The sequence below is a fragment of the Labeo rohita genome, chromosome 15 (genome assembly GCF_022985175.1).
Source record: "Labeo rohita strain BAU-BD-2019 chromosome 15, IGBB_LRoh.1.0, whole genome shotgun sequence".
Lineage (NCBI taxonomy): Eukaryota > Metazoa > Chordata > Actinopteri > Cypriniformes > Cyprinidae > Labeo > Labeo rohita.
Window position 1 is genome coordinate 10,377,766 of NC_066883.1, and position 135,287 is coordinate 10,513,052.

The following is a 135,287-nucleotide window of genomic DNA, read 5'->3' on the forward strand; positions in this document are numbered from 1 at the left end:
ATTTTTCAGTTCATCTGAATGGATGCACAGCGTACCTGTATTTGACAAACCATAAACTCTAGTGTGAAGGCACACAACTAGCCGTCGCTTTGTCTTACACACACACAAAGAAATATACAGAGAGAGAGTCTTATATACTATGCAGAATTGACACGCTACATGTAAACAATATTTTTGCTGTATTTCCCTGTCAAAATAACGGAGTTCCTTTGGAAATATTCAGCTTTTAAGAAGTGCCGGTTCTTCTGGTAGTAGGCAGAACTAATGCACATACGGCAATCTCATTGGCTGGTGCTTGCCTATATATCGCCCCATTTTGATTTCAGCAAATCAGTTTGAGCAAAGGCAGACATCGTGATTAATATTCATGAACCCGACAGCTCAATAATTCTTAGTGCATTTTATATTGTTATTAGTAGTAGAATTCGTAGTAGTTTTGTTATCTTTTCAGTATTATTTTTTCCCCCATTTTATTATAGAAACACTAAATTACAAACAATATCTTAAACACCACCATCAGTCCGAAAATTCAGCCAATAACACAAATATGTATTCATACATGGTTATTCTAAAGTTTAAAGTTTAAAAAAAAAAAAAAAACCTTTGTACAAAAGGTCAGATGCTCTTTGGAACATTCTCAAATCATTCTGGGATAACATCAGGTTTAGCACAAATTTGTGAAGTCCATGCCAGCTTGAGTGCTGTTGTTATAAAAGCACAAGGAGTACAAAGTACAGTATCTCACGAAAGTGAGAACACCCCTCACATTTCAGCAATCATTTTAGTATATTTTCTCAAAGGACAATACTATAGAAATGAAACTTGGATATATCTTAGAGTAGTCAATATGCAGCTTGTATAGGAGTGTATATTTACTGTCTCCTAAAAATAACTCAACATACAGCCATTATTGTCAAAACAGCTGGCAACAAAAGTGAGTACACCCTTAGTGAACTTGTCAAAACTGTGTCCAAAGTGTCAATATTTTGTGTTAGCACCATTGTTATCTATCACTGCCTTGATCATTCTACGCATGGAATTCACCAGAGCTGCACAGGTTGTTGCTGGAATCCTCTTCAAATCCTCTATAATGACATCATGAAGCTGCTGAATGTTAGACACATGGTGCTTCTCCACCTTCTGCTTGAGGATGCCCCATAGGTGCTCAGTAGGGTTCAGGTCAGATCACCTTCACCTGCACCTTCCTTAGCAAGGCAATTGTCATCTTGGTGGTGTGTTTGGGGTCATTATCATCTTGGAAAATGCACATATTTTGACAATAATGGCTGTATGATGATAAATATACACTGCTATTCAAGCTGCACATTGACAACTCTAAAATATATCTATGCTTCATTTCTATAGTATTGTTCCTTAAGAAGATATACTAAAAATGTTGCGGAAATGTGAGGGGTGTACTCACTTTTGTGAGACACTGTAAATACTAACACATTCTCAAATTCATGTTCATTTGATTACAAGACATGTAAAAAAAATGCAAAATATAATAAATATCCCTAGACTTTACAATTCAGCTGTATGTTGTTTCCAAGTAATCAGCCGTGTGTTAAACTACATAGTAACCTAATCACATATTAGTAATTATAACTACTATAATAGCTCAGAAAGCTGTCATTTTCAATGGTTTAATGACTGCATTAATGAGTTCATGCAGTTCCTACAGTAGATCAACAGAACAGCACAATGGCTTCTTAATAGCATGTGGTCATAACAGGAATGGTAATTATAACAGAAAGGCTAATGAACTCTCATGAATTAAAGATTAAAACTGATAGGCATCTCTATTAGTTGAATCAGCTTTACTGCAGGAACATTTTCTTCCAAATTAAGCTTTGTTCTTTATTTGAAGCATCATGCATCATATGTGAGTCATTGCACATATGTGACATTAGATAGTCAGTGTCTGTTTTATTTTATTGTACATATCTATCTGTGTGTGTGTCATGTCAACCCCCTTCCACTGCCCACAAGTCACGTGGTTGGGAGTTGGGATTGAGGGCCTGTTGCCACGGCGATAAGCCAGGCAGTAATATCACTAAGCGCTACAGGGATTATTGTGCGGACAGATGGGTGAGAGAGAGCGTCACTTCCTAAAAAACGAGCAGAGATCACGGCAGACTCCGCCGACACACGCCGTCATAATCATTAGCATCACCACCTGCAGCTGCATACATCATCTGATTTCCCACAGTGAAAGTAAATGTCACTGTAATCACCTTTGATTAGTATAGTATAGTATTAATATAGTTATTAATGACCATAATTATATATTTGAAACTCTGAGAAACCACTTGGAAATTCAGATTATAATTTCAAAAGCCAACATGAGGACTGATGTGCTATTTAAAAGATACGTTAAAGGTGCTTTGAAACTCAGCGTTATTCTATGTGTTGACGTAATTTCAACTGAAACAGGAAGACAGGGCGGGACATATCCAGCAGTCCTGCCCCCTTTTTAAAATAGCCAGTAGCATTTCATTTATATCACAGCTTGGTTCAAAGCCGTTGTTGAGCTCAGTAAAGCTGTCCAAATCGTTCCCTATATCCACTATATAGTGCACTACGTGCCATTCACTGTACAGAAAATGCTAATTCTGTGAACAAGTGACCGTTTCAGCCAGGGGCATTTCTAGGATTTGAAAACATCCGGGGCTAATGCCAAAACATCAGGGGCTAGTGGTGGTGGATGGGAGCTCACATCATCCTTACCTAAAATTTTGCTAGACACAGGTGGGTGAACCTGGATGCTTTGTTTTTGGACTCCTTTTTAATGGTTAAATGTAATTTTATTAATAAAAAAAAAAAAAAAAAAAAAACATGTCTAATTCATTTAAACAATGAAATTTAGCATCAGTTTATCAAAAGTTAAGTTATGTTTAGGGCCTTATGAAATGTTTTTCTCACCTTATGTTTTATTGTTACCAAATTTGTTTTAGCATGTCTGCTTATTTGAATGCATAAAACAACTTTTACTTATTTCTACAACAATTCTGTGTTGTGTATTTAAATTTTTCTGGTTATCAAATAAAAGCATAAAATATAAATTTTTTCTTTTAATTAATGCATTTTTTATTTTTTTATTTTTGGCAAAAAAAGGATGTACTATTAAAATTTAAAAGATGTAAGAAATATTGTTTAACAAATTTTTATTACTTTTTCAACAGTAGTAGTAGTACTGTAGGTACGTACATTCTTTCCGTATATTTTAACTTTTATTTTGATAGGTTGCCGTGAAAACCTTTAAAGGGGTCATCGGATGCCCATTTTCCACAAGTTGATATGATTCTTTAGGGTCTTAATGAAAAGTCTCTAATATACTTTGATAAAAAATTCTCAATGGTTTTGTAAAACAACACCCTTTTTACCTTGCCAAAATCAGCTCTGCAAAAATCATCTCATTCTAAGGGGTTGTTCCTTTAAATGCAAATTAGCTTTGCTCGCCCCGCCCCTCTCTTCTCTCTGTGGAAAGATGGTCTTGTTTACATTAGCCGCATTTAGCCACGCTTAGCCGCTAAACTTCCTAAATACCACGTTATAAGGAAAGGCGATTGCAAAGATTCATAAAAAAACGCTCACTTCTGCTCTAAGTGAAGCTGGATCATGAATGATTCACGCAAACATAGATGGATATATGTTGATCAGGAGGCACATTTCATTCACAAACAAACGTTATCTACTGCATCTTCAGCGGCTCAGATGTCGGGAGTAAATGACGACCACTATGTTCATTATTACATCCAGCAACACCTCAATCGCTCAATCGGAGATATTCTTGTCTAACTTACATCCCTGCTCTGGCATCAAAACATGGAAAGTTACTGGACTGTTACAGCTGGTCTAAGGTCATGTCAATCAACTATTGTGGGAGCAGACTCTGTCGGTGTGACGGGACACCGACAGGCATCTGAGAACGGCTCGATTTGAAAAAGGGGATATTATTTTTACAGATTAATTAAAAACCACTGCATGGATTTTTATCATTATAGGGTAGATTTGTACATACACTGCCAACGCACATTCATGTTCAAACAACATGAAAAAGTGAACTTAGCATCCGATGACCCCTTTAAATTCGGTGAGTATATCACCTTGGTGATACAAAAACATTCGGGGCTAGAGAAAAATCTTTCGGGACTCGAGCCCCGAATAATAAGCCCTAGCGACGCCCCTGGAACAGCTTCAGCATCTATTTATAACGTAGGGGGTGGGACACTTCAGATTTTAGAGAGCATTTCATTGTACAGAAATTTTGATGAGAAGCTGAAGTGCAGGGTGATGTCATCAAAATCGTTGATCTATATTGGCGGAAGTTAAAAATTTTAAGTTTTGAATTCTAATCTTCTAAATGCGAATTTTGTAATTGTTTTGGAGCACACTAGCTTACAAATAACATTAAGGCTAACATATTCATACTTAAAGGTGCAATAGGAGACCTTGGAAAATGCTAACTTTAGCCTGATAGCACTGAAAGCGAACGTCCCACCCTCCCAGCAAATTACCATCCAAAGCCACGCCTCCTGAATGCATGAACGCACACAGATTAGACGACCAGAGACAGCATTACTACAATACATTGTAACACTGAGTTGAAATGTTCAACAGCTCAAACAGGAAAACTGTGTGGTCCTAATAAAGCACGGGAGACTAGAAGATGGTTTAATAAAACGCCTCACGCGTCACTCCTCCACATACATGGGGATCGCGCAAGGAAAAATGTACACAAGCGTGGGTCATCTTATTGGGTTGTTTTTAATATTTTTACCCAGGTGCTGGGTTATTTTTTAAACCCAAATGCTGGGTTTAACTTGTTGGGGCATTTTATTGGGTTATTTTTAATATTTTTTACCCAGGTTCTGGGTAGTTTTTCTGTAACTAAGTTGCTGGGTCATTTTTAACAGTGGGTTATTTCTTTCTACCCAACCGTTGGGTTAAGCCTGTTAAGCATTGTGGCTTGAGGGATGTAACGTCTCCGTTCCCTCCTTCAGGGAATGAGGGTTACATACGTTACCGAGATGTTCTCAGCACCGCCGATTTGGTGCACTTCTTCAGCAAAACAAAGGTTTTATTTCATTTCTCAAGTCTTTACTGAGCTGTAAATTATATTATTTTATGCAACGTAACATAAGGACGAGATGTCAGTCAGCTGCATCAGCTGATGGAAATGCCTTTTGCCTTGCATAAAATAAATTGATTTTATTATAGTTATAGTTATAGTATTGAGTTTAATTTAATTTGATGTTAAAATATGTTCTCTAATGTCAATACTGTTTGTTTATGGGCAGGTTTTGGAGTCAGTCATGGCATCTTTCAGCTATGAGTAAAACATGAGGTCATTGTCTGAAGTTTGCAGTTACACCAGTGAACAGCAGCCCCTTACTGCCTCAGATTTCGGGGGACACACCAGCGAGAATTAGCGCTATTTTGGTAAAAAGTGATTACAGAGAACGGTTCAATACACTTAAATTAAAATGCTTCTTTTAAATGTTACATTAACATAAAGTTTAAATGTATGTAATATTGTAAACTATGCTATATTCAACCAAATTAATTAAATTTGTCTTGTAAGTTATTTTGTTCCTGTGTTCTTGATCAATAATAAATATTCATCTTTTGATTATTGCTGTTGCCTCTAGTAAATCTGTGTGTGTGTTTTTATAATTTCCATTTTAAGCCAGCAATATAATAATTTTAAAACAATAGTTTATTTACCCAGCATAAAATAACCCATCTTGTTTGGTAAAAACATTTAACCCAACCAGCTGGGTCATAATATCCCAGCATGTGTTCTGTCCAATATTTACCCAGAGCTGGGTTGCCAAATAACCCAAGTTGGGTTGTTTTTAACCCAGCATTTTTTAGAGTGTAATGACCTCTCTTTGACAAACCCGTGAGCAAGAGAAATCACTACAGTCAGCAGAACAGCTCACATGCTTGGGTCGAGGTGGCAGAGTCTGCCTGACTGCTCATATTTTCAGGACTAATAGATGAATAGATAATAGATGAAGAGGAAAGAGGCACTCTACTGAAACTGAAAGGAGAGACTAAAAAAGAAGTGTGTAAAAAATGTGTGTGTCAAATATGATACACTAGGCTTTACAGGATTACATTTGGGGTGGGATTCTGTTTGTTTTGCCAATGGAAGACAAAAGGAGTGTTCTGGAAACCAGTTTGAAAACAGTAATTATTATGGGCTCTAGCAGCAGAATATATAGTGTTCAGTAAGGTTTTTGGACAGGTCTTGGGATAAGAGAACATTGATATTAGTGGAGTGGTTGCATAGATGCTGGTATGAGCTTCTTGACCTCTTATATAATGTCCTATATTGTCCTATATCTTATTCATAATTATCTATTGATTCCTAGCTGAAACTGTGCTGTCCATATTTCACACGACTGGCTATTTGCTGTAGACATCACACTTTTATGAGCACATTTCAGGGTTAATCATAAACTCAGAATCAAGTTCAGAGAAGCTGACAGAAAAGGTTTATATTATGTTTGTTATATGTACCTTTTCTGTTAACTTTTAAGTTTATGATTGTGATTGGGTTCTATATGATTTTCATAAGTACTATATCATTTTCAGCATCATTTTGTTGTGCATGTTAGCTTCTGGAAAACAATGAAATGATCTCTTTGTGGATAACTTTAGCACAGTGATGGTGTGAGACAACAAAGGGAGTGAAAAACAAATATGCACAGGATAAGGATCAACAAAGGGACCAGGCTTCATGAAGACAAACTTAAAAATAGGTGGCAGCCATAAATAATACAGAGAGGGAACAATAAGAAGCTGAGAGATTTAGAAAGACAGATGCTGAGAGAGAAGTGGATTTAGACAGAAAGAGCTGCAGTTTGAAAGAGATTGAAACAACACAGCTGCAGCTGCAAAATGGATTTTATTGGCTCTGTTCCAAAACCAGTGAGCCGCCTCACTGCCTACTGCCATAGACAGCTGTCTATCATACCTAAAATGGAACCTCATAAGTGACCGATCTGGAATAATTTGCAGGCACCAACTGTATGTCATACAAATGGAGTTTACTTTTTTATGTGCATTTCTTCTGCTTTTGGATTTTGCAATACATGCCAATATTTCTTTCTCTACGAAAGACACATTTGATGCTGCCTTAAAATTTAGCAAAACAATGTTTCTTTTACCCCTTTCAAAATTTTGTGTTGGGAGTGAGCCTGTGATGTCTTTAAATGCTGCAAAAGTGTGATTAGTAGTAATAGCTTTAGTAAACTGGTACCGCACATGCCAATCAAAGGCAGAGTAGTATGCCACTCGTGCCTCACACACATACACATATACGCACACATGCACTTCCCCCACTCTGGCAGCTTGGCAGCAACACTATCACACGACACTGTGCTGTGGCCATGTTTGGCCTGCAACCCTGCCCACACATGCGGAGCGGAACCACAGTGTGCAGTGGGCACGCCAAGACCCGGGTCACTCCACGTCACCATCTCCAAAGCCCTGAGCCCTCAATATAGTCACAGTGACAGCCGTAGCAGAGAGGACACACAGGCTCCCCTGACAAGACTATCCCTCCCAGTCTAACACACACACACATACACGGTTATGTAATACTGCCACATGCAGTCTGCACTTTTTAAGCCGGTCTTGACTCCTGGCTTGGTTCAGTATTCTGTGTTCTTCTGACAGTATTTACTTACATTGTCTAAAAACGACTAGTTTATCCCACATAGACTATAAATTTTGTGAACGATAGAACAATATGTTACATAAAACAATATGCTATAATATGCTACGTAAACTGTTAATACAAACATATGATAAGAATGTGGTATGATTAAAAACCCTATGATATGCAAAGCAAATCCTTCAAGACCTTCATTGTTTTGATGCCAGAGCAGGGATGTAAGTTAGACAAGAATATCTCCGATTCAGCGATTGAGGTGTTGTGTTGCTGGATGTTATAATGAACATAGTGGTCGTCATTTACTCCCGACATCTGAGCCGTGAATGGAACACGCCTCCCGATCTACATAAATGCGTCTATGTTCACGCAAATCATTCTTGATCCAGCTTCACCTACAGCAGAAGTGAGTATGAGGGTATTTTTTATGAATCTCTGCAATTGCCTTTCCTAATAACGTGGTAGTTAGCAAGATTAGCGGCTAAACGCACTAAATGCGGCTAAAGTAAACAATCTCTCAGAGCAGCCTGTCACTCCACAGAGAGTGAAGAATCGTATCAACTTGCGGAAAATGGGCATCCGATGACCCCTTTAAGCTTGATTGTACTGTGCTCAATGCATAACACTTTCAGAACATAGCTAATTTTTCAAATGATAAAATACTTTAGTTTGATGAAATATGACCCTGTTGATTGTGGCTACCCCTCGAAAGGAGGACTCCCTCATCATTAAAGGTATTAAGCCCTTAGACATTGAGATTTTAATTTCTAACTTATAGACGTTTTTCCTGAACGCGGAAGTCACGTCTGACTTTTAACTTGAAGAATGCTTTGCATTTCCGGTCCCCAGTGTTTCTAGTCAAATTAGCATATATTCCGATCTGATAATCTAATGTTAAACCTAGTAAAATGTTTTTAAAAATCACATGGCTACATAGCGCCATCAATTTGCAATGTCGCAATGACCGTCATTTGTCAGTGCCTCACTCCTCAAAGTTTAATGAGTGTGTAAATGACACAGAGGTGCCAACGTTAGAAACAGTGGGACGCTATTTGAATGGGTTCCTAAGGAAACCAGAACAGAAGAGCATCCAATCGGAAGTAAGAATTCATAATGGCAGCGCTCAACGTTTACTCAGGGAAAAGTTCTATAAGGTTGATCATGAAATGTAAACAAATAGGATCGTAACAGTATTTGTATTATTGTTACTGTCGTTAACATGGATTAAGTGGATTAGGGGCAAAATGTAGCAGCTGAGCATAACATTTTAAAACATGGTCATAAATAAAGTTCATTTAAAGCATTTAGAGAAAACAGACAGACTTCTTATTTTTTTTCTTTATATATCTTGTTCTCAAAATTGTACCACTGCTTAATGTTTGAAGTTATATCATATATGTATTTAAGTTATATATATATATATATATATATATATATATATATATATATATATATATATATATATATTATGGGGATTATAAAATTACATAAAACGAAAGAACTTTTGTATGTGAAAAGATTAAGTAATTGCATTTACCAAATTTAAACTGTCATACCTTTTCATTTAATTACATTCAGTTTGCAGTTGGGAATGGGAGTGTAATTGGGAGTGCTTTCAATGTAGTATTCATTATTTAAGCTGGCTGGTTGATTTTAGCAGGTCACCCAGCCTGGTTTTAGCTGGTCATAGCTGGTCAGCAGGGGTTTTGGCCACATCCTTAGCTGGTGTGACGAGGATTACCGGGCTCATCAGCGTCGCCCTGGCTACAAACCAGCTGCACCTGCCCGTCCTCATCACCGGCGATCGGCCACCGCTGCTGGCTCATTACCAGCTCGGCTTTATAAGCCGCACGCTCGCTACAAACAGGCAGTCTGATGACTCGAGCTGAAGTGACGGTTCTTCTTCCCATTAGAAAGCAGCGAGTGACCGATCGCCCCACTGGAGCACCACGGGACACCCACTTTCACGTTCACGAAGAGGACACCGAGCACCAGCCGCACAGCTTCCCCACGCACCTTTAATACATAAGTATTGTTAATAAAATCCACCCTCCGGGGACTGTTCACCCAAGCTACCTTGTCGAGTGATTCTTCTCCCGTGACACTGGTCAGCCTGGGAGACCAGCTCAAACCAGTTTAGACCAGCAGGCTGGTTTTAACTGTCAAGGTAAAGCTGTAAAGTGTAATACTACTACTAAAGCAACTAACTTAAAAAAAAAATAAGCATAAATAATTTTAATAATAATTAATTTTTTGGTTAAGCAAATAAATGTCTCATTTACTCAGACCATATTTTAAAGGGGTGCTATTATGCTTTTTCACTTTTTTTTTTTTTTTTTTTTTTTTTTTTTTTTAATTTTAGTCAGTGTGTAGTGTATGGGCATAAAAAAGATCTACAAAGTTACAAATCTCAAAGGGAGATATTTTGTTTTTATAAAAATCTTTTTTTCAAGAACTAAAACAAACGGCTCCTTTGGACTACAACGTTCGTTTTCCGCATGCAATGATGTCCCAACGTGGGCCATTAGAATATCATTAAATTAGTGCAGAACATGGGAGTCGAAACACATGCCGAAGCCACGATCTACTCCGGTTGCCGCGTCGGAGCCGTAACGCGCCGCAGACATGTGCAGTGTGTGGTAAGAGATGTATTCATCATACACTGTAGATTACTTCACTTATAACGCAAGTGTTTTTTAAAATGCATAAACTTGCACTAGAATAGGCTAGGCTAATCAGTGGTGATGTTTTTTGATAATGTTAGGATGCTTTTAGCCTTATGCTGGAGCTGGTTTTGGGCAATGAAGTATGTAAAATAATTAAATAAATTAGCACGATAATATCATGTATCGGTGATCTCGCAGGCTGATGATAGGACTTAACATTACTGTAGCGTATTATTTATTCACCCTCCGTGCATCCTAGGTGTATATGACTAGCTTCTTTCAGACGAATGCAATCGGAGTCAAATAAAGTCTAATAAAGTGCATCCATCCATAATAAAAAATGGGGGTCTCCTGTAGCGAATGGATGCGTTTTTGTAAGAAAAATATTTAAAATGTAAGATTCACTATTAATCTAGCTTTAATGTAAATTATGTGAAAATAATGCATTTTTCGAACCACCAAGCATGAGAGCATGTTCTAGTACACCCCCAAAACAAAATCAAGACTTTGAAAAAGAGCATAATATGACCCCTTTGAAGCACCAACTTTTCCAGTAGATTCTCACTGCAGAACACAAGATCCAATGGGGGTGAGGTTGTATACACATTTATAGGGTGGAGATGAGATCCAACCTCGCCCTCTGGATCTTGTGTTCTGCAGTGAGAACCTTTTCAACTTTTCAGTGTGCAATAACCAGATTTCGTCATAAAAAATATTTAGCAGTTTTAGTGTATTTTTTATTTAGCAATTTCCTGAAATTAGCCTAATGTAATTCTGAACATTGTGCAATAATCTACATTAAAGTATGTTGACTATAATGCAGTGCTGCTAGATCTAACTTAAATGGCACAAAATATACATAACCAGACCAGTAAACCACAATTCCCCCTAATGTTCAATAAGCTTTTAATGAAGCATTTCAATGTTCATATGTTATTAGTTCTAAAGTGACGTTTTGGAATTAGTAACGGAGGCTTTGGCTCAGCTGTTAAACTGTCAAATTTAGATTTTAATCTGTGGCAGAAAGAAGTAGTTCTGCACAAAAGAGGGTTTTTAAAGACACCCCGTTGTTGTTTTAATGTATTTACACACTTGTGCCATCAAACTGTTGTATAAATGCAATATCACACTCGTAGTTGTGACATATGGTAAGTGAACAGCATTTTTCAAAAGTTTCACTACATCAAAAGATTTTGACCACCTATAAAAGAAGTCTTTATGTAAGAGAATATGTGTGACCTTGACTGTATTTAACTCAGACAGTCATGACCATATGTTGACCGTCAACTGTAATCCTTCCCATTGAACTCATTCTCTCAGGAGGACCAACAACAGTTGAGGCAAGGACAACATGTTCTGTGTGAACATAGCCTAGGAGCTTTTCTGTTCACCTGTCACATCATTCATATATACCTAAAAATCTAACCAATGAACACTGACACCAATAGGAGCTAAAGTGAACATGACTTTCTGCATTATCAAATGCAGAAAAAACCTCATAGACTCATAGACCTCTGACAGAGCCAGATCAACACCTAGAAACTACCTAGCAACCACCCTAGAAACCAATGGAACACCATTTGCACAGAAAAGAGCTGGGTCAATATCACTGTAGGGTGCCTTTCGGTGTCCTGTACATAAGTAACTCAATGCCATGATAACGGAACATAAAAATTACTATGAAAGGGTGTGTTTTATTAGGCTAAATTTTTATATTCATAACAAAAGCATTGCTTGGCTCTTTAGATACATTTTCGAGATTTTTTAAAGTTTTGTATAGGAGGATGCATGTTATTTTGCTATGTCCCATGCACTGCTCATTAAAGTTGAACGAGAGTAGAATATAGTCAAATCATAAAATTTTAAATTTCGTTCTCCTATTAATATTTTGTTAAATAAGAGATTACTCTATTTGAGTGTATTGACCATTTGGCAGTAAAAACAATATTTTTATTTAATAAAAAAAGAAGAGTTTGGCCATGTCCCTTGAATGGTTGTCCACCCTGTGGTATTGGGGAATCTGACCCTTGAAAAAAAGGCCATCCCCTTTAGTGACATCAGGACAACAGATTTTTTGTCTCTTCAGTGGCGGGAATTTCAACGGCTGAGGTGAGTAAGCTGGTGACTTTTAAATTGACAAATTTTCTTAGTATGAGTTTGCTTACTTGCTTTGCCAAAGCTTAACATGTCGGCATAAAATATGGCGGAAGTGATTAGAATACAGTATTTTCGAAATATGTACATTTAAATATACTAAATTCTCTTCAACAACCCAGACTATAACTATTTAACTAGTCACATTTTGTTGTAAGCTAATATGCTAATTGAAGCTCAAAATGTCCACAATGTCATACATATGACAGGGTGGACATAGCATTCATTTGTAGTTAATTGTCGCTAATTGTCGGAGATTTTAACATTAACGTTGATAATACAAATGATGCATTAGGACTTGCGTTTACTGACCTAATAAACTCTTTTGGAGTCAAGCATATGTCACCGGGCACACTCATCGTTTTAATCATACGCTAGATTTAATTATATCGCATGGAATTGATCTTACTGATATAGATATCGTACCTCAAAGCGATGATGTTTCTGACCATTTCCTTGTATCGTGCATGCTGCATATTAATGATATTAACTATATGGCTCCACGTCATCGTCTTACCAGAACTATTGTTCCAGCCACCAAAGATAGATTTACAAATAACCTGCCTGATTTATCTCAACTGCTCTGTGTACCCATTAATACACAGGATCTAGACAAAATGACTGGCAACATGGGCACCATCTTCTCCAATACTTTAGAAGCTGTTGCCCCCATCAAATTGAAAAAAGTTAGAGAAAAACATACTGCGCCATGGTACAATAGTAATACCCATTCTCTCAAGAAAGAAACTCGTAATCTTGAGCGCAAATGGAGAAAAACTAACTTGGAAGTTTTTAGAATTGCATGGAAAAACAGTATGTCCAGATATAGACAGGCTTTAAAAGCTGCTAGGGCTGAGCATATCTGCAAACTCATAGAAAATAACCAAAACAATCCAAAGTTTTTATTTTAGATTTACAAATAACCAGACGCCACCTGATCTAAATATTCCTTTACAGTTTAATAGTAATGACTTTATGAATTTCTTCACTGATAAAATAGATAACATCAGAAATACAATAACCAATGTAGATTCTACTGCGTCTAGTATGTCAACTTCTTTCGCCACACCCAAAGAAAAACTACAGTGCTTTACTGCTATAGGACAGGAAGCGCTAAATAAACTCATCACAGTGTCTAAACCAACAACATGCCTATTAGATCCCGTACCCACTAAATTACTGAAAGAATTGTTACCTGTGGCAGAAGAACCGCTTCACAATATTATTAACTCATCGTTACCTTTAGGCCATGTCCCAAAACCATTCAAACTGGCGGTTATTAAGCCTCTTATTAAGAAACCACAACTAGACCCTAGTGAACTGGCAAATTATAGACCCATTTCTAATCTTCCATTTATGTCTAAAATTTTAGAGAAAGTTGTATCTGCTCAACTGTGCTCATTCTTGCAAAAAAATTATATCTATGAAGAATTTCAGTCAGGTTTCAGGCCCCACCATAGCACAGAAACCGCACTTGTTAAAATCACTAATGACTTGCTTCTTGCGTCAGACTAAGGCTGCATCTCATTGCTAGTTTTACTTGATCTTAGTATCCAAGCACAGGCTTTAAGATGGTTTAGATCCTACCTGTCCGATCGCTACCACTTTGTTTATTTAAATGGGGAGTCATCTCAGTTATCACCAGTAAAGTATGGAGTGCCACAAGGATCTGTCTTAGGTCTTCTACTATTTCCAATATACATGCTGCCCCTTGGTAATATTATTAGAAAACATTGGATTAGTTTCCATTGTTATGCTGATGATACTCAACTATATATCTCAACAAGACCAGATGAAACTTCTAAATTATCGAAGTTAACAGAGTGTGTTAAAAATATAATAGATTGGATGACCAATAATTTACCTAGGATAGCAAAGTCCACTAAAAGAGAGCTTTTTCGCATTTGGCTCCCAAACTCTGGAATAGCCTTCTGGATAACGTTCGGGGTTCAGACACACTCTCTCTGTTTAAATCTAGATTAAAGACACACCTTTTTAGCCAAGCATTCAAATAATGCATCTCATAAACTTTTCCTGCAGTTATATCTGATCAAATGCTCATTATTAATCTTTTAGCTCTGGTTGAACAAATCTTTCTTTGCTTGCTTTGAACAGCAGCTATGCTAGTTATGTTCCTATTTGTTCTCTGTTTCTGCCATGGGACTGACATCCCATGGTAACTAGGAACTCACAAGCTCCAGTCTGGATCCAGAACACTTAAGAAGAGATGATGAGGACTTCAGATGATGCCAACCCTGAAACAACATACAGCACTACTGAATTTTACTACTAATTTATGGTGTTTTTTTGTCTGTTTGATTACGTCATTAATTGATCTTTACCATACGTCTCTGCCATATGTACATCTACTTGACATAGTCACCACTAGTAAGTGGTGTACTAAATATAGTATACTAAATATATTGTAAAAACTTTAATTTGGTGTAAACTTGCTTTGCAACGATATGTATCGTGAAAAGTGCTATACAAATAAATTTGAATTGAACTGAATAGATAATATTGATAAAAACTAAAATGAATGGGGGTGGGGGATATCAATGTGATTGATAATGTAATTATATTATTTATTATTATTATGTTTAAGTTGAATAAATGTTTCATTGTCATATTTTATCATGCTTTGAGTGTTCTGCTTTATGTGTCCACCCCGTCATGTGCTGGTCCACCCTGTAATCCTGATATTTTAAAATAATATTTTGAATAATAATTAAATCATATCTACATAATCCAGTGTGTTCAATGGCTAGGTGTGGGGGCAATAACATGCGAACAAAAAACTGCATCCAAATATCACAGTTGTATATACAATGTGCAAATTGTAAACGTTTCTTAAAAAACACATGGTTTACATAAAATCTTTCATGTATTTATAATTTGAAAGCAAACAAATAACCCTGTTTAGGAAAGGGGCATTTTACCTTTCAGAAAATATAATTTGCATCTTAACATTGCAATGAAAACATATTTAATATATATGTCCATGACAGCATGGACATATCTTATGGTTTATGCTTCAAATAATGGCCCATAATTATCTAAAAAAAATGTGTGGGAGCTCAGCTTATATGTTTCTATAGTACTTGAGTGTCTACTATTTATGACATGACATAAAGCGAACGGGAAATTTAGACCAACATTTTGAGTATTGTGAGAGTTGAAGGGCACTCTATGGTGATATTGACCAAAATCGAGTTTTACCGTAACCAATATGTGCTCTTCATACTGTATTCAAAAGGAAAATCTTTAAAATTTCAAGCTTGACAGTTGCTTAGATTTCACTACTCAACACAGAAATAATAGGACAAAAAACATGTAATTTAACATTACCTATATTGGACAGAAAGAGTAATTGCATAGTTAAATAAACATGACTTTGTGTGGACACACAACAAAGCTAAACTTATAATCACAGATGGTTTCAACTTCAACTCTTGTTATGATTATCATCTTATTGCACCGCTGAAAAATTCCAGAGTTATCTATGTACAGATTTATTGTTGAACTAATGTAGTGACAAGCTCAACATTTGCCATTAGAGAAAGTGCACGAAAACTTTCCATGACGACAGACATCAGACTCTGACATTTATTGCTGTTCATTTAAAGTTTGCAGCAATGTATCCTGACTGCCCTCATAATCAGGCCACAAGAGAGACCTTTTTCATTCACAGTGTTTACAGTAGACTCGTCATATGGACACGCGGAAGGTAAGGAGTGCATTTTTTTTTTTTTTTTAAGAATATTTCTCCTATCAAGTAAACTATTTATAGGTTGACCTCCTGAAGAGCATAAACAGAGTGGCCTTCTGGTTCTTTCCAAACATTGCTCTGTTTGTTTGAGCAGTCTGACATGTCAACTTCTGGCACGTTGAAACGTTATTAACTTGACTATGTTGTTCAGTGGTGTGACATTAGTTCAGTTTTTGTTATAATAGCACGGCATTTCTAACATTATACTTTTTTTCAGCAGTTACACTACATCAAAAGATTTTGATGAAAAAATGCATTCACCAGTACACATTGTGTGGTTATTTGAATATTTGGATAAGGATATTTGTACTAACGGAAAAGAGATAAATTTAGCAAATGGAGATTTACAAATGTAACAAAGTAATCAGAATATTTCAAAGTAGGTACTGAAGGTACTGAATTGTATTGTATTGAAATACGAAGCATGTGCGCATATTTATTTATTGCATATTTAGTGCAAATAATATTTGGATAATCCTGGGCTGGAAATAGTTTGGTACAAACATCTGCAGTTCTAGTGTACAAAGAAGAAAAAACCCTGTAAACTAGAATAAATCACTGGCACATCACACAGCGATCTAAAAGTCTGCATGCATATTCAAATGTGTGTGTAAATTAATAAAGACCCTAAATAATCATATGTAGATTTTAGATAAATAGTGCATTGTTGGGTGGATTTCAAGCCAAAAGCATTTATTGAAAATAAGCCATTATGCATACATGCACTGCATGCAAAAGAAATTGTTTGGTCTCTGATAGCACTATTAAAAAAATACTATTACATATGATAAATAAATAAACTACACTATTACTATATGTCTTGTTTTTTTTTTTTTATATTTAGTCTGCATGTACAGTTGCTTATTACTGGCTTGTTAGTCTTGCATGTCTTACATGTTTATCAAAGTCTGTTTTGAGAAAGTTTCATAATGTTAATTTATCTATCTAGAAATCAATTTAGTGAGCTCAGGAAGTGGAAGATTAATTAAAACCTGAATGATTTGTAGCAGTTTTCTTACTTGTCCCTTTATGTGAGTTCTAAGGTGGCACAGAACTGAACATATGGGGTAACAAGTGTACTGTTTTTCATCTGTCATGTAACTTTCTGTTCAGCTGTCATAATAACACAGTCTCTCTGTCGTTCCAGCAGAAATAACCACAGTCCACGGGTACAGTTTATATTTTAAATATAACACGTATAACAGAGCATCATATCATATTTGACCACTGACAGGTGAAGCAAAAAACACTGATTATATTGTTAAAATGGCAACTGTCAAGGGGCAAGTGAACACTCAGTTCTTGAGTTTCATGTGCTGGAACAGGAAAAATGGGAAAGCAAAAAGATCTCAGTGATTTTGACAAGAACCAAATTCTGATAACTAGACGACTGAGTCTGAGTATTTCCAAAACGGTAAGTCTTGTGGGGTGTTCCTGGTATGCAGTGCTTAGTACCTACCAAAAGTGATGCAAGGAAAGACAACCAGTGAACTGGCATCAGGGTCATGAATGCCCAAGGCTCACTGATGCACGTGGAGAGCAAAGGCTTGCCCGTCTGGTGCTCTATGGGAAGAAAGAAGGCAGACAGAGGCAGCATTATGCTCTGGGCAGTGTTCTGCTGGGAAACCTTGGGTCCTGGCATTCATATGGACGTTACTTTGACACATACCACCTACCAAATAATTGTTGTAGACGACGTATACCACTTCATGTCAGTGGTGTTCTCTGATGGCAGTGGCCTCTTTCAGCAGGATTAAGGGCTCTGCCACACTGCAAAAATTGTTCAGGAATGTTTTGAGGAATATGACAGGGAGTCCAAGGTGTTGCCTTGACCTCCAAATTTCCCAGATGTCAATGTATCTGTAGGATATACTGAACAAACAAATCTAATCTCTCTGCCTCAGAAGTCCAAAATCATGCCTAAGCTTTCAGATGCAGCCACTCAGTTCAGTTCATGGGGTTCTCATTTAACAAGCTGATTATCTGAATCAGGTGTGTTAGATAAGAGAGACATACAAAATATGCAGAGCAGTGGGGTGCCAGGAGCAGAACTGAGAACCACTGATATAGGGCAAGTTACCACAATATAAACTCATTGCTCATCTTCCACAAAATGTCAAAAAAAAAATCAACCCACTAAAACCTAAATGTTTATTTAAAATCAAAATGTTGCCACAGTTACCACCTGCACTTTATATTTTTGACAACTTTAAAATGAATTACTGATTCAAGTTTTCAACACAATTTAAGCAATTCTAAACTAAAAATATGTAACAAACTGGACAAATTAAGAGGTAATATATATTTGTAACTTATAATTTTAAGGACCAGTTCGCACTATTAAATAGTATGCATATCACTAGCATATTGGCTGTTTATAAGTACTTCCTAAGCACATATTAATGCATTATTCTGCATAGCCTTATTAAATCCCTGACAAATGTAGCACAATAAATCAAGGAAGCACAATATGGGGGTAACCACAAGGGCCAGGTAAAAGGATAGGGCTAAATCACCATGCAGGGAAATATCAGGAAAGGGCAGAGGACTAAAGGTAACAGAACAAAACACAACTAGACAAGACAGGGCAAGGAGCAAGAACGAGAACCAATGCAACTGGCTGATGCGCAGAACATTTTGGAATATGACAAGGCAACAAAATGACAGAAAAAAATCTGGCAAGAACAGAGGAAAGAGAGTACAATAAATAAATGAGGAAAGTACACAAAGAACAGGTGGGAACAATCAAGGACTAGACAAGAAGCATTTCTCAATACCAAATACACCTAGTGCAGACACTGGGGTTCATAAGGGTCACCGGGAGATGCTGGGGCTGGTGAGGGTTATTGGATGACGCCGAGGCTGGTGTGTCATCAAAGAACACTGGAGCTGATGAGGTTCACTGGAAAACACTGGGGCTGCTGAGTGTCCTGCCTTCTCTCATGATTAAATGTATAAATCTATGAATTTATAAAAGAATTTATAAAATTACATTTATTTACAAAAATGTCAAATTGACAAAATACAAAAATTCTGCACTCACCACTTAAGCTGTTTTGTTCATGATCTAATCTTCTGTAACAAACTGCTTAGGTAACACCACAATTTCTGCAGTTTAAATTAATTTAGACCGGTGTTACCAACACAAATAATAACCTCTAAAGTAGTAGCCTAATAGAGAAGGTCTGCATGCAAACAGATTGTCACTTGATTACGTTTGACCATGACATGAAAAGTGAAATAAGCGATGCCGACTAAATCTATAAAAAACTGTGGAAACTTCTCCAGGTATTGGTGAGAGACACAGCTTGTCGATTCTGAGTCAGTTCAAACAATTGCTTCCCAAAATGAAAGCGCTCTAAACACCACGCGTTGGCGACATCTGCTGGTCAAAATAATGTAAATGCAAAGAGAGCTTGACGGGGCCTTAAAAGGTCAACAACCAGCAGCAGGACCAGTGCTCCTTGAGAAACAGAAGGAGCATTGCCAAAACCTTCCAAAATGCCCTTCACTAGGCTCCTGGTGTGCATGTACTTGTACACCTTTTACAAAACAATTACAATTTATTTATTTATTTATTTTGAAAGTGTGATCTATTAAAAATTATCAAATGCTATTAAGTGTCTGTATAATATGTATTCTTTGTTTACTTAACTGTAGAGCTTGTTTTGTTAGTTCTATGTAATAGTTTGGGCTTAGCTAAACAGGCCAATAATATACAGTTAACTACTATTCTTCCCTTTCATTACAAATAACTTGTCAACATGTGATCCGACATCACTAGCAGACACCGGTTAATGGATTCGCTAAGATCGCCCCCTAATGGCGAATCATTAAAAAAAAATCAAATATAACGTAACGTTGGTTACTGAAGTTAAATAAACGCTTCGAACACGGTCACAGTATATATATTAGCATATGATAACAAACTATTCATTCACAAAATATTTCGAAGCGTCAGTGTTTTGAAAACGCCCATTACAGGCTGTGTCCAAAATCGCCCCTTCTGCGCTTATATTGAACACTATTTGAGAGGACAGCCATTTGTAGTAAACCATAGTTTTATCGAGTGCCATAGCGCGTTCCAAAAAACGAGTGTACAGCCGATGTTTGATGATAGCTTTTAGAGCTCCTTGGTTTGTCCCTTCACAGCCCCCATAGAAGAAAAACAAATATGGCAGCCTCCTTGTTGGTGAGTTCAACTACCTGCTTATATAAATATAACTTATTGATGAAATTGCAGTTCTCTCTTTTTCCTGCACTATGAGCGCAAGTGTTTTACATCACAATTGGTATTTGTGTATAGTTCTTCACTAGCAAAAAAGTAGCAACATGCACCATGTCATTACCATGTTTTTAGATATGGATCAGGGTAGGTTAATGTCATGGGTTTTTGGACCTAGTACAATGGTATTCTGAAGTATCTTACAATATCATGAAAATACGCCGGTGTTGCGCAATTAATTGAATTCATAATGCTAACTGAACTGATATAGAAAATAGGATACATATACACTACCAGTCAAAATATTTTAAACAGTAAGATTTTAATGTTTTTTTAAAGAAGTCTCTTATGCTCACCAAGCTTGCATTTATTTAATCCAAAGTACAGCAAAAACTGTTAAGTTTTGAAATATTTGTACTTTTTAAAACAACTGTTTTCTATTTGAATATAATTTTAAATATAATTTATTCCTGTGATTTCAAAGCTGAATTTTTAGCGTCATTACTCCAGTCACATGATCTTTCAGAAATCATTTTAATATTCTGACTTGCTGCTCAAAAAAATAACATTTATTATTATTATTATTGTTATTATGTTGAAAACAGCTGAGTAGAATTTTTTTCAGGTTTATTTGATAAATAGAAAGTTCAGAAGAACAACATTTATCTGAAATAGAAATCTTTTGTAACATTATAAATGTCTTGATTAGTTTTAAGTGTAAAGCATCCTTGCTAAATAAAAGTATTAATTTCTAATTCTAAAATTATACTGACTCCAAGTCTATACTGGTAGTGTATAGAAAATTAAATTTTCATACAGGCTTTAATACAGGCTTCTTAGAATAGTTTCATACAACTTTTGAATAGTCTCCAGTTGAATGTCATCTATCGTGTTTTGGCTTTTTTGGAAGTCTGACAAGTCACCTATTTTGCACAGCCTGTACTGTATTTTATTGTGTGTCCTGAAGTAGCATCATCTTTTTCAACTTTATATTTTCTCTTTCAAAAGTCTCAAGCCATTAAAAGATGTTCAGCACACACCTGTGCTGCTGCTGCTGTCAGGAGGGCTTTGAGTTCAAGTGCTGCCACTCCATCTGTCTTCACCAGGTTCTTATTAAAACTCAGTCAATACTTCTATGATGTGGAGAACGTTTTGAATTGGAACGACTGGTTGAGGTCTCAATCCGTCATACGCAAAAATAGGTAAGTGTCAGTGCATGTGTTCTCAGATGTGTTGATTTGTTTTGTTATATTGCTGTATAGAGTATTGCACTGTATTGACTGTAAGGGGCTCTGCTAATTAATATATTGAGATTGCCTGTGACAAGAAATGTCTGGATGTTGTGGTGTCCTGTGTTCTGTATAGTCTCTATAGTGTCTATAAACAAATTAATGTCATTTTTTTTAATTTATTTATTTTTACTGAAATGTTGATCTTGAGGTCTTTTTTCTTTTATATAGGTTATTTGGTTATGCACAGAAGAATTTTGGGAATAATGTAGCAGCAGCTTATTATATTCTGACTCTCAGAGGGAGCTTCAGGTAAGGGTCAATGATGTAATATGATTTTTAATATCCTATTCATTTATTTATGTTTGTTGATTTATTTAAAAAAATCTAAATTAAAATCATACATTAATTAAGTAATAATAAAATACAACTTTTTATGCTGAGCCTGTTTTTAAATTCTGTGAATTGAGGTCAGAAATGCCAGTGATACATACTGTTCTGATGTCATGAAGAAAAAAAGATAGAACTAAAGAAAACCTAAAGTAGTTTGGCTTAATGTTTTAATATTATTTCTTAGGGGAAAAAACACTACTTAATTTAATTTTAATATTTGATAAATGTTTGTGCCAAATCATCTGGTGCAACCAACATTCTTTAAAACCAATCAAAGAGGAACAAGAAAAACAAAAAAAAACAAAAAAGGAAATAATATAGAGAGGACCCTTGCAGCCCCTATAATAGTAATGGTATTAAAATTGATGGTATCATTTTTTTTTTCAAAACTGTATTTAACCAACATGAATATATTTCCAAAAGGGTGTAAGCAGACATTGTTAAATTGTCTCCAATGCTTTTGTCTCTATAGATTTGCTGGTCAGTCTGAATGGTTTCGTACAGACTCTAGAGGAAAATTCAGCTATGACTTCATGAGCACACCTGACACACAAATTGTGGAAGTGGATCTGAGTGGTACCCTTATAAACCATAATGGACTTGAAAACCTTGGTAATCACCCGTAGTTTTATCTAAATATACACTTGTTGCATCTACTATCATGCTTCTCCAGATGTCTGAGCCTTTGACCGATCAAGTCTTTATTTGTATTTGCCGCCAAGACAAATTAAGTTCTCGTCCCTATCTCGTAACTTGTATGGGTTTGTGAGTTGCAAACCCATACAAAATTATTTTCTGTGCCCATTTTTTGGATTTCGTGCTATCCTTGGCCTCTCATGGCTTATTGCTTATAGGAGCACAAGGTGACAGTGGCCAATTCTGGTACATTTTGACTTCATTTTTCTTCAGTGGAAGGAAATAAAGACATATTGTCCTTTTTTTTTTTTTTTAGTCTATATGTAGACCAAAAAGGGCACTCCCTGATTCTAACAGGAAACAAAACATATGATTAATAAGTGATCTCATGTCGCTGAGGTGCCATTTGTTCCCTGGCTCACATGAAAAAACTCTCTTCTCAGTGAAACAGACTAAACTTCAGAGTCTCTCTCTGCGAGGATGTCCTGAAGTAGATGACTGGTTCCTTGCATGTCTTCATGTCTTTGGAGAAAGTCTGGTGGAGTTAGACCTGTCCCACTGCTCTCGTATCACTGTGGGAGGCCTCGCTGCATTACAGAACCTCAGGTAAGTGTAAACAGTCTACACTTGCTGACAGTGGAGTTTCAGTATTATCGTTCATTACCATGCCCAAACATGTTATTTTAATAAAGTGCTGTACACATGTATAGTCTATGTTTCTGTTTTCACAGTGTAAAAAATGTATTTGAGCATTGTTTTCAGACACAATAAATATGCACATGTGCATTATCTGGGCCAGATTTTTTTTTCTTAGGGCAACAAATGACCAAATTATTATTATTATTATTATTATTATTATTTATTTATTTATTTTTTTTTTTATTTATTTATTTTTTTTTTTTGATAAACTCAAATACTGTGTTATTTTTTTCCCTCTATCAGAAAGCTACAGCGGCTGGACGTTTCCGGGCTTCCACGGCTGCAGAATCCCGGTCTGGTACGGATTCTATTGGAGGAAATGCTGCCGCACTGCCAGGTTACTGGAGCTGAATACGAGCAGGGCCTGATCCAGCCAGACAGCCAAGAGCAAACAGAAAACCATCATGAAGCTTCCACACACACTGGACTTAGACATCTATAAACTATGGGGCTGCTGACAGTGGAGTTTCAGTATTATCGTTCATTACCATGCCCAAACATGTTATTTTAATAAAGTGCTGTACACATGTATAGTCTATGTTTCTGTTTTCACAGTGTAAAAAATGTATTTGAGCATTGTTTTCAGACACAATAAATATGCACATTTAATATTTAAGTTGTACTTAAATATGGTTTATTAAATATAACCTAAACTATTCTACAATTAAAAAAAAGAAAAAAAAAAAAGTGTGACAGGTGTCAAATCTGATTAGTCAGATTAAATCCTGTAATCCTTTTATGGAGGTGTGAGGATATTGGATCTAGGTGTTAGAAAGACTGAGGGACATGCACAGAAAAGGTGGATGAAGAAATCAGATTTACGGTAATGTTTTTTTCTTTTATGTAAGTATGTGAACAATGTGATTTCATTCAGAAAATGATAAATTGTAAGTCTTAAAAACTGACGTTACAGTTTCTGACACTGTTGTATTAACATTGGCTTGAAATACATGTTTTGTCCAAATAAAACAGTGTTTCCACCCGGAAGATTTGATATACAAAGTGCAGAGAAATATTGCGTAGAAATAAAATGGAATTGTGTCTAATGGCAATTTTCAGGAAAATCCAAAATGGGTGGCCATTAGAGGCCCGGAAGATGTTTCTTATTGGTCTGGTACAATAAATAATCTTCGTGTTTTTATTTATTTATTTATTTATTTATTTATTTATTTATTTTAGGTATAGTTCAATTCCTATCAAATAGCAGTGTTAACAGTAAAAGTGTTGAACTGTATCATTCAGGTGTAAATTATATAAGACTGACCATTATACGGCATTATCATGCCATACTTGTTACTTTTCTCATCGCTATCACGAAGGACCAATCACTGTTTGTAATTGCTGGAAACATGTTTTTTCAGAACAATTTTATAAACACTGCAATGGTGGATTTTTATTTGTATGTCAGGTGTCGGTCCTTTACATAAATACATTTAAATGAAGTTTATGAAGAAATTAAGTTTCTCCTGTAAAATAAAAATCGTCCTAAGATTTGAATGCGACTCAACGGAGTATTCGGCTCTCTGAGCCTATGTTGCGCCCCCTTGAGGAACACACTGTATGTCCAATATGAAAGAGTTTACCCCATATCAACTTTAGCCACCCAATGAAATACTAGCGACGCGCACAAGCAATTGTCCCTTTAATAAAAAAACAGTTCTGTCATCTCTGAACTTTATGTGTTTTGGAGTTTTTAGTACTGTTTTAAAGCGGATAGATGTCTGAAGGTAATATTATGATTTTGCCTTTGCTTATATGGGTGTTATCAGACACAGTTAGCCTTTAGCAAAAGAGAAAGCTAATTGTGTATTGGAAGTTTCTCCACTGTTTATGTGACTGATATTAGCACACAGCAGTGTGATATGTGTTATTGTGTTCTGTAGAGGTTTCTAAAAGGGCAGAAGAGGAGGCTGACACACCAGATCTCGAGGTAAATAAAAATACAATTGTGAGTTCATTTTATAATAGAGATGCACACACGTATAGGTGCAAATATTATACTTAAGATATGTGCTTAACATCAGACACACATGACACGTCAAACAACACGTTCATTAGACTTATTGACATGTACCACAATAATACCATGTATTTTGGGGCTTGTACAAAGCTAATAGCATGTTGCTGTTTTGGGACTTGGACTTTGAACTATGGAATTGACATGGTATTCTGTTTTTATCAAAATTCCATGTCATTACCATTTAACTTTACAGTATTATTATAATTGTAACTATGTATCCATTTTATAGTATATTTAATGATATAAAATATTTTATAATATAAATAATTTTAAAATATATGTAAAAAAAATGGTGGAAAAAATACAATAAAAAAATGCATATTAATACAATTATTTAATAAAGGTGCTTTAACCTTTTAAAAGTGCAAATTATCTTAAAAAGGCCAAATTTCAGCCGATATATTAGCTTGTTCTAGTGTTTTTATTTATTTTAGCATTTTTATTTTATTTTTTTATTTATGCAAAACATATAGAAAGTGAATATGTAAACATGAGATATAAACGCAAGATATGTAAATGTAGTAAACTTCCACCATGTTTAGCACAGTAAGCCACCAGTTTATGTCTATGCCAAAAAAAAGTACTATTTTGTTACGCTTTTCTACAGGGTCAGTCTGACGACAGCAGTGACGAGGGTGACGCTTCAGGAGATACTGAAAGTATGTGTCCAATAATTGGTCTTAAAGTACATATGAAGGTTAGATATGCTTTTTATGCTTTTTTTTTTTTTCAGTGGATTTCCTACGGAGTCTCTTCTCACGAACTCTTGGCCTGAGTTCTGGAGAGAAAGTCTTGGATGAGCTCACCCTGGATGGGGTCGCCCGCTATATCTTGAGTGGCAAATGTGAGTGAACTTCTCAGATGAGTCCAGTCTTTAAATGTTTTTTTTTTTCCTCTCTCTCCAGTGTTTAATTACTTATATTATATTCAAATTATTATTAGAAATTATATTCAATTCAGTATGTACAGTCAATTGCAAAAAAAAGCCATTTGTAGGTTGGTTTCCTGTGTAAACACTGTGGTGCTGGTAAAAATGTTGCAGGTTATTTTTGAGTCAGCTTGTGAGATGTTCTCAAGAAAATTGCAGTACGTGCCTAATTGGTATTAGGTGGAGAAGAAAAGTCACGTGTTAACTGCAAAAGAATTAAGATAAAGAATTAGGTGGTAAAACCATCAGGAACCCTTCAGTGTCCAGCACCACCATTTTCCAAAACTGCAACTTACCTGGAGTCTCCAGAAGTGCAAGGTGTCAGGTTCTCAGAGACTTAGGTTGATGACCGTAACTCAATAAGAATCACATGCTGAAGTGTAGTACAATGCATGAAGATTTTTTAATGGCTTTATACACAGATAAGTTGAGAGTGACTCTTGAAGGACCAGCACCACATCTTGTTGTACCACTATTTCAAGAATTTATTCTCCAGAATCTGGCAGTAAGTTTTGAGAGTTCATTTTTAGTCATCTCCTGTCCTGAAAAGTGTGAGTTGCAGAGATGAACTTAAAATGAGCTCCCAAAACTTACTGCAAGATTCTGGAAGATAAATTCTTGATAAATACAGATTTTTTTAAATGTTACAATGTGCTTGGAAAAAAAAAATATGATCAATATATCAACTTGCATAATAATGCACACACTGTAGATGTATTTGTCTGTCTCAACAGGCAAGAAAATTATCTGTATGGTTGGAGCTGGAATATCTACATGTAAGTAAACCACTTATCATAAACTGTAGTTTCCTTTTATGCATAAAAGCACGTGTATATATATATATATATATATATATATGAAGAGTTCAGATGAAAAACCAGCTATATATATATATATATATATATTAGATGTTGCGCTAGACTTTAACTTTGTCCGACAGGGTCGTAAAAATTCCGTCATCATCAATTATTACCCGTCATTTTATTTTCATATTTTAATTATAATAACACATTTAATTGCTTTTATTTTTGTTCACATTTTCATTTTTAATCATGAACCTATGGGAAGACATCGCAGTGTTTAAAAACAACAAAATACTGGGGCTGTGTAAACAAAACAAACAAACAAAAAAAAAGATTTCTCGATTTTTAATAGATTCTCATTTTGATGAACCAATATCGATTCTTAAATCCCAAACAATCTTTTGGTATATGCTGTTTGATATCCAATAAATAGCAATAGGCTAGGCTTTGTATAACTTTTGATACAAAACAATGTCTCAGATTTCATATTCTGTCTATTTCATTAGGAAATTCAAGCATTCAATACCGTTTTGGCCACTCTTTAATGTGACGTGATAGATTGTTGTAGATTCTGTGTACTCGCCTGTGCGTAATCAAACGCATAGAAAAACATTTGTGACAGGTTCGTTTTTATTCTGGATCCCCTGCTCTCCTGCCAGACTGGAGCGCACTCGCCACCAACTGGACAAGGGTGGGAATTACAGCTACAATTTAAAATAGATCACCCTGCGTGTATTCTGTCAAAGTGACGGATGACCTTTAGATTTTTCCGTAACTGATAAAAAAATTCCGTCAATGATGGACAATTTTTGGTTAACGCGACCTCGCATATACAGTACTGTGCAAAAGTCTTAGGCCACTAGTATTTTCACCAGCTAAAAAATGGTTTAAAGTAAGTTATTTCTATTTTTTGCTGCAGTGTGCCAGTAGGAAACATCAGTTTACATTTCCAAACATTCTGTTTGTCATTAATTGTGACAATCTAGTGAGATTTTTGTTTGCACAGGCAGTCTGACAACAGCCAGTGCTCCACACAGACATCTGATCTCACCATCATCCAGTCTGTCTCTGGAATGACATGAAGAGACAGAATAACTGAAACAGACTAAATCCAGAAGAACTGTTTCAACATCTCCAAGATGTTTCAAATAACCTACCTGCAAAGCTACCTGAAAAACTCTGCACAAGTGCACCTAGGGCAAAAGCTACTTTAAATGCAAAGGATGGTCACATCAAATGCTGATTTATTTTAGTTAATAGAAGTTCATTGATAAAGAAAATGCTTACCCTGATAGCACACGTACACGTACATATTTATGACATTGTTTTTGACAGCATCCTCATTTTATGTGCCTAACTGTCTAAAAATGTTAACAGTACTGAAGCTTTGTAGGTGTAGGTCTCTTTAAGCATCTTGGAGATGTTGCCACAGTTCTTCTGGATTTAGTCTGTCTCCGTTTTTTTCTGTTTCTTAAGACAGACTGGATTTAATGATGGAGAGATCAGATCTCTGTTTGCACAAGGAGTCTAACAACAACCTGTGCTCCATACAAAAATCTCACTGGATTATTATAATTAATGGCAAAATGAATGTTTAGAAATGTAAACTGATATTTCCTACTGACACACTACAGCAAAAGATAGAAATAACTTACTTTAAACCATTTTTTAGCTGGTGAAAATACTAGTGGCCTAAGACTTTTGCACAGTACTGTATATATATATATATATACACACACACACAGTTATGAGTTATTACATTATGATGACCTCCTGCCTATAGCAGTGAGCACACCTGCCTGGCAACCAAACGGTGCTGCAGATACAGTGTACAGAACAGTATACTGTATATACCACCCGAGGACCAGCTTTCAGTAGAGTGTTCGTTGTCAGAATGTGAAAAGCTTCCATTGCCGTGTGTCGTCCACAGCTCATTTATGCCAGAGGGAAGTGGAGACTGTTATGCATTGTTCACAATGACCATATTGCAGAACAACAGTGCGGCAGATCACCAACAGCTACAACAGTGCTAGTCTCGCATACCCAGACTGTCAGACTGATGGCAGAAGGTCTGGGAACCTTGGCCGCTTTGAATAGCCAAGGACAGCCCAAGAGACCATATGACTGAGAGGTAAAGCAATCAGTCACGTTTCATTTTGTGACACGTCATGTTTAGGGGCATGAAAATGTTACCACTATAACAGACTGGTGTGTGAAACTCTCGGACATATTTTAAAGAGTCTAAGTAAGTCTGAACTTTTCCAGTTTTGTGTAACTTAAGTCTGAAAACCATTTCCAGTTTTGTGTGCCATGTGTGACCCTGGACCACAAAACCAATCATAAGGGTCAATTTTTTGAAATTGAAATGTATGCATCATCTGAAAGCTGAATAAATAAGCCTTCCTCTGATTTATGGTTTGTTAAGATAGGACAATATTTGGCCAAGATACAACTATTTGCAAAAATGGAATCTGAGGGTGCAAAAAATCTAAATATTGAGAAAATTACCTTTAAAGTTGTCCAAATTAAATTCTTTGCAATACATAAAATAAGTTTTGATATATTTACTGTAGGAAATTTACAAAGTATCTTCATGGAACATGATCTTTACTTGATGTCCTTTTTTTGCCATAAAAGAAAAATGGATAATTTTGACCCATACAGTGTGTTGGTGGCTAACGCTACAAATATACCCGTGCTACTTATGACTGGTTTTGTGCTCCAGGGTCACATATGCATTGAACATTCAGTCAACAGTCCGAGGCAGAGACTACAACAGTGGTGACCAGGGTGACCAGCCGTGTCCCCATGCTAGCTGCACACCATCACCAACAACACGTGAAATGGGACCAAGATCATCAGGATTAGATTGTAGATGATTAGAAGAAAGTGGCCTGGTCTGACAAATCAAGATTCTTGGTGCATTACGTTTATGGTAGAGCTTGGTTACTCTGATTACCAACAGAGGCTATGAAACCTGGGGTTTCAGGTTGTGGACCAAGAACACTGTTGGAAACTCAGGCCCTGTTTATACTTGGTATTGAGATGCGTTTTGGTCGATCAGATCACAAGTGGAAAATGGAGAGACACAACCGTTTACACCTGGCATTTTAATCCATCAAGAGGAGGGTGAATGGGTGGATCCCTCTGCATCAAAACATGAGCGGGAGGGTTAAAGTTATCACACTTCTATATTAACAGTTACGTCTGCTTGTACTTACTGCTGGTAATGTTGTTAGCAAACATGCTGCTCAGAGTTTTGTTCATGAATATGTATGGTCTTATTCAGCTGTTTCTGAGTAACGGAAGACATACGCTCAGATTAGTTTCACGTTCTCAAAATTAGACATAATAGAAAATGCAGAGAGCAGCTGCTTTTGTTTTAGCAACTTCTATTTGAACTAGAAGTCAAGACTGGTGGAAAACATTGTGCTCGGTATGTTTAATGATCATCAGTGGCTTGAACGTTTTTGTATGTGACTGCGGACATTTAATACTCCTTGCATAAATTGCTGCCACTATTAATTTTGAACCGTCAATATTAGATCAGTAGGTGGAGAGTAGACAGTCTTTTGTGGCTGCTCGAATGCATTCGACCACATGAGCATCTACACCACAAAAGCAATCCAGCTGAATGGGTATTCGACTACCTCTGGAAGTGGTTGAAAGTGGACAAGCTCAAAGCTTTTCACACCCCGTTTACACCTGTATTTAGCGTTATCCACTTGTGAGCCGATCGGCCAAAATGCATCTTAATACCAAGTGTAAACATGTTGTGGACCAAGAGCGCTGTTGGAAACAGTGACTTGCAGTCATCAAAACTCTTAACTAAGGCAGTCATACCTTGTAGTTTATATACATTTAGGGGGTGGTGCTTACCCTGATAGCACACGTACATCTCGGAGACGTCTGTTTGACGTCTGCAAGATGTAGTTTGCTCATATGCAATACGTCTGTTGGACGTTTCCTATCAGTTGTCAGATAGACGTCTATTAGATGTCTTTAAGATGTTTATGATTTAGAATGTATGTAAACTGACATCTTACAGATGTCTGCCAGACGTATGTTTACAGCAGATGTTTTCCAGATCAAGAGATCTTTAACAGACATACGTGTGCTATCTGGGTAGAAATTGAGACAAAGTACCTGGGAGACAACCTTAAAGCATATAAAATTAAGTATTTACTAGGCATAGAAACCTGCCCTATTTCACCAGTCCTAATCCAAAAAGCATAATTTATATTCAAAAACTGGGGCAGAGGAACCAGACAAATGGTCTCAGATAGTCTCAGTACTCAGTACTCACTTGCTACAGACTTTGTCCATCATCCATCGTCGTAACCACTCGTCCATCTGATGACATCATCTTTACAGTTGTTGCTAAATACAATGTATTTGACCTTAGTTTTTCAGGTGATGGTATGTCAGGATGCAGGATCAGTAGATCTAAGACTTAAATTTGTAATCCTAAAGCACCCATTCATGGCAGCTGTGTTCTCTACTGGTGATTGCCATTACCGGATAATGTGCTATGCCACTGTGAATTGTCAAGGAGTGGTTCAAAGAACTTGATGGTGAATTTCTATCAATGCCTTGGCCTCCAAATTCACCTGACATGAACCTCGATGCCTCGCTGTGTGGCTGCTGTTTTTTGGTGACCTGGTACAAGTTATTAGATAGCTTGTCATAATGTAATGGCTCATTGTTGTGTATATATACATACATGCTCCTGACTATTATTGTTGCTATATGGATTTGTTTTGTAATTATTGTTTCATATGTTAAAATATTAATTAACCTGTAGCCTTTTCCACATTTAGCTGCTGGAATCCCAGATTTCCGCTCTCCCGGCACTGGTCTATATGCCAATTTGCAGAAGTACAATCTGCCTTACCCAGAGGCCATCTTTCAGATCGACTATTTCAAGGTCTGATTGTCATTTTGTAGAAAAACCACAGTCTCATTATTTGTCATCTGAGAGGACAAGAGCCAAATTTTTCTTTCTTTTTTTCCAGAAACATCCAGAGCCCTTTTTTGCTCTAGCTAGAGAACTCTACCCAGGACAGTTTAAGGTAAATGGTGAATCTTTTTCGACATACAAGTGTCACCAACGAAATTCTGTTAGTAATGAAATCAAACCTGAGCCTTTTTCATATCTTCTTGTGTCTCGAGTTGTTTAATACCTGCAAATGAAAAATCCATTGATCCTAGCACAATATTGCAAAATCAGAAGTCAGCAGCTAATGCAGCCTTTGGTTTCTTTCAGCCCACAGTGTGTCACTATTTCATGAAGATGCTGAAGGACAAAGGTCTACTGGCTCGCTGTTACTCTCAGGTAATAGAGTGTTTTTAGTTGTAAGTTTATGCTGTTATTGAAAAAAGAATAATAATTGTTATAATACATAATTGTTGTTATTTTTTAAGAATATCGATACTTTAGAGAGAGTTGCAGGTCTGGAAGGAGAGGACCTGATTGAAGCTCATGGTACATTTCACACCTCTCACTGTGTGAGCTTCCTCTGTCGTAAGGAATACTCCATGGACTGGATGAAAAGTACAGTATTGAACACTGAAATTTCTTTGTGGTTTCTGTTTTCTGAGATGTGGGAATATAGTTAACTATTTACATTTCATGTTTTTGACTCGCAGCTAAAATTTTTTCTGAAGATATTCCTAAGTGTGATTCCTGTGGGAGCCTGGTAAAACCTGGTAAGAGAAATTATTTCTAAGAATAAGAATAGTATATTGTTTTAATTAAAATTTGAATAATTTTTGGCTTCAAGATCTAGTTCACCCGAAATATGATGTCATTTCAGAGCTGTATGATTTCTTCCATGAAACACAAAAGATATATTGCAGAATCTAAAATATATAACAAAAAAGAAGTTCATACAGGCTATATGTGATAATCCATAGTCTTCTAAAACTATGTAAGCTGAGAATCATTCCAAAATTCATCATGATGATGATTTTAGCTTCTTTGAGGATGTATTTCTTCTCCTTTTTTAGATATTGTGTTTTTTGGGGAGAATCTACCTGCCCGATTCTTCACTTCCATGAAAATAGTGAGGATTCATGTTATCTGTTAAGGCTTATCTGAGTTACTTTCGAGTCTGTCCACATTCTCAGTTTGACTGGTATCATCCTACTGTTTACTGCAGGACTTTCCTCAATGTGACCTTCTCATTATAATGGGCACATCCCTGCAGGTTCAACCATTTGCATCACTAGTCAGTAGGTAAGATTTTCACTCATGTCTTCACACATACTTTGGGCCCCTCTAATTTTTTAGATTATTTCACATTTTCTTATTTCACATATTGTTATTGCTGATTCTGGAGGAAATACTATGGAATCGATTTAAATAAGGTAAAAAAAAAAAAAATAATAATAATAAGGTAAAAGATCTGGATTATTTTAATACTCTATTGAGTAAAAAACTATTATTGAACTATATGAGGGTTAAAAAGTCTTAAATTGTACAAGAAAGTCTTAATTATGATTAAGAGGTCCTAAATTTTAGGCACGGGAAGACCAGAATTGCAATACAGTGTGACGATTAAACTTCAAAAAAGGCTATGATTTTGTTAAATAAACATGAGCGTTGCACGTTCAAAGTACGGTGCTGAACAGGATTTCTAGGACCCTGTAGTTTTTTTTTATTATTTTATTTTATTTTATTTATTTATTTGTCGTATGTATGCATTAACTGCTCATACTATTTATAGCACTTGCTATTCAATTCTGTATATTATTATTTTTAAGGAAATACTGTATGTAGTTGTACATACAATTACATTGTACAATTGTACAATTACAGTTGTACAATTGTAGACACTTAATTATTGTCATAACCAACTCCTAACCCTAAACTTAGCCCTGGGTAACCCTCTTGAAATATTTAACCTAATTTATTTAAATATATTCTAGACTTCAGTTCGTTAGCCACAGCGCTTCATGTCTGATGTGTGACTCGTTTAACAAAGTGCAGTAAACAGTATAACAATTGCCGTACAAATTAGTGTGTTTATTAGTACTTTAATAAATTGAAAATAATTTGAATATAAATACTAATTTACAACATCCAGGAGCACAATGAACTGTTTTGGACAGCTAAATAGGCTAAATCGAGATCGCTTACACCCCCTCGAACACTCAAGTTTATGCCAGCTTTTACATTAAAAATAAGATGGAAAGATAAAAAAAAAAATGAATCTAGTCTTTGCGTCTGTTTGATGTTTCTTTGTTAGAATGGAATTGGTAGATGGCACTGTCCCAAAAAATAAGGTCCTAGAAATGTGGTCCTAGAACTGCAGCCTCCGGAATTGCAGGAACATAGTATTGGGGTTGTTTTTGTTCAGACCAAAGCAAAAAGCGACCCATGTTTTTACGTTGCAAACATGCAGAGCTGTAAATGTGAACTGGTGGATCATTAAGAAGATAATTCATCATAAAAATCTATACACTAACATGTATTTGTATGTTTTTTAAATAAATATAATAATTTATTGATAATAATTGTTTAAATTAATATAAGTTATAGTTTTGACTCATTGGTACTTTAAAGAAATGTGAAGTGTATTCATTACATAAAGCTTTTTGTTTTTGTGAAAAGTCTGAACTGTAAATCAGTTTTTACAGTAGTTTACAGTCATTTTACAGTTTAATATTTAATCATAGACATTGCCCTACCCTGCTCATATGGTATTAATTTTATTTTGACCTTAAAAAAGGTCTTAAAAAGTCCTACATTTGAGCTTTAAAAATCTTGCAGCAACCCTGTATGTATATATATATATATATATATATATATAACATATATTGCAACGATTAAAGGGGTCATCGGATGCTAAGTTCACTTTTACATGCTGTTTGAACATTAATGTGTGTTGGCAGTCTATAATGATAAAAATCCATGCAGTGGTTTTTAATTAATCTGTAAAAATAATATCCTCTTTTTCAAATCGAGCCATTCTCAGATGCCTGTCGTTGTTGCATCACACCGACAGAGGCCGCTCCCACGATAGTTGATTGACATGAGTGTCTTACCTGAGATCAGTTGTAACAGTCCAGCCTCCATGTTTTGATGCCAAAGCAGGGATGTAAGTTAAACAAGAATTGAGCGATTGAGGTGTTGTGTTGCTGGATGTAATAATGAACGTAGTGGTCGTCATTTACTCCCGACATCTGAGCTGCTAAAGATGCAGTGGAGCACCTTTGTTTCTGAAGGGAATGTGCCTCCCGATCTACATATATCTGTATATGTTTGTGCGAATCATTCGTGATCCAGCTTCACTTACAGCAGAAGTGACTATAAGGTTTTTTTTTTATGAATCTTTGCGATCGCCTTTCCTAATAACGTGCTAGATAGCAAGTTTAGCGGCTAAACGGGGCTAAATGCGGCTAAAGTAAACAGGCTCGTCAATCCACAGAGAGAAGAGAGGGGCGGGGCGAGCAGAGCTCATTTGCATTTTAAGCAGCCTCAACCAGAATGGGATGATTTTTGCAGAGCTGATTATGGCAAGGTAAAATGGGGGTTGTTTTACACTACCATTGAGAATTTTTAACCAAAGTATAGTATGGACTTTTCATTAAGACCCTAAAAATCGTATCGACTTGTGGAAAATGGGCATCCGATGATGACCCCTTTAAGCATTTGTTATGAATGGCTTAAAAATGTTTTGTAATTAGAGGAACGCTAATTTTGATCAAATGGCCACTAAATATACTAAATAAAAATATATGCTATTAATGCGTCACAAGAACTGGTCTACTTGCACAATCTGTAGCAGCCCGCCTGAATTAATGTGCATTAAATTAAAATTAAAATAATGATGTTGTTTATTTTTATTTTTCCAACAAATAGTATTGAATGAAGGACACAAAATATGTAGTCCTGTGATTATGAGGCCTTTGTAATGTCGTTATTTTACATCTCTGACTCATCCATTGTCTCATCTGCAGGGTGTCAAACAGCTGTCCTAGGCTGCTCATCAATATGGAGAAAACCGGACAGGTCTGTAATTGAATAAATGTACACTTCTGTTCAAAAGTTTTTTTTCTTATGTAAGTTTCTTATGCTCATCCAGGCTGCATCCAGAAAGAATAGTAATATTGTGAAATATTGTTTAAATGTATAATAATTGTTGTCTATAAGAATATATTTTAAAATGTAATTTATTCCTGTGATGTGATGCAAAGCTGAATTTTCAACATCATTACTCCAGTCTTCAGTTTTACATGATCTTTCAGAAATCATTCTAATATGCTGATTTATTATCAATGTTAAAAAAAGTTGGAACCTGTGATACTTTTTTCAGGATTCTTTAATAAATAAAAAGTTAAAGAAAAGCATTTATTTAAAATAGAACTCTTTTGTAACAATATAAACTACAATTAAAAAAATTTTGGTCAGTAAATTTTTATTCTATAATTTTTTAAATAAATTAATACTTTTATTCACCAAGGATGTGTTAAATTGATTTTAAAAAAGTGATCGCAAAGATGTATTGATAGAAAAGAATGTTTTTTTTTGTTTTGTTTTGTTTTATTTATCAAAGAATCCTGAAAAAAGAATCACAGGTTCCAAAAAAATATTAAGCATTTTTTAATATTAAACTGTTTCCAACATTGATAAAAAAAAAATAAAAAAAAAATAAAAAAAAAAAGTAATAAATCAGCATATTAGAATGATTTCTGAAGAATCATGTGATGGCTGAAAAATTCAGCGTTGCACACAGAAATAAATTATATTTTAAGATATATTGAAATAGAAAACCATTATTTTAAACTGTAATAATATTTCACAGTATCACTGTTTTTTCTGTATCTTTATTAAAGTAAATGCAGCCTTGATAAGCATAACATAATTATTTAAAAAAACATTTAAAAACGTACTGATCCCAAACTTTTGAATCACAGTGTATGATAATTATAAACATAGTAATACAATGAATTAATTTTACAGTTACATTTTTGCATTGTTTTTTTCTCAAACAGTCAGAATTTGGCATGGGGTTATTCGGTTTTGGAGGAGGAATGGATTTTGATTCAGACAAAGCTTACAGGTGAGGCCTCCCAGTATTGTCATGGTTTCTTGAGGTCTATTCACAAGCATTGTGAATCTCTGAAAAGAAACGCCAAAACTATTCAAACTATCCTGATACTGATTTTAAGTAGATATAATATATGGGCCATTCTCTTGAAATTGTGCTATTTGTGGATTAATGTACTGTAAGTGAATAAAATGTTCAAAAAACATAAAAATCGTGTGAAAAGTGTACAGGTGTTAGTGGGGTTTGAAAAGACAGTATTGATTTTTATTGATCGTTCACAGAGATGTGGCTCACCTGAGCACCTGTGATGACGGCTGCATGGCTCTTGCCGAACTCCTGGGCTGGAAAGTAAATACAGGCATATTCACACACACATCTGACATTTAATTTAAATCAGTAATATTTTTTCCTTTCCTGAAGTATGTTTGTTGCATGAAATGTTACCACTCTTGTTTCAGGCAGAGCTGGAAGAAATGGTGAAGCGTGAACATGCTTTAATTGACAACAAAGATGCCAAAAAGAAGGACAAGGAAGCAAATCAGAGCTCCGGAGACACTGGGGCGGAGGCTGGAAAGAGTGACAAGACAGAATAACCAATCAGAGCATGAAGAAGGTTTCCATGGCAGCCCTAATAGATCCATGTAATTCACTCCAGTTCTCGAAGCCAAGACTGGCCTTTTCGAGTCTACTGTCGATCACATCTTACTGTTTCTCTGAGCTGCTGTGTCTCTCATCTGCCTGTAATAGCAATATAGATGTAGAAATAGTACAGAAACCTAACAGAGCTCAGACAGGAACAGTGAGACAGACAGACAGCAAACACTCACAGAAATATGGTGTTATGTTTGGGCCATGAGACGACTTTGATTAAAAATAGTTTGTGAAACACAATTATGAAAAACAATGCTATAAATGTCATGTTTTAAAGCTGATAAGCATTACAGTCATACTTTACGCTTTATCACATAAGATCTCATTTTATTTTGGATAAGAGAGATAAGTGCTTTCTTAAGTATAAGTACTTTGTTAATGAGAATTGCACTTTTTGCATTATGATAATGAGAATTTACATGATAGGTCTGTTTAAATCTTAACCGGGTTTCATGAGATTACCCATAATGCTAATAATGGTTTACAGTCTTTTGTCTGAACTTGTCAATATAATATTCTTTTCTTTGTGCAATCATTTGTAGATTTTAGTATAACGTTATATTTTTAAAGGGGTTAATGAATATATCTTTTAATGAATTATTAATAATCTCTGCATTATATTAACTATTCTAATACATTTTTGATGTTTGTTGCTTATCTTTGGTTTGGAATGACATCTACGCCTGTTGCTTTATTGTGTAAGAGGAAGTTAGCCTAACAGTGTTTTACAATGTTACAAAATATGATATCTGATTGAGCCCAATGCAACCTTATGTGAGGAAACCAGAATGAAAGATGAAACCTTCGAGTTTTGTACCGTGTGTATGCATGTGGTGTCATTTTGTCGAAAGGCATTAAAATAGTTAAAATTAAAATGTTTAAAATTCATTAAAATAACACACATAGGCCAACTATTAACTTTAGTTTATGTGCCAACCAATATCTGTTAGCATAAGGATGACAGCATATTAATTTGCATACATGATGCTTTAATTTAAAAATGTGTCCTTAATATTTTTATGTATGTCAGCAATAAGCAGCTATATATTCATATTGAATTACATTTCTTATTAGGATACTATACAGTGTGATCAGTAGTAGCAGATTATAGACAGCATTGAAGTGTTACAAACATTTATTGAAACCTTTAAACCTTATTTTAAAACCCCAATTTTACTAACCTTTTTTTTTTTTTTTTTTTTTTTTTTTTTGAGGTGGGTCAAATGCATGATATGGATTTTATTGTAAGAGGAAATTCAATGAGGAACAATGGGTAACTGTCTTCCCTTGAGCTCAATTATTAGCAGAACCTATGCTCTCATAAAAAAAGAAAGTTTATTTTTTAACAGCTGTAACTGCTTGCCTGAGTAAAATGGAACTGATCTGAACTGAGCTACGGGTTACTGTTATATATGAAAGTAACACTCGTTTAGCTATAATCTTCCTGCTGCATGTGACATCCTACTTCTATCACTGAGTTCAAGTTTTCACTGTGAGGTTTACCACAACCATCAACGAGGGTGGAGCTTATGGTGTGAGACACACACAAAAAGCATCATCAAGAGTACTGTCACTCTTGTCAAAGCTGAAAGTGAACTTTAATGTGACTGTAATTGATACCTTGAACATTTCATACACCACAGGGGCAAAAGTGAATCTCACTGCAGGTGACATGACGAAGTACACGACAGATTCGTAATGAGGAGTGTCAATTACCCCACACGTAAACCTGCAGTGTGTGGAGGTGTTTGGAGCAGCTTTCAGAGATGTTCAGTCTTTCCTTCATGTAGGAGGACATTTTGAAGACACCACATGTGAGTTCAGCTCTGACTTCTATTTGCATCATTACAAGTGAGTTACTTTTAAACACATAATTCTCAAATTATTCTTGAGACATTGGCTATAGAAGTAAAATAAATAAATAAAATAAAAGTTGATGTAGCCAAAACCTATGAAGGAATTATTATGGTCAGAGGTATTCAGTGTAGGTTTTACATTTGGGAACAGTCTTATGCTTCTTCTGTTTACTACAGAAATGTCAAAACTTACTTGTAAAAAAAAAAAAAAAAATCATGAATAGATAGGCTGTTTCAAACGGTTAGTTCCTATGTCAAAATAAGTATATTTTGCATATTACATAAGTATTAAATAAAGTAGAAGTGTTGGACAAATTACTCAAAAAATAATCCAATGCAGAAACCCGAGACCAAAGACGAACTAAAGTTACCAGGCCTACCTGTGAAGAAAAAAAATTATTCCTTTCATGTTCATTTGATGTTTTGTCCCAGTTAAACATGGATTTTAAGACTTTAAGTATTAAAATAGCAGTTTTAGTACCTTGACATTGATAATGTAATAATTGAGACTTATGAAAATCAAATTAGCGTTTCTAATTTTTAACATTAAGATGTTGCTATTTTAATACCAAGAGAAAGTAAAATTCTGAGACAAACTATATTCACGGTAGTATTTACGTATCCTGAAAATTGAGTTTATACTGTATGTCAGTTTAACTACTTATTTATCCGCCCGCCCAGTTTTATTATTCTAAGTGATAAATAGCAATAATGAGTAACAATGTGTGTCCAAATGTTTGACAGTATGTTCAATGTTCAACAGGTTGGAAGTGACTCTTTTTGTCACAGCACATGCCCATCTGTTTTTAAAAGCTGCACATCACAAATGAAACTCCTCCCTTATTAAAAAAAAAAAAACTTTAGATTTCACCGCTGATAAAAACACGTTAGCTGTTAACAAAGAACTGTAACAAAGTAAGCGTGAACGAAAAATACAAAAGAAAGGATGTGGCGTTGGAGAAAAAACCATATTTCTTAATTTCCTTTGTGTCTCTATTTCCAAATATCAACAGGGTTACAGCAACTTAGCTAAAATGGACAACAGATAACAGAACAGATTTCCTGAACAGGTCCACCGCTACTCTGTTGGACCAATGATGATGAAAGAATCTCAAGATGAATTCACAACCAGTAAGAACAGGTGAGAAAGAACATATTCATTAAAATCACCATTTTATTCCATGTGCATTTTTAAAAAGATTTTTTCTTCAGTAAAATGATTTTACTATTTTTAATTAATAGAGAAAATGCTGCTAGCACGGTACCCAATGGGGTCTCCAGAGATGAGACAAAAAACCTGAATCTGCTGCAAGGTTTACGGTTGTGTCAGGATGCGTGGGCTCCCAAGAGCCCCTGGGACGGTCATGGGGCACATGCCGCTCTGTGGGGCAGACCTGCTGGGGTAGGTGCCTTCATTTTTATCAGTGCTTGCTAATTAAGTCATTCAACTGTTTCAACAGTATTCTCTGTAAACCTTATATGGCTGCTGCCATGCCTGCTGTGGATACAAAAATAAGGCCCTAAGAATTTCTACCTTTTAGTATTGTTGATACTATTTTGTAAAAAGATATTGTGGGAAGTCTCTGTTCCCTTTGGTGTTTTCCTGTTTAATATAAGTTTTTTTTTTTTTGTCTAAGTGCATTGTGGAAGCATAGTTTTATGTGCACTACTAGAGAGAAGTTTAATGAGTGATTGACTTACAGTAGAGGTTGCCATAATGTCTTTATACAGGTATAATATAGGTATACAGGTATTATATAGGTATAAGTTTATAGCTGTGCTGTAAAACATTTATCTTTTCATTTGAAGTAATTTATAAAGCTAATGCTTTGATAAACCTGTAATAATGTTACAGGCTATTTTAGAGCTTTGGGGTGGACTTGGAGGGAAATTGGACACATGCGTTGTTCGCACTTGTGTGTAGTTTCTGGCGTACACAGGAAGTAACTCTGGCCGATGAACTCTGAAAGTAACACCGTGGAGTAGGCTGAAAGCTCAAAGTTTGTTATAATAAAAATATATCACTTACCTACTATTTATGTTATCATATAATTTACATTTATTATAGTTATCATAAACACATTGGTTTGCAGCACAAATAGTTTTACCTTTTACTGCACTTTCTAGTTATTACCTACAGCGGCTAATGAATCGGAAGTCTTGCACATTACATCACAGAAAATAGCTTTAGTGTTTAGTAACTTTTGTGTTGAGTAGGTCCTATATCCGTACACGGGTGCCTCGAGCCACATACAGTATTCTTCCGTGCAGAGGCTAGAAGACAATTGCATGCAATTTTATTATTAGACCGCATGCAATTTTATTATTAGGCTAGAATTACATGGTGCAGCTTTATGCCAATTAAATAATATGTTATGTATGTTAAATGCTTTATTGAAATTATTAAAGAAGTAGTTCCTCCTGAAATTTACATTTTTTGAATATTTACACACCCTCAGGGCATCCAATATGTAGATGAAAACATATGTTAATGTTATATAACAATAGTCAGGTAATCCATACACGTACAGTCCATCAATGATCATGTTGTGAAGTAAAAAAAGTCTCAGGTTATGTATGTAACCATGATCCCCTGAGAAGGGGAACGAGACGATGAGTCCCCTAGAGGGCACGATGGAAAAATGCCATATGTCTGACCAGTGTCTAAAACATGAGTCAACACGACAATGAACTTGACATTGGCAGACGGCAGTCTATGACGTCAGAAGTGGTGCGGCTGAGGGTATAAAAGGGCAACTGTAAAATGCATCATCCACTTCTTGTCTGAAGGAGATATGCAGGAATTCTTGAAGCATGGGGACGCATTGTCTCATTCCCCATACGTAACCTGAGATGTTCCATTTCAGGAATTCCTGAAGCATGGCAAAGTGACGCAGTGTCTCATTCCCCACACGTAACCTGAAATGTTCCCTTTCTATGCTGCGTCCCCTAGAAGGCACTATGGGAAAAGGTATACCCATGCTACCATGATTAAGAGATCAGCATTTTTTTGGCTGAGCTAAGTCCAGCAACGTGACAATAGACTGGAGCAATAGACTGGAGGCTTCAACAGAAGAGAGGAAGCCTAACTAAGTTCTTATTGAGGCCAACATCCAAGTCGCCAACACTCAGAGCCATCTGGCCTGCAAAGCTCTGCAGAGCGGAGGCCTAAATACAACACCTGTCAAATGAGAGGTGGCCTAGCAACACTTCATACTACCTAGCCAAAACCTAGCCGAGCTCTAGGAGCAGAGGCCTAAGCATGATGACTAAAACGAGAGGAGACCTAACTATGCCTCACACTTAGGACATCTTGTAAAGAGGCTCACAGAGAACCTATAACCCACAGTTGCTTTCCTAACAGAGCTCTGGCAAGTGGAGGACTCAAAGAAATAGCTCTCTGTAGCTAAAGGAGGCCTGATAACGCTTGCAGTAAATGGCCAAGCTCTAGGAGCAGAGGTTTCAGCGTGACGACTCCCAAAATGAGAGAAGGCCTAACTACGACTCACACTTAGGAAATCCTGTAAGGAGGCTCACTGAGAGTCTACCACCACAGATGCTGTCCTAAAAGAGCTCTGGCGAGCAGAGACCTCAATGAAGATAACTCTCTGTAGCAAGTGGAGGCCTGACAACACTCGCAGTAGGTGACCGAGCTGTTGGAGTGGACGCCTCAGCATGACGACTTTCTAAAACGAGAGGAGGCCTAACTACGCCCCACACATAGGATACTGTGCAAGGAGGCTCAGAGACCCTACAGCCTGCAAAATGATGTCCTAACGGAGCTCTGGCAGATGGAGGCCTCAATGAAGATAACTTTCTGTAACAAAAGGAGGCCTGACGACGCTCACAGTAGATGGCTGAGCTCTAGGATCAGAGGCCTCAGCATGATGACTCTCTGAAACGAGAGGAAGCCGAACTATTCCCACACTCAGGACATCCTGTAAGGAGGCTCACAGAGACCCTACAACCACAAATGCTGTCCTAGCAGAGCTCTGGCGAGTAGAGACCTCAATGAAGATAACTCTCTGTAGCAAGTGGAGGCCTGATGATGTTCGCAGTAGATGGTCAACCTCTAGGACCGGAGGCCTCAGCATGACAACTCTCTAAAACGAAAGGAGGCCTAACTACGCCCCTTACATAGGATACCGTAAATAGAGGCTTACAGAGAGGCTACAGCCTGCGAAATGATGTCCTAGCGGGGCTCTGGCAAGTGGAGGCCTCAATGAAGATAACTTTCTGTAGCAAGAGGAGGCCTGACGATGTTTGCAGTAGATGACCGAGTTCTAGGAGCAGACGCCTACCCCACATTTAAGATATCCTGTAAGGAGGCTCACAGAGAGCCTACAACCACAGATGCTGTCCTAGCGGAGCTCTGGTGAGCAGAGGCCTGACAATCTTTGCAGTTGATAGCCGAGCTCTAGAAGCAGAGGCCTCAGAATACTGACTCTCTAAAATGAGAGGAGGCCTAACTACGCCCCACACTCCAAACATTAACTACAATCCCTCAGGAGAAAGTAGAAAGGGAAAAATTCATTCTTGTGAATGCATCATACCTGGTGCATCCAGCTTGCTCATATAGAAAACAGCATTCCACCTAAAAGCGTGTCCCATATACCTGGAGAATAGGGATGGCACAAAGTAGCAAAGTAGGCAAGCTTTGGGACATACTGTCACATCATGCTATTGGGTTTTTAACAGACCGCTCTGTCGCATACACATACCCTGTCACTGTAAATGGGCCTGTCAGTCATCTTGTCACAGTTAACATCCTTCACATTTCATTTAACTTCTTACTGTATTGGAGAGAAAAGAAAGTAGCCCCAAGTATACTTCGTTTTTGTACGCGTATGCTAGCATATGCGTACAGTCGAACACGTAGCCTTTCAAATTATACTTCATTTGATGCTGAGCGTGAATGCGGATAGTCGACACACGCTCTAGAAAGCTTCATCCGTGTTCAGTGTCTGCTCTATATTCTCCTCTAAGTTATGACCGATAACAAATATTTTTGAACTCTTTTAAACCAAAGCTGAGCTTTCTCTTACAAGCGCTTGTCAATGTGAGTGTTTGTTGTTGTTGCAGTCTCCGCTATTTTGTTGTTTTTGTTCTGTCTCCTTAGTTTCATTTTCTACTGTGAAACAATGGCCTGGGACAGTGTTGCCACCCTGTGGAACAAAAGATTACTGCAAAATAACTTCATTGCGACCTGCGCCAAAAGCCGGTGGTGCGCGTACAGTATGTGTGTACTATTCTGATTCCGAAATTTGCGTCACAAGCACTGTACACTGTCCTTTGTGTATGCGTAAAAAGTGAAGTATACTTTGGGCTTTATACAGAGAACTCTGCCCATGTTTGCATGATGATGAAGCTAATGGCCAAACTGATGTTTATAAAAGTTGCAGACAAAATATAACAGAGATAACATAAAATAGACTTTTTTTTACCAGGGAAAATATTGATTATTAGTAACTCAAACCCCTTTATCTAAAACTTCATTGGTCGCTCATATCCTCCATGTTTGTAGTTTTTTTGATTTATGCTTTTTATTCATATTTGTAGTTCTGAAACAAATCCTTTGCCAGAGCGCAATGGATTGTGGGCAATACTAGCTATTAGAATGTGCACAGATCCACACTTCTAAAATCTATCTGCAATAGACCCTCCTGGGGACTTTTGGCGTACTCTTTTCATCACACTATGCTTTGGGACACACTTGTTTTAATCTTACACACTATTTAGGATGGATAGTATGAACATTAGGACACAATGAAGTTTGTTGTCATGTTTATACCCATGCTTCAGACACTGGCCTTGCTGGATGCAGCATAGAGTTCCCATTCACAAGTGAACTGCATGTTCATAAGAAACAAAGCCATCATTAAGACATTTTTACTGTAGAAAGCACTATTAGGAATAGAGGACCGGAAGCAATGGTCTGAAGTAAAAAAAAAAAAAAATTGTGTCACACAGCATGAATTGATGGACTGGAGTCATGTCAATTACTTGGATTATTGTGATATCAACTTTTATTCTGATGGCACCCATTCACTGCAGGGGATCAGTTGTTGAGCAAATTATGTAATGATAAATTTCTCCAAGTCTCAAATAAACTCAGCTACATCTTCAACAGCCTAAGTAAATTTTCAGCAAATGTTTATTTTTGGGTGAACGTTTCCTTTATGGTTTAAAGTGTAGTACAGGCTGACAAGCCCCATTAATAAAGTTCTTGTTTATTGTTTTTTTAAGGGGAAAAACTACCATTATGCTGAAGATAATTGCAGAAGTAAAGTTAGATAACCTTGCTTAAACAGCAAGAACACTTAGAGAAACAAAGAAGTAGTGCAAGATAAGATAAAGACCTATTCCAGAGTTTGTGGAAGTGATTATTTATGTTGGTGGTATCTAGCATTATAGAATTTTACATGTTGAGTGGTTTTGCTGGTATACATGATCATTTATGTCTTTAAGAATAATACTAGGTCTACATAATACAAAAAAAAATTAAACAACAAAATTTGTTTTCAAATAAATTAAACTACAGTAACTAACTAATTATATATATATATATATATATATATATATATTATTATTATTATTATTATTATATATTATACATACTTTGCTCAAAAAATAATGTACATATATGTGTATATATATATACATATATGTATATATATATATATATATTTGTCTATATATATATATATATATATATATATATATATGTCTTAGTTTTGAACAAAGTATCCAAGGATCTAATGTTTACCTTTTTACAAAAGTGTTTATAGATATTGAAAGTCTATGCCAGGGCAATGCCAGGGGTGTGTGTAACTTTTTAAAAACTATTTTTCCCCCTACATTTCAAAACCATAAAATATGCTTTCATAGTTCCACTCTATACAACTAGTAATGTCAATTATCAAAGGTCTAATTTCACTTCCTTTGTGGTCATTGTAAAAGATCAAAATCCTCAAACAAAGTTCTTGAAATGTAATTTTTTTTTATTTTGAATTTGATTGAAAGTTAGACGCTGTGTGTATTTTAAAAGCATATCCATGATAGATTTAAAATAAACTAAATGCTAAAAGCTGAAGTGGTTTTTGCTGTCATCTATTTTAGGATTTTTTTTTTTTTTTTTTTTTTTTTTTTTTTTTGCCACCAAGCTTATGTGTGCACTGACTTCCTCTTGTGAGAATGCTTACCCACAAAGTGAGCATTTCTTTGAATTCAGTGGTGGTTGTCTCACTAATTCAAATGAGTGCTATTCTAACTAGTTTATAAAAATATGACAATATTGATCCATTATTCTCCATGATATTTTGATCTTTCATTAACTTTGCATAACAACGAAATGATCTAACTGTTCCTTTGCACAGAGTTTCTTGGTGGTCCAAGACTCTTCGTCTCAAGACCAGCTTCTGTGTGTGTCTGTAGGGGACAGAGGGGAGCCGGTCAAAGAATTCCCCATCTTGACCACTGGAACAGGTACTGAAAAACCTTTTCATCCTTGATTGCTGCTCAGCAAGTTTGCAATCACAAGTCAGAATATAACACATACTCAAGCATTTGTCATGATCAACATGTTCTCAGGATGCTGTCAACTTGAAATATCTGAGCTATGCTAAATGCTATTATTGTATTTCAACTGTCCAATTTCTTTCTTTTTTCCTGAGCTATGAAGGAACAACCTCAAAGCGATTTTCTTTTTTGTGTGAAAGGAAATGAACAGGCTGTCATGCATAGTCAGGCATAATCCATTTCTAAAGCATGCACGTCTTCTACATTTCCTGTTACAATGACATGGGAAGTACAGTATATGGGAATCCACCTTCAAATAGTTTGTGCAATGTACATGAGAAATTTGTGCAAAGTTCAGTAAACTCTTTTGTGCAGTCGTTGTTCTCTATTTGTGCATGCTGATAAAATTCACATCATGAACCCTGCAGTCTTCCTATTTCCTCATTACTTGTGTACTTTTGTAGTTCATTACTAGTCTGTCCAGTTTCTCTCTATTAGTCATAGTGCTAGTCTGACTTCACTTCTCTTGTCTTTCATAGCTCTTCGCCTGACGGCATCGCACTTGGCTTTCCCCGATCTCTTTCAATTGCTGCACTTCTACACACTGAGCAGGTGGGGATGAGTTATTTTTATCTAGCAGCTATTGATAAGGTAGCACATGTTTTTTTGCTTGATAACAGGAAGATAGCACAGGAAACTCTGTGCAACCCTGTGTTAGATAGTAAATTATATTCTACCTGATTCTACCCATAAAATGTATTTTGTTGGTAAAAATGGATGTATATAGGTTTGTTTAGTGATGTTAAATAGCATTTCTAACTAATTAAAGACAATTTTTTGGTTAACATTTTTCAGTGTCGGAAAAACAATCTCAGATGAAGACAGTTAATAATCAGTTTGTTTCCATTACACTAAAGCAGCAATTAAAATACTTTAATAAGGTGCAACCTGTAATTGTTACATTATAGAACAATTTTAATCTTATTTAACTGGATTAAATGTTTGTTTGTATAAAGTAATGTGTAAACTAATGTATTAAGGTTGGTTCAGTGGTGTTGAATTAATTATATATATATATATATATATATATATATACACTACCGTTCAAAGGTTTGGGGTCAGTAAGACTTGTAATAGTCTTTAAAGAAGTCTCTTATGCTCATCAAGGCTGCATTTATTTGATTAAAAATATAGAAAAAAAACAGTAATATTGCAAAATGTTTTTACAATATAAAATAATGTTTTTTATTTTAACATACTTTACAATAGAATTTATTCCTGTGATGAAAAGCTGAATTTTTATCAGCTGTTACTCCAGTCTTAAGTGTCACATGATCCTTCAGAAATCATTCTAATATGCGGATTTATTATTAGTATGATCAATGTTGGATAATATCAACAGTTGTGCTGCCAAATATTTTTTGGAACCTGTGATTTTTTTTTTTTTCAGGATTCTTTCATGAATAACAAGTTTAAAAAGTACAGTGTTTATTCAAAATGTAAATATTTTATAACAATGTAAATTATTTATTATTAACTTTTAATAAACTTTTAATTATTAACTTAATACATCCTTGGTGAATAAAAGTATTAATTTCTTTAAAAAAAAAGAAACAATAAAAATGTACTGACCCCAAACTTTTGAACGGTAGTGTATATATATATATATATATATATATATTTATATATATATATATATATATATGTATGTGTGTGTGTGTGTGTGTGTGTGTTTGTATATGTATATATATATTACTTAATTAAAATTAATTACTGTTGAAGTTACTATTTGAATGGAGTAAACTTTTTTGTGTGTAACCATTTAAATAATGCTAAATGTGTTTTTTGTATTATCTGATTATCTGACAAATTTTTTCTCAGGGATGTTTTGCCTGTCTGTTTACTGGTTCCCTCATGGGTTTACAACCTTAACAATCTACCAGATCATCTCGTTCCTCTGCTTGGTCCAAGTTAGTACTTGCCCTGTCATTCGCCATATTCTGTACTGCACTGTTTTTCTGCTGTTATGCAAGTCAGACTTTCTGAATTCCAGTGGTTTGTGTGTTTGACTTTTAGAGACCTGGCTGTGTTCCCCTTCAGATCCGCTGGTTAGCGGTATGACTCCAGAAACACAAGATAATACAGAATCACGAGAAACAGTCATGTGTACTATACAGGTGACAGACCCTCTGAGTCACTGCTTTACTTATCATCAATTATAATGTTTGCTCAGTAACAAAGTTATCAAAAGCTTTGCGATCCATTAAATTGGTTGGTAGGGATAAGACGTTGTTTGGATGTGGTCTATAATGACTTATTGAACTGTATATTTTGAGTGCAATGTCCAAACATTCATTTATGGTGCTTTCATTTAAGAAAATCCCCAAACCTGTGCAACTTTGCACAATGACATTGAAATGTACAACCATAACAAATGTATCCATTAGGAAACTATTCTTTCAAATCTTCACAACTATGGGAGATAAGAGCTTAAAATTATTATTTTGTTGGTAGGTTACAGCTGCCAGTGGTGCCATGTGCTTCATCAACCCCTTGTACCTTCAAGAGCACGGTGATGATTGGCTTGCTCATTCTTCAGCCAGCCAAATCAATCTTCCAATCAACTTGAGGCGAGACAGGCGGTTAAGTACCACAAGAGCATGGACAGGAAGAGGACTGAAACAGAGGTCATCTACACTAGCCGATGACAGCTCTAGCAGTTTTGACAGTGAAAAAGGTAGGGGTTGACAGTTTTGCAGTGCAAGCTATTTTTTTTAGTATTATTTATAAAATAATAATAGTATTTATTAATAATTTGACGTACCTTTTATTTTTATATTTAAATTTTAATTTCAGTTTCTCTAATCTTGTTATGTGCTTCTGTCATTTTTATTAGTTTTTTATTTTATTTTAAATATTTCTATTTACTTTATCTCAGATTCTGTTTTGGTAATTTTAGTACTTTATTATTTAGTACTTATTTTATTTAAGTTAGTTTAGAAAGACATTTCTAATTTTCATTTACATTTTTTATAAAGTGAGACTACAGGCAAAACCATGGTTTCGTCATGCATCTGTCAAGTTACAGATTTTGGGCTTTTAGGCTTTTCATAATATATACATATTTTTTTCAGACTAGTGGAAAGAAAACATCCACAATACACTTTTAAGTATTTCTTTTATAGCACTTTATATGTATCTGTAGATTTCAATTACCTTTAAAGCCTGCTTTCTCAAAATGCAATTTTTCTCCTCCACTGACCCCAAAATCTCTACTTCATTAGCTCTTACATACACCAAGCTTTACAGTTTCATTCAATCGTAAACTCTAGTGTAAAGGCACACAACTAGCCGTCGCTTTGTCTCACACGCATGCAAATAAAGATACAGAGAGAGAGAGACGCTATAATTCTTCAGCTTTTAAGAACTGCCAATTTCTTTGATATAGGTGGAACTAATGTGCAAACGGCAATCTCATTGGCTGGGGCTCACCTAATATTGTCCCTGTTTTAATTTCAGCAAATCGGAAATTCGAGCGATTGCATACGACATGATTAATATTCCTGAACCCAGCAGCTCAATGATTCTTAGTGGGTTTTAAATTGTTATAGTAGAATTGGTTATAGTAGTTATAGTTGTTATAGTAGTTAGTAGTAGAATTCGTAGTAGTTTTGTTATCTAAATTATCATAATGTCATATTATAATGCTTGACTGACTGATGCTAAGTGTATATTTAAAAAACTGTGCCATTAAGCTTTACATATGTTAGTAGTCAACATTTAAAGTGGACCAAACCTTTCATCAAAGTCCTAAAACCAAAACAATATCCATTCTTGTCTTACGACAACTTTTTTGATCCACTCCAAATGTTGACTACAATATAAGTTTCAATATATATACAATATAAGTATATCAGATATTTAATATTAGTCTGGTGAGTAAACTAAAAATTGCATTAATTTCATTTAAATTTCATTAATTTAACATATTTAATATTGGGGGCATCCAAGTTATTTGACATATATTTGAACATTTTTTCAACAAGAAATACAATAGTTACTTTCTCCGGTAATTAGTTACTTTTATAATGATGTAACTCAGTTACTAACTCAGTTACTATTTGTGAGAAGTAACTAGTAACTATAACTAATTACTTTTTTAAAGTAACATGCCCAACACTGATTTTATCCAATGTTTTATTTCTGAAAAAAATGTGTTTTTTTTTCTGTTGACAGTATTTTCTGATTTATGTAGTGAAATCCAAAAAAAAAAATTTAACTCTAACAAAATGAAACAAGACTTTTGAACCTGGCTTCATGCAGTATTCAAATAAAATTTCTACAAATGTATGCAAATGAGTGCATATTTACTGAGATAATGCCTCATTTGCATATTGAAACATAACATTTCAGAAAACTTAAAAAATACAAATAAAAATGTAATACAAAGGATTTTGTTTGCAATACTTAATGTAATCAATTAACTGGAGAAGTATGATGTCTATTAGTTGATTTTTTTTATTTTTTTTTTTACACAATTAACCTAAGGTGGCACCTTAAGTTTTTCACCATTTTTTTTTTTTTTAAATACTTATAGTTTTAGTTAACAATAACAATATTGATTTCAAAGACCGAACACATAATGTTTATATACTGCAACAGGGTCTGCTGAAAAAAAGGCAGATCTCAGTTAGAGTTATGTAAGTTAACGTATTTTGTTTTTCTCAAAGGATCATTTGAGAAGAATCCAGACTCTCCAGCTACCCCAGGTGGAGTTGTGCTTCGAAGGGCGAGCGGTGCCAGCAAGGAAGACTCCCTAAAAAGAGCAAGTGTTGACTCCATTCAAAGCCCTCTCCCTCAGTCACCACATCGTGTGTCGTGGATAGAAGACAAGATATGGTTGAACTCATCACTTCCTTCCTCTCTGCTTCAACCGCCCGGCTTAGAGCTGGACTCGCTATCAGTCAGCAGTATAGAGGAGGAGTCTGAACCAGCTTTAAGCCCCTCTCCATCACTACCTTCACCCCGCTTCCACTTGGCAGATAAGATGAAGAACCGTCTCTCTGCAGTGGGTCAAGCTCTAGGTGGACTTGTGTCGCCACAGCGAAGACTGAGTAAACGTGTTCAGGAGATGGCAGAACGGAAGGGTGGGGCTTTTGCAGAGGCTGTCAGGGGGTTTGTAGAGCAGACTCTTGCAAATGGGGTCACTCCTGGAGTGACCTGCACCGAGATGCTGCAGGAAGTGCGTTCGTCTCTCACTGCTTTGAGGGAAACCTTACTTGATTATTCAGAGATCCAAAGCATCACAGACAGCTTCGGAGACACTCCGGATTTTGAGCTGGGTATGATCTGGAGATGAACTTATCGGTTTATCTGTATTATTTTATCAACAAATACACAAATTGATTTACTATTGAATTTCTCAAGTTTTCATGATATGTAGGCCTTCACGGTGAAAGTGGCATTTCTCTGGTCATACTTAGCAGAAGTTTTGCTAGTATATTAGTTATTGTAAAGGAAAGTGCAGAGTAACAAAATAAAAAAAATAATAGAGCCATACAGTTGAATTAACAAATACGTGACCATGGACCACAAAAACATTCTTAAGTATCATGAGTATATTTGTAGCAATAGCTAAAACTACATTGTATGGGTCATCATTTTAATGCCAAAAATCATTAGGATATTAAGTAAAGATCATATTCCATGAAGATATTTTGTAAATTTCCTACCATAAATATAACAAAACTTTACTTTATAACAAGGCCATTTTCTCAATATTTTGATTTTTTTGCACCCTCAGATTTTCAAATAGTTCAAATACTGTCTCTGCCAAATATTATCCTATCCTAACAATTCAATTCAAATCTCAATTCAAATTTATTTGTATAGCGCTTTTCACGATACATATCGTTGCAAAGCAGCTTTACACCAAATTGACATTTTTACAATATATGTAGTAGTAGCTTGATGTACATATGGTAGAGATGTGTGGTAAAGATCAATTAATGACGTAATCAAACAGGCAAAGAACACTATAAATTAGTAGCAGAATACGGTAGTGCTGTATGTTTTCAGGGTTGGCATCATCTGAAATCCTCTGTGGGGTTGGCATCATCTTTTCTTAAGTGTTCTGGATCCAGACTGGAGCTTGTGAATTCCTAGTTACCATGGGATGTCAATCCCATGGCAAAAACAGAGAACAAATAGGAACATAATTAGCATAGCTGCTGTTCAAACTAAGAAAAGGAAGGTTTGTTAACCAGAGCTAAAAGATTAATAATGAACATTTGATCAGATATAGCTGCAGAAAAAGTTTATGAGATGCATTATTTGAATGCTTGGCTAAAAAGATGAGTCTTTAATCTAGATTTAAACAGAGAGAGTGTGTCCGAACCCCGAACGTTATCAGGAAGGCTGTTCCAGAGTTTGGGTGCCAAATGTGAAAAAGCTCTACCTCCTTTAGTGGACTTTGCTATCCTAGGTACTACCAACAGTCCAGAGTTTTGTGACCTTAGGGAGCGTGATGAATTGTAGCGTGGTAGAAGACTAGTTAGGTACGCAGGAGCTAAACCGTTAAGTGCCTTATAGGTAAGAAGTGCTATTTTGTAGCTGATGCGGAACCTAATAGGCAGCCAATGCAGAGACTTTAAAATTGGGGTAATATGATCATATTTTCTTGACCTGGTAAGGACTCTAGCAGCTGCATTTTGGACTATCTGTAGCTTGTTTATTGAAGATGCAGGACAACCACCTAGTAGTGCATTACAATAGTCCAGTCTAGAGGTCATGAATGCATGAACTAGCTTTTCTGCATCAGAAACAGGTAACATGTTTCGCAGCTTGGCAATGTTTCTAAGATGGAAGAATGCTGTTTTTGTAACATGAGAAATATGATTTTCAAAAGACAAACCATGTATCAATAGAAAGCTTATTTATTCAGCTTTCGGATTATCTTTATTTACCCTTATGACTGGTTTTGTGGTCCAGGGTGACATATGTGAACACAAACACTTAAGCTGTTCAAGTTTAATGTTGTGTTATAAAATGTATCAGAAAACAATTCATAATGCATTACAAATTTCGCAACAAGCTGCAAATTCTTAGAGAAAGAACAAACTGAAGCTAATGTGTTTAATAATAATAAAAAAAACATGTTTTGTCATGATGATACACAAAATTTTCTAGCAAGAATTCCATATGTGACCCTGGACCATAAAACCAGTCATAAGGGTACATTTTTTAAATTAAGATTTATACATCATCTGAAAGCTGAATAAATAAGATTGTTAGATAGGACAATATTTGTTCGAGACACAACTATTTGAAAATTAAAATTGCCTTTAAAGTTGTCCAAATGAAGTTCTTAGCAATGCATATTACTAATCAAAAATTAAGTTTTGATATATTTACGGTAGGAAATTACAAAATATCTTCATGGAACATGATCTTTACGTAATATCCTAATGATTTTTGTCATAAAAGAAAAATCAATCATTTTATCCCATACAATGTATTTTTGGCTATTGCTACAAATATACCCGTGCTACTTAAGACTGGTTTTGTGGTCCAGGGTCACATATAGTAATAATTATTTTATTCGCCTCTACTAAAACCAAATTTATTCACAAATTTGTTTTTCTCTCTTCCCTTAGATGCTATGCTGGAGCTTGCCTTACATAAAGTAGCTTTGAAGCCAGTTTACACTCACCTTTACGTGTGTCTAAAGACAGCACGCAGGGATGATGGCACTCTGCAGCGTTTAGAGGCCAATAAGAGCACCCTGGAGAACCGCGATCTGGAGGAGCTGGAAGGTGCAGCAGGGGCCGGGGTACCTGATTCCAGCATGATGGAAAAGATCCAGCAACGCTGGACTACAATGCATGAGGCCTATTCACCCAGTAAAAAAGTTGACACCCTGCTCAAAGTCTGCAAGAATATCTACCATAGTATGAATGCTAATGCCAAGCCTGGTGAGTGTAATAGTACTGTAGAGTTGTAATACTGAGGCTCATGGCTGATATCAGTCTGCAAGCCATTCCACATTCCACTTCCTTTGAACTATACATATACAGAAATTTGTCCTGCACAGAATAACCAGCGATTCCGGACATACCCATGAAGCCATGACTGCTGCAAAACATCTAAGCAATCGAGGCACTTAAAATATCTAAAAACCTCTGTCATTATTGAATGTTTTATGTTAGGTACGGTTTTTGGGGCAGATGACTTCCTGCCATGCCTGACGTGGGTGTTGCTGCGTAGTGATGTAGCTACACTTCAGGTTGACACTGACTACATGATGGAGCTGCTAGACCCCATGCAACTACAAGGAGAAGGTAAGGGGCACACAAACCTTCATATCCTAAACGTCGTATTTCTACATCTATAAGAGAAACTGATGTCGGCAGGGGACCACTACTTTTGTTATATATTTTATAATATTTATTCAGCATTTAGTTATTTTATGCTATTTACATCATATATTTGATAGTTATGAATACATTATTGTATTTTAAATGGTAAAAAAAAACATGACCTCAAAATAAAGCACTTTCCCTGTACATGGCTGTGGGGATGGGCATTTTTTTGGTGCTTTGAATTCTAAATAAATAATTTAAAAACACATATTGGCACATTAATGCCTCAAGAATGTGTAATTGTTCAAATAACATATTGTTTCATTGTAAAATATAAAAAAATTGTAAGCCTAAAGTGTTTTTAAAGTGTAATATTTCTGTAAATGCTAGGGAAAGAAAATGGACATTTCCAGAGAATGACCCATTTGTTGCTTGAAAAAAATAATTTGTTGCATCCGAATATTGAAATAAATGACTGTCAATGGAATTTTGATCCCCAGAAGAGTGTAGTTTAGAAGTTTGTTTGAAGAATTCACATACTAGCATGCATTACATGCATACTGTCTTTCTGTCTTTCTCTCAGGTGGGTACTACCTTACGTCTCTCTACGCTGCCCTTTTTTACATTAGCAGCTTCCGGCCTCGTCTAGCGAAGCGGCAACTCAGTGCAGAAGCTCACAGATCACTCAGCCAGTGGCACCGAAGACGCACGCTGCACTGCAACCAATCACGCCGCAGCAGAAATCGCAGGACCATCAGGAGACACGGACCGACAGATGGAGGCCGTAAAACATCGGATGAACAGAACTCTTTAAATGCGAGCACAGAATCCAGCAGTCTGACTGACGTCATGCCAGCCACCTCTAGCGTGCAAGAAACACTCCAGAATTTGGATGAAGAATTAGAGGCGGTAAAGGAAGAAGAGGATGGACAACAAATACAGTCACCAGAGACGTTGCACCTCACCAGTTCTAAAATAGAGGATAAAGTGAGAGGTGATGGAGTATGCTGGAAAGAAGATAACTAAAAATCACATTATTTTAAAGGAATGAGCAAATGGTATCGAAGAACTGAACTTTGAAATTAATAGATTTTTCCATGCCTTTTGCACCTCCCTTTCTTCATGTGTTCAGTAATTTTTCCCCATGTCATTCCATTTTATTACACATAACTTAATTTCTAAAATTATTTGTTTTGTTTTCTTTGTATGTATGGATTACTTGGGTTGTTACCGACATCTGGTGAACATTTCAAGTTAACAGCACCTTTGGAAATATATTTACTGAGAAAAAAGATGATGTGTTCAATACTTACTTTACCCGCTGTACGTAGGCATACTGTGAATTCGCTGCCATTTATAGAAACCACTAGGTGGAGGTATTGTAATGTTTTTCGATTATTTTTTACCAAGAAAGATTTTGAGTTCTGATCGTGTTCAAATATTGATTTGTAAAGGTAGGTATGTGTTATTTATTTCATTTAAGTTTAGTTTTTTGTTTTTTTGTTTGTTTTATTTTAGACAGCAATATATTGCAATATACTTTTTTTTTTATCACATCATGTCTATTTCTTGAACAGACAACACATGAATCACCCTTAGACATGTTTATCATACATACATAATTACATTTTAAAAGAGCAAAAACAGGAGACTGTGTGTAATAATTCACATTCTTTCTTTACACTTTGATTTACAATATCACTTGGCAGTATATTGTGAATGGTGCAAATAAACACATATAAACAATTAATACATTTAAAAAATGTTTATATAGAAAAAATCATATACAAACATCCAACAAAAGCCTAGAGGAACAAGATTACAAGCCCCATTATGTATTCAGACATTTGGCACTCAGTCTAAATTTAAATATTACAGTCTATTAAGCCTTTTCATCTCCAGTAACATCCAAAACTTAAGTCATAATTTAGAAATAAACAATCATGCATTTTTCCAAAAAAAAACAAAAAAAAAAAACATCCAGCACAGGGCATAAATTACATAACAGGACCTTCTCTTGTGTGTTGCTGAATACACAGATGGTTAAAGCCTGTGCTATTTAAAGACTAAACATAGCAACAAAGAGGAGCTGACTTTCAAATACACACATTCTGGATTTGTGATGCTTTGATTGACAGCTTTGTAAGGAGTGTGAGCTATAACGAAGTTGCAGCTAATGGAGATAAATAGAGAAGTGCCGGTGGCAAAATGCACCCCAACACTTTCAAACCAATTATTCTCTACATTAAACCAATGGATGGATCATTAACAACCTGCCTGGATTTTTCCTTTCCGTCTCACACACACTTTCACACTTCTCTTCAGTCACAGGCTCAAAATGCATGTATCATTTGCAGCAGCTTGTTCACGACAATTGTGCTGATATTGCGCTGTGAACAGTGACGTATAATTATAAAGTGGAGCAGCTTGATTGTGCACCATCTAAATACCTTAGTATTATATGACAATAGTGAACATTCATTACCAATTTAAGATATTATTTTGTTAAATATGATTTCAGCAAGGTTGTCTTGATTTCTCATATGATTTCGAAAACTTAAAACATTAAATGTACAAAACTGACATGTAAACTTTAAGCTTTATTAATTTTGTCAAATACGTCTTATCCCAATGAAGACAAAAATCTGTCTTTTTCTACTTTTCTACTAAATCGTAATACAAAGGAAAAGGAGGGGAAAAGCTAATTGATGGCCAAAAAATTAAGGAAAAGAAATGTAAGTGGAGGGACTTGGGTGACCTTATGGGGTCAGAGAGATGGGCCTCTTCCTGTTAACCCTTCAATGAACTCTGACCCCTGCTGCAGGCTGAATCTATCACACAAGGCTGGTTGGCATGTATGGGGGTGAACATGGAGCCAGAAAAGCACTGATGCATGAAAAACACTTTGGCAGAGATTTGTGATGACAAGGAAAGCAAAAGCCAACCCACATGTTGAAACTTTTATTTATTTTCTTTAATTTCAGTTTTTGATACCTTTTAAACAAAGAGATGCAATAGACAAAAATTGCCCTCAAAATGATAAAAACAACAGTGATTTTATTAAATTAGCTGAAATGTTGCTTCTCTCAAATTCAAATGTCCTCTTTTTTATTCTTTTAGTCTTAATTAATTGAATTATTTAATTTATACTTCAACTAGATTCAACATTTTAAAAATCTCACTTTTCCATTTATAGAGTGGGTTTGTTGTGCTTTATAAATATGTCTGTGTTTAGAAATGCAGCTAATTAAATATGTATTATGCATTAGTTACATTAACTTAAATTCCTCTTTAAATTTGTAAATGATCAAAAGATACATTGTGTCAATGCTTGTTGATAAAATGATAAAATACCTTAAATCATATCATCATAAACACTCATCAACAGTCACATAATATGTTTTAATGCAGATGGGGGAATGACAAAAAAGAGCTCAGGTTTCCAAGATTGAAGTCCATTGCTTTCCAACAAATCTCCAAAAGTATTTTCAGAGATTCTTGTGGTTATTAATACATTTGTGTGATAAAATTAGACAAATTATTGATGGTAATGTCAGGTCCTTCAGAGCAAACCAAAAATGTGCCTGTCGGGACCTCAGCAGGTAAACATTCACATAAACTTCAAATAACTGAAGAACATATTCACTTTTTTATCAAATCGAGATATTCAAAAAACGTGGCACTCGGATTATTGTCACTTTAAAGTTTTGGAGTAGCCGTAGTTCTGACAGATAAATACACAAAAAAAGAAAATTAACATAAAAATTAAATTAAATAATGTGTAAAACTAAATGAGAATGACTTAGCAGAACTAAAAGAAATGTATATGGCCCTCAGCTAGGAAGACAAGGACTCTTGGCTCTTTGACTTTTTACGGGTGAATCTCACAAAATCTTTCACCCCAAAATCAAAACAAGAATGATATCTTTCCTACATGAAAAACAGGTTTTACTGTATTATTGTCATAAGGGAAGCTAATGAGTCACTATTAGGAATAATAAGAATTAAAAAAAAAACAAAAACATTCAGACGCATTACAGCAAGAAATTTGTGGAAAATGCAATTCAATATCATGAAAATAATATTGCAATGCAATGCAAAATGTATTCTCATTCCTAGGTTTCTTTAGCAAAATGTCATGATTTGGGGGTGAAATGTGACCTGGTTTCGTGAGCTTCACCCTTACATTTTATTAACCATGTTCAGCAGTTAGGTTATAAGGATTTGGTGCAATTGTTCATCTCAGAAGACTATTTCAGGACTTTTTTTGATATGTTCAGATCCTGACTGAGGAGGTATATGCAGTGTTTTTCCGTTTGTGATCCTCAAGAGGGTTTTCGGAGGCAAGGCAAGAAAGGCAATGAAGGCCTTAATGTTAGATTAAGGAAGATTTCAGCTCACTCCTAAGGCCATAGGAAGACATGGGTATATTCAATCAAACCCAGCAATGTGCATAAAAACTAGTAGATAGATGTATTAAGTACAGTGCATTCAGAGCATTGTCATGAGTAGATCGGATATATAAATGTTGATAAATGGTTAAGGAATGTAACAAGTCTGTCAGGCATTCGAGATGGGCATTGCATGGGAGCCGAGTGCATAAAATGGACATTTTGATACATTTGTGATGCCAGGTCAGTGCATTTAAGACATTCTCAAGAGTCATTATGTGTCGACCGTGGTGATGCCCTGAAGGTTTGGTGAGAATGATGGGCTGTTGTACTGCAAAGTCAATTTACAATGTACCCTTCCATCCCATTTTTCAGCGCACCCTCCCCTGCTCCGCTCAAAGTTAGTGGGCATGTATGTCAAGGCCTTGTCCTATGAGGGGTTCAGCGGGGTGGCTGTGGGGTGGCGGATGGAGCAGCATGGCAGTGTGGGGGCCGGGGTAGGGGTGCAAGGAAGGACCAGCGTGCGAGTATCCCGGTTGTGGAAGAAGGGCCCCGGGGTAATCTGTGGGCAGGGACGGCATTCCCTGAAGTCCTGACAACGGAGAAAGAGAGAGAGTGAATGAAAGCCAATGCTGACAGATAACAGGAACATAAGCCCACTCCAGAGCAAAGTTTTGGTGGTGTAGCTGTTCTCACCTACTGTCCTAAGACCTAAATGAGACTGTGCATCTAACCCATATCCTCCTAGAGCTGCCCCCTCCGGACTGTACGGAGCACCCTGGCCTGAGGAAAAACACACACAGGTATGTGTTACTCATCAAAGTTTGTTTGCCATACAATAGGAGTTAAAGGGGTTCTATTATGCTTTTTCACTTTTCGAATTTAAGTGTGTGTGGTGTGTATGTTTGGGCATAAAAAAGATCTACAAAGTTACAAATCTCAAAGTCCACTCCAAAGGGAGATATTTTGTTTTTAAAAATTCCTTTTCAAGAACCACAACAAACCACTCCTTTGGACTACAGCGTTGTTTTCCGGGTGTTATGATGTCACAAATCATTCAAATTTCAATGATTGGGGATGTGGGTAGGGATGAGGTGGGGAATTAGCCTAACTTTAGCGATGCAGCACAGAGAGCTGCATCTGGGACGCTTCAACGAGCCGCGGGGTGACTGGTATAAACACAAGTATTGACTAGAGGGCTCTGGTTGCCATGTGGCTGTGTGTGGTAAGAGTGTTTATCAAAATGCATAAACTTGCACTAAACTAGGCTAGGCTAATCAGTGATGATGTTTTTTGATAATGTTAATGTTCTTTGCTCATTTTCTATAGCTGGTTTTGAATAACTAAGCAAATGTAAGCATTATAATTAACTTACAATGCTTTTATTCAATTGTTGTCATATTTAAAAAACACTAGGCTGCTTTTAGCCTTATGCTGGGGCTGGTTTCGGGCAATGAAACTAAGTATGTAAATAATTAAATAAATTAGCACGATAATATCATGTATTGGCGATCTCACAGGCTGACGATAAGACCCAACACTACTGTAGCATCAACTATACCTTAATATATCCTTAACTATAATGGAGCAGACAGAACTTGCTGCTTTGGCAAGGGGCGTGGCAGTACTGAAACACCATCTAAGCTGTTCGCCAATCACAACACAGTGGGACAGCTAACCAATCACAACACATTTAGTTTTTCGGAACGCGGGCCTTTATCAAACCCAGAAATAATCAAGCCATTTGTGCCAGGCTGAGGAGAAAGGTATTGTAATAATGTAAATTATGTGAAAAATAATGCGTTTTTTGAACCACCAAGCATGAGAGCATGTTCCAGTGCACCCCCAAAACAAAATCAAGACTTCGTAAAAGAGCATAACAGAACCCATTTAAAACAAGCCATAGATAAACAAACACACAAATCCAGAATAACTTTATTTCACCTGAGCGATTTGATTGGTCAATCATTGGCTGGACTATTCTGCGTCTGGCATTTATAAACCTAAGGGGAGACAACAAGAGCAAACACAAGATTAGGACAAAAGGAACAAGTTATTTTGATGAATGCAACATGAACTGTCCCAAGACCCACAGTTTAACTCTAGCATTTATTGTCAATAAAATGAGAATATTTGAATCAAAAAGGTGAACATAAAACACATGCACACATTTAAACTTTAATTAAATTGCTTATTATTTTAAATTGGTGAATATGATGGGATGTAATAAGAGAGGTTGATTACTGGTAAAAGAGAGCGATTACTAACCAGTTATTGACCTGCAGTATAGTGAGACCCGTGTCTTGGGAGAGCTGTTTCTTCTGTTCCTCGGACGGGTATGGATGCTGAGAGAGGAAAAAAAGGTAATACACAACCATATAAGTATAGGTTAGTGGTGCATAACTGTTTTGTTATAGGGAGTGCTGGGGGTTACCTATTTACATAATCATTGCTTTTTGGAAGCATAGCAAATAAACTAATGCACTGTTTTTTGAATTTGCACCATTTTAGAATGACTTTTTAAATATAAGTAAATATATTTTTCAAGTAAGTATTTTTGTTTGTTTGTTTGTTTTTTTGTTTTTCCAATTAATAACTATATAAAATGTGACCCTGGACCTCAAAACCAGTCATAAGTAGCACGGGTATATTTGTAGCAATAGCCAAAAATACATTGTATGGGTCAAAATTGATTTTTCTTTTATGCCAAAATCATCAGGATATTAAGTGAAGATCATGTTCCATGAAGATATTTTGTAAATTTCTTAACGTTAATTTTTGATTAGTAATATGCATTGCTAAGAACTTCATTTGGACAACTTAAAAGGCAATTTTCTCAATATTACATTTTTTTTGCACCCTCAGATTCCAGATTTTTTAAATAGTTGTATCTCAGGTAAATATTATTCTATCCTAACAAACCATACATTATTGGAAGTATAAATCTCAATTTATTAAAATGACACATATGACTGGTTTTGTGGTCCAGGGTCACAGTATTTATAACAAGCTCCTTAACACTAGTTATTGTTGTGCATCCCTCAGGTAGACTGAGAATGCTCTTTAATAATATCCTTATTCACTCAAGTCTGTTTGTTACCCACATTATTAGCCACATTGTTTTTACTGTTGTTATTATTAGTAACGTCTGGATCTTCTATCATTTGTAATTACAGAGGCATCATTAGTTGGCAATTACCATATGCTCATTGCTACATCTGCAAAAGCTTTGCTCAATTCAGCTGCGCTCATCTATGCAATATTAATCATCAAAGAGTACATAAATTAATTATTCATGGATATTAACTTGAGATGGTCAATAAAGATGACCATTTTCATTATACCTTTTCCAAACCTTTTATCACGTATTTCCTCTGTTGTCTTTGTTAACTTTCTTCAAGCTCAGTTTCCTGTTATTTGTTTTTCCTGCCACCAATATTAGCACCTAATGCTACCGTTTCTCTCAACCATTATAAAAATGTACCACAGTAACTAATTTTTTGTCAAAATACAGCTTTTACATTTATTTATTTGTTATTTTTTTCCATGGAACACAAAAGAAAAATGTTAAAGAATGCTTTTAACTGTAAATGAGTTGGTTTCTCCCTTACCGACAGGTGCTGGAAGAGCCAAGCTCTCATAATGTTTGTTGCAACTTTGGGAAAGATTCCTCTTTTCTTGTTGTTTCGCCTGTCTCTATCTGTTTCATCTTCTTCTCCCGTGCTGGGAGATGCCACACTTCCATCCAACCCATCACCTGACAAGCATAACGAAATATCTTGTTGGATTGGATTAAAAATGCAAAATTAAATCTGTTTATTTCCTAGATGATAACAAGACGCCAACTGTTGAATTAAACATGCAATGTTGTAGCATTTATCACTGCATATAGTTTACACAATCCCCAGAAGATTTTTCTAAAACAATATGCAGCATAAATGCTACACTTCACTATAGCACTTTATTTAGATCACAGCTATTGTGTGTAAAATGATAAGTACCGGCGTCGCTGCAGTTTTCTGCGCTGTGTGAGGTGAGGCCACAGGAGGCACTGGGAGTGCCTGAGGGGGTCGACACACAGTCATCCGGGTCTCGCAACCAAGACTGATTCTAGATCAGAAAAGAAAAACTCAATCAGACACACACACACACACACAGTAACAGCGAACAACTAGCTACCTGATTTGTGTCTGACTTACTTGTTCTGACAGATTGGTGCAAGAGCCAGTGAAATCTTCCATGTCAGATTTGGATCCTCCCTCCCGGTCCTCCAGCACCAAATCAGTGGGCATCTTGCCTTTTAGGCAGGTGATGTACCGATGGCAGAAATTATCACAGAGGTCATGAACCTATAAAAGATGAGTAAAGATGTCAGGCTCTTCAACATATATGAAGATAAAAATTCATAGCATGTTGAATTTATTCATGCTGCTCTTTCATATACAATAAAAGCTAAGAGTACTGTGAGAAGAGCTGTATATCTCTAAAAAGAAATCTGGTTCACCTGGTTTTAAAACATGTGAACATGCTATTTAGTGTCACTGATGACATGCCACTACTGAATATGGGGAGACATGAATAAGACATTTTTTTTTTTTTAGAATTATTTTTGGTGTTTTTCCCTTTTAGTATAATACGACAGTGAAGAGCAGACAGAAAGTGAAGTGGGACGGAGAGCTGGGGGCGGGATCGAGAAAGGTCCTCAAGCCAGGATTTCAACTCAGGACGCCTGTAGTGCAACGGCACACTTGCCCACTAGGCTATCGCCACCATGAACGAGTTTTTATGAAGGATATCAATAAATAAATAATGGAATGAAAATAAAACAAAAGATGAATAAAATAAAACAAATAATAAATGAGGTAAGTAAATTATAAAGAAAAATCACAAACTAAATAAAAAATGTTTTAAGGATATGTTCCATAATAATATAAGGGTTAGCTTTAAAAATGCTTATCATTTTATAAAAGAGAAAAGACAAACCTTTTCTAGCTCTAATAGATGAAACCGTAGAACTTGAATGGCCTGGATCATCTGTGCAAAGAGATTATATGGTTAAACATTGTCACACCCTTTTTTTTTAAATTACATGGAACCACTTATTTAAAACCTATGTATATCTTACCAGATTATCCAGTTCCGGATTTGATGAAAAGATAGGTTTCTCTGATCGAATCTAAAATGAATAACAGAAAAATCATTATTTATTGATTCTAATGCTTAATGCTTATGCATTTTTCTAGTAAAGCAAAAAAGACACAAAAAGACAAAAGCCCATTGTCTTTGACATTTTAAACTAGTCAGAGATATTCCGCAGATCCCAGTGCAGGATTAAATTGGAATTACATGATTATCTGTTGCACTTTCTTTACAAAAGGCCTATAAACCGTCAGGCTTTTTCAGTGTTTTTTAAAACTTTCTTTTGGGGCTGTCAAACGATTAATCGCATACAAAATAAAAGTTTGACTTTGCCTAATATATGTATGTGTACTGTGTGTAATTATTATGTACACATAAATACACACAAATTAATGTATATATTTAAGAGAAATATGTTATTTATGTACAAAATATTTTTATTTATATATAATATAAATTATATAAAAATTATCATAAATACATATACTTGTAAACATTTCTTAAATATATATATATGAATGTATTTGTATTTATACATACATAATAATCACACACAGTACACACACATATATTAGCCAAACTCAAACTTTTATTTTGTAATTAATCGATTAATCGTTTGACAGCCCTACTTTCTTTGTCTTGTAGTGTGCGCTTGGCTTTAATGTGATTGGCTTGGTTACTCACTTGTTTGGCAAAGGCTGCGATATCGTCATTGAACGACTCAGAGGAGCAGACGTCACTGTGATTGGTCATGCCAGGGAGGTGGGCAGAGTTTGACATGGAGGTGGAGTCTCGTGGTGAGCAGGTGGCAAGTTCACACTTTTCAAACACCAGAGCCAGAAGTGGAAACAGGGGATGACTGCAAATAAACACACATGTGGTCAGAATAAGAAAACACTGCAGGGTAATAAAATGCTACATGGTTAATGGAATGATTGTATGCAATACAAAAATTAATGCCATTACAAATGCCATAATTACTCTGGATTTTCTTAAAAGGTGAAGTGTGTAATTGCTTCGATGTTATATTATTTATCCTTTCTCAGATTAATGTGGATAAACGACTATAAGTAAACTACTTGAAGGTTGATGTTCCCTCAAACTGCAAATAAAACATTGCTATTTTTATTTGAGTAGCCCAATCCAACAACACTGGCTCGACCAAAGAAGTGAGTTTGACCAATAGGAGTGTTTGGAAAACCTGAAAATGGTAATTACATATGCAATTCCATTTGGTGACTCTAGTGGTGCAAAAAGGACTAACTTCATGTTTATGACTTTGCACGTTTTTAATTATTTATTTATTTATTTATGTTATTTTGAAAGAACAGTTTTGTTTTGAGCTAAAAAAAAAACTACCTTCCTGTGAAAAAGTCAGAATTTAAAATAAATAATTAAATAAATAAATATAAAGTATAATACTGCATCTTATTCTATTTAAAAAACAACTCATATGATGCCATAATTCTCCTAGTCAGAACTAACCAAGATGGCAATACATATTAAAACATGCAGTGCTCATTCACGTTTCGTGGTAACAGATGGTTAAAGTAACCAAACTCTCACCCGTAGATTTGGTCCCGATGGTGTTTCAGGGAGTCAGGCACAGTGTGGCCGTAGTGAGGTGGAGGAAGTGACCTCATGACGTCCCTGTAGTCTCCCACAGGCATGGCGTCAGAGCCTGGGTACTGCACCAACTCCTCATACTACATACAGAGAGATGTGATAAGACAAATTGAAAAGATAAGACATTGCCTGATTCAGCCTTATGTTAGTGTGAGATGTGTGTGGGGGGATTTTATTATGATGTATAAGTATATACAGGATTGGCAGTACATTTGAGTATGTGAGCTAGTGAGAGGCTGTTTGAAGTCACTGCTAATTGTATCTCCTCCTTAATAAACACTGGTTGCGGGGAGGCTTTGATGTGCGATTTTTCAGAGCGCCAAGCAACATTCACCCAGGGACATAAACTCCAAAGAAAAAAACTTTCCAGCTGATTTATAATTAACAGCCTTACATACAAATACATAAAGTCATCCAGCCTTCATTTATACTAATTAGGTGGTTTTACAGTCAGCTTCCTGATTAATGCAGTAGTCAGAAAAATAATCAGAAAAACAACACAGAAGAAAAAGACTTACATGATGCTTTCAGAATCATCAATAATCAGAAAATATCTAACTGTACAATTACAAATTTCATTTGAGCCATTTTCAATGACTGCTCACCTATTATTTAGAAGGAAATTGTATTAATTATTACTAATAGCATTATTTAAGCCACCTCTGCGTAGTATTATCACCTCTGCAAAGTATTATTAAATAATAATAAAAACAGGCCTCTGTAAATAATCTGGATATTCTATAGCATATAAACTCCATATTTACATGCATGATATTCTTATTTCTCCATATATATACATATTCTCACCATGAAATACTTCATTTAGCTCTGAAGTTGCAATATTCTGATATTCATGGATATTCTTAAAAATATGTCCAATGAACATACTATTTTGGAAAAATTACGTGAAACTAATAAAAAGGGCACCAAAAGTCATTTTAAAAAAAATGGAGCTAAAATTATAAGTAGGCCTACTGTAACAATGGACACTGTATGAATTTAAAAATATGCAAAACACATAAACATGCAGAACATCCAAAGTTTTAAATGTAAAAAAATTGTTAGTACTTGAGTACTTTATAGTAACTTCATTTAAGTAAATAAATAAATAAATAACCCTGCTTAACAGAGAAATAGCTCAGATGCATACTGTATGAACATTTGTGAAGCAAAGTTTGACGATTTTTCTAGCTATTGATGGAAATACATAATGATTAGTAGTGTAAATTATTAAAGTTATTAGAAACAAACCATTTAAAAGCAGCAGAGTATGTGTTTCAAGCAAACTAAACAATTAAATATAAACACAATATATGCAATTATTTATGTAGCAGCATTGCTTTTTCTACATAAATGAGTAATGAATGTGTACTTCACAACCTTATGCAAACATCATCTCATAGAAAATAAACCCACCTATTTTTGTAGGACTTACCAATAGAATTGTTTTGTAATGGCATTTTTTTACTTTAAATATAACAGGCTTTTACTGACAACAAAAACACCAATCAGTGTCACTGAATTTCCTGCATCATTTCACACATTAGATAAAAGAGCTTATATTTCAGAATGAACAGACTAATGCCAAATTAACAGGATCATAACTACCATTTCTAAGTAGACAGAAAGCAACAAGAATTTTTCATTTGGCCGCTCACTGTAGTACAAAAGTTGACCTACTTACCGAGTTCATCTGCCTTACTAGGGCCTGTATGTTATTTTCCTACACTACTCCATCTGATGTTTGTCTTTTATTGCTTTTCTGAATACATGTAATTGTTCTGAATAAGGATAAAACTGAGCAGCTGAGTGTATAAGCACCTATGTTCAACTGTCTTTCAAATCAATGTAGGGTTACATAAAAAATTAAAATATAATATAAATTAAAATTTAATGATAGCCTACTTTTTACTGTTTGAAAGCACATTAACTAATGATAATCAATTAAGCCACAATGGAATAATGTTCATTACTGACTTAGAAGTTGGAATGGAAGTTATTATAAAGTGTCAGCCAAAAATCTAACAATTACAAAATACGAATTTTTTTTTTTTTTAAGATTGTAGACTACATGCTACTTGTACATCTCAATAGTTATCTTTAGTTATGCTTAATCAATTTGTTTTAATGTCCACATGATAGCATCCTTTACATCAAAGTAGCAGGAAAATGGACCTGGGAAATAAAGGGAAAAACAGGACCTACCCTCTTCTCCATGCGATACGGAAGCCGAGCTCACACACTCACTGACGGATGACAACACACACCAGAGCGGCAGATAAGACACACTCTCTACAAGAACTAAAGCATAAAAAACATTGAAAAAACTAAGCATGCATTTTAACACAAACATGTACTGCTACCTTAATATTCATATTCTCGTCCAAAAGCATTTGAGGTTTTGGGGCATTATAAAATAAACGCAAGCACATATGAGAGTAGTGGATAAGATTGCTTTTCACTTTAAAAGTATCCACCAAAATAACAGCCTAAGTGTAGAGTGAATGAGAAATCACTAAAATATCACTACGAATACGCACATGTATACTATATGAATAACACATTATGTTATCCATGTAAATAGAAATTGGTTTATATTACGGACATACTAGGATATGATGAGAAGGCGTAAAGATACCCCACCTTAATAAGAATGTAGCAGCAGAAGCGTGGACCGGGCCGAGTATCCAGCATTAGCGGCGCGTTTGAGATGATGTCGCGTCCTTTCCGCTCTATCGATGTCCATGAAGCGACGCGTTGGGCTCAAATGCGTCTCTCCACAATGAGCGATGAAGCTTTAAACCAGGGAGAGAGAGAGATGGAGACTGGGAGTTGTTTAGGGGGTCAAAACACAACGGGGTCTCTCACCCCCACCTCCTTATCACACACGCTCGCGCATTACAAACACACACATACACACACTCGCGCATTACAAACGCAGAGCCTTTCGTTTTATCTGAAGGACGCTCTCTTCCTCGCTCTCTCTCGCTCTTTCACACAGACCGAGCTTACCGAGTTTCATCGTCGCTATTCCGGTGTAAAATCATTTTGTCTGATTATAGGTAGGCTATAATGTGCAATCTGGAGCAGATCTGTTTTGAAGCATGCACTAGGTTGCACTGGTAAATTTACCCACACGCGTTATTCTCCACTGCATACGCGTCACATCATATGCTGCACAATAGTACCACAAAGTATTTGTAGACTTCTACCACATTTTAAAATGCATTGGATTAAAAAATATACCAAAACAAACGACTTCTACAAACACATAATAGACCTTTTTTCAGAACTAACTTGACTTCTCAGCCATGTTTGCATATTAAACAACTGGTGTCAAGGTGATTTTATAGTGGATCTACGAAGACAGTTACCATTAAGTTTTCCAGGTTAACAATAGACATGTTCCACTTACATTTGGTGTCAAAATCCTACATTTATTTGTCCTCATTGTAAATAGGTGTGAAATTAGTATCATACATTATTCTGAGGGGACCATGAATGGTGTGTTTGTGTAAAAATATAAAAGATTTACATGAAAATGAATGAATAAATGAATCAATGCATAAATACATATGGTTGAAAAATATATAGAATTTGAGTTGCGTTTAGCCCTACCTCACAACAAGAAATTACAAAACTGGTTGCATCAGAATTAGCAGATGTTCTTGTTTAAATTGCTGTTTTTAAGTAAAATATTTAATATTTCACTTTTTGTTTAAAAACACTTACAATTAAACACAGTGAATTGGGGAAAGGGGTTAATGGGGGAATATGAGGAAAATCATAGAAAAAAAGAATTATGTAAAAATCTGATGTCCATGTTTTTTATTGGTGTTACACCCAACCCCACACAACTGTTACAACTCGCCCAGTAGTGGAGTAGGTTGTAACATCTACACTCTTTGCATTAGAGAGTAGTTGAAAGAAATAATTGAAGACAACTTTAACTTGTAGTAGATAAATATGGGAACATATCAAAAAGTATTACAACATTTCCAGGTATCCTCTATGTATCTGTATTTAAGACCTATAAAACCCCTTTATATTAAATATTTGCTTCAAAGGTAAACTTTGTTTACTTCCTTTAAAATAATTCTTAATTTCTTTTGTTTTCCTCCTTTAAAATAAATGCCACTGACATGCAATTTAAAGCAATGGAATTCGTTTGTGTTTCTTAAGTGTCAAAATAATTACTTTTTACCAAACGTTTGACATCTCTCTGAAGAAAGTATTTAAAAAAATACTAAAAAAATGCAATGAAGTGGCATTCAGCTAATAACACTAACTGGCAAGTGCCAGTTAAACTTACTGTAATAAACAACAACCACATTACCATGTAGCCTAATTGTTTTAATTGCAGGGCAAATTACAACAATATGTTTCTGTTATTTATGACTGTCTTATCTTTGAACCAGCAATAGACTATTATACTGGGGTTGTTATATGGAGAAAATGGACTATACTTTCAGTTTCCACACTTAATAAAACCATATTAAGACAAACGGCAAATTACATAATGAAGGTAGGTTGTAACTGAAAGGTTGAAGTGTTTTAGATTAGATTGGGGCAAGTTGTCACAAGCGTTTTATATGTTTGTATACAATTTCATTCGTTACAATATGCCAAAGCACTTTTTCAATAATTGTTTCGCTGCTTGAAGTTGAAAAGCTACTAGCCTATAAAACACTTTAAATACAGTGTGTGTGTGATACGTGAATGAAAACAATGGGCTTTAAATATGTAGCAAGCAGCATAACAATCCGTTAGAGCAACCTGTAACAGGAAAACAGTTCCACGGCGGACCAAACGTGGCCTTGTGTTGTAAATCACCCTTAAATAACATAATAATTATTCCACACGTCCCCTGAACTCTTCTCCCGCTGTGCGAGCCCTCAACAGGCGGTCAAGACTTCAATCACCGCGGCCCTCTCCAGCGCGCTGCGGCCGGACCGAGGCGCTCGGTGGGCGGTGGGCGGCGTGACATAAGCGAGGCAGAGGATCAGGCGATCTTCGGCCTTTCAACACTATGGGAGGGCACTGGCCAACAGAGATGATCATAGCTAAATAAAGGCATTAACAGCGGAACAACAGTGATTGTAAAGACGCTCAATGGAGCAACGCCCTTTGAATGCGGCCTTTAATCGGGTATTTCCACTTGTAATGCGTTGTCATTTCATACGCAGACAAAAATGCAACATCTGCTATACTATGACGTTTCAAATAATCTAGATAAATAATAATAAATCTTTTGGCAGCTATATTACCAAATGTTCTGGTTTAATTAAATGTATTTTAAATACTGTGTGAAATTACTTATTGTAGGACTATACACACGCAAATATTTTATACTGTATGTACAGTGCATAGATAATATGGCCGAATGACTGTTCCCATACTTTGTGGATAGGGTGTTTCCATTAATTGTTTTTGTAGGAGTGAAATTGAGGGCACGTCATGTTTAGGGAATAAGCTCATTAGTGTCCTGGTGCCAGGCAGGTTAGTGTGATTTTTTGTTTAATGTGGCTGTTTGTCACTTCCTCTCAAATTGTGAATGTTTGTTCAGGGGCATTTGTCACAATATGTGTGACTGTGAGTTTGCCTGCCATGTGAGAGACATTTTGGCATCAGGAAACCGAAAAAGACGGCATAGAGAAGTGAGAGTACTATTTTAGATCCAAAGCACCATCTCTCATTTATACACTGTATAATAATGTTTAATATTATTTCAAAGCTTATTGATATGGTCTGTCCTGCGTTTACAGTTTCTGATGCTAAAGAACTGACCTCACAAATTAACATCCCAACAACCTCACACAGTCTCTTAGGCCTGACCTTTGACATCTGGATCTATATGTGCTGCTGTGAGCGTTGTGTATCCCTGAGGGAGTCGTTCTCTGGTGTCCGTTCACCTCAAATTCTCAGGTCAGAATTTCTCTCTGTCAACATTTTTGGTGCTTTTTTATGCCTCTTATTATTTGTTTATAGCCCTTATGGCACTGCTCATATTACACAGTGCATTTACATGCACTTGATTTAAGTAAAGCAATAATTTGTCTATTAAACTGTCCTGTAAACTTTATTTGTAAACATACCGACTGCGTCCTTAAGATGAATCACTTATGTTGTAGCATTCTCATTTTAAAGAACTGCCTTTAATAGGTTGACACACAAGGAGTGTTAGTAGATGTTAAAATAATTTACATTTAAAAACATCATTTAAAACATTTTTGATGTGGCATTATCCAGTGACAAGACTTTTGATTTATTTTGTAACTGACACATACCACAAAAGCCTGTAAACATAATATTTGAATGTTGAAAGGTTGTTTGGTTACGTAGAAAAGTTATGCAGAAAAGTGTGCATGTGTTGGCAGCTCCAGGATGACACAGTTGACATGGCTGCTAACTCTAATGGCCAGTGTAACCCTGACATGTAGCAGGTTAGTGCAGTGCAGCATGGAACATCAAAGACAAGTAAGCCTACCTACGTGTAGCAGTGGGGCAACGACCAAAGAGGGAGGTAAAAAGAGAGAGGGAGAGAGTGCTTTTTTATGAGCATGCTCCTCTCCAGTTACTTTGTCGTCTGGCCCAGAACCCATAAATATTCTTTCACTTTTTCGATCTTTCACATCAGGCCTCTTATCCGTGCCATATATGAGTTCACCCTCTGCCTGAACTTTGAAGTGTTTACTTCCTATAGATGTTTCCAAAGCACAGTAAAGCTGAATATTTTTCTAAATGACTTTTAAATAGAATGAGTCATTATAAATTATTGTTATTATTATTTAGTAGTGTTTCCTAAGGCAAGCATCACTATTACTGCTGCTTATACTCAGAACTTCGGCTTGCAGATTAGTAACAACAAATCACGTAAACATTTGGGGAGAAACCGGAATGTCACATATTGATAAAGATCCAAAAGACATTGAAGGGATCATAAAAACCCAGGGATGAGCTATTTTGACTTGGGCCAGTGTACTGAAAAAACGTAACCTAAAAATGGTAATATCCAAAATTACTGTTTTTTTTTGTAAGAAAAAGTTATTTAACATCACAAAACATATTTGCATTAATTTAGTTAAACAAATCAGGTAGAAATAGCTGTTTAAGGTAATAATTGCAGGTTACCACTCAATGCTTTAGCGTCTTTATGGCTGCCTTTTTTTTCTTTGCATTTTTTTTTTTTTTTTGCAATTTTCAGAGTTTTTAAACAGCTGTTAGAAGATTTGTTTACTTGTATATTTTGTTCAACAGTCAACATTTTCCCTTTTCCTTCATCTTCTGTTTATTTGTGTAGTTTTGTTCATTATTTCACCACATTTGGGAGCAAAGAAACCATGGCAGACTTTCCTTTCTTTCTCTAGAACCCTAAGTCTGTCTTTCTCTTCATCCTCAACTCCCTCAATCTCTCCCCTCTCTCTCTCTCTCTCTCCTTCCGATGGTCTTCTTACAGATGGAGATTAACTCCGAGCCCGAGCACCATCCGTTTCCCTGACTGTTTGTTATTAAAGAGATGGATGGTGGCTTGCAGTGCCAGCCCGACACAACCGCAATTACAGCAGGGCCCATGATAGATAGAGGGAGAGAGGGAGGAGATGGAGAGAAGGAGATAGAGAGTGAGGCATCTATCACGCCCCTTAATCTACCTGTCACTCTGGGGGGAGAGGCAGGAGAACAGAGTGGAGGGAATGAGTGAAAGAGAGAAATAAAGAGAAAAGATTTTAGTGTGGCTTATCTTGCAAATGATTTTGCTTTGCTTTCAATTTTCTTTAATTGCAGGAAACATGTAAAATACTTTTAATCATAATCTTAATATTATACATTCACATTACGTAAACAATTATGAGTAGGAATCTGAAGACTCAGTTTAGATATTGTGTATTTTGGTAGGGTCCCAAAATGCAAGTAATAAAACACGGCTAGGATAGCAACAAAAACAGGCTTATCAACTTTTAAAATGGAGAAAATGCTCTCCATATATGTATGCACATCCCATACATCACCCATTTCCACCCAACTGGATTACACAGTTTGTAATATAAACTTATAAACTTAATGTGATGCATATTTGTCAGTCATATTTCAGTGAAACAGGTAATAATCAGGTACAGTTTCTGCACTGAGAATCAGCAATCTTCAAGTTAAAATGTGAACATGGTTAAAATATGGCTGTGGAACAAGCAGGATTCAATTAGTTTAGACGTATGGGATTGAAACAAATTGGATTTATTGATGATAAATATATAAACCTAGTTGTGCATTTAAAACATTCAGTTTTTAGTACTATTACAAAAATCTTTACCTGTTTTATTTACAGTATGTATGACTGACAAATATGCATCACAGATGCATACAAGTTAATTTGTTTTTGTTAAAAATGTGTAATCCAAATGGATGGTATTGTTGTACAAATTCATCTGACAGCATTTTGCAAAACTGGGTGAATGCCAACATGGACAGGATATGTTTTGTGTAGTGAATTGTTGACTGTTGAGAGCAATAGAAAAATTAAGAGACATTTACAAACCAAAATTGCCCATTTTTGTATTTTGTCTATAAAAAGATTTACTAATTGTTGGTCCTGTGTAGTTCATGGTAACTAATAAATTAATATTATGGAATAATGCTATAAATTAAGGAACTACTTGACTTGTTATCCTGCATCACTGGCCTTATTTCTTCATGAAACATAAGCTCCTTTGTTGAAGAACCCATTGTTGTGATAAACAGTTGAGGTCAAAAGTTTTTTATTTATTACTGACGTGAATAAGATATTTCACATAAGAGATGTTTACATATAGTCCACAAGAGAAAATAATAAGTGAATTTATAAGAAAGACCCAGTTCAAAAGTTTGCATACGCTTCATTCTTAATAGTGTTGTTACCTGAATGATCCCCAGCTGTGTGTGTGTGTTTTTTTATTTTTATATTTTATTTTTATTATTAATGAATTAATTAATTTATTATTATTTTTTTAATGATAGTGGTTCATGTGTCAGTTGTTTGTCCTGAACGGGTACGTTTTCAGCACTTTGTGTATTTGAACCCTTTCCAACAGTGACTGTATGATTTTGAGATCCATCTTTTCACACTGAGTATAACTTAGAGACTCATATGCAGCTATTAAAGAAGGTTCAAACACTCACTGATGCTTCAGAAGGAAAAATGATGTATTAAGAGCCAGGGGTGTAAACTTTTGAACAGAATGAAGATGTGTACTTTTTTTTTTTTTTTTTTTTTTTTTTTTCCATTTTAGTACTGCCCTTCAGAAGCTACAGAAGTTACTTACACGTTTTCCAGAGGACAAAGTAAGTTAAATTTACCCCTTGATCTTCAAATTCAAAAAGTTTTCACCCCCTGGCTCTTAAAGGAGTACTCCACTTTTTTTGAAAATAGGCTCATTGTCCAACTCCCTTAGAGTTAAACAGTTGGGTTTTACCGTTTTCAAAGCACTTTTAGCATAGCTTAGCATAGATCATTGAATCTGATTAGACCGTTAGCATCTCGCTCAAAAATGACCATGTATAAAGACGATATTTTCCCTATTTGAAACCTGACTCTTCTGTAGTTACATCGTGTACTAAGACTGACGGAAAATTAAAAGTTACGATTTTCTAGGCTGATATGGCTAGGAACTATACTCTCATTCCGGCATAATAAGCAAGGAACTTTGCTGCCGTACCATGCGTAATATCATTGCACCTGCTGCACCCATGGTACAGCAAAGTTCCTTGATTATTACTATTAAGAGTATAGTTCCTAGCAATATCAACCTAGAAAATTGCCACTATTCATTTTTCGTCCGTCTTTGTAGACAATGTAACTACAAAAGAGTAAATTTTTAAATAGGAAAAATATTGAAACTCATTTGTCATTTTTGAGCGAGATGCTAACGGTCTAATCGGATTCAATGATCTATGCTAAGCTATGCTAAAAGTGCTACCGCCAGACCCGGTGATAGGCTGTATGGATTCGAAAACGGTAAAACTCAACTGTTTAACTCTAGGGGAGCTGGAAAATAAGCCTATTTTCAAAAAAAGTGGAGTGTTCCTTTAATGCATTGTTTCACCTTCTGGAGCATCAGTGAGCGTTTGAACCTTCTGTAATAGTTGAGTATGAGTCCCTCAGTTGTCCTTAGTGTGAAAAGATGGATCTCAAAATCATACAGTCATTCTTGGAAAGGGTTAAAATACACAAAAATGCTGGAAAACCAAAGAATTTGTGGGACCAGAAGGATTTTTCTGAAGAACAGTGGGCAATTTAACTGTTCAGGATAAACAAGGGACTCATGAACAACTATCACTAAACAAAAAAACAGCTGTGGATCATTCAGGTAACAACACAGTACTAAGAATCAAGCATATGTAAACTTTTGAACAGGGTCATTTTTTATAAATTCAACTATTATTTTCTCTTGTGGAGACAATATGTTAACATAGGTCAGTACTAAATAAAAAAAAACCTTGCATTTTGTATGATCCCTCTTATATTGGTAAAATATATATTGGTATTAACATTTTTCAGATTCTGCAAGGTGTATGTGCCTCAAACACATCTCTTTCCATCAGACACTGATGAAATCTTGTTGTACTGACAACTCAGTTAAAGTCAAAAATGCATTACATGCATTATGTTCAGCTACTCTTTTAACATTAAGTAAACAGAATAATTCACAAAGTTTTTGCCACTTTTATTTACAGACATAAATGACAGACAACATGTAATGATGAAGATAACAAAAAGGTTAAATTAGATTTTGAAACTTTAAACTAGCAACACCTGCAAAACCAGTGAAACTTAAAATATCTTAAATCAGGTGCTAAATGCATGGCATTGTTTCAATGGATGTGATGGTATGTCTTGATAAAAAAAAAAAAACTTTTTGCAGATTTTATGATATGCCCTCAGAAAACCACCAGCTAAACACACACACCTGCAGTGAACCCAGAGCAGCGTGTAAACGTGTGTGCATAAGTTGTAGTGCAATACAGTTTCTTTTCCAGTGTTACAAAAATGTTATGAAAAATGCAAGGTTCTCCCATTTCCTGCTCTCCCTCTCATCAGTCCAGAGAAGTGAAGGATGGGGTGGAGGGATTAATACTCTTCCGCTGGCCACCGAGATGATGGATGGACAGATGTGGAGAAGGACAGAGGGAGGTAAGAGAGAAGGCCAAGGGAGGAACACTAAGCCAAGTGCTCGATAAATCTAATGGAAGGTCTGCTTTGCATCAGGCACTGACAGACTGTTGCAGAGGTGTTATGATGAATGACTGGTTTACCGCTTGCTGATTGGACTGAATTTCATGTTCTTGCTGTATGTGAAGGGAGACGAGCTCTCAAACTTTAGTCTTTGCGCATAGGGTTTTACTGTGTGAGTTTATGAGAATACGCTGATGGGTAACAGGATCCTGATCAGTTGGTACAGTATAAGAGCAGCAGTTTCTGGGACCTGCTGACCTGGGAACAGTTGTTATTTGAGGAGGTTTGAAATGGGGCTGCAGTGTTTGAAGTTGCCAGCCAAAAAAAAAAAAAAAGTGGCATTATACAGTGATGTCAACATTTTTAACTGTCACATTACTGACAAAATCGTCAAATTTAATGCAGATGTTATTATGGACAATGTAATACTGTCAACTCCAATCAACAGACATATTGTAATTACCCCAGAAAATGTATATTTTTTTGAAACAAAGGCTCCAATATGCAAGTACACTAGTTTTGTAGAAAAGTGTGCAGTATTTATACTTTACAATGTGGTAACCTGCCATTATTAGCTTAAGGAGCTACTTCTGCCTGACGTAACCCATAAAATTGTTCGAAGTGTATATTTACACTTTAAGTCAGGGTTGCCAGGTTTTCACAACAAAACCCACCCAATTACTACTCAAAACTAGCCCAAAGTTAGCCCAGTCACGTTTCAAGGGGGGTCCCCCGTTAAAAATTGTGATCTGGGGAATAAAATACACATTTTTTGTGTCGTGGTTACCCTGTTAAATTTGCATTTCAGGGGCTGTGTTAAAGTAGCTCAATTCCATGGAAAAACCGTGGACTTGGCAACACTGCACTAAGTGCAAATAGCCTGCCTTGTTGGCAGAGGCTATTTACACTAACACCGCCCACCAATGTGTAATTGGGCTAGTCAACACTACACTACTTTCTCCCTTTTCAAATCTCATATCATATCGGAAAAGCATTTATTTTAAATAAAAATGAAGGAAATAATTGAAAAGTTGAAAATAAACTCTTAGGGTTAGGGTAGTTATAGGGAGGGCTTATTGTCCCAGTAAGGCAGCATCTATTTAATAAATTGAATTAAAAATATAATTAACGCTCAATACGTAATTACTGCATACTGTTTTAATGTAATACAATAATGAGGTGCAGATAATTGAATCTATTTGCATTAAGTATTAGAAAAAACCTGCTATTTTAACATAGTGCAAATAGAATCTATAGCTATTTGCACTCAGTGTAAATAAGATCTATCATTAATAAAATATGTGACTGTGGACCACAAAACCTTAAGTAGCACAGGTATATTTGTAGCAATAGCAAAAAAAAAATGTATTGTATGGGTTAAAATTAGCATTTTCCACAAGTTGATATGATTCTTTAGGGTCTTAATGAAAAGTCTATAATATACTTTGGTTAAAAATTCTCAATGGTTGTGTAAAACAACACCCTTTTTACCTTGTCAAAATGAGCTCTGCAAAAATCATCCCATTCTGAGGGGATTGCTCCTTTAAATGCAAATGAGCTCTGCTCGCCCCGCCCCTCTCTTCTCTCTGTGGAGTGACGGGCCTGTTTACTTTAGCACATTTAGCCACATTTACTCGTTAAACTTGCTAACTAGCACATTACACTACACTGCCAACACACATTAATGTTCAAACAACATGTAAAAGTATACTTAGCATTAAAGCATCATGTTCGATGAAGATATTTTGTAAATTTTATACCATAAATATACCAAAACCTAATTTTTGATTAGTAATATGCATTGCTTAGAACTTTATTTGGACAACTTTAAAGGCGATTTTCTTTCAAATTTTCAGATTTTCAAATAGTTGTATCTCTGGCCAAATATTGCCCTAACAAACCATACATCAACAGAAAGCTTATTTATTCAGCTTTCAGATGATGTATAAATCTCAATTTCAACATATTTCCAACATATTATCATTGTACATACTATTTTTCTAAATCTGTAACCTGAGATCAATATTTCTAACTAACATGCAGTCTGTTTTGACTTACATCTTGTCTAAGAGATCAGACTTTTTGTTTCTTAGTGAAGCGATCAAATGGGCGATCAACATGCTTAATAACCTTGAAACTTAAACTTTAGGATTTTTCAAGACAACATTATTTCTAATTTTCTTTGTGATAGCATTCTACCAGACTATTCCATGATAAATTAAGGTGCAATTCAAATCTGTTCCCACTGTATAGGACTTAATTTCACAAGCAGATTTCTTTTTGACACGGGACATGTCTGCACCACATATTTGTACGATGTAGCATGGCATCCCTGTTTACACAAGTGTGTGTACTTTTGTTTCAGACCGCATGTGTGTTTTCAATCAGCATCTGTAGTCATCTGTAAGTGTCGTTGTGCTGTGACCTGGCTAAGATCAGATAAAGTATAGCTTCACCCCTCCCCTCCGCCTGCCGCCCTGCTCCATTTGTTATGGAGTAGCTGTCGGGGCGCTGTGATTGGTTGTTGTGGTAGACAGATAGCCGATAGGCCCTGATTAATAGTTGTGGCTCTGGCACTTGCTCATTGATCAAGGGAACAGACTAAAGAGAGAGAGAGAGTTCTACAACATACTCTAAGCTTTTGCTTATCTGGTTGCAGTGATGAGATAAAGCCTGTGTGCAGGCTGCTTTTAAAAACTGGAATTAAAAATTCATATATTATTTACAGTACAGAATGGGTAAAAATATATTGGCATGTGTTTGCTAACAAGTCTAAACATAATGTGTGTGATGCATACCTGTCATATAGACCAGTCAGTCACAGAAAATAACCATTTCCAATGACCTGTATAGCACACTGAAGTCATGCAAACATAAGAATATGTTAATATTATTATACTATGCAGTAACAGAGAATTGTTATTTTTATTATGTATTTATAATATCTTAAATTTTTAATCATCAGCGGACAACAATAAAAGACAAAAGAATGTCTGTCAGACAATATTGTCTAAATGCCCATAAAGTAGATAAAACAAACAAAACAAAATAAATTAATAAAATACAGAAACAAATTAATTGTAATGTAAAGTTTTTATTATTATTATTATATCGTTATTGGTTTTCAACAAAAATCGACAAAAGTAAATGACAAAACAGTGTCTGTAAAATTGCACAGTCAAGCAAACATAAAAGTTTTTTACTTTTTTTTTTTTTACTTGTTTGACAACTTTTTTACAGAAGTTTTTTACAGAAGCTGATTCTGATGTTACTGGAAACATGATAATGTCAACTCTGAGCAACATATTTTATTAATTATTTTTTTCTTAATATCTTTATTGTTTTATAATTATTGATGGAAATATAAAAGACAAAAATAAAAGACAAAACGATGTCTGTTAAACAATGTCTGTAAAACAGATAAAAAACAAATTAATGGATAAAAAATAAAAACAAAACAAATTATAATTTCTATAAATATTTACATGTGTGAACTACAGATAAATAGTATATAAGATAAATGTATATAATTGATTAGGATTATAAGGATTATAAATTATAAAGACTATATATTAGATAACTGGTCATTTAACGTAACCTCCCTCTCTCTTTCTCTCTGTGTGTATGTGTGTTTTACTGTAGCCTTATGGTATTTTACCCTGTCTTATATATGGACAGTTGACATGACATGTAACAGCAGTGTCCTGGAGTATTACAAATAAATAATTACATTTTAAAAGTACAAATATTATATTTATATGCATTTACAGTTAACATAAAATATGGAAAATAATTATAAAATCATTTGAAAAGTTATGTTTAAAAAAGCATGTCACACTGAAGGACCCTGCTGTTTACATGTCATAAGACACGATAAATGACAGGATAAATGATCACAATATATTGGCAAGTGTACATGTATTCATATGTCTGTCTGAAAGCGAAAGGGGGGAAAGACAGCCAAATACAGTGAATAGTGTGTGTGTGTGTGTGTGTGTGTGTGCGCGTATGAGTGAAGGCAGGGTGCTGAATGAGCTCTCTCGGAGGGGGGGTCAGTAGTGGGAGGTCGTGACCTGGTCGACCCTGGGGGAGTGGAGATCATCAATCAACGAGAGGCAGGACCAAACAGCAGGAGCTGAACACACCCCCTGTCCCCTAAACCACCCCCTCACACACACACACACTGCCGCCAAGCAGATGGCCTTGTAACAACTGGCTCTTGCTCACCTTACACACACTCATACATTTACAGATCGAGTATGATTGATTTTCTGTTTCTGCTGTTGTTCAGACAGCACTTCGCATGCCCCTATTTGTAAATTATTTGCATAGAAACAATTGATTACACCTGTAATGCACGGATCACACAAGAAGAATATGTGAGAATACCAGGATAATCTTCTTGTTCTTAACATAATGAATCTCAACATATTTTTCTTGATCCTGGAATAGCATCATTAAATTTGTAAAATGTACAGTATAGAAAGTTTCGCAAGACTCATCTATTATATAAATTGGATCTGCAGTTACCTTTGAAACAACTGCACTAAACCATTACTTATGCAATACTTTTTTTTTCTCTGAGAAGTACTGACAGATTAATCCTCATCACATTTTTCTGACTGGTAGAAATTGTTAATAAGACTGGGAATACACAATACCAATAGCGCCTCCTATTGAATAAACCAAATGGTGGCTTTTCATAGATAAAATCATAGAAGGAAATTATACTTTTCTTTTATTTTTTTTAAGGTACATTTTAAAAGTTCAAATTTCAGCAAAAATTACATTTTAGCAAGGTCTAATAAAAAGCATGATCATTTCGACCCCTGGAATACACAACCAGTAATGTTTGCTTCTTCAAGGTGTGAAATTTACCACATCTGTATTTTACCAAAGACCACAAACACACATAAATTATTCATTACACATACGTTTTATAATTAAAGAGGAGAAATGTCTTATAGTAATATTGTGCCTGCTTTGTATTACTGAGTTACATGAACATTTCAATACACAAATAAAATACTATTTAAAGGAAAAGTCCACTTCCAAAACAAACATTCACATATAATGTACTCACCCAGTTGTCATCCAAGATGTTCATGTCTTTCTTTCTTCATTCAGAAATTATGTTTTTTGAGGAAAACATTTCAGCATTTTTCTCCATATAATGGATTGCTATGGAGCCCCGATTTTGAACTTCCAAAAGGCATTTTAAATGCGACTTCAAACTACCCCAAATGTGGTTGTAAACCTCAAAAGGGTCTTATCTAGTGAAACGATAGGTTATTTTATATAAAAAAAAAAAATTTTAAATATTTTTTATTCTCAAACGCTCGTCTTGCCTTGCTCTCTTTGAACTCAAGACAAAAATTCCAATCGTATTTTCTCCCTTAACTTCAAAAATCATTTCAAAATCTTCCTACACCGCTGCAGAAGTACCGACCCAGTCTTTGCAAAGTGAACATGCAAAGAAGATCAAACATCCTTAACAAAAAAAGTAAAACAGCGATATAGGGCGATTTTGAAGTTGAGGGAGAACATGAGATGGGAGTTTTCCGACATACCCTAACTGTCAAAAAAAAACAGTCCAGGCAGATAAAGACAAGACGAGCCTTTGACATTAAAAAGTATATAAATTGTATTATTTTTATGAAAATAACCGATCGTTGCGCTAGATAAGACCCTGGATCTGGGATCGTTTACAACCACATTTGGGATCGTTTGAAGCTGCATTTTGGAAGTTCAAAATCGGGGCACCATACCAGTCCATTATATGGAGAAAATGCTGAAATGTATCCCTCAAAAAACATAATTTCTGTACAACTGAAGAAAGAAAGACATGGACATCTTGGATGACAAGGGGTTGAGTACATTATATATGAATCTTTGTTTTGGAAGCGGACTTCTCCTTTAAATTACTTGCATGTAATTGATTACAACATTGCACTGTTGAACAAACCCCAACACAAAACGAACCCCTGACCCAAGCAAATGCAAATATGATTAGTTAAGGTTAAAAAAAAATGTAATGCACAAGAGATTTCAAGATTTGAAGTGCTCAAATGTCTATTTTTTCCCAAATTAAAGGACAAAAGGAAACGCAGCTGACATACTTTGGTCATCTGATTATCAAAAAGGCATGCTGATCTAATCTTAAGGTGCCAATGCTGCACTTTTGAGCCACATGGCCACACGTCTTCCAATCTCCTAAGGTGATAAGGACATGAAATTTGTGAAGGAAAAATGGCAGTTCAGCTCCATTATTTTTAAAGTAAAATTAAACTATTCAACATTATTCAACATAATAATTTTTTGTTTACACATTTAGATTTTTACCTTCCTGGCTTGGTGCAATGCAGGTTTATCCATTGATTTATCTGAGTTCATGTCCATACAGTGGGCGGTGCCATCGATAAGAATGACTCTGTCATTGTCCACCATAGTGTCATTCCACACCACGCTTAGCTCCGTCCATGGGTCAATGTTGCCTTGGTCAGAAAAACATGTCTTTATGAATAATGTATGAATAATGTTCAATCACTGTGATCTGAGCAGGCAGATTCACTGTCATCACATATATGAAATCACTCACTGAATGAACTCAAATATAAATTTTATTAGTAAATATTTAAGTTGACATAAGATGAAACTACTGTATATAAATAAAATTTAAAAAAAAACATGTTTACACACTAATAAAACAAAATCCTGTTTTTCTGTGATGTCTTTATGATCAAGAATTTTTTTATCAGTAAAATCCACCTTGGTTTGCTAATAAATGTCAATGGATCTTCTTATTTTTAATAAACTAAAAGTTAAAAACTAGTAATTGTAAAATCTCACATGAAGCTACATGCTTACCATTGACATAGAGCACTCTTGATGTTTGAGGCCGGTTCCCTCCGTAGTACTGGTTGGTAAAGTCAATGTGGACTGGCAGACGGTCCTGAGGGATGTCAAAGATTCGGGAGCAGAGTTCAGTCTGAGACCGAATGGTTAACATATGTGAGAAGGGGCAGCTAGTGTCCTCACACGTCTGAACTGCTCCATAAACCAACACAAAAGGTAAAAAATTGGATTGTAATTTTAAAATCATTTTACAAAAAAATTTTTTTTTTTTTTTTTTTTAGGTTTTAATTTTATAAAAAACAATGCAATTGGGCTAGGTTTGGGTTAGTTTTGAGAAGCAATTGGGAAGGTTTTGTTGTAAAAACCTGGCAACACTGATGTTCACACAGATGAGCTACACCAGTGGTTACTCCATCTGTGTGAACTTGTGGGAACTGACTTCATACATGATAAAAATTGCAAAACATTAGTAGGCCAGGGGTGTCCAAACTCGGTCCTGGAGGGTCGGTGTCCTGCAAAGTTTAGCTCCAACTCCAATTAGACCCACTTGAACGAGCAAATCAAGCTCTTACTAGGCATACTAGAAACTTCCCGGCACGTGTGTTGAGGCAACTTGGATCTAAACTCTGCAGGACATCAGCCCTCCAGGAACGAGTTTGGGTACCCCTGATGTAGGCTATAAAAAATTGCCTTGGTGCCAGTTTGTTGAAAGTCAACGCAAAATTCAAAGAAAGAGGAGGTTAGTTCTGAGAAAATGTTTGTTTGCAGATATCACTTGGTTTTTTTGTTACCTGATGTAATGACTTTCAGTGTGAAGCTACGCCTGGGGCTATTGTGTAGTTGTTTGTGTTTGAATATTGAGTATAGGGAATTTGATTAAAACCCACAAATTAGAGAATGATCAAAAAGACTGCTGTAGGCTAGATCAAATACGCACAGAAGCCAAACTCAGTGCAGGTCTGGTAGAACCACTGTCTGTAACTGGATGTAGCTGTAGTGTTACTGAGATCAGCCACAAGCTTTTCGTGAGAAACATCCAGACATGGGACTTTCTCTCTGGCACGGTACATCTGAATAAATGGGGAAAAAATGTTTGTGACTATTTTATTTTAGCGCAATGTATTTATGATAGTTACAAGAATCAAGCAACTTTTTTTCACAGTCTGTGATGTCCTCTGCTGGTTAGATGTGATATTGTAGGGTTATGTGCAAAATTAGAACACTACATTATGCTGTATATTGCACTCAGCAAGTGACATTTTGCATTTTTAATTACATTTTGATTAAAAAAAAAAAAAAGTAAAAAAAACAAAATTAAATTTTAAGTGTCATTCATAACACCAGGAATGGATGGTGAATTATGGCATTGGGGCACACAATATTCCACATAGTATACATGTTATATACTACGGAAATAGTGTGCTGTAAGTTATATGCTAGTATGCTATACTGAACATGGCCACTGATGTGTTCAGTGTCCACTTGAGCAATTATTTGTTTACTTATAAATTCATTACAGTAAGGGTGAGCTCAAGTTGAGTATAATAACTAACAGTGGAGGTCAAAAGTTTACATACACCTTGCAGAATCTGGAGGATTATACAAAGTGCATGTTATTTTTTATTTAGTGTTGACCTGAATAGGATATTTCACATTTACATATAGTCCACAAAAGAAAATAATAGTTGATTTTTTGCATATACTTCATTCTTAATACTGTGTTGTTACCTGAATGATACGCAGAAAGAGTCCCTTGTTTGTCCTGAACAGAGAAACTGCCCGCTGTTCTTCATAAAAGTTCTTCGGGTCCCACAAATTCTTCGGTTTTTAGCATTCCAACAATGACTGTTTGGTTTTGAGATCATCTTTTGACACTGAGGAACTAATATGCAACTATTACAGAAGTTTTAAATGCTCACTGATGCTCCAGAAGGAAAAATGATGCATTAAGAGCCAGGGGGTGAAAACTTTTAGAATTTGAAGATCAGGATAAATTTAACTTATTTTGTCTTCTGGGATACATGCAAGTATCTTCTGTAGCTTCTGAAGATCAGAACTAAATGAAAAAATATATATATTATATTTATGCAAAATAAGAAAAATGTACACATCTGTATTCTGTTCCAAAGTTTACACCCCTGACTCCTAATGCATCGTTTTTCCTTCTGAAGCATCAGTGAGTGTTTGAACCTTCTGTAATAGTTGCACATGAGTCCATCAGTTGTCCTCGGTGTGAAAAGATAGATTTCAAAATCATACAGTCGTTGGAAAGGGTTCAAATACACAAAAATGCTGAAAAACCACAGAATTTGTGGGACCTGAAAGATTTATCTGAAGAACAGCAGGCAGTTTAACTGTTCAGAATTGTTCATGAACAACTATTACTAAAAAAAAAAAAAAAAAAAAAAAAAAAAAACACAGCTGTGGATCATTCAGGTAAGAACACAGTATTAAGAATCGAGTGTAACTTTTGAACAGGGTAATTTTTATAAATTCAACTATTCAACTATGTCTTGTTGGCTATATGTAAATGTGTTTTATTTGAAATATCTTATTCAGGTCAGTATTAAATAAAAAATAACATGCATTTTGTATGATCCCTCTTATTTTGGTAAAATAATTAACATTCTGCAAGGTGTATGTAAACTTTTGACCTCAACTGTATATACTGAATAAAATAATACACAAAATTAAGGGGATAGAAAAGTCAGCCAAGCACCATTAAAGGAGAACTCCACTTCCAGAACAACAATTTACAAATAATTTAGTCACCCCCTTGTCATCCAAAATGTTCATGTCTTTCTGTCTTCAGTCGTAAAGAAATTATAGTTTTTGAGGAAAACATTTCAGGATTTTTCTCCATATAATGGACTTCAATTGTGCCCCGATTTTGAACTTCAAAATGTAGTTTAAATGCAGCTCCAAAAGGCTCTAAACGATCCCAGCTGAGGAAGAAGGGTTTTATCTAGCAAAAAGATCTGAATTTTTTTCAAAAAATCATTTTTTAAATACTTTTTAAGCACAAAAGCTTGTGTAGCACAGGCTCTGGGATGCGCGTTCATGACACTATGTACTATTGAATCAGGTCGAAAGGTCACGCGGAACTACAGACCCAATGTTTACAAAGCGAACGCGCAAAGACTAACAAAGTTCAAGTAAGTCAAACGCTGTTTACAAACAAAAAGCTACTACAATGTCAGACGATAATGAAGTTGTAGGAGAAAATAAGATGGAGTTTTTCACCATACTCAGTACATATATCATAAATCATTTTACCGACTCGGACCTTTGAGTCTCGTTCAGCAAAATTAACATCTTTTTTCGAGTCATTTCGTTCTTTTTAGCAAAATACAATTAAAATGTTACGTGTTACTTCCCTAACACATATACTACTTACACAAACGTTGATCACACTACAAACAAGACAAAACTATAATGCTGTAAGGAAACTCACCTCTTCTGACAAGTTTTTGGGTTTGAGTCATTCGTTCATCAAGTGACAGCCCCATAAGATGAACAAACGACTCAAAAAAAACCCGAAGACTTAGGTGAACTAATTCCAGTACAGAACCTAACAGGATGTTGTGCATGCGTGACTGAACGAATCACTCCCCGAAACGGCTCGTTCTTCCCGAGTCACATTAAAGATCCGTTCAAAATGTACAAATCATTCAAGAACGCGCATCCCAGAGCTTGTGCTACACAAGCTTTTGTGCTTAAAAAGTATGCAAATTTTTATGTTTCAAAAAAAAATGACAGATCGTTTCACTAGATAAGACCCTTCTTCCTCGGCTGGGATCATTTAGAGCCTTTTGAAGCTGCATTTAAACTACATTTTGGAATTTCAAAATCGGGGCACAACTGAAGTCCATTATATGAAGAAAAATCCTGAAACGTTTTCCTCAAAAACCATAATTTCTTTATAGCTGAAGACAGAAAGACATGAACATCTTGGATGAAAAGTGGGTGAGTAAATTATTTGTGAATTGTTGTTCTAGAAGTGGACTTCTCCTTTAATGTTATTAAAATATAAAAGTCAACTGTTTTCTGTATTTCAAACAAAGCAGTACAGCATTTGTGTGAAAACTGAAACAAAATGTACCTTATCTGTGGTAATAAATACTGTTAGACTACCAAAGTTTTAAATACGTCTTCTTGCTTAAATTTTGAATGTCTTACATAAACAATTCACACAGTTACACTTTTTATTTGAAGCAAAAAAAAAAGTATGGATGCCACATAAAATTAGATCAAGTAGTGTTACCGCTGCTAGTTTGACCAAACGGTCATACGCCTCCTGCTTCTGTCCATTCTGTTCACTCTTATTGGTCATGATGTCACAAATTTCCGTGATGGTGAATGCAACCCCCTCCTCATTGTACTGTACGGTCCCCATGAAGATATCAGCCAAACTCTGCAACAGTTCTGCCTTGTCCTCTGGTTTGAAAGGGGTCTCACAACAGCCAAAGTCTTTTCCCACCTCTACCTCATTCCCCATTTGCAGAGCTGCCTCTACTGCTGCAAACACCCCTTTCACTTCTGCTACACACTGAGAACACACACATAAACCCACATACACACACAAATTGAAACACAAACTCACACAAAGAAACTCATAGTGACCCTAAATGTGCTCTTACCTTTTTAGAGCCGCCCACTGCCTCATTCATAAGACTATAACCAACCACCTGTAAAAATAAATAAATAAATAAATGCCTAACTATACAAGTAATGTTGTAACTACTGAAAGCTGTGCTCTAATTGATTAAATATCTCCCACATGTGTTACAATGTACTAAAACCCATACCCTATTATAAGAGCTAAAGTCCAGCTGAGCTTGAACAGGGGCAGAGGATGCCACTGCTCCATAGATAAGATGAGGAAACTAGAAGAGAAAGCAAGTTTGAAAGATACATTGTCATAGTTGGAGTTTCACTGAATGGAAAAGAGCAGCTTCAGAATTCTTGTAAACTTTGTTGGTGATACATGGAAAAAAACGATGACAGAATTTGGTAACACTTTTACATTAAGGCTCAATTTATTAGCATTAGTTAACTACATCAGCAAACATGAACTAACAATGTTAAGTTGTATCTGTAAATATCACTTGAGTGTAATTAACAAAGATAAGTCAATACTGTAACAAATGTAACACTAATTGGGTCTTATTATAAAGTGTTATCCAGATTTTTTATTGAATTTTTTAAGATGCTAGTAATAGACCTTGGTCTATTAATCCTCTAAATGTTTTATTTGAATTAAACATGTAGAAAAGAAGTTTTTGGAACAAACCTTTCCTCTTAACCAAGCTGAGAGAGCTCCAGCATAGGAACCCCCGAAGCTGATCCAGGTGTTCTTATAGGAAAGGCTGAAACGTTGGCTGATATAATGATGGAACACAGCCAGGTCGGCCAAACTGAGATAGCAAGGAGATGCAACTACATACATTCTAAATGTCATTGTGATCATCACTGTTATCTCTGAAATGGTCTGTCAACATCACTTACGCTTGCTGGCTGGAGAGATCTCTCAGGTTCTCTGTTTCTAGACCATTGGGGTTGATGCTCTTCCCATAAAAGCGGTGCTCCAGAGCCACCAGCAGTGCTCCATGTCTCTCTGCCATGTCTACATGGTGGCCTAACAGTTTTTCAAAATATATATCCAAAGTTTTGTAATGAAACTGATGACGCAGTCTGATACGTTCTAACTCAATCTGACATAGTGACATCATTATTGACAGCCTGGTATCTTTTCGTATCAGCAGCCAATAAGCTTGCTGCTCAACATTCAAATAGTGCTTGCTGCTGGAGTGAAGCGTGTTTCAGAAACCCTCCACCTTCCCCCGTGCGAGACTTGAATTTACACTGTATTCATTTACAGAGGTATATGATGTCACATTTCACACTTCTCTAGTAAGTTTCGTTTGTGTGTGAAGACGCTGCAGAAATCGGCGCAGCGCAAATCCATGAATGAATGTTCCGAAGTGAAGTAAACTTCAACGGATTTCCCCTGCTCAGGGAGTAGGGAGCAAAGAACACTGTGTAGGGATCATATCAATCGGAACACAGTTCATGCACGTAGCTCTCTTCTAACGAGGTACTTATCAGAGTCAGGTGTGTTAACTAAGACAGGCATGCAAAATATGCAAAAGAGGGGGTGGGGTGTGGGGGGTGTGTGGCTATGTATTCAAGAAAGTAAAACTCGCATTTGGCGCCACCCAGTGGACATTTTACCTGGAAACAGCAGTGATATGTAGGAGGACATAGGTATTTTAGCTGAACGTATGTGTAGTCACATTTTTTAGGAGATCAGGTTAAATGTAATAATATGACTTGAAGCAAGGGAAATTGGTACAGACCGAACAATACACTGAATTTAGAGAGTGGACCCTCTCCTCCTATGTAGAGAAAGACTGGTCCATCTGAATGCTGCCAATAAGCGTCGTTCACAAAGAAGTTCTGTAGATAAAATATTAATAACTAAATGTTGATGGCAAACGAATAGACAGGATAGATTTATTCATTTTGTATTATTTTAATGATTATTAAATATTTCTTTTAAAATTCTTTCATTTAATTGCTTAACCTTTTAACTGTCACTCCCTATCTTAAACTTACTTTTAATAATTCACGAACGAAAACATTTTGTAATATGATTTTGATGTACAATTTCCATGGTAATGCGATGTCTGATTTTAAAATGGTTTTCAAAGGAAGAATTTGGAGATTTTAAGTTTTCAGTTGATATATAATTTCTTAAGAGTTATATTGCGTGATAAAAAAGACAAAAAAGACAACGAGGTCTTTTTGTGACAATGGTCAGAACTCCTGTTATAACGTAGATTTTTGTACTCTTGTCATAAATTAATCTATTACTTTTTTTTTTTTTTACATAATTTGTAACACAAAAGACGGTACAATATTTTAGGAGTCTTAGACCTTCCCAACCATATATAGTTTGTCATGATTAGATTAGGATTTATTTGTTAAATGGTGAAGTAAATGTAGGCATCCCACAGAGGGGACGGTGACAGTTAAAGGGTTAAATAATGGTTTTAATTTATTGTTAAATTCATTAAAATTACACATTTATTAATGATATCACATTCAATATATGATTGTATGGTGTTGTACCTGTGGAATGGTTTTGTCATTTTTCCTGTCAAAGTGGTTCAGGGGTTGGTGAATTGTGCCTTTTTTGGGAATGGCAGTGGAAGTGTGTGTCACATGCTGTTTTGTTCTGGCTTGCTGGATTTTATACACATGGTCCTTCATTCTCCAGAAAATTTGACCTAGAAAATATTAAATATCTACATGAAAACAAAAGTGTGTGTGTTTGGTAACGTAATAATCTGAAGGGGGGTTGAAGCATAAAAAGATATGCTTCATTTGGAAGAAAAGGAGGTGTTAAGGCATATGCCTTTTTTATACAGGATTCTCTTTAGATTTAGAGTCACCTGCACTTTCTAATTTTACCATACTTTACTTTATATACACACTTTACTTTATCCTCACTTTATCATGATTTATTATTATAATATTATTCATGTTATTTAATTCATTTTAAAACACATTATTTATTTATTTATTGTAGTAATCGCATTATGTGGACAGATAAAAGCTTATCTGGACTTGAGTTAGTATTTAATTACAGCTCAGGTTGATGTATGGGCTATTCTCAGGAAGCATGCCTGAACATTTTTAATATTTTTAATATTTATCTCATTACTCAACCTTTAAGCAATAAATTATTTCAACCCCATCAATCAATTTCTGGTACAGCTTTTGTGTACCTTCACATAAGTCACACACTATAATTGAAAGAATATTAATTACTCAGGGAGATTTATATCTCATAACATGTCACATCTAGAAACAGAACAGTGATTTCCTCCAGAAATGCATATACTGACTCAGAGCATGATGAAGTGTAAACATACTGACAATCTTAAAATACAATAATGTGGTCAAATACTGGAGATAATAATACTGTCCCCATCTAAAGGGGAACCTGTTTTTTTTTTTTTTTTTTTTTTTTTTTGAACATGTTGTCAGAAAGAGCAGTTGAGAAAAGTTTAAGTGACGAATAAATTCTGCATGCATGAAATGCATAAAGCACTTATGAAGCAAAAACATCTAAATTTAAATACAAATCAAAATGTAAGTCAAATTCATGCTTATTCCATGTAATGATGACACACAGAAGACTGGCCAGTATTCAAATAAATTATTATTTTGATGAATTATTGAAATTATTTTTAATTTCTTTACACACTGAACAAGTTATATAAACACTATCTTCTCAATTATATAAATAAATCATGGGGGTGTAAATAATGCACAAAGGACACTGCTTCCAGATAATAGTATCAATAATAATAATAATAATAATAATAATAACAAAAATAAATAAATAAATATTTAAAATAATGGACAAAATGTTCCGGAAGACAGATATAACTCAAAGTAGTAACATAACTGTCAATAGATAAATTACTTTTCTAACTTCATGTTATTTTAACTGAGTTGAAGTTAAGACTAAGAAGTAAAGTTAATGCTTTTATACAAATAGTGCTTTGGAAAATTTAAGGTAATGCAGAATCAGTCTTACCAGAGCAAACCAGGTCAATAAGCAGAATCAATGCAACCCAACTCATCACAGACATCATTCTACCTGATTATCACACAAATGTCAGTATACAAGTGTATACAAGACTGGAGCAGTATTTATACCAAGCTGGGGAGCCAGTAATTTGATATGGTGTCCACAATACTTCTGTGAATGACTTTATAGTGTTTACAGTACGATAATGAACACCTGAAACCTGGACGCACAGATAAATGCAATATCCACGCTGTGATGAAGTTCATATTTCAAAATCTAAACTAGTTTCTCTTTGCAAATTGTCTATACTAACATGACTGTAAGCTATGGTATACACTTATTTTAGCATTGATTTTTTTATTGAGATGCAAAAATATTATCACAATTGAAACACATTGTAACATATCATGTAATACAGAACACTGATTAACAGTTACTGATTCATCATAAAACAAATCATAGTCAAGTCAAACCATTTACCTCAAGCTTTTTAGTTTTTAGTGTGCATTCAGCACTGAATAAGTATTTTTTTTTTTTTTGGTTAATTAACTGACATTTGTGAGGCAGCATTAAGGCACCCATAAAAATTTTGAATCAAACTTTCGTTATACTTTTCGCTAAACGAGTCCCAAAAGGACATATCACCAAACCAACTGCTATTCACTGAATGTAAAGATGGAATTGAAATATGTAATAGCGAGATTTAGCTGTAAAAACCATGTTGATTAAGATCAAGATCAAATCTAACTCAGCGGGTAGTTTTCATTGAAGAAGCTGTTATTTGTAAGTAAGGTTGAGGAGACTCTCAGAGCTTAGAGAAAGTAATGTTTTTGAGGCTTTTCTTCTCCATTGCTGCCTGAGCTGACTTCATTAAATCTTGGGTTTGAAGCATGCTCATATTCCAGGTGTTCTGCAGAAACAAACAGGAACAGAAAGCACAGGTAAGAATAGTTTTCAGTTTAATCACTGAATGACCTTTTCTAAACAGTAGAGAGCTGTAATTCTTGCTTTGTAAAGACATTTTACAAAAGAAAACATTTTATGTCACCAGCTGTTTTGGGTTGATTTGAAACATGTACTCTATAAAGTGCTTAGGTAGATTCGAACGGTCACTGATGCTCCACAAGGAAACATGATGTATTAAGAGACGCGGGGTGAAAACTTTTGAATTTGAAGATCAGGGTAAATTTCACTTATTTCGTCTTCTGGGGAATATGTAAGTATCTTCTGTAGCTTCTGAAGGGCAGTACTAAATGAAAAAAATATGATATTTAGGCAAAATAAGAAAAATGTACACGTCTTCATTCTGTTCAAAAGTTTTCACCCCCCGGCTCTTAATGCATTGTGTTTCCTTCTGGAGCATTAGTGAGCGTTTGAACCTTCTGTTATAGTTAGAATCATACAGTCATTGTTGGAAAGGGTTCAAATACACAAAAAACCACAGAATTTGTGGGACCTAAGAATTTTTCTGAAGAACAGCACACAGTTTAACTGTTCAGGACAAACAAGGGACTCATGAACAACTCATGAAATGCATGAACAACATGCATTTTGTATGATCCCTCTTATTTTGGTAAAATAAATGAAGTTCCAAACGTAGGTTCGGGAGGAGCCTAATCATTCAGTCCTGTCAATCATCATTACAAGCCTATATAAGCAGCCCTCATTGCACTGTCCCAGCCTTCGTTCTTCTGGCATCCCTCCACCTCCCCTTCTCCTCCTCTGTTTCTGTTATTCTCCCTCTAGATAATATCGCAATGGGGGGGTCGAAATCTGCGCTCAAGCCGAGCCTTGGGTTCGAGCCTCCATTAAGGACAGCAAGCCAATCAGGACTGGATGAGTAGGCGAACTCGTGAAATAACATTTTGCGAATTCTGCAAGCTGTATGTAAACTTTGGACTTCAACTGTGTACTCAGTATGAAATGAGTTCAAATCTCACTATGTAATTCAGGGCCTCTGGAACACTGTGGTCTCTGGAGTAAATGAGATTGACTTTAGTTCCCTGGACTGCCACAGGACTTTTGCTGGCAATCTCTCCTGCCATCTCCAGAGCTCCAGCCATCATAGTCTCTTTATCCGGGAAAACACGACTGTGTGCAACAAAAGAGAACAAACACACTTATGTTTACTAAAATGTATTTAAAAAAAGTTTGAGGCTGTTCAATGTTGTAAATACAGCTGCTATATCATATATTCAAAATAAAACATATCATCTCATATATTATTGCCTATATATCTCACCTGACCAGTCCACAGCTCTTGGCTTCATCAGCGTACATCTTTCTTGCAGTGAAAGCCAACTCATTCACTAGACTGAAGGTCAGAGAAGAAAATTTTACTATTAATTATATAAACACAGGGCACTGCTACTGGATCTACAACACACTTTAAGATTAAGCAAGTACCTTCGACTTCCAATCACTCTGGGGAGACGTTGCAAAGTTCCAACATCAGCTGCCAAACCAATGTCAACCTCCTGAACAGGAAAAATTCACATTCAACTTAAATCTAAGTTTATTTTAAAATGGTATTAAACAAATAAAAGGGGTTCAAGTTGGGACTACAAAGAGCTTTACAGAATAGACGATTAAGTCAGTAAAAATCAACAAGGTGCCCACACCTTGACCTGAAACCAGGCATCCTGCGTACACAGTCGTATATCACATGCTGTGATTAAGTCCACGCCTGTAAAAGAAGAAACAAAAAAATGACAACATTTACATATATATATATATATATGTATATATATATATATTTTTTTTTTTGCTCACCAGGGAGTTTGTAATCCATTAAGCATTAATCCACTAAGCATTAAACTACTGCAACATTTGTGCTATGGATATCAATCATAGACCAATTATCTGTTTGTAAACATTCAGGATGCGTGCGCAGCATAGTTGCAGAAAACCCAGGAGAGATAGTCTTTACGGCTAGAGAATTACATGGATGGATACGATACAAAATACCCAGATTTAAAAAGAGTATAGATTATATTGATTAGATTAGAAATTAGATTCATTTTCAAAATGATATTTGCATATTACAAGAGCTTCTCACCCAGCGATAAGCACTGTTATTCAACGAAATTGACATTAGATAGTGGAATAGTCTTTCAGATCCGAAACAGGGATGACATTTTTTTGTGGGCGGTTCAAGTGGCAGTCTATGGAGCCATGGAATAAAAGAATGAGGTAAATTTGATTTTATATTTCAAAATTCTGACTTTATTTTCGCAATTCCGAGATTATATCCCATAACTCTAGAGGAAAAACAACTCGTCACTCTCTTTTCCCCTCGAGAAACACTTGCGGCTTTTTTCCCCCCTCAGAATTAACAAAGTCACTAGTTTTGTTAAATCAAGTTATAAAGTCCGAATCAGGAGATATAAACTTGCATTTTGCATTTTTGAAAAGATGTTAATAGTAATAGGTTTAAATAATATTTCATGCTGTAACTGTAAGGCAACGCAATACAATACATCCCCTATGAACAGCATATGTGAATATTATGTAGACCTATTGTTTATATCAAATTTATGCTTTAAAAGTAGAGTAAGCATAGCAGTTTTCATCCATAGTATGTACGTTTCAACGTCTGCGTTTAGTTTCAAATTGCGTCTTTGACTACAGTATTCTATAAAAATTATTTTCATTTCGATTTTGACATCAAAAGGCACAAAAATATATTTTTTCTCTTATTCCATGGATTTTACCCGTTTACCTACACTTGTTACTAGTGCTTTTCTGCAACCACTATGCACGCGCAGCTGCAAGTGACGTCACTGTGACGTCTACTTAAAATTGGTCTATAGCATTGTGTGGTTCAGATTTCCATCTGATGGATTAATTAGGTGGGAAAAAAAAAAGAAAGACACCACTTAGAACATTTTACCAACTGAATATTATCTTAAACATAAGCATCTTTTTGTTGTTAAGTTCTATAAAGTGTTATAAACACAATAGCACATAAATGTGTTAAATGTGTTGTAACACATAAATGTGTTATAAAAACAACAGAAAGTATACATGTTGTGGCAAACTTTTTACACAGGAAAACTAACCTCCTCCTATACATGCTCCATGAACGGCCACAATCACTGGTTTTGGACACTGTACATTGAAACACAAGAGATGTGATGAAATATATGATTTGTGCATATGAGATAAAGCCTAACTGATAGTTTCACTTCTAAATCCAAATTCAACAAAATAAAGTTCAACTTAAAATCTTGCAATCTTCTAAACATCCTAATGTCATGTCTTTTGCAGTTCTCAGACATACATAATAAAACGTTTTAATTTTTCATGAATTTTCCCCTTATATTTCCCGTTTTACCTACATCTCTTGTTTAATTTATTAATAAATCAATCTATGTATTGATTTGCTTCCAAAGTATGATGTTTTAAAATAGTAACCTTTTCAATAACAGAGAAGGTCTCTTGGTATTTAGCTATAATGCGGCGCACGTTCCATGAGATCCTGGCCGTGTCATCGCCTTCAGGCTGTAGAATATCACTGGCCATGCCCATTAGGTCAATACCTGTACACAGATTATTACATTTTTATACATTTTCAAACCCCTTACCCTAAGCATAATGTACTGCAATATTTGTGCTGCGGATATGAATTATACCTTGCATTGTGTGGTTCATGCTATTAGGTGTTTGAAATTAAATGAGAAAACAATCTATAAACTTACAACTAAGGAGAGAGCAACATATTATACAGACTTGGCAGTAAGCTCTTTTGACTTAATCACCTACATGAAGTACCATGGCATTGGGGAACTGCATAGGCAACCAAAACTTTGAAAATTAAAAATCTAGGTCTAGATCACCACAACATGGTCTATTTGGCTAAAATGAAGAATGTTCCATTAGGTTGCATGAGAAACAGTCTACCAATTAACAAATCACACACAAAACTGCCATAAAACAAGGCCTAGACTAGCACCTGGTCATATTTGGCTAGATATCTAATAGCTTTACCTGAAGTGAAGAGCTTTCCAGCACCTGAGAAAACCACGACACGACACTCTGAGTCCTCAGCTATCTGACTGAAGCAGTCAACCATTTCACTGCAGGTCAAACAAAAATACATTAATTTAGCATAATAACATGTATATGGCCAAGCCTGATTGCAAATATTTTATGACTTAGATCACTGTGCACAATTCTAATCTCATACGGCCATTCATATCAGCACACTTTAACACAGAAATGGCATAAAATGGGCACTCCTTTCAGTATAAATTATGAGATATACTACGTAAACATTTTAATATTTAAAATATTACTAATGTCTTTCTACTCTTGAAATGATTTTTTCAAAGCATCACAGAAAATCTTAAAGGAAATTAAATAAAATAAATTATTTATTTATAGCGTGTGATATTGACATGGATGTCATACAGCCAGAATGCCTTGTTCATTGCATTGCGTTTCTCCGGGCGGCAGATCTCCACATGAGTAACAGTCTCAGCTGGCCGGCTGACGGACAGGGTTGTGAAAGGGGGTGTAGGCCCTCCTGATGAAGACATTCCTCTAACAGCGTTTATGAACGGTATCAACAGAGCCTGTTCTAATCACAAAACACACACACAAAGAGGTTTACATTTCTTACATGCAGAAGACACAACCATTTAAAATTAAACTACTAAACAGGTGAGGATGCAATATACGTTTACATCCGGATTTAAAAAGTTCCTATAAGGTCCAAACAGGTGTTCTAGCACTTTAAATGCAATTCACATATTGCCATTCAAATAAGGGCATTTTAAGCAAACCAGGATGAGGAATTTGCATGGATGCATTAAACCAAGGGTGTCAAAACTCAGTCCTGGAGGGCCAATTAAGGTCTTACTAGACATGCTAGAAACTTCCAGACAGGTGTGTTGAGGCAAGTTGGAGATAAACCCTGCAGGACACCGAGTTTGGGCACCCCCGCATTAAACCGAAAGTAACGTTTATATTGTTAAAAACATTCCTATTTCAAATATATATTTATATAAAATCAAACATAAAATGTTTATCATTGTATTGTGCATGGCATGTCTGCACCATAATTAGACAGTTTCCAACTGGCTATTACAACTAGATGCTATGTACCGATTAAATGTATAATTCTACACTTAAAAGAGAAATAAAATCTTACTCAGTATGTGACCCTTCACCCAGTTACCTTAATGCTCACCCAGTATGTGTAATGACACATTCAGCTGCAGTTACAGACATTTAAAATGTTTCCATTACACCTGTCTTTAGAACAAAACTGTTTAAAAACTGTTAAATCACAATTTATATTTTTGATTCTTACAGGTTTAGTTCTTTAAACCAGTGTTCACGACTTAATCACAGTAACATTTATACAAACAGTAAATATTTATTATTTGAGTATTTGAACAAATGCAGAGATTAGATGATTAAACTAGGTGACTTACTTCTGAACGCAGAACTCAATATAAAAGCCATCGGTGCCCTTTGACCAATATATTCACGATCACAGAGGTCGAGAACTGTTTATGACGTTTGACTGATCTCAATACGAATTTAAAAACCGTGGTTTATCTGTTTAAGTGGAAATCGTTACAATAAAACGAAGCATGCATAATATCTGGCTCTATCTTTAAGTGAGATTGTTTTATTACGCAGCTTTTATTTTTTTAGGACGTCACCATGTTTTTCCTCTGACGTACGGTGGCCCTTTAAGGACAACAGCTAGAGATGATGTTGTTAACAGTGGAGATGGCAACGTTTGCGCCTGTAGTGCAGTAAGTGAATCGAATCACATGAGCCTGCTTAACCATACACATAATAACCCAAACGTAACTGAATCAAAGCTGATTTAAGGCAAGCCTCCATGGTTAAAAAAAAAAAAAAAAAAAAATCCAAAACATTTTTGAATGAATGTCAATGGCGAGTGGCTTTACTACGCCGAACAATGTGCTTTTCCCGGAACAACTTATCATTTAATTGATCAACATTATATTGGTTAATCTTCAACATGTTTGCCATTAAACATTTGCTTTGGTTGATCTGTTTTTGAGTTTACACCGAACAAAAATCTTGTTTTATATAAAGGTATATAGCTGCGGATCTTGGTATCTCCCGCAGTTCTGACAGGATCTTTACAGATGGCTAAATATGGATATTGTTACTGGTAACTTATTTCAGGATTTGGTTTTATGCAGATTGTCTTTCGAAAAAGACGTCATTGATGTTAAACATTATTATTACAATGAGCAAATATCACATTCATAAAATAAGCGGAATAAACCCTCATTCAATTGTTTTAAAAATTACTTCGAAATCTTAAAATACTTAATAATACTTAATAGATAATCAACCTCTTAGTGAATTGTATAAAACATGTATGGAGTCTATCATATTTTAGGACTGGTAAGATTTTGATTTTTTTTTCCCCTTGACACTCCCTGAAATGGTTATAGAAAGTTTTTGTTTATTATAGATTATAACCACATGGACATCTGTGTATGACTGTATATTTTCTTTTGCATATTACTGTTCCCCATTTGAGTTTGTAAATTGATATTGTTCAATTGAAAAAAAAAAAAAAAAAAAAAAAAAAAAAAAAACCTTGGTAGATCTGTAACTTTGAGCTGTACTATGAGACAACAATAAGAGCTCCAGTGCTTTCAAAATTCTGGGTATTTGGGTAGCCAGCCATGCCAGCTACTTGCTCAATCAGTAGTGTGTATTTGAGGTGGGACTACAGGTTTTTCTAAGCAAAAACAGAGAACCGAGACCATTTATACAAAAGATTTCTTTATTACGCAGAGAATGAGTACACTTTTCAAAACGTGACATTAACATTCAAACAATATGACAAATACTTTCATTCATAACTATTATTGTTTGTTTTCCAGTGTTTTAACACTTCATACTATTTAAAAAGAGCTCAGTGCTTTGGTCTGTTCATACGTTTGCACCGCCAACTCAATGAATCCAGCTCTTTTTGACTCATACTGGGCATAGATCTAAGGATAAGGGGGAAAAGACAGACAGAAAATACATCAGACATTCACGTATATGTACAAACTCCATTACCACAAGACTATACTCTTAAAAATAAATAAATACATAAATAAATAAATAAAAATTAATAAATAAATATATTTTTGAAAAACTTATTTGTCCCAACAGTACCAGTGGTTTTAGACTCTGGCATTTATCACTTTGAATGCATGATTTTTGTATACTAACGGGTGCTATTTTAGTATCATTAATGTACTACTGTAGTTTTTATTTATATTTTGAATTAGATTTTTTTTATTAATATTTTGTTTTCATTTTAATTTTTGCTAAATTAAGTAGTTTTTAGTGATTTTTAATTGTTTTATTTCAGTTAATGTTTATTGTATTTCAAGTAATGAACTTTATGGTTTTAGTTTTAGTTAATAATTATCCTGTAACTGCTGTCGGTTCACACAGTGTCTTTACATTTACATTGTTCTGGTAATGTTTTGGTAATGAGATGTCAATATGGCAGAAATTCTCCATGTAGAATAAAACAGCTTTTTGGACAGTGTTCATAGTCTTCATCCCATGTGAGTCCAAATAATTTTAATGATTGTTGTTTATTTCTTTGTGTAAAATTTTAAGCAAAAAAAAAAAAAAAGAGGGGGGATTTGGCTACATCAACTGGCTCAACTTCCTGATACAGGGGTTAAAGGGTCAGTGTGACATAAGACAGGGTTGAGTAGAGTGTGCACTAAGCAGGAACCGTGACTAAACAGTGGCCCCTCATCAAATCTACCATGCTTTTCCATTTCCTTTCAAAGAATTTAAAAAACACACTCTCTCTTACACATACATTAAATCCTGTCACTCCATCTCTACCAAATTACTGGTGGCATCTCAAAATTCCACAAGAATTTATTTTTTGCCCTTCTTTACTCCATGCACTCCAAATGACATTCTTGTATGGGTTAAAGGTCTAACCACAGGCTAATGGGAAGTGATGTACCCTGGGCCTGAACCCTTATTCCCTGTTTCCAGAGTTGTCAAAAGCACATATCATTAATGTAAGATTTTTTTTTATTTTATTTTGAACATCGGCTCTGCTGCTCTGTTCTGTGGGTATGTGAGCTGAATGGCATGGCTAAACACTTAGTACTAGAGTAAATATTTATAGTATATTTGAAGAGTTCATTTGCAAAAACAGATAACTTTAAGTTTTTAACAATTTTCAACAGTTTTTTCATTGTGCATTCCAATTAATCTCAATCAAACTGCAGTTGGGTTATTTTGATTAAGTAAAATATATATTTATAAAAAAAAAAACAACTAACAAAATAAAACAATAAAAAATGATAACATAAAAGACATGATTTTTGAAAGTTGTCCGTTTTTGCAAATAAACTCTTTATTTGTGGATTAGTACTTAAAAAGCACATGTTAATACCTTACTCTGCATGACTGTATTTTAGGTCCCTTAACCCTGCCCCATACCTAAATTAAACAACTTCCTTACTAACTATTAATAAGCAACAAATTAGGAGTTTACTGAGGGAAAAGTCGTAGTTAATTGTTAGATAACAGTGACAATTGGACCTTACATGTAACATGAATTTTAAGATTCAATATATTTATTATTACATGCATAATCAGAAATAGCAGGATCCTGAACAATCAGTTAACATTTTTTTTTTATTTGATTATTTTTATCAGTTGAATATAGTCTAAAGCAGGGGTGGCGAACGTTGGTCCTGGAGAGCCGCAGCCCTGCATAGTTTTGCTTCAACCCTAATCAAACACACCTGAACAAGCTAATCAAGGCCTGAAGGGTTACTAGAAAGCAAAAGGCAGGTGAGTTTTAATTAGGGTTGGAGCTGAACTCTGCAGGGCTGCGGCTCTCAAGGACCGGAGTTCGCCACCCCTGGCCTAAAGGTTTTTGTAAAAAGGCACATGTGCATATATGAGGTCATGTGAGCTCACAGTAAACACAGTACATTTTTTCCAGGCACATTAACCTATAGTAACAGTAAAATGGTAATCGCAAACCACAATTTCAAACCATTATATGTAGTTATGTTTGAACTGTTGTTTAAAATTTGTGGTCAAAGATGTGGAATTGATAAGCACAAAAAAACTCTGATGACTATGTTGTACAGTGCTAACTTGTGCATATATTCACCTTGAGCAAGTCCAGGTCAGTGGCCTGTTGTCTTTGAGCATGCTGCGCAGACTCACTCTGAGGATGGACCAAGTTAAACAGACGTACCAACCTCACTGCATCCGGCAGCCTGTAAGCATGACAACACATGATAACCATACGCAGCAACCAGACTTCTCACAACACATGTAATTAAATTATGAAAGGTGTTGTGATCAACGTCAGCGAATCAAAACCTTCCAAGAACTTTACAGATCTAACCTCCTTCCATCAACAATCTCCGTATTACTGAGGTCTCTATTTTCCTTTCATATGATACATGCAAATGTGTTTGTGTGAGATCTGTGTGAGAATATCCATTTATAAGCAGCAATCAGCAATGCAGTAATGTATCTAGTTCATCTACCTAGCAAAGTAGTCAAATTTCAAAAACACAATTTCTACATTGACAATTAACATTGGCACGGCATAATTCATGTCAATAATACTACACTAACTACAGGGTTCCTACACATTTTCCATTTCAAAATTCCAAACTTTTCCAGACTCAAATTATCAAACCTCTCAGACCATATTTTACATAAATGGTTCATGGAGCATTTTTTTCAGCTTTATATTTGGTATAATGTAAAGTTATCTGTAAATATTTTTTATTTTCTCAGGGTTTCATTGATTTTCTCAAAGTGACAACATATAGAGCCCCTAAAATAAAAACACAGACTTTTACATGCACACAAGAAACTTTTTCTATCCTCGAGAAATTTTTTGCATGCTTACGCATTACACTTTCTAGTTTTATATAACCAATTTCCTTTGTTCATCACTGCCATCTTACCATAAATAAAATGAGAGCATGGATGCACATGAATTAATAGAGATACTTGCTTAATATTTGGCTTTTCTTATGCTAGTACCTCTGTACTAATGTACAGTTTAACACATTTCCTGTGGCGACGGAGAAACTATGACATGAAATGAGCTGATAGCATAAAATTTGCAAGGCTCTATAAAAAAGACAGGCACTGTAAAAAAAAAAAAAAAAAAAAAAAAAAAAAAAAAAGGTGTGTGAAATTTGGCTTTTGTTAGGGCAAAATTTCATATTTCAAGGCCTCAGGCCTCTTAATCTTATATTTTGTGGAGGCCAGAAACCACTCCACAAAACAGGCTGATGGCACAATAGACGGCTCAGTGTGCATTGTCCTATATGCTTAATTTAAAGGAGAAGTCCACTTCCAGAACAACAATTTACAAATAATTTACTCACCCCCTTGTCATCCAAGATGTTCATGTCTTTCTGTCTCCAGTCGTAAAGAAATTATGATTTTTGAGGAAAGCATTTCAGGATTTTTCTTTATATAATGGACTTGATTGGTGCCCCGATTTGGAACTTCCAAAATGTGGTTTAAATGCAGCTTCAAAGGGCTCTAAACAATCCCACCCGAGGAAGAAGGGTCTTATCTAGCGAAACGATCGGCCATTTTTCTTTTTTCGAAAAATAAAAATTTGTATATTTTTTAAGCACAAAAGCTCATGTAGCACAGGCTCTAGGATGTGCGTTCACAATGCTACGAATTAGTGATGGGTCGTTCTTGAACGATTTCCAGAACCTGTGCTACACTAGCTTTTGTGCTTAAAAAGTATACAAATTTTTATTTTCCAAAAAAAATGACAGATCGTTTCACTAGATAAGACCCTTCTTCCTCGGCTGGGATCGTTTAGAGCCCTTTGAAGCTGCATTTAAACTACATTTTGGAAGTTCAAAATCGGGGCACCAATCAAGTCCATTATATGAAGAAAAATCCTGAAATGCTTTCCTCAAAAACCATAATTTCTTTATGACTGAAGACAGGGAGACATGAACATCTTGGATGACAAGGGGGTGAGTAAATTATTTGTGAATTGTTGTTCTGGAAGTGGACTTCTCCTTTAAGTTTAATGGTTTCTTGTGCGCACATAAAAGTCTGTATATTTTTTATTTTTGCAAAAGTCCTGGATGTTATGTAATACAGTGCTATAAAATAAAGGGAGAAAAAAACCAAAAGCGCTCATAACCTGCATTTTGCATAATGAAATAGTGCACCTTGAATTCATTCAAGTCGTATTTGACATTTACTAAAGAATCAGGAAAAAACAGCTGACAAGAAAACTCACTTCTTGTACAATAAATTTAGTTTCATTAAATTCTTAATTTTCTGTTATAAAAGCAATAGGGAAAAAAGTCTGGAAGCACAAATATTTCTGCCATACTCTGCTTTCTCTTTTTCATACTTTTCCAGACCTGGAAAATACTTTAATCAATTACTTTTTTGCAGCTCCAGTCACAAAGCAGATTGCAGCGGATTGGTAAATAACATCCAATTTATGAAGGAGAGCAAGTGCATTACTCTAAGCATGTTTTAATCCTATTTTACAAAAAAAAAGCAACCAATAAAAAAAATTTCTGAACACAAATAATTCCTTTTTTCCATGCATACTCACAAGTCTCTCTGTAACATGTCCACAAGAAGACCATCAATTCGCTGCCCATTAACCAGATGCCAGGCCAAACCACCAAAGAAACGTGTGGATCTAAGCAGATCATATTTTCCATGCTTTTCAATGTCCTCATAGGTCAGCATGAGCACCTAAAAGACCAAATAACTACTATTAATCAGTCCTACCACAAAAATGGCTGAAATTAAGTGACGTAACCAGAACACTCTCCAAATAGCATGTTTTCATGCAATGGCACAGCATATCGCCCATCCCTGACTTCCATATACTTATGTCTGTCAGAAACTCACATTCTTAAATTCTGCAGAGTCTGGCTCAAATTGGGCAACGCATTGGTTTAGCACATCCTCGTGTCTATCCTGTTCAAAGACCACCTGTAGAGAGAAGAAAACGCTTGTGAAAAATGAATACAGGTGCAAATCGATAAGACTTAATCAACTTTTGCACTTTCCATACCCTAAGGTTTTCTTCCTTAAAGATGGGTGGTGGTGTGATCTTGCGACCCTCTTTGGGGAAATAAATTTGTATTATCCTATCTCTTTCATTCCATGTCGCTTTTCTTAGGGTTCCACTGGGCTCTCGCACAACTATGAATCTTTCCTTTGGAATAACGGTGAGAGAAACAGAAAGATAAATAACGCCATACCTCTGTATACGCACAAAAAGATCTTTATGAAATTGCATTAAGCTGCATTTAGTTACAGTAAATAAAAAAAGTATTGCCTCATTCAGGTTTTTACCCTAGAACAACAGGAAAATCAATAATTACATTTAAAATTAATTTGAAAATTAAAGTATACGCAACAGTTACACTAAACTTGGTCATATAACAATGCCTTTTCTTACTCGATGCGGGACGTTAAAGTTTATGTCGGTGAAGACATAATTAGCTGTGTCCATGCCTTCTAGCATCTGATCTTCAGAGAGCACTTCATTTATGGGCTTCCTTTCAGGCAGGACCGGTGGCATCTTCAGCAATTGTTTTGCCTGTTCCTCTGCCTTACGCACTGCCTGCTCAGCAGCAGAACATGAAATGTCATGTTATTCCCAAATGCCATACTAGATCTCTTTCCATTTCATCATGTATCTCAGACCCTTATTAACCCCATCCTACCACATAACCATCATCTCACAAATTCTATCCCTTCATGAATCCCATCGTGTCATGAAAAGTCTCACCTCCTCTAATTCGGTGTCTGTCATAAGCTTGTATTTAGGTGGCGTTAGCTGCTGTCTTATGGGTCGGAACACTTTCTTCAGGTCCAGACCTGTGATTTTGGTCAGAATGTCTTGAACCTCTGTGTCTGTGAACTGAGCTTTAGGTACATCCGTGGAACCTAGAAGAAGGGGCACACATACATGCATACATAAACAAACACTGATCAACTGAAATTAAGCTTATAGGCAAACGTACTGTGTTTGTATATGGAACAGCTGTTTTCGCATGGTAATAAAACGGTACTTTAAAATATGCAACACTATTTGTATAGTATATTAGCATATATTTATACAGCAAAATATTTACATGGCACTCAAAAGTACTTAAAAGAATACTATATATATGAAAAAAAAAAATTCAAAATAAGAATAACAGCATCAAACGTTAAATTACTGTGGCACTTTTGTTAGCTATAACAACGTCATCGAACTGCACTTTTTCGTCAAGCATGAGCTTTGTTTCAATGTTCTAATGACTTTAAAGCTCTTTTATATTTAGTAGCCACGAGACACTAAAACTGCAAAACATTTAACGTGATGTACAAGGTCAACTCTACACTACTGTGAAGCATGCAACCATTAACGTCACATTTACAGTGACTATACTCACTGCTGCGTGATGCTGATACACAGAACGTTCGTGTAGTAGTCTGCAAACGCGTTTGCACATGATCTACACATTTAACGCAAAAATAAGACCTTACTAAACACCTTGTGGCACTGAACGCAGCCATGCTGCATATGATGTCACTGCGGCTGTGTATTGAACTTCCACCTTTCAAAGAACCACTAGGAATGCTGGGAGATGTAGTAAATGACATCCGGGAACAGAGAATCTCTATAAAGAACAGCGTTTTCGCAATTAAACAAAAACAAGAAAGAAAGAAAGAAACGAATAAAGATTCATCAATTAACCATATGAAGAAATTATATATATATATATATATATATATATATATATATATATACATATATATACATATATACAAACTGGTATAGTGTATAGTGTTACAAAAGCTTTTTTATTTCAGATAAATGCTGATCTTCGGATCGTTCTATTCATCAAAGAATCTTGAATAAAATGTACGCAACTGATAATACTGATAATAATAATAATAATAATAATAATAATGTTAAATAATACAAATGTTTATTGAACAACAAATCAGCATATTAGAATGGTTTCTGAAGGATCATGTGACACTGGAGTAATAATGCTGAAAATTTAGCTTTGATCACAGGAATAAATTACATTTTAAAATATATTCAGATAGAAAGTAGTTATTTTAAATAGTAAAAACATGTCACAAATATTACTGCTTTTGCTGTATTTAGGATCAAATAAATGCAGGCTTGGTGAGCGGAAAAGAATTAAAAAAAAAAAAACATTAAAAATCTCACTTTGAGTTTGACTGGTATTGTATCAATTCAAAAACAAAATAAATGTTTAATGGTAAATATGTTGTAGATCAGTCACAAATGCCACTAAATGCATACTAAACTCAATGTATTGAAGACTCTCTTCCACTGACATCCAGGAAAGGGTGAATTGTCCCCCAAAAGATAAATTCACATCAAGTTAAATGTATTACATAAATAAATGCAAAATCTTCTATCATAGGGTAAAGTATATACATATTCGTCCCAAATAGTTGCTAATGTAATTTAATGTCAAACTGTGTGAGTGGGACAAACATGATGAGCGCATCATGCTAGCACCAGCTAGTAAACATACACTTTAACAAGTATGAATAATATTATGCAAATGCCCACTGATAAGCCAGTTTACGGCTTGCTAAATGGCAGCTCTACCTTCATGTTTCAACCTGCTTTACAGACTACAACTGTACCATTTTTCTAACCTAATTCCGCCAAAGGAGCTGAATGCAAAGTTTTGAATAATATCAGTCTACAAAGTCTGACTTGTGTTGCAGCCTTGAGCCCTAAAACATACTGTGTTTATTCATTTAAGCAAGAGGTCAAATGATTTCTCTATTTTCCCCATTCTGCATACGAAAGTGGAACTGAAGAACTCACCACAGAGGTACTTGAGGTTTTCACCGATTTACGTGGCCTTCAGTCAGTGCTGCCACATTCTAAAATTACGCCACTGAGTCGTGAAGTCACAAGGATCGACAGCACATGGCTGAAAGCACAAGATTTGATGTAAAGATCAGCAAGACTTACATTTTCCAGCCTCAATTTGAAACCAGCTGCTGAATTTGGTGACACATTTTGGGACACATATGCCTCTTCCTGTTTTCCAAGAAGTTGAGACTCACCAGTCATCCCATAATAGCGTGACAACATGGCCAATTATGATGTCGGTGACATGGACATTGAAGTCTTCACAATTTTGCTCCTCGGGCACGTGCAGCTTTCCTAAGACAAGGTGTTCTTGTCTTGCTTAGAAGAGTGATGCTCAGCTGCAGCTTAATCACATTTGTGGCAGTGATCAGACAATCCTGCTACTCACCCTGGTGAAAAAAACAGCATATGCTGGTAGGTATGTTTTGATGCTGATGCTGGTTAGGTATGTTTTGATGCTGGTTTAAGATGGTCCTTAGCTGGTTTAAGCTGGTCCTTTGCAGGTTTATGCTGGTCATGTTGCTGGTCAAGGACCAGCATAAACCAGCAAAGGACCAGCATAAACCAGCAAAGGACCAGCTTCTTAACATTGAACCTCATTCAATGTTAAGATCCTCATTTTTGACCAAGACCAAGCTTTTAGAGGCTTTTGCATTGGAGATCTTCATATATATGTGTGTGTGTGCATATATATATATATATATATATATATATATATATAGTTAACTTTTACAAGATGTAACTCTACTTTGTTATAATTGTTTAAATATGTATGTGCATGTATGTATGTATTTATTCATTCATTCATTTGTTTGTTTATTCATTTATTTTAAGTCCCTGTGCCCTATGCACTATCCAAGGAACAGACTGTGGGATCCTGAATTTTTAGAAGGTTTGTCTGTTCCTCTAAAGATGCTTATAGCTGTTCACATCAGACAGATGGTGATCACCAATAATAGACTTATTTAGTGATCTCACTATTTACATTAATATGATGCAATGTTTGTCTAATAGCTGAGCCATGATACTGTCTCCCTTTTCATCACCACTATTGGTGGTCAAGGTCAGATCAGGGGATGTGTGTTTGTGTGTGCACAGGTCTGACTATACAGCATAAACCAGCAAAGGACCAGCTTAAACCAGCTAAGGACCAGCTTCAACCAGCATCAAAACATACCTAACCAGCATCCCAGCATCAAAACACTAGGGCAGGTATAGCAAGGACAAATACAGTACAGTTTTCTTCATAAAATTTTATGGAGAATGTAAAATTAGTTCAATGTTTAATGTTTAATGTTTGTAAATCAATGCTATTACAGTTAAAAAACAATTAACTGTAGATGGTCTAAAGGAGAATTTAATTACAGGTTTTGTCTTGACGTCTGTTGTCCTGTATGCTGAAGTCATATTCCAGAGCCCTTTCTCATATTGTTCTCACTATAGCAATGTTATTGTAATTTATATAACCTTTTAATACATAGCTCTGTCTGCATCACAGAGATCATTATATTTACATTAGTGTTCACCATATACAGTATGTTGAAAATATTGGTAAACTTTTTTGTCACAAGATGGCGCTAAATAGTTGAACCTCTCAGGTCATAAGGCTTATAAAAAATCATGTTTATATTTATAACTAGTGATTTGCACAGGTGTCCGTTGGGTTATGATCAGGGGCAGTTGTCAGGTTAGGTGAAAGAAAATATCATAAAGTCTATGAGATGTCCTCACTAATATAGTGAAACAAACATTTATTTGATGGCAACATTTTCCTCCCCCTGGTCGTGATTTTTTAAAATTTATTTTTTTATTTATTTATTTTTGGCTGCACATAAAGCATGTATTGTTACAGATGCTGAACCTATATACAAGTCATCTGCATGAGTGAACGTCATCGATAATAATATTTTAATCAGTAGATGGCGCCAGAGGCTTACAGTTGTTGCAAAAAAATTGCGTGTCCACGCGCAAACATATAGGCTATTTTGTTGAGACAGACATAAATAAAGTTTAAGTATTATTATTTTATTTTATTTTATTTTATTTTACAATAACATGGTAAAATAGTTTCTTTTCCAATTTCCATTTAAATTTCCAGATTTTTGAATGTTTAATAACCTAATGACTAAAAAGATAATTTCCTTTGCACGTCGCAAAGTCAAAATCACATGACATCAAGATATATTATCAGCTAAGGGTTTATGCCCAAACTCAGCAAACCTTAAAAACACCTCTGTATGCTATATGAAGTCAAAGCAGCGATGTTATTAATCAACATCTTCTCAAATGCGCATTTTGCTAAACTGCTGTGTTCTATAAAAGCAAATATAAGGTGATTGAAAAATAGCACCACACACACACACGTTTGTTTTTGTGAATTGTGGGGACTTTCCATAGACTTCTATAGTTTTTATACTATATAAATGCGGTGTGTTTGTGACCGCAGGCCGGTCCCCACCATGTCAAAAATTTCAGGTTTTCCTATCCTTGGGACATTTGGTCCCCACAATGTAATAAGAACAAGTACACACACACACACACACACACACATACATATATACATGTTTTTCTTTAAAATTAGCATTTTTTTCTGGCTATTATGTATAGGTCTCTATTTAAGTACTGTTACTTCTGAGTGGGTTGAGGCTGGGATTTAGCACATACTTGATGAACATATACTTTGTGTGGAGAGCATTCACTCAGTATCGTTATCTCATTTTTGACCAAGACCAAGCTTTTAGAGGCTTTTGCATTGGAGATCTTCATATATATGTGTGTGTGTGTGCATATATATATATATATATATATATACATAGTTAACTTTTACAAGATGTAACTCTACTTTGTTATAATTGTTTAAATATGTATGTGCATGTATGTATGTATTTATTCATTCATTCATTTGTTTGTTTATTCATTTATTTTAAGTCCCTGTGCCCTATGCACTATCCAAGGAACAGACTGTGGGATCCTGAATTTTTAGAAGGTCTGTCTGTTCCTCTAAAGATGCTTATAGCTGTTCACATCAGACAGATGGTGATCACCAATAATAGACTTATTTAGTGATCTCACTATTTACATTAATATGATGCAATGTTTGTCTAATAGCTGAGCCATGATACTGTCTCCCTTTTCATCACCACTATTGGTGGTCAAGGTCAGATCAGGGGATGTGTGTTTGTGTGTGCACAGGTCTGACTATACTTGTGAAGCCTGTTGAACACTGACTAGAGAGCCAAACCTCTCTAGGTAAAAAGGCCTATAAACTGTCCAAATCATGTTTGTATTTAGTCTAGTGTTTCGCATGCATTTCTGTAAGGGTTATGTTTAGTTATAGGGGTCAGGTTAGGCTACCGAAAATATCAACCTGACAGAAAAACAATGGAAGTCTATGAGGTGTCCTTACTAATATAGTGAAACAAACGTAAGTTTGTGTGTGTGTGTCTGTGTGTGCGTGCGTATGTGTTTGCATTAGTCATGGTTGGAAAATTTAACAATGAAAATGAAGGTAATATCATTAACCTGATGGAACAACAATGCAAGTCTATGAGGTGTCCTTACTAATATAGTGAAACAAATTTAAGTTTGTGTTTGAGTGTGTGTGTGTTAGTCATCGTTGGAAAATTGAACAGTGAAAATGAAGGTCTAAGTGAACTCAGCTGATGAAGAGAAATGTTAATTACACATAAACACTTTTCATGCACATGCAGAGAACATTAGATTAGAATTTCCTTAACTCACTAAAACCTAATGATATCATTCGATTTAAACCAAAATGTGATTTGACTTATATATGATTTTTTTTTTATGATGATCACTTTATTTTAATGTAACTACAAACCTTGACCTTAAACAATCAACTAAAAGAAAAAACATTTTACATTTTAAAGTAATTGTATTAATAATCATTTTTAAAAAATCACTTTTTTTCACTTGAATATCCTCAAAAAGGGCTGTGAAATTGTCTGTCTATTAAATATTTTGTCCCAAAACTATAAGCAAGAAAAGACTAAAAAAAAGAAAGATTGCAGCATTTATAATTAGCTGTGTATAAAAAGTCTATGGAAAGTCAGTTAGCTAAGATAGCTAAGTAATCATGCATATATGTGTGTGTGTGTGTGTGAGTGCGAACATGTTAATGGCGGAGGGTAATCACCAGAGGCAAGACTTAGCCTTTCAACAAGCAACAGCTGTCTCCATATTGAACCAGACACACACACACACACACCTCTAATGTTTGCGCTTCATGCACAGCAATATGATGTGATTGTAGAATTTAGGATACTATCTGAGAGTATGCATTGTGTGTATACACATGACAATGTATTGTCTAAATCTGAGTACATTAAGTCAATAAAGTTATTTATTTATTTTTTTTTTTAATTCTGAATTCTGAAAGTTTTCTGTTAGGGTTAGGGTGTGGGCTAAGCTTAGGTTGTAGTATTTATAACTAGCTGTATATAAAAACAATAGAAGTCTATGGAATGTCCCCATTTAGAAAGCTAAGTAAACATGTGTGTGTGTATGTGTGTGGGTCCAGGAAGGTCAGAGCTTGACCTAGGATTGTCTGGCTGCATGGGCAATGTGTGTGACTGTGTTATTATACGTGTATGCACACCTATTGTATATGAAGACTAATTCCTGCTTGTTTAGGTTTCTTCACAGTAGTCAAATTGAGATTTCAGGAAAGTGTAAAATGGAAAGGTGTTTGTTGGTGTGTGTGCTCTCAGAGGCAGCTCTAAGGCTTCAAGGACTTGAGCATTGGTATTTCTCATTTCAATGGGGAGGGAGGTAAAGGAGAGATTGGAAAAGGGCATAGTGACACTCAGCTTCTATCTGCTTCCCAACAGAATTGCTCTCTTGTTTTCCTTTTCTTTATAGTTCTACTTTCTTATTAAGAAAGCAGTCTTGCATTATTTACACAAGCTGAACACTAACAACAGCAAAATTGTTTTAGCAGATGTTTTAGCAGATTTTACAAACAAACAAACAAACAAACAAACAAATAAATAAAATGCTATGAGTAATGCTTAAACCAAGGTTAAAAAGTTTTACCTTTTTGAAAAATTCAGAACACAATTCAGAACACTGTACACTCCACTGTTGCCACCTCACTAGGAACTCAAGAGGTTGCACATTTAATAAAGTTTCCAAGTAGTTATCATCAAACAAGTCTGTATTTTTATTTCAGTTTTGTATATAAATGCATAAATGCATTATGCATTAATATTATCAACAGTGTTGCATTTACCTTTGGTTGATTCCTTTATCCAAAACATTTTTCAAGGTACACATTTTATCCCATAATCTTGACCTTGCTAAAAAGGTATTAAAAGTAAGGGTAGTGTGCCTTTATAAATACTCATTTAGTAAATACTTCTAATACTTTAGATTAGTATTTACACTGTAACAAGGATACTTCAAAATAAAGCTTAACCACAGTTTGTGATTCATAAATCAAACTTTGCTACAGTATCCTGTTTATTCCTTTCAACATGCCTTAAATATGCTACAGTGTGTGATGTGGCAGTAGCTGTTATTTCACTAAACTTAATGAATGAAATGCTGACTTAATTAACCAGAGATTGCATTAAAAAAATAACTTTTAATGAATAACTACATCAATGAAATGCAACAGTAATTTAAAAATTGGCAAATGTATGCTGGGTTGCTTTCTGCGTATTTGTTTCCTTTTTCGGTGCTCTGAAAGCAGCTACTACATTACATCATCTCTCTTTCTTTCTATCTTTCTTTGTAACATTGTGACCAAATTAGACCATAAAACAACAAAATAACATGTTATATGTGTTCTTCATTTTTGTCTACTTCTGTACTCACTGATGTGTTTATGAATTAAATATACAGACATCTCTGCAAATGTCAGATCTGGCAATGTCTGTGTTGACTTATGGTACAGACTAAAAACAATATTTAAAAAAAACTGGATTTTCTAATATTTTTGAATTCTCTGCTTTTGTTTTCCCACCACTGACATTGGGAAGAAAAGTTTGCGTGACTGAAACAGAAGAATAGAAAGTCAAAGTAATTCAGAATCAAGCATTATAGTATTTACATACAAATACTGTTACAGTAACACTCAGAGACAACAGCAGGAAGACTGTAATCACTAAAAACACAACACAGGAAAGTTCTTACTAATGCAAACACACACAGAGCAAATTTTATAATTTAGCTAATGAATGTGAGGGACTCTAATTATAGGCCTGATTTTAATGCTGCCTCATTCTTACAGACCAATCAGAAACTGCGGAAAAGATGCTCGTTTATAATTGTAAGCTCCAGATATTCTGGAAATGAGCTTACACGCAAGAACACAAAAAGGAAAATGGTTGTTGTTATGATTAGGTGATTTGATTATTATCTGAAGAGATGCTTCTAAAAATTACTTTTTATCAAAGATACTTCTTATCACAGCAATTGCTCTCTCTTTCTTACAAAGACACACACACACAACAGCTGGATCCCAGCAGTTCACAGTGACCCTGAAGATAAGCGCAAACTGTACTTTTACTACACCAGATAAACACAATCTCATACACGCAGACACACACAGACTGATAATATAACAGCTGTGTGGAGGAGACCTTCATCTCTTTCTCCCCCTCCCTCATATCTCTCCTTCTTGCTAATCATGCTGACTGAAGGATTTTATGAAGAGTAGAGGATTGTTTTCAGTGGCTAAACAACAGTGGAACATTTTTTAAATTAAATGTTTCACTCTTCTATGTGCTAAAAAAGTGGAATGTAATGAAATGATGACTGATCCAGCAATCTATCCATCCATTTTCCAAACCGCTTATTCTATGTAGGGTCACTGGGATGCTTCCAATGTCTTGGGCATTGTGATGAGTGCCGTGAGCAGGAAAACAACCTGCGCCCGTGTGTAGATCTGACACAATAAATCACGGGCATGAACAGCCAAAACATCCATAAAACAGTGACCCCTGCCCAACCCACACCGGCATGCACATTTCAATGCTGGGTCTCAACATCATATTCCATATACTGGTGCTGGATTGATACAGAAATGAGTTTTGGAATTACTGGTGCATTAGCACAAGAGAAAATGTAGAAATACAGCATTGTAATACCCAGATTCTAAGTCCATTTCAAGGTAAGATAAAAAAAATGTTATCACCTTGGTCTTGTCATGAACTTGGTACTACTAGAGTGCAGATACATTTTGTAGTCTGTGTTGACTAGTGCATCTGATCCAATGTGTGCAATACTTATCACAGAATATCTCTGGTTCCTGATTGCCGTGCTGCTGAGTGGTTTGCGATTGTATCTCTTTGATTTTCTCTTGGAATCTGTGTCTTACTATCACTCTCTATTGTTTCAACTGCTAAAATATAGCTTAATTCTCACCATATTTTCCGATATTATCAGTCAAACTAATTTGACATTGTTCGCTTTCGTAGGGTGACCTTACATGCCCTTTATCCCAGATACAGCCTGGCCAGGATTTCTGTATAGCCTAAAATACAAATCTTGGCTTTTCTTTTTTGATACTTGCTGAAGATAATGATTGAAAAGTAGTTTGACCAATAACATGAAGACATAATCAACCAAATGTGGCACGTGAGAAGGTGGAATCTACATGTTGATCTGCAGAGTACAGTCAAAGTGGTGCAAATATGCTTACATATTAGGTGTGCTCAATTTGAAGCAGCTCTGCGCAAACCGATTGGTATATGACATCAAAGTACCGCGAGAATAATTTGAAAATATAAGGAGCTGTCTGCTCTCTTTAGAGAGCGATGTAGTTAATTACAGCCTGATCTTGAATCTCCCTTTTCTGTCAAATATACTAGAAAAGGTAGTATCCAGTCAGGATTTAGACCACACGATAGTACTGAGTCTACTCTCATTAGGGTTACAAATAACCTGCTCTTATCATCTGATCATGGTCTTAGCACTGCGCTGGACACTATCGACCACAACATTCTTTTGAATAGGCTAGAAAATTTTGTTGGCATTACAAGAAGTGCATTGACCATGGTTGAAATCATACTTATCTGACCGTCATCAATTTGTAGCAGTGAATGATGAGGTATTGTATCGCTCACAAGTGCAGTATGGTGTACCTCAAGGCTCAGTACTAGGGCCATTACTTTTTCATGCTTTACATAGATATCATAGCTTTCACTGTTATGCTGAGGATACTCAGCTCTATATTTCTCCAGAGTGGAGGTAGATCCTATCCAAAGCCATATGTAGGATTCTATCTAATAATTACACAGTTCGTTACCTTCTCTGATTGCTGATCTCACCACACAATGCCATTCCCACAATGCATGTTCTCACAGTCCAAAAGGTTTTTGCAGATTTTGCAGGATTCCAGCTCAGGATAAAACAATGGATCCAGCCATACATTGCATTTTTGGGCATTAATTTAAAATCCATAAATTTCCAGGCTTCTTATCCTATCGGAAAAATTGATCTAATCCAGGGATGCCCAAACTCGGTCCTGAAGGGCCTGCAGAGTTTAGCTCCAACTTGCCTCAACACACCTGCCAGAAAGTTTTAAGTATGCCTAGTTAGAGCTTAATTAGGTGGTTCAGGTGTGTTTAATTAGGGTTGGAGCTAAACTCTGCAGGACACCGGCTCTCCAGGACTGAGTTTGGGCACCCCTGATCTAATCCTTTTGGTTGAGTCCAGTCTTCTAGAATGCCCGAATTGCTCTGCTTGGCCATTTAAACCTTGCAATGTGTATAAATTTGCAAGGCCGTCCTTTCATCCTTTCATTGCATTTCTCCTCACCCTTGCCTCATCAGTTCATGGATGAGTTCAAAAACGAGTTGAACTTGTGGACAACTTTCCATAAAGCTGCAGTTTGTAACTTTTTCTACCTGGTCTCATGGCAATAACGTACCTGGGGGCACTTTTTTGCAAGACGCAAAATACATATCAATAAGTACATATCACTGCAGTTTCCAAAAGAAATGAACACTAGAGGCAGTAAAACTCCAACACCTTTTATTCCTTTTCACACAAAGTATGATTTACAGAGTTTTGATTAATAAAGTTTAATTTTCACATAATTACTTGAAGAATATTATATTATGACTTCAAAACAATTTTAATATGCTGGGAGATTTGAAAAGTGATGTTTTTTTTAATGTTAGCCACACATATCCAGCTTCATATCTATGTGTTTTCAGAGCCGGTAGGTTTGTTCAATAGCTCACACAGTAGGGAGATGTACTTAAGAGGTGAAGAGCTCCGGTACGAATCCCGTGTAACTACGGTTCAACAAAACAGTTCAAATCGGCACACACAGAAGATTCAAATGGCACACTTGTGTCAACAAAATACATTTTTATATCAGTTTCGCATTTGTCAACACTATCGGGTAGGTTTAGGGTTGGGTTTGGTGTAAAGCATATTTCCAACATGATAGAGCATTAACTTTTAGCGACAGTCCCCGGATATTTGAACTCTGAACCGCCGCAATACGTACATGAAGCAGCGTAACAAAAACACAGCAATACGTACCTATATCAACATAATAAAAACGTGCCAGGGTTCACATATTGAACCTGCGTTTTAGCACTACTCAGTAGACATTTCTTTTTGAAACTGCTGCGAAATGTGCAGTAAGGTATGTAAAAAACGGTGCTGCAGAATGTATTTTTATGAGACTGGGTTGAACTTTTTTGTTTTCAAAATTAACAAAATTTATAATATGCAAGTACATCATTAATCCATTTTCCAAACCGTGTTTTTGGCTTATCCTGAATCACTCTGGTACAAAGTTTTTATATTCAGACTATTTTAGAGTTGTTCTGGTAGGAACCGCTGTGGAATATCCCAGTACCTACATGATTCGTCATAGACTTAAACAGTGAGAAGTAGCTCCGGCTACAATAGCTAGAGCACCAAAAGATCTCCAACTGGATCTCTTTTCTCCTTGATGTCAAACCGTTCACTGACGCAGACCCCTCAACTGGCTTTAGGGAATTTTACCAAGGCCACTGGTTCACATTTCTTTGGTTCCCTAGCTCCTAGACATACCTCAGTTCTCAACCTCCAATGTAATATTCAAACTCTATCCTATCATCTTTGCAGCTTTCCTGTGGGGGAAAGAATGATCAGCCAAATGGATTCTAGTTAATTGTAACAACAAAGCAACCGTGTGAGAGCCCCCTGTTCGATTGCTGATGTAGCGAACCCATCCAATGCCATGAGCATTTCAAACACCCCGTCGGATGATGCGAGAGCTGCTGTCAACTTGAGCTTTACATTTTTAGGGGGGAAAATTTCAAATAGTTTCCTGGCTGCTGCTATCGAGCTCGGAGCACTCACCCAGACAGCACAACAAATAAGCTTTACTATATCTCTTTACGTGTGTGTGTGAACTTGTGAAGGAGAAAGTTGATTCCCTTCATCAAGTTCTCACAACTCCAATGACTACCTCATCAGTTTCTGCACCATTCACCACTTCTTCAACTGTGTATATATCCATGGAATCCTTTATTATTTCCAGTGACAATCTAGCAACAAGCAGGCCTGGTGACTCAATCCTTGGACAGATTGTGACAAAAAGTATTTGGAAAATTCAATGATTATTCTTTGAAATTCTGCATCCTCACAGCAGCCAAAGGATAAAGTGAGCGCTCACTCCAGACCACCTAGCGACAAGGTCTTGAACCCAATCTGCAGACACAAATGGTTTATCCAGCTATCTATCAGAGTCAGTCATCGTGTGTGAGTGCCAGCTGTCTTTAAAAATTACATCCCCATCCAGAGTATGCCAAATCTCTAGAACTAGGTCCAGAGCCTATGCTAACTGACTCCCAAGCAACCCAAGCTATACAACGCCTCAGAGAAGCCTTTACCAGCACTCCACTCCTAATCCAACCAGATCCAGAGAAACCTTTTGTAGTACAAGTGAATGCATCAACAACAGGATGCATGGTGATACAAGTGGATGCATCATCAATATCTGTTCACTCCTTCCTGAGCACTGACCAGCCAGGGGCCAGTCAAACTCTCTCGCTATAAGATTTCTTCTGGTGACCAGAAATAGCACAGGGCATGAGAATGTTTGTTCAAGAATGTTCCAGATGTGCCAAAAAATGTCCAAAAATCCTCATCTACCATCCAGCAAGCACCTCCTGTTGCCAGTTCCATAGTGTTCCTGATCACACCTGGGAGTGGTTTTCATCACCGACCTGCCACCCTCTGACAGTAACACAAGTATCCTGGTCACAGTGGATAGATTTTCTAATCGTCTCGTTTCCCTCAAGGCACTCCCTATTATAATGGAAACTGTTGATGTGGGTGTCCTGGGTGTGACCGTTAGCCTTTCCTCTGGATACCATCCACAGTCGAACAGGCAAGCAGAGAAGAAGATCTAGGAAAAAGGACTTCCTGCTTCCACAGTCACCAGAACTCCTGAAAACAATTCTTTGCTGGGGCCAAGTACATTCAGAACTCCCTCCTACAACCTTCAACTGGATGCATGCCCTTCCAGTGCATATTCAGCTTCCATCCCCACTTGTTCCCATGGTCCGAGTAACCATTGGATCTGTCAACAATTGGTTCTGGGAGAGTGAGAGGGTGTGGGGCACAGCTCACCACCATCTACAAAAAGACCCTTCGCCACTTGTGTTAGATGATGGAGCTGTGTACACTGCTCATGATATCCTTGATTCCAGACACTGTGGTGGCGGCTTAGAGTAACTGGTCCAAAGAGAGGAGGAATAATCACCTTGCTCCACATCATCTCACCTCAGCTACAGGATTTAAGCATTCACCCCAGAATGATTCATTGTCTGGTCTCACTTTTGACTTTGGACTGCTTATCTGCTCTACTTACCTCCAAGTGATAATCATGCATTCTCCGTGTGATCCTCTCTGACAACACATTCTCACTCCCAACTCGTCACATATTGACGTTTGGTCAGAACCCCTTAGGCATCGCTTTCTGTGGGTAACTTAGTTGACAATGGTTTTTCGGACACAAATAAAACAAGTTATATCACAATAAGCACACCCAAATGTCTTGATAACCTAATCTAACTGAAGGCAAAACTATGAAATGAATTTATATTTGAGGTCATTTTCATGCTTAAATGCTTAAATGCAGAGTAGAAAGATCAACTTTACAAAATTGGAGAGCTGAATACCAGGGTTGTATGTGAACATCATTTTTGAACAAATTGGCTTTTTCAGCATATAGTAGTGTGATTGGGAAAAATATAATTGTGTACTAGAAAATTAAGCATCTGGGTTTTATATTGATGAAAATATATTAAAAATATACTTCACGGACATGAGATGTACCCACAATTATAGAATGACCCTTGTATCTGCTTGTTATATCTTGTGTTTTATTGACAAATGGTAGGTTTAGGGGCAGGGGTTGGGTTACATGCTCATAAATGTGTAAATAGTTTAACGTTAACATAATTAAACTGTTGTAACTGTTTACACTGAAAAATCTCACCCCAACATATATGCAATAATGGCAATATTATATCCCAATATATAATTTAATCATGATGATAAAATTACCAGTGCCTTTCGCATCGGCATATTGGCGCCAAGGGTTTGTTATTTAAAGCAATGGATGACCCTGCACGTCGAAAAAAGACGTTAAAGAGGTACCCTGTGCGTCAAAAAGTGATGCCAAAGGCTCCTGACCAAGCATCAATATGTGACGAGTAGGGAGTGAGAATGTGTTGTCTCTGAAGTCTCCCTGCTTCTTTATCTCTTTGGATTCCGTTTCCCTTTAAAGGGGTCATCGGATGCAAATTTCAAATTTTTTACATGTTTTTTGAACATTAATGTGTGTTGGCAGTGCATGTACACATCTACCCAATAATGATAAAAATCCATGCAATGGTGTTTAATTAATATGTAAAAATAATATCCCCTTTTTCAAATTGAGCCATTCTCAGATGCCACACGTCACACCGACAGAGGCCGCTCCCACGATAGTTGATTGACATGAACACCCTACCTCAGATCAGTTGTAACAGTCCCACCTCCATTGTTTCCATGCGGAGCAGGGATGTAAGTTAGACAAGAATATCTCTGATTGAGCGATTGAGGTGTTGTGTTGCTGGATGTAATAATGAACATAGTGGTCGTCATTTACTCCCGACATCTGAGCCACTGAAGATGCAGTGGATTAAGTTTGTTTGTGAAGGGAATACACCTCCCGATCTACATATATCTGTCTATCTTCGCACAAATCATTCATGATCCAGCTTAACCTACAGCTGAAGTGAGTATAAGGTTTTTTTTATGAATCTCTGCAATCACGTGGTGGTTCGCAAGTTTGGCGGCTAAAGTAAACAATCTCTCAGAGCAGCTCGGCACTCCACAGAGAGAAGGGAGGGCTGGGATGAGCAGAGCTCATTTGCATTTAAAGGAACAATTCCTCAGAATGGGATGATTTTTGCAGAGCTCATTTTGACAAGGTACAAATGGTGTTGTTTTACACAACCATTGAGAATTTTTAACCAAAGTATATTATAGTATATTATAATAGTCCACTTTAGACATTCTAATAACTATAAGTAACTTTGCAACTACATGTCAACTAATTCTCATTCATTTGCAACTACATGTCTGCTAACTCTCAGAACAGACTGTTAGGTTAGGTTTAAGGTTAGTAGAATAAGTTGACATATACTTACAAAGTTTAGAAGAGTGTTAGAAGATTTTAAGCAGACAGTCTACTAACACTCTAATGACTAGTTGACATGCAGTTGCAAAGTTACTTACTGTTAGTAGAATGTCTAAAGTGGACTATCAAAATAAAGTGTTACCTTATAGACTTTTCATTAAGACCCTAAAGTAAAATGGGCATCCGATGACCCCTTTAAAGTCTGTCACCGTTTGTGTACTCGCCACAATCAGTGAAGAGGTTTGTGCTCCACAAACAATCACGGACTTCCGCTCACAATCTCCACCCAGCATGGTAAAACAGAAGGACTCTTCTGTTATTCCTCAGTCACAATGTCAACTCAGGAATTCCATTACATAAAGTGCATGAGTCAATAAATACTTGCTATTGGGTTCACTAACATTTGTCATCTGCCCTGTTCCTGACAGTTAGGTTGCCCTAGGTATGTAACATATTAATATACCCTGGATTACTTCTAATCATTGGCTTTTTAAAGATTTTTTTTTGTTTGTTTGTTTGTTTTTACAATATAAACAGTGCAGTAAGAAAAAATACACTTATATTTAAGATACATTCTCTGAAAACAAGCCCAAATATTTTGTATATGACTGAATCAAGTATTCCAAAGAGTTGTGTAATAGAGACTTATCAAACACTGTGATATGCGATAGGAAGTGAAATAGAGCATCAGTGTGCTGGAATAAACTGTGTATTGGAAAAAAGGAGCTCAACAAATGGTATGAGTTTGGGAAAGGAATACCTGTGTTCCAAAAAAAAAAAAAAAGGAAGATGAGGCCAGAGCGGAAAACGTGGTGGGAATGCTTAGGATATCTGTTCATTTTCATTTGGTGCCACTGTAGTCAAATCAAGTCAAATTTATTTGTATAGCGCCATTCACAATACACATTGTTTCAAAGCAGCTTTACAGAAAATCATGATGTTAATGTTTATAATATCTTAATTTGTTCATGCCTTACAATATAGTTGCATTTAGTAGATTGGAGCTGTGCGATAATGTGTATGTGTGTGTGTATGTGTGTATGAGAGAGAGAGGAGGGCACAATAGAAGGATATGGTCTTTGTGTTGTGGTATCAGCATCAAAATGGACTGCACCATGACGTAAACCACCAATAAAGACTTAAGGCAGGCATAAACACAACAGTTTAGAAACAGAAAACAACAAAAAAAAATCCTAAAAAAGATGATGCTTTTGCTGGTTGATACTGAGGTGAAAGGTCAGACTTGTAAATAAACTATGTGTGTGCTAGCAACACCAGGGTCATGGGTTCAATTCCCAGGGAACACACATACTGGTAAAATGTAGCTATACCTTGAATGCACTGCATGTTTTTGATTAAAAGTTTCCATCTGCCATTTTTGCCTTTATCCAGACAGGACATTGAAAAGCATGGACAGAAAGCAAAGTGGGGGAATGGGATCATAAAGTACCAGGAGCTGGGATTTGAACTCGGGTCATCTAAAGCACAACCAGTGTATCAGAGTGCTGTCAATGGGTTTATCAGCTTTAAACTTTTCTACATAAAACTTGAACGTAATGTAAATATGTGATCTCTTTCAAAATAGTATTAAAAGCTTTTAAAATTCTCACTTAACTGTGTTTTTATTTTGGTTTTGGATTCAGTCTACTGGCTTCAGTTTATTTGTTGAATGTGTCTGCTTAGTGTTATAAAAGGGAGGGAAAGAATATGATTTAGCCTCAGTGCATGCTTACAACATATTATGTAACATGTTAGTCACTTCAGCTATTGCCAACCATTTAATCAAAGAATCCTACATATTAGGAAGTGGATGGAAAATTGATTATTTTCCATGGTAACTTAGAGAGTGAGATCAGCTACTGTGGCTGTGTATGTGTGTGTCTGTGTGTAGCTCTCTGTGAGCTTCAGGGTTAGATAATCTGAACTATAATTAAATGCATCACTTAGTGCAGTGTTAGTAGCACTCCCTGATCACATCGTCTGATAACAGATCACATAGACCATGTGTATTGCAGCAGCAAAAGATGGTCACTCTAAACATATACACACAAACATATTGCAGAGCGGGGCTAGTTAACGTTTTAAGTCTAACAGCCAATTGCATAAATGTTAGCGTTCTCAGAAGTGGTTTTATATATTGATTTCAACACCAATTTAACACTGTCTTAAATTTAAATCATTTAGTGAATTCTGATTAATACCGGAAATTCTAATATCATCATATTCTTTATAACTCTGAAAAAATGGCAACACAATAGCATACAACTATGTAGTGAAGGTACACTTTAACTAAAAGCTATTTCTTTTCATGAATGTCAGGTTGGGCAGGCTGACACAATTTTATAAAGGCAAACACGATTTATCATTATTTTTCATTGTCCACTTCCTTTGGAAGTGCAGTTTGATATTTTTGTTTGTTGCTTTTTGATGTTTCACAAATTGTTTTGTGCTTCATAATTTTAAAACGCCCCCTATTGCGACAGTTGTGAACAAAAGGTGAACTTTTATTGGATTCAGTATATTAATATTATATGAATATACTTTCTTGTGCAAAATTGGGAATTATTTATGTATTTACTTCAAGGCTTGACTTAAAAAAAAAAAACAGCCCTGCAAGAGCAAAACGTATAACAACTAGCCCTGGACTTCGCATGTATCTATTCACAGTTAGTTAGTGCTTTGTCTGTGTTTGTATATCAATGCTCTGTTTGTATCTGCATGTGTTAACATGAGGTTATAGCAGCAGCGCAGGGTGATGAAGGTTTCAGTAGTCTACATGTGGAATGAAAATAAATATGCCATTGCTAGTTAAGACTTTCCTTATTGTGTGTACTGTATGTGTGTATGTGTATGTGTGTGTGTGTGTGTGTGTGTGGCTGACTGTGTGTGAGCATGCTCATATCTCTCTTCGCTCTGTTATTATTTGATTTAAGTTCATTACAACTTTAAACATTTTACTTGGACCTGAGCAGGCTGAAAATCACTAATTAGAGGTGGGAAAATATTTAAAACTCCGAACAAATACTGTCAAGCTAATCTATACAGACCAAGTGAACTCTGTCTCGATTATTTATTCTGTCACTGGAGCAACTAGAGTTACAGTTCTTGTCAGAGCACTTGAGTTTCATGTTTTACCAGTTCTTATGGTGACTATGACTGCGTTCAGACTGCAGGAAAATGTGGCCCAAATCCAATTTCTTTTTGCTTATATGTGACTCAGGTTATAATTTCTTTCTTTTTTATGACAGTGTGAACAGCACAAACCACATGGAATCTGGTACAAAGTCAGATGTTTTGCAATGCGACTTCAGTCTGAACAATTCATGCAACTTTTATGTCTCTCTAGGATGACATTCGCCATAATTCTGCACTAAAGGGAGTCACTCCGAAAATGTTACATACTGGACAGTTGCAGAGTCAGTGGAGGGACAGTGAGGTATTGAACTTATAACCCTCTTGTTATTGTCCTTTTGCGCATACTGGTCAGTTCAGGACTGTGATTAGTTCACACTGGAATCTCATACTAAAATAAAATAGATAAATTACTTAATTAAATAACAAATAATGTGAACAGCCAAAAAAAAAAAAAGCTGATCAGAGCAATAAAATTAAAATTAAGCACTAATGCTTGCAGTGTGAACGTGGCCTTAGATTACGCACATTTTAAACAGCACAAATTCTACCATGCTACTACCATGTTTTAGGACAAGTACAATGGTATTTTTGATGCACCTTGGAGAAAAGTTAAAGTAAACTGATTCCGGTGATAATTCAGTGGCATTGTATACAATATACCAAAGTACCTTTTAGTATTACTGTCACTGTATCACTGTGCTCTCAAAGTTCCAAAATTCCCTCTCAGTTCTTTGTTTATCCTCAGGATACCATTACATCTGGTGACCAGTTTTGTCAAGAAATTTTCAAGAAAACACGTTTTTTTGTGCAAAATGAAAAGCTGATGAAAAGATGGAGTTATAATTTCCCAAATATCTGTGAAAATTGTAACCTCACCGTTCCTCTGATGATGTCATGGCGCAAGGACTCTCTGAGGGAGATCAGGCTGAAAGGATAGCCGGGCTGAGCCAAGGTAAACTGGGCTGCATGGAGCCACGATGGAGCGCTGTGAACACAGACACCAGTTACAAACGCACTCAGATATGGATCGTTGGGTCTGAGCGCGACTGCAGCTTGAATCAATTATTGGTGTCATCTTGATCCAATTTGACTGATCTGAGGGGGAACGGAGAGGACAGGGCGGGCGGGGGTGCGGCAGAGGGCAAATTCTGGTCAAATATCCTGAGTGCATTGCCCCCCCCGAAAACCCTTTCCCTACCCTATTCAATGGCGGTCACTCCAGCTCACCAGTGGGGCCGGAGGTCAATGGTAAATAGCGTGATATGCTCTGAAATGTAATAAATGGTGACCGCAGAATGGCTACATCACACTGAACCTATATTTGATTAATGCCCTATTTTGTGACAAGATCTGATTCTCATCACTCTAACTGGCCTCCTAATAATTAATTTACCTTATATTTGGTAATCCCATAGTTATTGCTTTGTGGATTATATGTAAACATAGTGTATTAAAATGCTGCAAATCCTCAAGTAAATGATAAAGCAGCAATGCTTATATTTTTAGTAAGGCCTCTAAATATTAATGATATCAGCTGTTTTAAAAACACACACACACACACACACACACACAGATTTATCATAATACATAAATGTATGCTTTGAGACCTAAGTGTTTGAAACGTACTAGGCCCTATGTGACCTGGCAAACCCTGAACCTTAACAAACTATCTGTAAGCTCTTCTGAGCCCTGAGCAAATCCACCTCTCATCTACGGGTAACACTCTCCAATCTTTACCCACACAACCTGCAGCATTAAAAAAGCCCTAAAATAACATAACATACCACTTGCTTTTGTTCTGTGTCCATCCATATCAGCTTCCCAATTATTTTAAATCTCTATGATGACATTTAGTCTGTTTATACTCATACTATTGATATTATTGTAGCTAATGGCTTTTGGTGTAGCCATGAAGTGAACTGCATGCATCTGTGCTGCCTGATTTCCTTGAGATAGCTAATGCCGTTGGAGTGTTTAGTTACCTGTGTGAAGCGTGCAGATTAAGCCAGGTGCTGGTGAGTCTGGTTACCACAGCATCAATCAGCACTGCAAGTGCACTACACTAACATCCTGGAAGAAGACTGAAACAGTAAGTGCTGTGCGTGTGATTATACAAACATTTTGACTGTGTCTCAAAACCTAAGGATAGAGCTTGATAGCTTGATCTTAACAGCTATTTGTGAAGCCTGTAAATGTGAAGCCTGTGCAAAGAGTTTGTTAAAACCATTTGAAAAAACTAACAATTTATATTGTAATGATGCATTATGGAAATTCATAGATACTAAGATACTCAAACCCATTGCCATTATGAGAATTGCAGTACAAACATAATTTCTAAGGACATGAAGCAGCTGATCTAGAGCATAATCTATGGGTTGCCATCTTGTACAGTAATTACAGTAATTTTAACATGAAGTAAACGTAACAAGACATCAAGTCAGCTCACTGAGTTTTGAGACACAGCCCTTACATTTGTGTAAAGGTTTCTACTCACAATCATAGGAAAGCATTATGAAGCTCATTCAAGTCATTTAGAATCAAACTAATTAGTTAATCCACAGTTTTTTTTAGAAGGAAGACAATAAAATAATGTTATATAGATACAATTATTTCAAATAAAGTAGAGATCCAAACATAAAGACACACACTGAAAACTGTTGCAGTGACTCTGACCTTGGCTTAGGATTTCCCTTTTGTAAGTTTTAAGTTATTAGGACAAACCTCTGTGAGTCTTTTCTAAGTCTAAAACAGATGTAATTAAACCTTTATGCTTGCCCCACTGCAAGAAAAAGATTTGTGCCTAGTCTGTTCCTAATTATCCCTAATATTAACGCGCACATAGACACACACACCCAATACAATTCCATATTCCAGTAACACACTCAGATACAATTGCTAAGCTGCTAGTTCATACATCGAACTGAAAACTCCTCACAGAGAGCAGTTTGCTTTGTATGCACACACATACACACACACAAGCATACGGACATGAATAGTGAAAGTCTATCCATGTCCACGTCTGACAGAGGGGCTAAGAGGTTGGCGGCACATTGCGGGTTTATTGAATTAATTACGATAAGGATCAGAGCTTTAAACAGGGGGGTGAGACACTGGCTGGAAAGACATTGGAACCCTTCAAGCAATCTCTCTCTCTTTCTTTGTCGGAGCACATGATTGGATTGGTAGTGTCAGGGTTGAACTGTGTGTGACAGTAACTAACTCCATAAGGTAAGCCGAGGGTTGAGATCGGTCAGCCGCACAACTTGTGCACTCGCTACATGCGAAAAATTAGTCCTGCATACTGAACAAATAAGGGACTGGGCTGCCCCAGCCGTATGTGTGTGAGAGAGGCAGAGATGGCAGGGGGTGAGCTTTGGAAAGGTTGAAGGGGTCAGCGCAGATACAGTTACCACATCTGAAATAAGGAAGGTCATTCTGCTGTGGCACCCTTCACACACAACGCATGGAGGTCAATGTGTGTGTTTGTGTGTGTGTAAGGAATTACTGATGACAGGCTGTTATTGAAAAATAATGCATACCCAAAGAGTCTTTGCACCTCTCAGCAGTGTTCAGCAGCAACATCTTTATTAACAAGGAAACTGTAAGTTTATTTTCTTCAAGGACAGTAACGTTACCACTTCCATATTGAGCAATGTCATTTAGCTTTTCACTTGCAAACTACATTACCCTAAAAGTCAACCTTGAGACCATATTTTGGTTATATTGGTCATATTTGTTTGCTTGGTCAGTGTCTTTGTTGATTTTGATTCTTTTGCTGTTGTAGGCTGTGAGGACCTGAACTTTTAACTTTTTCACCTTAACTTAAATAATTTGGCGCAGTGATTTGGAACTTTAATGTGGTCGACAAAAAAAAAAAAATTGCACACCTTAGAATATTTGTCCTCCAACTGGAATTGAAAATTCAGCTGTCACGTTCAAGGCAGGAGAACATAAGCAGTAACCATAGGAACAAACAAAGAAATAATCAGAAACCAAAGAAACCGAAACTCTGAGCAGAAAAATGGCAACTAAAGGAAATATATTAAAATCCACATAACAGACTCTACATAACTGAACACTAAACTGCCATGACAGTAACTTCCCTCTACCCAGAAGGCACCTCCTTGCAATGTAGAAAAGAGGTTCTAGAGGTGAGTGCAGAGCTGGAGACCAAAAAAAGAACTGGGCAAAGCTGGCAGAGGGGAACACCATCATGGAGTTGATGGAGGGAGGAGCCAGAAAGAGACCCAAAGCACAGCCAGTGCGAAGCCCTACAGTGGAACCAATGGAAGTAAGAGCCAGGGTGGAGCAGGAGCCTGCCAAAGTTGTGGAGGCGAGCAGTGAGTTGTGGAAACCCAGGCAAAGTCAAGGAGATGGAACACTGGGGTGGCAACAGAGGCCTGAAGGGGCCAAAGTGGAGCCATAGGGTTGTGGGACCAAAGTAGAAACGGGGGATCGGCAGGCTGTGGTGGAACTGGTGGGACTTAGAACCAAGGCTGAGCTGGAGGGGCTGGAGGAACCAGGTGAAACAAGAGGGATGGAGGAAAGAGGTGCAACCAATGGACTGGAAGACTGTGGTGGAGGGAGGTTGGTAACTGAGGGACGAGGGAGCTTGGTGGACTGATGGACCCTGGTGGAGCTAAGGGAGCATGGAGCCAAGGACCTGCAAGGTTCAGAGGGCCGAGGTGAAGTCCAGGGTTTGGAGGCCCAAGGTGGAGACACAGGATAGACACCCCAGGACCTGTAAGAGCCAGGTGACTCAGAGCAGCTGGATGGAGGCACTGATGGAGAAGCTGAGGTGGGGCTAGAGAACTGGCTGGATCTAGCAGAGGAGGAGGGAGAGAAAGGCTGGACGGTAACATTATCACCAAAGGAGGCTTTGTATTGGCTGAAGAAGGAGATTCAGGGCTGGACAGAACCAGTGGAGACACAAGAGATTCAGGGCTGGGCAGAACCAGTGGGGAAGTACCTCTTCCAAATCCTCATAATACATTGCAGAGGGCAGACACAATTCATTGTCAGCAGCGGAAGTATGGGTGGGTCTCCAATTCATTCCCTCAAACTCCATGATGATGCTCTCTATGATGAAGGATGTTGCCGGCTCACACATGGTCAGACACTCTGTTGGGCTCGGGCTCAGGTTCTGAGGCAATGATGATCACAGGCATCGGATCTGGCACTGACGTTGAGGCAGGCCCGGCTCTGTGTCTACAGTGGGGCCCTGGCGGGATATCCACGATAGGTGTGTAGGACAGCTTGCTAGGCTCTGGGTCTGGAGTGGGGCTGGCTCCTCAGTGAGGCCGATGATGAGAGTGGAGTTATCAATTGCCAGGACCCACCTCACCAAAGAGATCTGCACGCAGGCAGGCGTGCCTTGGACCGCTCTGTGAGGCTGGCGTGGAAAAATATGAGAGTGAAAATATGAGTGAGCAGTCCAGGTAGAGGGTGAGGCACAACAGTTCTAAAAAGTCTATGTGTTCTGTTCTGTTCAAGGCAGAGTTGAGCAGAGGCAGGGATTCACAGCAGTCTTTTAATCAAACAAAACAGTAATTCAGGAATCATAGAACAGGACAGCATCACAGCTTGCATTATCTAAACAAGACAATACTGGACAAAGAACAGAACCAAACACAGGACTTAGAAAAAAAAACAGGAACTAAAGGAAATTGAGCGGAATATCAAAATAAGAGTCATGACACTGAAGACTATAGAGTAATGATTTTGAAAACTCAGCTTTGCATCACAGGAATAAATTACATTTTAAAATATATATCAATATACATAAATAAAAAGTAATACTATTTTACAATATTTCTTTTTGTACTGGATTTTTTTTAGCACATAAATGCAGCCTTGGTCCTTGGTGAGCATACCCTGATAGCACACGTACATCACAGAGATGTCTATTTGACGTCCGCATTTACGTTTGCAAGATGTATTTTTTTGAGTGTTTGCTCATCTCCAATATGTCTAGGACGTTTCCTATCAGATGTCAAATAGACATCTATTAGATTTGCAATCTAAATTAATCAAGTGACATATTGTTTATTTTATTCACCTTATTCCTCAACGTGGAAGTAAGCCTATGGGTCAGACTTCAGGCTCATTAGCCACTATATGGAAATAACAAGAAGAATAACAACGTGCCATAGACAGTAAAACTGTTTGCACTACAAACCAGTGTTCAAATAATATGGTAAGACACACCAATTTGCAATATCATGCAGCAAATCAAGCTGTTTTGTACAACTAACAATAGCTGGACGTGAATGAGAACTGAAGCAAGACCCATAAAATTTACACTTATGCATTAAATTTGCTCTTACGACAAAAATAAGGTGGCTAACATAAATGTTATTCACATATTGTTAGAAAAGATCTGGCTTCATTCGGTTACACAAACAAAAGTATATTTTTAGGCTCAGATTGGGTAGCTCCTTAAGGCAACAACTTCACACTTTCACTTTATACAATGTGGTAAATCAGTGTGTTATATGGTCATTAAGACTTTTAATGATGTTTTAATGCTAATATCATAATTTCTCGTCTCAGTTCACTAAAAACCCTAAAGTATTTCAGATTTTCATCTGATCTCTAATCTCTCCCTGTGTGTGTATGTGTGTGTGGTAAGGCTAAGTGTGAACAGATGTACCACAATATTTTCTCAGTAAGGGAGAATCACAGTGCGACAATAACCTACAGCTGAAACAGCGTACTGTCCTACAAACACACACGCACACAAACACACACAAACATTCTCTAACCCACACCCACATGAGCTCAAAAATACTGAACATTCCTAACTACAGGACACACACATTAATAAATACATATACACACACTCTATCTTTAACAGCGTGTCTAGACATTACAGTAATACAGTGTGAATGTAAATAGACAGCTTCAGAGTATTACAGAAAAAAAAAAAAAACAGCGATATTTTCTGTGTTAAAATATTCAGGGTAAAAATATTAAGTCACACTTTATTTTAAGGTCCAATTCTCGCTATTAACAAACCATTAACTATGACTTTTGCCTCAATAAACTACTAATTTGCTGCTTATTAGTAGTTAGTAAGATAGTTGCTAAGTTTAGGTATTGGGTAGGATTAGGGATGTAGAATATGGTCATGCAAAATATGTGCTTTATAAGTACTAATAAACAGCCAATGTGTTATGAAATAGGCATGCTAATAAGCAACTAGTTAATAGTGAGAATTGAGACCTATACCAAAGTGTTACCAAATGAAGCCGCATTGTGCCTAAGAACGGCTAGTTGTTCTAAAATGACTGTAAACCACAGCTTCTTGGGCTATATTGCTTTATTAAAATTAGACCTTTAAATTATATAAACTGTGGTCAAACATTGACACATTGCTGTACAGTGATAGTATTATACCTATTATGCTAATGAAGCGAGTCACCATGATATAACTTTATTGTCAGACTTTAAAGTCTAAAATATTTCTTGCTTTTGCATAACAGTATGCTTGTTGCACACTCTTTACAAACAGACAAAACACAATTCACAAACATAGACACAGTAAATACAATATAATTAAAAAAAATAAATAAATAAATTCCTGGTGTTTTCATTTTACATGGACCTTATTCAGCTCTAGGACAGCTTGATGCACAAAGGAATGTTTTAATTTCACTCGATTAAATCTTGGGAGTTTGTATCAACGATTAGATGGTACAACCACAAATTCATTGTACAACACATGACTAGTATTAGAAGCAATATTCTTAGTCAGCCTTAAGAGGTTCTTACAATAAGAAAATTCATATAACTTTTCAAGAGGATGTCCTGCCATCTATGAACAGATTTTAATGTGGTTCCTCAACTTTGTCTTTAGCCTAACAGTCAAACTCATGTACCAAACAGAACTGCAATACTGTAAGACATTCGTAATTACAGACACAAAGAATAGTGCAAGAATCTGTTTTGATGCTCCAAAAGACAAAGAAAATACATTTTCTGTTATATTACACAAACTATCAATGTGATCTTTTCATGATACCTTATTGTCTATTGTTAAACCTAAATACTTACAGTCTGATGTTTATATCAACATTATCAATGGTTAATTACACAGAACTCCAAAATGATAACATTAATATTATGTTGTTCATTACCATTATTTACACTTCTTATAAATGTTTCATCTGTTTTTCTCTCTTGTTTTCATCCACCTATGAATTGCATTTGTACGTTTGCATTTACTTCTAAGTATGGGTCACTTGAATGCTTTAACATTTATTTAGGTCTGCACTAAAAAATTGCAATGAAAAGACATTTTGTGTATTTTGTATTTGTGTTCAGCCTTTTGAATCTTTAAACATGAAAGTTTATGGTCCATAAAAGTTCCTCCTCTTTCTTTCAAGAGGAATGAGGGTGTTCTAGTGTTTTCAGTTTGTTATCAGATAGGCAGGTTTACTTGCCTTCCTTTAACATAAACAGTGCTATAAAAACTGCTGCTCTAATCCTCTAATTAAACACTGTGTTTATTAAAAGATCATCTTTTACACTAATTAGTTATCAGCTCACAGCAGAACTTGTATCAGGCGGTCAGAATGAAAGAGGGATTACAATCAGCGGCTACGGTTGTTGCTGTGGAAGCTATTTGTACTATGACACCTCAACACAGCCTCTTAGAACTACACAGCACAGCAGGATCATATTCACAAACAATAACTGCACACACACACACATACCAAATGGCAATTCTCACTCTTCACCAAGTCTGGCAGACATTGTGCTCCATCAGGGCTCACACCTGCTGCTACAGGCATATTAAGACATTGTTCTCTGTACTACGCATGTACACAACACATACATACACTCCTTTTTTCTCATAGTGTTCAATATTTAGCATTTGCATTAGCATTAAAGTAATTGCACCTTGTATGGTTGATGATTGAGGAATAAACCTGCTTATTCCTTCCCCCTTTAGTTTCACTGCACTTTTTCACTGGAATATGATTCTCTCACGAATACCAGCATGAAAGTTTCTGTCCTCCAACTGAACCAGCACTGCTTATCCTCATATTGCTCTTTCTTTTTTTTCTCTCTCTCTACTTTTTC

General features: G+C 36.0%; 7 protein-coding genes across 11 annotated transcripts; 3 read left to right on the plus strand and 4 right to left on the minus strand.

The window, feature by feature from the left end:
• Positions 1-20,131: 20,131 nt before the first annotated feature.
• Positions 20,132-24,145, plus strand: dmac2 (distal membrane arm assembly component 2). Its single transcript, XM_051128693.1, has 6 exons — positions 20,132-20,468; positions 21,510-21,703; positions 21,962-22,042; positions 22,596-22,735; positions 23,203-23,365; positions 23,702-24,145. Exons 1-6 carry the CDS (start codon positions 20,451-20,453, stop codon positions 23,898-23,900), a joined length of 795 nt encoding a protein of 264 aa, XP_050984650.1. The 5' UTR covers positions 20,132-20,450; the 3' UTR covers positions 23,901-24,145.
• An 896-nt stretch (positions 24,146-25,041) lies between these two features.
• On the plus strand, positions 25,042-38,044 carry sirt2 (sirtuin 2 (silent mating type information regulation 2, homolog) 2 (S. cerevisiae)). Its single transcript, XM_051129257.1, has 16 exons — positions 25,042-25,185; positions 25,342-25,388; positions 26,086-26,137; positions 26,212-26,322; positions 27,141-27,182; positions 32,030-32,136; positions 32,225-32,281; positions 32,476-32,544; positions 32,634-32,763; positions 32,859-32,918; positions 33,219-33,274; positions 33,371-33,447; positions 36,174-36,225; positions 37,209-37,276; positions 37,546-37,612; positions 37,723-38,044. Exons 1-16 carry the CDS (start codon positions 25,176-25,178, stop codon positions 37,855-37,857), a joined length of 1,140 nt encoding a protein of 379 aa, XP_050985214.1. The 5' UTR covers positions 25,042-25,175; the 3' UTR covers positions 37,858-38,044.
• A 148-nt stretch (positions 38,045-38,192) lies between these two features.
• rinl (Ras and Rab interactor-like) lies at positions 38,193-58,044 on the plus strand. 3 transcript variants are annotated; one of them, XM_051129255.1, is made up of 12 exons: positions 38,193-39,766; positions 40,785-40,912; positions 41,014-41,173; positions 47,148-47,256; positions 47,829-47,901; positions 49,171-49,259; positions 49,366-49,466; positions 49,804-50,026; positions 52,020-52,631; positions 54,945-55,262; positions 55,497-55,628; positions 56,233-58,044. In XM_051129255.1, the coding sequence occupies exons 2-12, from the start codon at positions 40,866-40,868 to the stop codon at positions 56,673-56,675; spliced, it is 2,307 nt and encodes a 768-aa protein (XP_050985212.1). In that variant the 5' UTR covers positions 38,193-39,766; positions 40,785-40,865; the 3' UTR covers positions 56,676-58,044. The 3 variants fall into 3 exon arrangements, with proteins under 3 accessions (XP_050985212.1, XP_050985210.1, XP_050985213.1); XM_051129253.1 differs by having other exon boundaries at positions 38,193-39,729; positions 56,233-58,043; XM_051129256.1 differs by lacking the exon at positions 38,193-39,766 and adding an exon at positions 40,651-40,686.
• Positions 58,045-58,560: 516 nt separating this feature from the next.
• meis3 (myeloid ecotropic viral integration site 3) lies at positions 58,561-69,946 on the minus strand. Of its 3 annotated transcripts, none has more exons than XM_051128505.1 (13): positions 69,818-69,946; positions 69,449-69,600; positions 66,746-66,885; positions 65,864-66,038; positions 65,166-65,216; positions 65,024-65,074; positions 64,240-64,389; positions 64,042-64,150; positions 63,652-63,797; positions 62,309-62,385; positions 61,985-62,043; positions 60,737-60,823; positions 58,562-60,632 (listed from the first exon to the last, which is right to left on the minus strand). In XM_051128505.1, the coding sequence occupies exons 2-13, from the start codon at positions 69,497-69,499 to the stop codon at positions 60,442-60,444; spliced, it is 1,287 nt and encodes a 428-aa protein (XP_050984462.1). In that variant the 5' UTR covers positions 69,500-69,600; positions 69,818-69,946; the 3' UTR covers positions 58,562-60,441. The 3 variants fall into 3 exon arrangements, with proteins under 3 accessions (XP_050984464.1, XP_050984462.1, XP_050984463.1); XM_051128506.1 differs by lacking the exon at positions 69,818-69,946 and adding an exon at positions 69,011-69,106 and having other exon boundaries at positions 58,563-60,632; positions 69,449-69,779; XM_051128507.1 differs by lacking the exon at positions 69,818-69,946 and having other exon boundaries at positions 58,561-60,632; positions 69,449-69,561.
• A 13,999-nt stretch (positions 69,947-83,945) lies between these two features.
• On the minus strand, positions 83,946-93,549 carry LOC127177593 (thymus-specific serine protease). Its single transcript, XM_051129938.1, has 12 exons — positions 93,475-93,549; positions 91,998-92,155; positions 91,223-91,322; positions 90,372-90,501; positions 90,157-90,280; positions 89,672-89,749; positions 89,504-89,551; positions 89,128-89,412; positions 85,801-85,933; positions 84,876-85,055; positions 84,351-84,502; positions 83,946-84,221 (listed from the first exon to the last, which is right to left on the minus strand). The coding sequence occupies exons 1-12, from the start codon at positions 93,530-93,532 to the stop codon at positions 84,168-84,170; spliced, it is 1,500 nt and encodes a 499-aa protein (XP_050985895.1). The 5' UTR covers positions 93,533-93,549; the 3' UTR covers positions 83,946-84,167.
• A 354-nt stretch (positions 93,550-93,903) lies between these two features.
• On the minus strand, positions 93,904-100,178 carry ech1 (enoyl CoA hydratase 1, peroxisomal). Its single transcript, XM_051129939.1, has 10 exons — positions 99,909-100,178; positions 98,881-99,049; positions 98,458-98,546; positions 97,885-98,009; positions 97,530-97,578; positions 96,090-96,154; positions 95,875-95,945; positions 95,711-95,782; positions 95,409-95,559; positions 93,904-94,378 (listed from the first exon to the last, which is right to left on the minus strand). The coding sequence occupies exons 1-10, from the start codon at positions 99,937-99,939 to the stop codon at positions 94,274-94,276; spliced, it is 927 nt and encodes a 308-aa protein (XP_050985896.1). The 5' UTR covers positions 99,940-100,178; the 3' UTR covers positions 93,904-94,273.
• A 1,064-nt stretch (positions 100,179-101,242) lies between these two features.
• Positions 101,243-108,086, minus strand: mrps22 (mitochondrial ribosomal protein S22). The gene is made up of 8 exons (XM_051128546.1): positions 107,925-108,086; positions 107,276-107,433; positions 106,943-107,107; positions 106,553-106,696; positions 106,387-106,470; positions 106,082-106,227; positions 103,625-103,733; positions 101,243-101,465 (listed from the first exon to the last, which is right to left on the minus strand). Exons 1-8 carry the CDS (start codon positions 108,046-108,048, stop codon positions 101,376-101,378), a joined length of 1,020 nt encoding a protein of 339 aa, XP_050984503.1. The 5' UTR covers positions 108,049-108,086; the 3' UTR covers positions 101,243-101,375.
• Between the last annotated feature and the right edge of the window lie 27,201 nt (positions 108,087-135,287).

Bases quoted from the DNA above. Each gene is read 5' to 3' on its own strand.
- LOC127177593 (XM_051129938.1), bottom strand. From the start codon at position 93,532: ATGATGTCTGTGATGAGTTGGGTTGCATTGATTCTGCTTATTGACCTG. The intron at 89,750-90,156 runs GTTTGTTCCAAA...TTTCTCTTCTAG, and splicing joins CAGCTTGGTTAAGAGGAAAG to TTTCCTCATCTTATCTATGG. The intron at 85,934-89,127 runs GTAACACTACTT...CCATTTATTCAG, and splicing joins GTTTGGTCAAACTAGCAGCG to ATGTACCGTGCCAGAGAGAA.
- sirt2 (XM_051129257.1), top strand. The intron at 32,137-32,224 runs GTCTGATTGTCA...CTTTTTTTCCAG, and splicing joins TTCAGATCGACTATTTCAAG to AAACATCCAGAGCCCTTTTT. The intron at 33,448-36,173 runs GTAAGATTTTCA...TCTCATCTGCAG, and splicing joins TTTGCATCACTAGTCAGTAG to GGTGTCAAACAGCTGTCCTA.
- mrps22 (XM_051128546.1), bottom strand. From the start codon at position 108,048: ATGGCTGCGTTCAGTGCCACAAGGTGTTTAGTAAGGTCTTATTTTTGC. The intron at 107,108-107,275 runs GTGAGACTTTTC...GCTGCTGAGCAG, and splicing joins CAGACACCGAATTAGAGGAG to GCAGTGCGTAAGGCAGAGGA. The intron at 103,734-106,081 runs GTGAGTATGCAT...TCATGCTTACAG, and splicing joins GACATGTTACAGAGAGACTT to GCTGCCGGATGCAGTGAGGT.
- ech1 (XM_051129939.1), bottom strand. From the start codon at position 99,939: ATGGCTTTTATATTGAGTTCTGCGTTCAGAA. The intron at 99,050-99,908 runs GTAAGTCACCTA...TTTTGTGATTAG, and splicing joins ATTGAGTTCTGCGTTCAGAA to AACAGGCTCTGTTGATACCG. The intron at 94,379-95,408 runs GTGAGATTTGAA...TTGTTTCTGCAG, and splicing joins CAGAGGCCCTGAATTACATA to AACACCTGGAATATGAGCAT.
- meis3 (XM_051128507.1), bottom strand. From the start codon at position 69,499: ATGCTGGATACTCGGCCCGGTCCACGCTTCTGCTGCTACATTCTTATT. The intron at 65,217-65,863 runs GTGAGTAACCAA...TATTCATTTTAG, and splicing joins TCGCAGCCTTTGCCAAACAA to ATTCGATCAGAGAAACCTAT. The intron at 64,151-64,239 runs GTAAGTCAGACA...TTTCTGATCTAG, and splicing joins GCACCAATCTGTCAGAACAA to AATCAGTCTTGGTTGCGAGA.
- rinl (XM_051129255.1), top strand. From the start codon at position 40,866: ATGATGATGAAAGAATCTCAAGATGAATTCACAACCAGTAAGAACAG. The intron at 49,260-49,365 runs GTTAGTACTTGC...TTTGACTTTTAG, and splicing joins CGTTCCTCTGCTTGGTCCAA to AGACCTGGCTGTGTTCCCCT. The intron at 49,467-49,803 runs GTGACAGACCCT...TTTTGTTGGTAG, and splicing joins CAGTCATGTGTACTATACAG to GTTACAGCTGCCAGTGGTGC.
- dmac2 (XM_051128693.1), top strand. The intron at 22,736-23,202 runs GTAATCACCCGT...CTCTCTTCTCAG, and splicing joins TAATGGACTTGAAAACCTTG to TGAAACAGACTAAACTTCAG. The intron at 23,366-23,701 runs GTAAGTGTAAAC...TCCCTCTATCAG, and splicing joins GCTGCATTACAGAACCTCAG to AAAGCTACAGCGGCTGGACG.